Source organism: Odontesthes bonariensis, chromosome 3, assembly GCF_027942865.1.
Source record: "Odontesthes bonariensis isolate fOdoBon6 chromosome 3, fOdoBon6.hap1, whole genome shotgun sequence".
NCBI classification, from domain to species: Eukaryota; Metazoa; Chordata; class Actinopteri; order Atheriniformes; family Atherinopsidae; genus Odontesthes; species Odontesthes bonariensis.
In genome coordinates, this window is record NC_134508.1 from 2,553,930 (window position 1) to 2,696,655 (window position 142,726).

The window sequence follows — 142,726 nt, forward strand, 5'->3', positions numbered from 1 at the left end:
GGTGGTCAAAAAACTCCTCGGTGGCAAGGCCCCGGGGGTGGATGAGGTCCGTCCTGAGTTCCTCAAGGCTCTGGATGTTGTGGGGCTGTCTTGGTTGACACACCTCTGCAGCATCGCGTGGACATCGGGGGCAGTGCCTCTGGACTGGCAGATCGGGGTGGTGGTCCCCCTCTTTAAAAAAGGGGGACCGGAGGGTGTGTTCCGAATGTGGCGAGGGGAGGTGAAGGACAACGCCACCTGGGGGATTTCACCCCAGGAAATCTCTTACAACAAGCGGACAACACAAGTTCAGTACCCAAATATACAGGACAGAGACGTGGTTCCAAAATAAGATGTTTATTAATTTCAATCAAAATAATTACTAAATGAAGATCTGAAAAGAAAAGGAATTAATGGCACAAAATAACTCAACTTATGAAAATGTAACATTTATTAACAAATATCTTTTACAAACACTAAAATTTATTCTTTAAAAAAAGAAAAACACTTATGCTGAAATTAACAAAAGGGGTGAACAGAAGCCAGCTATAGGGAGGCAGCCTACCAAAGGGTGTGTTCCAGGAGTGCAACAACTTACCCACCACGCATGCTCTCAGCAATCATAGCAAAATGGTGCAGCACTGCAAACTGTGTCCCAGTGAACTTTAACACTACAAACTTGTGAGGGGAACCACACTACCGTGCCTAGCCTCCGCTAAAGCCGACTAATGCCACTAAAAGAAAAGAGAAAAACACAATATTAAACAATTAAAAACACCAGTTGGTCCGAAATAATCTTAAAAGCAAGCTAAAACCCAGGCAAAACAGCAGCCGACAACCTAGATAAAAAGGTGCACAGGCTAAGCCACTGCAAGGTGTGCTTCCAACTATAAAGAAAAGGAAAATTCAAATTAGTACCACTTTCTTGTAACACACAGTTCATATATATCTTTCTTCCTACCTAGATGCAGACACCAGTAAGACTAGGCCAAAAGGGAGAGGAAACCAAGGCCAGCAACAGCCAGAGGAGAAAGAGGCAGACAAAGAAAGTCAGGAGGCCACAGGTGCTTTAAATGCCCTCAGCCTAATCAGGGGAAGGGAGTGGCCTGAACACAGGGGTGTGTTCAGGAAATGACCTAGTGCACCCCATCACACAATTATAGGGAGATCACACTCCTCAGCCTCCCTGGTAAGGTCTTTTCGGGGGTACTGGAGAGGAGGATCCGCCGGATAGTCGAATCTCGGATTCAGGAGGTGCAGTGTGGTTTTCGTCCTGGCCGTGGAACAGTGGACCAGCTCTATACCCTCCGCAGGATCCTGGAGGGTGCATGGGAGTTCGCCCAACCGGTCTACATGTGTTTTGTGGACTTGGAGAAGGCGTTCGACCGTGTCCCTCGGGGACTCTTGTGGGGGTCGCTCCGGGAGTATGGAGTGCCGGACCCCTTGATATGGGCTGTTCGGTCTCTGTATGACCGGTGTCAGAGTTTGGTCCACATTGCCGGCAGAAAGTCGGACATGTTTCCTGTGAGGGTTGGACTCCCTCAGGGCTGCCCTTTGTCACCAATTTTGTTCATAATTTTTATGGACGAGTTGTTGGTTTTTAGGTGTCAATCAGGGACAGATATGACACATACAGAGAAGACATGAAGGTTAGGAATCTAAACGCTGAACCAGCAGTAATTACAGTAAAAAAAGGTGGGATGTCCTTCTCAAACATGTTGAAACCAACCTGAAATCATGGGCGGAGACCAGATGGAGCAGGATAAAAGCATTAAAGAAATACTATGTAACATTTCTACCTTAAAATAACAGCTTGAAAAAAATGTGCATCTAGAATGAGTGTTAATATTACGATTGGCCTGTCTCCTATGCCCTTCTAGGGTCTGAGTTGGAAAAACTGCGCTATGTAACTTTGCTGGACCGGCCCGGGAAATGAGCGGAAGTACTTCGACTTGCTTTCTGGCACACCTACCGCAAAAACAAATAGACCCCTCTCACGCTCCCAGGTACATTTGATTACTCTTACCTTCTCGGTCGACATAGCTTGCACCTTCTCCTCGCCGGTTCGTCAACAAACGTGAAAGCGAAAGGGTGTTGTATTTACGACAGTGTAACCGTACATTACCTCCAAGCCTGTAGGGGGAGCTCCATAATGGGCTTTTTGAGAAGTTACATTGTATTGCTTTAAGGTATCAGGCTGAGGAAATCAGAGAGGCTCTCCTGGAGGTGAGGGAGTCAACTGTAGACCCTTTGGTGAGAGTTGCAGCTCAGTCTTTGGCTGAGGAGATTGGATCCATTCACATCTGTACAGCCATGTATGACATTCTGAGCAAGATCCAGCGTGTGAGTAAACTGATGCAATCACCCTCCGTGCAGCTAGAGGTCGCTGCCAACCTGCTAAAGAAAACCAGCCATTCCCTCACCTGCTGCAGAACCACTGGATTTTCTGATGCACAGACAACTGCAAAGGAGATGTGCAAAGAAACGAATGTGGAGGCTGAACTCAAACAAAAGCGGTTGAGAATCTGTGGTGGAAATGTTAGTAAGGCTCAGAGTCGGTTATTTTCTGAGGAGATAAGAGGCTTGTAATAATATCTTACAAGAGAGAACAACACAGCACGAAGTACAGAGCTGCTCTGACCACCGAGACAAAAACAAGTCGGTTATAATGCACATTGTTGCGTCATCGCTCCTCGGGTGTAGTTGAGCGTTCTTATCTACCTTTCCTCCCCAGCTACAGTCGAGGTTACACAGACACAGCTGCAAGTCCCAGCTTCCCTTCTATCCTGCTTAAAGTGCAGCTTTATCATACAACCAGCACACCGTGTTCTCGGGAGGAAAGAGAAAAACGGGATGTGTTGGGATCTGGCAACAAGGTCATCTGCAGGTTATACACAGTAACACTCAATACAATGCATAGAAGAATTCATTTTCCATTACAAATCACAAAAAGGTTCTTTGGTTACGAGTTATCAATCAAAGTCCTCCAGGCCAAATGATTCCTGCTCATTAAATGCAGCGAACAGGAAAGTCTTCATGTTTGATTTAAAAGAAGAAGAGTTGATGCAAAGCTGCAGTTTCTGGGAGTTTGTTCCACATATATGATCCATATTATATCTATAGATACATTTTATATTCAGATGTCTGTGATCAGAGTGTAACTGATTTAAAATGATCATATTTCTCTGATCAGTCTGATCTGATGATGAGCAGCTGAGCGATCAGAGCATCCCTCATTATAAAGGCAGAAAAACATGTAAATGTACCTGGAACACAGTGAAAATACAGATTATTGATCGCTGCTGAGAACATGGATGTTAAACATATTAACGAACACGTTTTAAAATGTCAGCAACTGAAATTAAAGGTGAAGCCGCTGCCACAGCAAAACTAAACTTCAGGTCATCGACTTCATGTGACGTTTCATCAGTACAGATTATTAAGCAGATATGAAGCTGATCAAACTGAACTGATCAGAGTTTAAAGCCAAACAGCAGCTCTGCTGACAGATCAGATCAATACATCTAAAATGTTCCTGTTTGAAGATGGAAACACTGAGTTTCACACAGATCAATAAAGTCTCATGTGAACTGTGTTCTTCATCCTGAACACATCAGATCTGTTCCACCGTCACTGAGACCTTCAGAGGTAACATCTTAGCTTTAGTATCAGTGTTAATATATGGAAACATCTTCTCAGTGAAAGTGTGTGTGAAGGTGTGTATGTGTGCGTTTGTAACAAGATCAGAGAACGTCAGCTTTCCTTTGTTCCAGTCCAGTTTCACTCTGATCCTCCGGAGCTTCTTTGGTACTGACAGAAAAGTGAGTTCACCTGGTGGTGACCATGCCGAGTATTTACCTTTATAGAGCACAATCATCCACAATCCAGTCAATATGTCTCCCTTCCTCTCAGCAGACTCTGCTTTCACACCAAGTGTCCAGACTGTACTGTCTCCAACCTCGACATCCCAGCTGTGAGTCCCTGAGTTAAAGCCCTCAGAACTCAGAACAGATCTGTGATAAACAAACCTCTCTGGATTATCAGGAAGGTTCTGTTCCTCTCCTACACTCACAGCGGTCAGATCCTCAGACAGGATGAGCTCTGGACCAGCAGTGTTTGGGTCCATAATGAGAGGAGTGTATTGGACCATGTCCTTCATCTTGTTCCAGATGTTGAAGGCCAGGTTGCCCAGGTGTTTGGCCTGGTCTATCAGAGCTCCTGCAGGCAGCTGTGGATCATCCAGCAGGGGGCAGCGCTGGACTCTTTCCACTGCAGCCTTGTAGTGGTTCAGGAATGAGACGCCTTCAGCTCTCAGCTCCTCCTCTGTGGCTCTGACTGTGTCTGAAAGAGCTGCCATCTCTCTGCTCAGAGCCTCCATCTTCTCCTTCATCATCCCACTCTTCTGCTGCTCTTCCTCCCTCAGTGCAGCCAGCCTGGCCTCCTCTTCCTCTGCTAAAAACTGCTGAAGCTTCTTAAACTGCTCCTTAATCTGCCTCTCTGTGTGTCGGGCCTGGACCTTAATGTGTTCTGCTGTCTGATCAAACTTCTCTGTAACTTTCTTCTGGAGCTCCAGTTTCTCCTTTAAGGGTTCCAGAGATTTCTGAAGTTCCTTCTTGTGTTGCTGTGCAGCTTCATCGATGGGTCTGAATCTGTGGTTGGAGTGTTTTTCTGAATCTCTGCAGATGTGACAAACCGGCTGCTGATGGTCCAGACAGAAGAGTTTGAGTTTCTCAGAGTGCAGACTGCAGAGAGCCTCTGAAGCTCTGTGATCTCTGTCCTGTACGAAGGACTCACACAGATTCTTCAACGCCAGGTTACAGAGTGGTTCTGTCACAGATATTTCCCTACAAACTGGACACCGCTGTGTTGGGTTCTCCTTCCACCAGCTCCTCAGACAGTCTCTACAGAAGCTGTGGCTACATGACAGAACAACAGGATCTCTGTAGATGTCATGACAGACCGAACAGCAGAAATCTTTCTCTGATCTGGAAGCCATTTAGTCTGTGAGTGAAGCTGAAAACAGCAGACAGAATACAGTCAGCCATGGCTCCCCTCCCAGCTCTACTGACTTCATCAAACTGACTGTTTGTGGTGTTTTTGGTCAAACTCACCTTCAGTGTGTGGAGTGTGAGCAGCTTGAAGTTTCCACTTCTCTCTCCTGCAGCTGGACTCGCTCAGAGGAAGCTGTGAGTTTGGTCTGAAGGTGAATCTGATCGTCTGTGTGTCTCTCTGTAGTGAAGAAGAATCTCTGACTGTTCCTGCTCCGTCTCAGGTGAGTCGGGTGGAGCTTAAACCTGTTAGACCTGCTGCCTCACCTGTAACTAAGGTGTGTTTCATTCCAGAGAGGGAAACCTGCCAGCAGCTCTGGAAGTTAATGATCAGCAGGTTTTATATTTTTATCTGCACAGTTCAGAACAACAAACATTAAGAAGGCTGTAACATAAAGATTTACTCATTCACCTATTTTTTTCCTTGTCCTTCTTCCCACTTCCTTTCAAGGTAAACAGAAGAAACTTGTGCTAAAGAAAAAAAAAGTAAATAAATAAAAAAGGACCAGACTCAGTGAATAATATAGACTATAATATAGACCAGTGAGCAGTGCTGACCAACATATCATTGGGGTCATCAGGTGGGAACCTCCTTTCATCAGTGTTTCGTCGAACATCCAGGAGGCTAGACAGTGACCACTGGCGTCCCAGAGTCACCCCCCTTATGCCAGCCATCACTGCTCCTCACACCACAACAACCATCTTTTACAGCCACAATCTACCCCAGCCTCTCACAACTGCCCACCAGTCACAGCGGGAAGGGGATGCAAACCCTGGTTCTGGTAGGGGATAATGAAAGTGCCAGAGGTGGAGGCAGGACAAGACACACTAGCAGATTCAGCAGACAAACTCACCTAAACAGTCCTATAATCACTAAAAATGCCAGCAAAAACTAAGCCATACAACTCAATCAAAGCCAACTCACCCAAAATGGCCGCCTGGTTTTAAAAGGCTCACATGGGCCAAACCCTCCACTTAAATATCTTGAACTACTTCTGTGCTTCTTCAAAGAGTCTGTTTACCCTAAGTGCTCCCCCTGCTGGGCCCACAGCTGCTATTACTTCTTCTAATCCAAATCCACTGACTGGACTTTACTGCCTCATCTGACACTTCCTTCACTATTTTCCTCACACTCTGTCCAGTTACACCCAGCTCCCTCAACAATGAGACAACAGACTTTGCAACAAATCCTCTACATCCTACTTCCACTGAACATATCCTAACCTTCCATCCTCGCTGCTCTGCTTCTGCCCCCAACTCTACATACCTAATAGCCTGATAAACCAGCCTAAATGGATTGGATGTCTAATTTAGTCTGGCACCGATCAATGGATACAACGGAACATTGTTGATGAGCACAACCCGTTGTCTTTCACACCGCGTCTGTGCCTATAGGCCAACGCTCTGACCAATCAGCGCAACTAACTGTGACGTAGTAAGCGCGACAGAAAGCTTTGGTGGGAGGGGACTCTTCCAAAACTGATGCCAAGCACATACTCTATAATAGGACAGATACGCCACTCACGGTGCATTTCCGGTTTCCAACGAGGCGATTTTGGTTGCAGTTCCACCCTCTTTCCACGTGGGGCGCCCAATTTTGGAGACCAGAATGAATGGAGTCCTATGGAGCTATACGCCCTTTCGTGCCCTTATCTCAAGATATAATTTTTTCTCTAGTAATTCGAATGTTGTTTTCGAAAAAGGGTGTTTAGAAAATACCCATGGCTGAGTTTTAGATTTTTAGAGCCACTCATTTGCTTAAAAAAAGGATTTGAAGTGTATATGACGTCATACATAGCTGGTCGACCAGCTGTCATTAGCACAATGCTAGCGCGTTGTGGACAACAAGAAGCCAACCAGTAAGAAATCAAAGCGATATATGTACTCGTTCAGTAGATTTTTTACTTGAAACCCATGTTGAGCTCTCAGAAACTACATTCAAATCTGAGCGCTCTTGAGGAGACTTAGGTGAAACTGACCATTTGTAGCATCTAGCTCCATAGGGCCCCATTCATTCTGGTCTCCACCGACGCTCCCAGTGGAATTCTGGTGGAACTGCAGCCAAAAAGCCGGTACAATGGGGCTTAATACAGAGTGGCAAGGCTGTTCGTTATAATGGCTGTGTGCCAAGGCTGAATCAAACGAGCACTGTTCCATTGCCGCCGCCATCTTTCTTGTTGTGCTTTCGCTTGTCTATGTTCGCTTCCACTGCCCAACGTCGCACTGCTCTGTCGTCACTCCCTCAAAACCCCGCACCAGAACCCTCTGGCCCGCCCGCGTTGATTCAAAACACATCTCTGCGTTGTGATTGGTTTAGTTGCCATCTGCCAGATTCAGGGCAGTATTTTCAAAATGACAAGTGGATCGAGGCCAGACCCAACCGCAGGCAAAACATTTTGCCGTCCAGCAGTTGGCGCTGGTTTTCCAGGCTACATACCTAAGCTTTTTCCTTTCATATGCTTCTGATACTAATTCCTCCCAAGGAACCGTCAGCTCTATGAAATAGACTCTCATTCTACTCCTAGACCACAAGACTATATCAGGCCTTGGATTTGTAGAGGCTATCTCCTGGGGAACAACAAGCTTAATTCCTAAATCTGCCTGCATCTCCCAATCACAAGCATCCTCCAAGCTGCCGTGCCTCCTTATCGTCTTATTGACTTTCTCCCCCTCTTGAACAAACTGAATTGCAACTCTCTTCACTTTAGACCCTCCTAAGTTTACCTGCCTTCGTTTATCTTCAATACCTGCAGCTAAGCTTCTTAATACTTGGTCATGTCGCCATGGATACCGGCCTTGTGACAGACTAACCTTACAACCTGACAAAATATGCCTTAGAGTTGCAGTACCTGAACATAATTAACATAACGGGTCTCCATTTACTCAGAGTTTTAGGTTCTGGGGAGTTGGCAATACATCACATGTTGCCCCTATCAAAAATCTAATACTCCTTTCCTCCACACTCCACAGCTCTTTCCAACTAAGCTTTTTCTTCTCTACACCTTCCCAATTCAACCACCGTCCCTGCTTAGCCTGAGCCACTGCCTTTGCACCCCTTAACATTTCCTCCTGTCTACGAACCTGCTCAACAACTAGCTTTCTCTTCTCCTTGGGACCTGCTCTACTCCACACCGGTTTGCCTGGGCCAAGCCCCAAGCCTCCCCGGCCTATTTGCACATTACCCACAATCTCTGCATGTCTAAGAGTTGCTTCTGCCTCCTGAGCTGCAGTTCTTGGTTTCCACTTCCTCTCCTTGGTTGGGTTTGGAACCACCTTACTAACTACCACATCTCTACTCCCAGCTAACAGGAGCTCTGTCCTAACTTTAGTACATTTAAACTCCTCTACTAGACTAGATACTGGGAGCTGGAGTATGCCTTTCCCATACAGTGCCACAGTACTTAAGCATCTAGGAACACCTAGCCACTTCCTAATATAAAAGCTAACTAATCTTTCCATTTTTTCCACAACAGATAATGTAATCTCATACACAGACAGTGGCCACATCAACCTAGGAAACAATCCAAACTGCAGACACCACAGCTTCAACTTTCCTGGAAGCTCTGATTTATCTATTCTATCCAGTCCCTGAGCAACATCTTTCCCAAACTGCACTGCCTGCTCTCCATCATTCATGTCTGCTTGGTACCACCTACCTAAACTCTTTACTGCCTTTTCCCTAACTATTGGAATGTTTTCTTCATCTATTACAAACCTTCTATCACTTAATTTCCCTCTACTTATTGAGATACTTCTAGACTCAGTAGGTTTGATTTTCATACCAGCCCACTTTAGATTTTTATTAAGTCTCTCCAGTATTGTCTTCATACACGGCAAAGTTGTAGTCACTAACGTCATATCATCCATGTATGCTCTAATTGGCGTAAGGCGCATGCCATCCTGACGTTTCTCTCCACCTACAACCCACTTGGAAGCTCTAATAATTATCTCCATCGCCATTGTAAATGCTAATGGAGAAATCGTACACCCTGCCATAATGCCTATTTCTAGCCTCTGCGAACCTGTTGTGAAACCTGCTGTACTTAGGCACAGTCTAATATCCTGAAAATATGCTCTCACTAAGTTAACAACTACTACAGGCACTCTAAAATACTCAAATGCTTTCCAAATAAGGCTATGTGGCACTGAACCAAATGCATTTGCTGGATCCAGAAATATAACATGCAAGTCTTTTTTCTCAGTCTTGGCTGTCTGAATCTGATGCCAAATCATGCTAGTGTGCTCTAAACACCCTGCGAAACCTGGTATTCCTGCCTTCTGCACAGTAGTATCTATTAAGCTATTCTTTTCTAAATAACTAGCTAATCTCTGTGCAACTAAACTAAAGAAAATCTTCCCCTCTACATTTAGGAGAGAGATCATCCGGAACTGACTCAGGGCCGAGGACTCTTTCTCCTTTGGAATAAGAACGCCTCCTGCCCTACGCCATGCTCTAGGAATAACCTGTTTCTCCCAAACTACTCTTAATTGCCTCAACAAAAACTTTAGGATATCAGGTGCACTTTTATAAACCCGGTAGGGGACTCCATTTGGCCCTGGGACCGACGAAGCCTTTGCACGCCTGACTACCTCCCCAACCTCCTTCCACCTAGGTGGTCTAACGTCCATCTTATGAGCTATCTCTCCTAACGGTGGCATGTCAGGTGGAAGGCCTGCTACTCTACGCTGCTCAGGATCTGAATATGTATTTCTTAGATACTCTTCCACCTCTGACTTTGTTGCCTTAAGCTGCCCTCCCTTTTCCTGGTTAAACAATCCTTTAACAAACTTGAACGGGTCCCTGTAAAATGCCGTCCTTACATATTCTTTCTTCTTTCTTTTCGTCCTAAGATTTTCAGCCCTTCTGAGTATTGCTAGCCTGCCTTTCAATTCTTCCTGCAAAACATTAATTCCCTCTCTCTCTTCTTCTGTAGCTCTTTTCCACTGCTTTCTTAAATTTCTTCTTTCCTTAACCAATTTCTCCATCTCTTTTTGCCGTCTAGACTTAACTAAATGTACTCTTTCAACCTTCTTTCTATCTTGCACCCCAAATCTTTCTACACCATAGGAGTAAATTATATCTCCCATCTTCTCCAGCCTATCACTTGCATTTCCTCCTAACCTACCCAATATTATCGACAAATCTTTATTGACCGCTTCCCATTCTTTGTCACTATTTGCCCTCGGCCACTTAACTCTAGCTTTCTGCTCCATATTTCTCTCTCTAACTGGCCTGTTCACCTCAGTATCAGCTGCATCCCTTCTTAGAACCTCCTCCTCCCCCTCCGTAGCTGTGTTATTGATATCCTTCGGACTGTGGTTTTCTACCTGCCGCTGGACTTCATCCGACTTACTCGATTGACTTCTTAAAAAGTACTGATCGATTCGGCCACACTGCCCTTCCTTTACCACATCTCTTTCTTCCCTGATGCATTTTAAGGCCTCTAACTGATGTTACTTTCTGCCAGCCACAAGGACAAACCTAATCTCCACTTCCTCATAACTCTTGTTTTCTACCTCTGTTAAACCTTCATTTACCCGATTAAATTCACTATTTAAGGACCAAACTCATTTTCACTCACTCTTAAACTTCTCATGGGACAAACAGAAGTCAGACGCCATCTCCTGCTATTTCTTTTGCTATGCTCCCTAGCTAACTTGTCAATCCTTAAAGCTGATATTCCTTCAATAAATTTACTGCATCTAATCCTTTCTTTGTCGATTCTTTTGGATGATGTGATATGATCATGTTTTCATCATGACTACAAACTGAAACCTTAGTCCATTCGTTCACTAAGTAATGAAGCCATTCTGTAGTGCTGTTTAAAATCAACTAAAGCTTCTCTTGCACCATATAAATCACTACATTTCCATCACATGGTAAGTAAAAAATGGTGTACACATGATGTAATCAACACGAGTTGAAATGGACCATCATGCTCTTGTTATAAATTGGCTTTATTCTTAGACTTTATGTATTCATATTCTGTAGTTCACTAAATAATCTATGTTCCTAGTTTGTACGTTTACACTCTGCTCATACAAACGCAATGTGTGTCCAAGACTTTAAGATGACGTAGCGGGATAAAATAACTGGGTCAGATAAAGCGTCTCTATTAGGACGGATAGGTCTGGTACAGTAGATGCACGCTTGAAACAACACTCACACACACACATCGCTTATCACATCCAAACAACATGACGAAGACGGTGGATGGCCTGCTCACATCACTAGTAAATGTTCAATGATACGTTGTAAAGTGTAGGTACAACCTCTGAGATAAAGGTGAACATAAATATGAAATGTTTCCGGATATCGGGGCTCGGTCGGACGGATTTCATGTGAGAACTCTGTCTCTCCGAGTCCAGCGCTGATACTTGACCTGTGACCTCCAATAAATACTTTGTTTAACTTAAGACTGCTCCAGCTTGTTCTTGGGCTTCCAATAAAAGAATCGGGCTAACTTAGTCTGTGAGTGAAGCTGAAAACAGCAGACAGAATACAGTCAGCCATGGCTCCCCTCCCAGCTCTACTGACTTCATCAAACTGACTGTTTGTGGTGTTTTTGGTCAAACTCACCTTCAGTGTGTGGAGTGTGAGCAGCTTGAAGTTTCCACTTCTCTCTCCTGCAGCTGGACTCGCTCAGAGGAAGCTGTGAGTTTGGTCTGAAGGTGAATCTGATCGTCTGTGTGTCTCTCTGTAGTGAAGAAGAATCTCTGACTGTTTCCTGCTCCGTCTCAGGTCAGTCGGGTGGAGCTTAAACCTGTTAGACCTGCTGCCTCACCTGTAACTAAGGTGTGTTTTGTTCCAGAGAGGGAAACCTGTCAGCAGCTCTGAAAGTTAATGATAAGTAGGTTTTATATTTTTATCTGCACAGTTCAGAACAACAAACACTATGAAGAATGTAAAACATTCAGTTGTGATGCAGCTCTGTGAAAAAGAAGAATAAGCAGCTAAACTCAGCAACAGCAGACATGGAGGTTATGACTTCTGCAACCAGCTGTTTTTAATCACAGTAAACATACCCAATGACCATATACAACATCAGTGTCTGTGAGCATGTGTGTTTGGCCATGACAATGTGATGGGAGCACAAGATGCAGCTGAAAAAATGTGAATGTTGTGGCACAAAATGGAGCTAATTGTACTTGACTGAAGCCGGCTATAGGTGGTTGTGGTTAATCATATCTAGCTTTATTTTAGCCCCCTGCAACTCATTTTACCCGAAAAGTTGGCTGTCAGCCGACATTGAAACTAGTTTCAGCCAATTTGCCGTTTAATCTGTGGGAGGGGTCTGCATGACCCAAGTTGTTTTTAGTCAGCTCAGGTCGTGTGTTAGATCAGTGTGTGTTTTAACTTTTGGAGGCACTGTGCTGTCACAGGCTGCTCACACTCTTCCTCATTTTTATGGATCACTGTTAGTACTAGATGATAAATATAATCAATAAATAATTGCTGGAAATTCAAGTTACTGGGATCTAAAGTCTCAAATGACCTGAATTGGACCCTCGACACTGACATAAAAAGCATTGAGGCAGTGAGGCAAATCAGAGAGGCTCTCCTGGAGGTGAGGGAGTCAACTGTAGACCCTTTGGTGAGAGTTGCAGCTCAGTCTTTGGCTGAGGAGATTGGATCCATTCGCATTTGTACAGCCATGTATGACATTCTGAGCAAGATCCAGCGTGTGAGTGAACTGATGCAATCACCCTCCGTGCAGCTAGAGGTCGCTGCCAACCTGCTAAAGAAAACCAGCCATTCCCTCACCTGCTGCAGAACCACTGGATTTTCTGATGCACAGACAACTGCAAAGGAGATGTGCAAAGAAATGAATGTGGAGGCTGAACTCAAACAAAAGCATTTGAGAATCTGTGGTGGAAATGTTAGTAAGGCTCAGAGTCGGTTATTTTCTGAGGAGATAAGAGGCTTTTAATAATATCTTGCAAGAGAGAACAACACAGCAGGAAGTACAGAGCTGCTCTGACCACCGAGACAAAAACAAGTCGTTATAATGCACATTGTTGCGTCATCGCTCCTCGGGTGTAGTTGAGCGTTCTTATCTACCTTTCCTCCCCAGCTACAGTCGAGGTTACACAGACACAGCTGCAAGTCCCAGCTTCCCTTCTATCCTGCTTAAAGTGCAGCTTTATCATACAACCAGCACACCGTGTTCTCGGGAGGAAAGAGAAAAACGGGATGTGTTGGGATCTGGCAACAAGGTCATCTGCAGGTTATACACAGTAACACTCAATACAATGCATAGAAGAATTCATTTTCCATTCCAAATCACAAAAAGGTTCTTTGGTTACGAGTTATCAATCAAAGTCCTCCAGGCCAAATGATTCCTGCTCATTAAATGCAGCGAACAGGAAAGTCTTCATGTTTGATTTAAAAGAAGAAGAGTTGATGCAGAGCTGCAGTTATCTGGGAGTTTGTTCCACATATATGATCCATATTATATCTATAGATACATTTTATATTCAGATGTCTGTGATCAGAGTTTAACTGATTTAAAATGATCATATTTCTCTGATCAGTCTGATCTGATGATGAGCAGCTGAGCGATCAGAGCATCCCTCATTATAAAGGCAGAAAAACATGTAAATGTACCTGGAACACAGTGAAAATACAGATTATTGATCGCTGCTGAGAACATGGATGTTAAACATATTAACGAGCACGTTTGAAAATGTCAGCAACTGAAATTAAAGGTGAAGCCGCTGCCACAGCAAAACTAAACTTCAGGTCATCGACTTCATGTGACGTTTCATCAGTACAGATTATTAAGCAGATATGAAGCTGATCAAACTGAACTGATCAGAGTTTAAAGCCAAACAGCAGCTCTGCTGACAGATCAGATCAATACATCTAAAATGTTCCTGTTTGAAGATGAAAACACTGAGTTTCACACAGATCAATAAAGTCTCATGTGAACTGTGTTCTTCATCCTGAACACATCAGATCTGTTCCACCGTCACTGAGACCTTCAGAGGTAACATCTTAGCTTTATTATTAGTGGAAGTAAATGGAAACATCTTCTCAGTGAAAGTGTGTGTGAAGGTGTGTATGTGTGTGTTTGTATCCAGATCAGAGAACGTCAGCTTTCCTTTGTTCCAGTCCAGTTTCACTCTGATCCTCCGGAGCTTCTTTGGTACTGACAGAAGAGGGAGTTCAGCTGCTGGTGATGAAGCTCTGTATTTACCTTTATTGAGCCAAATTGCCCAAAATCCAGTCGATAATCTTCCCTTCCTCTCAGCAGACTCTGCTTTCACACCAAGTCCCCAGACTGTACTGTCTCCAACCTCGACATCCCAGCTGTGAGTCCCTGAGTTAAAGCCCTCAGAACTCAGAACAGCGAATCCTCTGAACCTCTCTGGATTATCAGGAAGGTTCTGTTTCTCTCCTGCACTCACAGCGGTCAGATCCTCAGACAGGATGAGCTCTGGACCAGCAGTGTTTGGGTCCATAATGAGAGGAGTGTAGCAGACCATGTCCTTCATCTTGTTCCAGATGTTGAAGGCCAGGTTGCCCAGGTGTTTGGCCTGGTCTATCAGAGCTCCTGCAGGCAGCTGTGGATCATCCAGCAGGGGGCAGCGCTGGACTCTTTCCACTGCAGCCTTGTAGTGGTTCAGGAATGAGACGCCTTCAGCTCTCAGCTCCTCCTCTGTGGCTCTGACTGTGTCTGAAAGAGCTGCCATCTCTCTGCTCAGAGCCTCCATCTTCTCCTTCATCATCCCACTCTTCTGCTGCTCTTCCTCCCTCAGTGCAGCCAGCCTGGCCTCCTCTTCCTCTGCTAAAAACTGCCGAAGCTTCTTAAACTGCTCCTTAATCTGCCTCTCTGTGTGTCGGGCCTGGACCTTAATGTGTTCTGCTGTTTGATCAAACTTCTCTGTAACTTGCTTCTGGAGCTCCAGTTTCTCCTTTAAGGGTTCCAGAGATTTCTGAAGTTCCTTCTTGTGTTGCTGTGCAGCTTCATCGATGGGTCTGAATCTGTGGTTGGAGTGTTTTTCTGAATCTCTGCAGATGATACAAACCGGCTGCTGATGGTCCAGACAGAAGAGTTTGAGTTTCTCAGAGTGCAGACTGCAGAGAGCCTCTGAAGCTCTGTGATCTCTGTCCTGTACGAAGGACTCACACAGATTCTTCAACACCAGGTTACAGGGTGGGATGTCCTTTGAAGATCTTCTCTTACAAACTGGACACTCTTGTGCTGGTTTCTCCTTCCACCAGCTCCTCAGACAGTCTCTACAGAAGCTGTGGCTACATGACAGAACAACAGGATCTCTGTAGATGTCATGACAGACCGAACAGCACAAATCTTCCTCTGATCTGGAAGCCATTTAGTCTGTGAGTGAAGCTGAAAACAGCAGACAGAATACAGTCAGCCATGGCTCCCCTCCCAGCTCTACTGACTTCATCAAACTGACTGTTTGTGGTGTTTTTGGTCAAACTCACCTTCAGTGTGTGGAGTGTGAGCAGCTTGAAGTTTCCACTTCTCTCTCCTGCAGCTGGACTCGCTCAGAGGAAGCTGTGAGTTTGGTCTGAAGGTGAATCTGATCGTCTGTGTGTCTCTCTGTAGTGAAGAAGAATCTCTGACTGTTTCCTGCTCCGTCTCAGGTCAGTCGGGTGGAGCTTAAACCTTCCCCGAACTAAGGTGTGGTTCGTTCCAGAGTTCAGAGATAAACCTGCCAGCAGCTCTGGAAGTTAATGATAAGTAGTAGGTTTTATATTTTTATCTGCATTTTTATATTTTGTGATGCAGCTCACATTTAACTCTGTTAAAAACAAGAATAAGCAGCTGAACTCAACAACAGCCGACATGGAGGTTATGACTTTTGTGACCAGCTGTTTTTAATTACAGTAAACATACCCAATGACCACAAATAACTTCTCCCTTCATAACAGAATAGCTGATTAAACTTGAACACTATTGTCTGATAAGTAACTGCATGCCTTAAAGGGACACTATGTAATAAATTAAGTCATTTATTAGCTCAAATCAACATATTAATTCATAAATTAGTCCTCATTGGTGTAAAATTATCTCTGTCAACAATCTCACTTATCCTCCTGAGTGAAGAATAACTTGTCTGTATCTACATAGAGCGGGCAAGCTCTATGGAGGCTGCCATGTCCTTCCGCTCTATGAAAAACCACGAAGTGCCGAGAGGGACATAAAGCACTTCGAATCGCGTTTTCCCCAACGCCAGGCCTCACGTCCGCCGAATGGCTTATTACTGGCGCTAATGGTAAATAGATTTTATCTGGTAAATTATCCCACTAATAATGCATTGATTGTTACCAAACTTCTGCCGTAGTACACATAGGCTCTTAACTCACAAAACGAGGCATTAGAAAGTTTGTAAGTTTACCGGGAGTTTATTTAAAAGAACACTTTCCAGATAGCAACTACACACTGCTGCTAACGCTAACGCTGCTAACGCTACGTCGACGTCACTTCCGGTAACTCCCAGAATATGACTAATTGCATTGCTTGCACACCAAAGGCTGTCAACTTCTGTTATCTGACATGTTATCTGTCATCTGTATTTATAGTGTTGTTGTATGTGTGTTATGTAATCCTTTGTACTGTGTCTTGATGTCTTTTTGTTTGTATGGACCTTGAGTCTGAAGCTAAAGCTTCTTGAATCTTGACACATACCGCCTGCCGTAGTTCAAGAAGTTGCAGCGCACATTTGAAAACGCGAGGCGCTAGAGATCAAATTCATTCGACTTTGCAAAATAAAATTGTATTCAGCGATTCAGTTCATAACTTTTATGGACAGAATTTCTAGGCGTTTTGGCGACCTCAGAATCGGGTCTCTGCTTTTTGCGGACGACGTGGTTCTGTTGGTGTTTTCGGGACGAATGGAGCAGGAGGTTGACAGGCGGATCGGTGCGGCGTCTGCAGTGATGCGGGCTCTGCACCGGCCCGTCGTGGTGAAGAAGGAGCTGAGCCAGAAGGCCAAGCTCTCCATTTACCGGTCAGTCTATGTTCCTACCCTCACCTATGGTCACGAGCTGTGGGTAAGGCAAGGCAATTTTATTTATAGAGCACAATTCGTACACAAGGTAATTCAAAGTGCTTTACAGCTACATAAAATCACAAGAAGGCAATAAAAATCATTAAAAAGAATTAAAAAATTAAAAAAACATTAAAAATAATCATTAATTAATTGATTTAAAAGTGCAGATAAAATAATTTCAGGTGTCATATGCACAGCTTAACAGAACTGTTTTAAGCCTGGATTTAAACAATGTCAGAGTTGAGGCCTGTCTCACATCTTCTGGAAGACTGTTCCAGATGTTAGGAGCATCAAACTGAAACGCAGCTTCACCTTGTTTAGTTTAGGTAGTGACCGAAACAATGAGATCGCGAATACAAGCAGCCGAAATGAGTTTCCCCCGCAGGGTGTCTGGGCCATAGACATATATACGTAGACGCCTCATGGCGTGCTGGAACGCAACAGCGTCGCCGCCATATTGGCTGGGTCTCCTCAGTCTCAGCTCGCACCAGAATCAATCGAAGTCGACGGAGAGTGAGCTACTATGTTCGTATTTAGTGCAGTTTACGGTTGCAATAACCCAATAACCGGCACAGTATTAATACCAGATGGCGTGGGATTACCTTCCACAAGTAAGATTTAACAATAACTTTGGTTATTTTACCATATATAATATTATGTCATCCTAACTAACGTTACATGCAATGTTATTACAGCAGGGACCGGTACTCTCTCTCATTGTCTCTTGCTGTTTTTTGTTTTTCTTCATATTTTGAAGGTTTCCCAGTGATACAGGCCTGAGGAGGCAATGGGAAGTTGCTATAAGACGGGAGGGTCAAAGCTCTTATATTATCTTATATTGCAAAACAGTTATTTTTCAAGGGTTTCAGCTCCCCAGCCCCAGTTGCAAGCCTAACAGGGTAGTATAACGCTGGAATGACCTGGAATTATAACGCTTATTTTTCTAGGCCTTTAAAAAAATTGTACTGAGCTGGTACAGTATATATGTGCAATATTATATTAGATAGATAGATAGATAGATAGATAGATAGATAGATAGATAGATGGATAGATAGATAGATAGATAGATAGATAGATAGATAGATCCCAAAGGAAATTCAAGCATCCAGTAGCACAGTGGTACCCGTACCCCTAGTGGTACGGGGAGGTACTGCAGGGGGTACGCGGCGCACGGGGAGTTTTTTTATTTTTATTTTATTTATTAAGGCGTCACACTTTTATGGAGGACTGTTTATGAAGGAGACTCCAGTTTTGTGATGAATGTTACATGAGTTAGGCCTGTGTTTTATTCTTATGTTGAATTCAACTGAGGTTAAAAAGAGAGAGAAAGCCTGAGAATTTTATGTTCAAGTTAAGGATATTAAATAAAATGATTTTCATGTAATAACCACTGTGTTGCTCTACTTTTGGAGAATCATCGCACGCATTGTATGTGTGAGGGGGTACTCAGGCCAAAAAAGTTTGGGAACCACTGCAGTAGCAGACATAATAAAGCAATAAAAATGTTTATACAATTATAAACACTTTAAAAACAATCTAAGAATTTAAAAAACAGTTTAAAAATATAAAGTGATCAGTGAAATTCAGAAGCACCATCACTGAGAGAGTTACATATACGGCTTCAATAAATGAGTAATAAGTCATGTAGATGAATAATGAATAAAATATTTTTGTATTCTATTTTATTCAATGTTTACTTCCACCATATTTATAATTCCATCATTTTTAGAACTGTATATATCTTTTTCTAATATATTTATAACTGTTTTTATTACTCTACCTTTTTTTTATTCACAGCACTTTATTTTCCTCATTGTTGTTGTTTTGTCTGTTGTTCTTGAGTAACAACAAAATTTTGCTGTAGGAATACAAATTAAAAAAATCCTTGAATCCTATATGGGAGCTTGTATGTATATGTGTTACAGAAGGGTCCCGTGTGTGTGTGTGTGTGTGTGTGTGTGAGAGAGAAATAAATTCAAATGAACAATCAAACTTGTCTCTTTATTAAAATATAAAATTTATATTTAAATTAATTTATACATTTCTCAATATGCCATAGCCTACCATATGTCTTTGTTAAAGAGCGTAATACAAAGTCTTTCAGCATGAAAGCACGTATTTTTAATGTGTGACAGCGTCCTGTATCATAACTAAATCTCTGTCGTTTGTAACAAACCAAACCGTGTGAAACTCCGGTAAATATTCGGGGAGTTATTATTATTTTAGTTGGGGATATACGCAGCGGCGTCGAACAGGGGGGATAAGTCAGACTGATTCACAGGGTCCAGCCTACAGGGGGGCCCTAAGGGAAATTTTCTTCTTCTTTTGTTTTTTAAAAATCTTTTTTTAAATAATGTCAATATATGTTGGTAATTTATGCAAATCCAATGTTCTCTGGAAATACATCTGTTGAAATGTATATCCCAGCCTGCAAACAGGCTATAATCTATATCAGACACCCCCATTATTAGTACGCATTGGTTTAGTCCGCCTTCTGGCGGACTTTTGATTGTACATGCGCAATAAATTTCACTCACTTCATTATTAGGCATTAAACACAGCAGCCGGCACATGAAAGATGTCATCCCAAAAAAAAAAAAAATCAGGCTTTCAGAAAAGAAAAGAAAGGCAAGAGAGACAGAGGAAACAAAATGAAGGAAAGCAACTGCTGACTGATTTCTTTCCCAAGAAAGGTGAGCCCAAATGTCAAAATTACAGCCTACAGTAACTGATTATCCCATTCCGTTGCATACCACTGTGATAGCAGCCGAAGTCAAATAATTAAAAAATAATCTCTCATTTTGTTGGCTACCACATAATTGTGATATAGAAGCCATATTTGTCTTAAATGTATTTATTTTCATAATAACTATTAGCCTATACAAGTGTCCCAAAAGCTTAACATAGGGTCGATGTTGGTTCAAATATGCATAGTAGTGGTTGTTCCTGGGGCCCCAAATTTGGTGCTACGCCCCTGGAGATACGCCTTCCTCAATCGAAATAAATGCAATGGGCGGGTATTGGAGACCCATCCAAGATGGCGGCCGCGCTGATATGTCAGCTCCAATAGGCAGCGTCAGTCTATGAGGCATCTACGTATATTATGTCTATGGTCTGGGCTCTCCCTTTAGCCTCTAGCATGGTTGCCGCGTCTGCTAGCGCGAGCGGTGTTGATGACGTCACGATTTCGTGCCGGCTATATATAGTGGTGTAAGTCGATGCTCCAGTAGTTGCAATCTTCTCCGTCACAGAGGTGTTGCTGCTACCTGAAGGTTACCGCTACTCTACAACCATGAAAGTGGAGAAGAAAACAATGAAGAGCAGGAATACTGTCATTAATGATGCTGCTGCAGTATCTGGATCATTTTATTTTTTTAATTCAGTAAAAGAGGTCGAATATGCGTTGGTCAGCCGTCCATTGGGGAGTTTATTTGAACAAACCGTCACAGCAAATATGCATACAGAATGTTCACAAAATGTCCGCAGAGTTCATTTTGTGACACCCTTTTATACTGCACTGGATCATAACAAGCGTACGTGGCCCTCTCTGGAGGCGCCTAGCTTTCGTCATAATCCTAAACAAACTCATTCTAACTATCAACAATATTCATATGAACCAGTCAACAAGGCACACGATGTAATTATGACATGTCAAGAGAATGTCATGACATTCTTCTCCCACATAGTATGCACTAATAAATCAGAGTAGGTATGTTGTGACTCAGGCAGGATGTTTGCAGGTTGTGCATCTTTTGACACGTCCAGAGGTGAGAATACAGAAGTGTACTACATCGGATCCTGCGGATGTCATTCCACGGGAGTTTGAAGGAGAACCACATGAGCGTGTAGCAGAAGCTGTGAGATACATTAAACTGAGACCTGACTTAGAAGCAACTTCACTTGTGCAGGCTGACGTCACTTATGTTGTGCATGGATCATGTTGTGAGGTCATTTGGATGATCATGAGGTTTTGCAGTTGTGAAACAGGAAGGTGGAAAACTTGTGACGGTGAAAGCTGAGAAGGGTGAACGGCCATGTTCGGCATAGTTGGCTGAACTGAAGGCATTAACGGAAGCATGTCGACTGGCGAAAGGTAAGGTTACAAATGTATACACAGATTCTGCATAGACTCATGATATTTGCTATTTGTTTGAAGCAGTTTTGAAGCAGAGAGGGTTCAGGAGGTCAGACGGAAGTCCAGTGCGACAGGAGGTCCAAATGAAGGAGCTGATTGCAGCCATGATGCTCCTCGCGAAGCTGGCAGTGATAAAGTGTCAAATAATCGTAAAGGTAACGAAATGGTCGGTAAAGGTAATAACGCGGCTGATGAAGCAGCGAAAGTAGCATCAAAGTGCCAGCTTGCTGTTTTGGCACCTATGGTGTTACTGGAGCCAGATGTCACGCCACAACATGGATATTGGTCATACATATTGGATAAATAGTCGTAAAAAATTTTTTGGTAAGAGAATTGATTCATCTGTTTGTCATTCCATCAGAGATTAGCTCAAATAATGGTTAAGTGTTTGTTTAGAAAAGTGCAAGAGGCATTCTGCAGCAGCTGCGAATCAAGCAGCGCTGTGGGGCCGTTTATCATCCACAGAGTCAAGGGATGCATGAGAGGATCAATGGAACCTGGAAAGTGAAATTGAATTGAATCTGTGCTTCAACTAAACTAAACTAGATGCTTTGCCGCTTGCACTAATGAGCTTTCGTATGCAGACTCATAGAGTCACGCACTAACACCGCATAAAATGCTAACGGGTCGACCCATGCCGGCACCTCAGTTGAGAGGTCCCTTTAAAGGGCCCCCACTTGAGCAGCTGCAAACAGAGTGGACAGCTTACATGAAGCAATTAACTGCAATCTACAGAACAATCTATCTACAGGAGGAGTCCAGAGACTCAGGTCTCGAACAGCTGGTTGAGAGGCCAGTGGTGCCAGTCGACCAGGTGCACATCGAAGTGTTCCGAGGGGAGTGGCTTGAGCCAAGACGAAAAGGGCTGTACACAATGGTGCGAGCAACGCCAACAGCAGTTCAAGTGGAAGGTAGCAACACATGGTACCATTTGAGTCACTGCACTAAGGTTCGGAATAAAGACACAGACGGAGTCGAGTCCGAGGGAAAGGATGAAAAAAAGGAAGAGGTTAAGATTTCTGACACTGTGAGCATCCAGGTGTGGGTGTTGGCTGACAGCATGGGCTCAGGAGAACGAAGCCTGGAGATGTGGGACGGGATCCCGCAAACAGGAGAGGCTGGAAGGGTTCTGTGATGAAGCCACCCCGCAGGGAAGTAGCCAGCCTGGGTCGGATGAGTATGATGCAACAATACACACCCACTCAGACCATGCCACGCCACAAACTTTGCCAGCAATACACACTAGAGCTGGTCGGGAAGAGGTATCGGTTAAGCGTGAATTTAAGTACGTGGGAATAAAGGTTGGTGGAAGTGTGAGGAAGTGTGAGGAAGTGTGAGGAAGTGTGAGGAGGCGTGAGGAAGTGTGGATCATGGGTCCGGAGGAGGAGACGACCAAATCACTGCCTCTGGACGCCACGACAAAGGGGCAATCTGGTAAGATCATGTTGTCCTCGGGTCAGAAGTAGTTGTTCACAATGGTGGTAAGAATAGAAAGATTTCTCGTGGAAGGCTAGGGGGATTTGATATCATTAGCACTACAGGACAGAATAATTGTGTTAATCCAAGAACAGACGGTGTGTACATGCACAGGTAAAGTCAGGGAAACAGTGTAACTGTGGAAGATGGGTTAAGGCAGCACAGGATATGTGGTATAGATGGGCATGGTACACTACGAGAGAACTGACAGCGACAGAGTGTCTCATATGCGCAGACGCTCCAGGAGCATTGCCTGTTGTTGTTCCAGGGCCACACACCTTCAGGGGCTGTGCGGTGGTCCAGCAACGGGAATGCAGAGAAGGTAGGTTCACATCGGCAGAGGATAAATGGTTATTGTTTCCTAGGTGTGGTATTAAGTGCAGATTGATGTTTGGGCCAAATAAATTACATAGTTGTTTTCAAAATAAGGAAGGGCCACAGATTGGCGTCTTCTTGTGCTGAATTTAATCATAGTTCATCACAGGATGGGCCTCCAACTGATTATAGAGTAGATTACGATGGTGAGTTTGAATGCTTTTGGAACTCACGTAGGTAATACTACTGTTAAATGCAATGTCGCATGGGTTTTATCTTGGTTTCCACACGCAAATATGAAACCAATATTTATTAGGATTTATTTATTTGGATCAAAATGTGAAAATATAGAAATGATAATTTTAACGCTATATCTTTTTGGGGTCAGACACACCCGGTAGCTGAGAGTGACTGGATGTGTGGAGATGATGTTTTGTTAAATGTGTTACCCAACAGGTGGATAGGTCTTTGGGCACTGGTGAGGAGGAACACATCGGTTGTGTGAGTGTATGACAAGGTAAACGGGATGCTAGGTTTGGATGTGGAAAAAGGGAGAGTTAAAAGATCTAGTGGTAACTACATCATGGATAAGCACGTTTACTTGGATGCAATAGGGCAGCCGAGAGGGATTCCTTTTGAGTTCAAAGCACGCAGTGGGATTGCAGCTGGATTTGAGTCTATTTTGCTGTGGATCACGATTAACAAAATGGGGAGTGGATTAATTACATATACTACATTCAACAGAGAATTCTTAACTACACGAGTGAAGGGTTTGCAGGTTTGGAGAACAACTACATGAGACGAGTATGAAGGCTTGGTAGAACAGACAAGTTTTAGAATAGCGGAGAAAGGTGGTGTGTGCCAGATGGTTGGGGAAAATGTTGTACATTTATACCCGGGAACACTGCAGCTGATGGAACGTTTACAACGGCCGTGAAGAAGTTCAGAGGACTAAAAGAGGAGCTGGAGAGTGATGCTGGTGGAGGTGAATGGCGGTGGACTGGTCTGTTTGGGATTTTGGGAGAAGGGGGAGCGATGACAGTTAAAGCGGGAATAGCAATATTGTTGATAGTGAGGATGGTTTCTGTCAGGTTGAGGTGGATGGAAGGGTGGACACGGATGCGGACTTTCAAAAAAGGCTGGATTTATTAACAACAAAACAAAGTATCAAACGAAAAGCGCGGCAAAGCCGGATTCAAAAGCTAAACTGTGACAAAACCAAAACAAAATCACATGACATGGCATGGAATAAATACTTAACTTTAGCCGGGCAGGTTGGGAGAGACAGGTCATGAACATTAACAAAGGCACTGACAGGGGCAAGGATCTGACAAACTGACAGGGGATGCAGGAAACTAAATAGAGGGCAGGGAGTGATTGGGGAGTGAGTGCAGCTGAGGAAAAAACACAGGTGACGTGAGTGAACTAAATGAACAGAGTGACTGGAAACTAAGGCAAAAACTAAACATGGACTGAACAAAAGCATAACCTGAAACATGAAAAACTGAAAATGAGTCCATGGGCGTGACAGAGCCCCCCCCTCAAGGGGTGGATCCCAGACGACCCTTAAGGAATCCGAGGGTGGGAGGGAGGGGCTCAAAGCCGGTCAGGCTGTGGACTAGGAACGGGTATGTGATACCGGCTTCGGGCAGCAGGAGGCGATGGTCCGGCGGACGCCCAGACCGGAGGCGGCACAGCAAGAACAGGCGGTGGTCTGGCGGACGTCCGGAGCCCCGATGACGTGACAGCAGGCGGTGGTCTGGTTGGCACCCAGACTTCCCTCTGCGTGGCGGCAGGAGACGGCGGTGGTCCGGCGAACGCCCGGACTTCCGTCGGCGTGGAGGCAGGAGACGGTGGTCTGGCGGACGCCCAGACTTCCGTCGGCGTGGAGGCAGGAGACGGTGGTCTGGCGGACGCCCAGACTTCCGTCGGCGTGGAGGCAGGAGACGGCGGTGGTTCAGCGGACGCCCGGACCCCCGATGACGTGGCAGCCGGCGGTGGTCTGGTTGGCACCCAGACTTCCATCTGCGTGGCGGCAGGAGACGCCGGGGACCGTCCCACGGTTGACCAGCCATCCGGCGGGGTGGGAGCCCCCCCTTCAAGGGATGGATCCCAGACATCCCCACAGTCTGAAGTCCGTCAGGCTCGTGGTCAGGGCCGGAGGCCTCTCGGTCGGGTTCGGGGTCAGGCCCGGAGGCCTCTCGGTCGGGTTCGGGGTCAGGCCCGGAGGCCTCTCGGTCGGGTTCGGAGTCAGGACCGGAGGCCTCTCGGTCGGGTTCGGAGTCAGGACCGGAGGCCTCTCGGTCGGGTTCGGAGTCAGGCCCGGAGGCCTCTCGGTCGGGTTCGGAGTCAGGACCGGAGGCCTCTCGGTCGGGTTCCGAGTCAGGCCCGGAGGCCTCTATAGCTGGGACCAGCTCTGGAACGGCTGGGGACAGCCCTGGAACGGCTGGGGGCAGCCCTGGAATGGCTGGGGGCAGCCCTGGAACGGCTGGGGACAGCCCTGGAACGGCTGGGGGCAGCCCTGGAACGGCTGGGGACAGCCCTGGAACGGCTGAGGACAGCCCTGGAGGGGCCGGGGCCAGCTCGGGAACGGCTGGGGCCGGGGCCAGCTCTGGAACGGCTGGGGACAGCCCTGGAACGGCTGGGGACAGCCCTGGAACGGCTGGGGGCAGCTCTGGAACGGCTGAGGACAGCCCTGGAGGGGCCGGGGCCAGCTCGGGAACGGCTGGGGCCGGGGCCAGCTCGGGAACGGCTGGGGACAGCCCTGGAACGGCTGGGGGCAGCTCTGGAACGGCTGGGGACAGCCCTGGAACGGCTGGGGGCAGCTCTGGAACGGCTGAGGACAGCCCTGGAGGGGCTGGGGGCAGCTCTGGAACGGCTGAGGACAGCCCTGGAGGGGCCGGGGCCAGCTCGGGAACGGCTGGGGCCGGGGCCAGCTCGGGAACGGCTGGGGCCGGGGCCAGCTCGGGAACGGCTGGGGCCGGTTCTGGGACGGCTGGGACCGGCTCTGGGACGGCTGGGACCGGCTCTGGGACGGCTGGGACCGGCTCTGGGACGGCTGGGTTGCTGGACACTGTGGCTGTGGCTGCTGGGTCCGGGAGCTGCGGGTCCTGGGAGTCTGAGGAAGAGGAGGGAGAGACGCCGTACAGCTCAGTTACCTCGTGCGGCTCTAAGCCAAAAACGTCCAGCGAGGCATCGCGCTGCACGGTCCAGGCGTGGTCCCATACGCCCTCCAAGAGGTGGTTCCACTCCCGGAGCCCCCGCTTTGCTGACAGAAAGACCAGGAGCTCCGCAGCCGCTCGCAGTCTGGCAAACGCGGAGTCCTGGTCGATGCTTCGCCACAGGTCGCTATAGAGGTCCCAGAACCGGTCGGAGTCCGCCGCGTCCATTTTGGTCAGATCCTTCTGTCAGGTTGAGGTGGATGGAAGGGTGGACACGGATGCGGACTTTCAAAAAAGGCTGGATTTATTAACAACAAAACAAAGTATCAAACGAAAAGCGCGGCAAAGCCGGATTCAAAAGCTAAACTGTGACAAAACCAAAACAAAATCACATGACATGGCATGGAATAAATACTTAACTTTAGCCGGGCAGGTTGGGACAGACAGGTCATGAACATTAACAAAGGCACTGACAGGGGCAAGGATCTGACAAACTGACAGGGGATGCAGGAAACTAAATAGAGGGCAGGGAGTGATTGGGGAGTGAGTGCAGCTGAGGAAAAAACACAGGTGACGTGAGTGAACTAAATGAACAGAGTGACTGGAAACTAAGGCAAAAACTAAACATGGACTGAACAAAAGCATAACCTGAAACATGAAAAACTGAAAATGAGTCCATGGGCGTGACAATTTCCCTATTGGTGTGTTGCATTATACCCATTCTGAGAAGGTGTTTGCTGCAAGTGATGTTCGAACAAACAGTGGAGGGAATCTGGAGGCAGATAACCATGCGAGACCAGGTCTGAGGACCAACGCATGGAGAGCGGGTCAACGAATGGAGGTTATCAACGGACGGGTCACAAGATTCTTTCCTTGAGCGTGGAACCAAGTTTAGTCTGATAGGGAGAAGAGATGCTGAAGATCTCTTTGATTGGGAGTGACATACTGGCGACCTCTCCTCCCAGAGTTAGCTTAGCAGTTCCAGACCCAGCCGGACGGATGTTCGGCCAGAAGCAGACGACACCAGAGTACAGGAGATGGGACGGGACTGGAAGAGCTGCATTACATCGCATTTTATTACTATTTGTTGTGTGATAATCCATAATTTTGTGTATTGTACTTGGTACAAATTTGTGATTAATTAATTTGATGGTGGTGTATTCAGTCTATGTGTATTATCACAAGCCCCCGCCATCACCACTCCGAGTCTCTGCCCTCTTCTTTGCCTTCACGTATCTGTCCCGTAGCTTCTTCCACACATTCTTACAGAACTCTCCCTCTTTCCCCAAAGTTCTGCCAATCTCTGTGCACCAGTTTTGGGAGTTTACGTGCTCCCTGTGCTGTTTCCCTGCATTTTCGTACAGCTGCCTGTACAAACGCACCTCCTGACTGAGCCTGGTCTCACATTGGTCCATCCGGTCTGTCGTTGTTGGCGTCGCCAAGTTACAAAAATCGACCGGTGCACGACAACACCCTGCGCCGTCTTTTCAAGGGAAGCGCCAGGCCTGAAACGCCATTTTGACGTCACGGGTCGGCTGTAAATCCGGCTTTAGAGATAGGGTGAGAAGCTCGGTCATCCGGGAGGGGCTCGGAGTAGAACCGCTGCTCTTCCGCATCCAGAGGAGTCAGATGAGATGGCTCGGGCATCTGGTTAGGATGCCTCCTGGGGGCATCTGGTTAGGATGCCTCCTGGGGCATCTGGTTAGGATGCCTCCTGGGGCATCTGGTTAGGACGCCTCCTGGCGCATCTGGTTAGGATGCCTCCTGGACGCCTCCCTGGTGAGGTGTTCTGGGCCCGTCCCACTGGGAGGAGGCCCCGGGGAAGACCCAGGACACGTTGGAGAGACAATAGCCACATTCGGGCAAAGCAGTTCTAAGAACAGTCCTCCTTTAATTCCGTTCTTATAGCCGTCCTTCTCCAGAGGAACTGTTTCAGTTTGCATTCCCACATGAGTCGGACCTGATAGGGACGGATGCGGCGCAGCCGTCTGCGACAGCGACGTGTTACTTTAGCGCCACATTCAACAACAAAACTGAACAAAACAAAACCCGGTAAAAGTAAGGAGAGAAGAAAAACACCACCAAGAAGCTCACATGGAGAGCGGGGAGGCCACCGTGTTCATGGTCTGCATGATGGTGATATTAATCATGGACGATCACATCGGGCGTCTAACATGGAGGCTGGAAGAGCTCACAGAGAGAGTCAGGAGGCTTTAATAAGCGCTCAGATGTGGTCCTACAGCTGCAGATGTGGTCCTACAGCTGCAGATGTGCTCAACAGCTGCAGATGTGGTCCTACAGCTGCAGATGTTGTCCGTTAACTGATTCTGATCAGTGGTTGTTTTAGTTTGGTTTCATTCAGCTGCTTCAGGTTTTTAAACCCGCAGCACAAGTAGTGGCTGATTAATTTAAACCTTTGAACAAAGAAGTTTGACTCTGCAGCTCTGATTATCTGAAGCTTTTGACTCTGTGGATCATCAGATTAAAATATGTGTTGGTTGGAATGTGAGCCGTCAGGGCAGATGTCAACCAGATGTTTGCTTTGAATCAGCTTCCAAGTAACAAGCTGGTCTCATGGAATAAAGTTAAAGGGATAGTTCGCCTCTTCTGACATGAAGCTGTGTAACATCCCATATCAGCAGCATCATTTCTGAACATCTTCTTACCCCCTGCTGCGTCCTGTGAGCAGAGTTCCAGCCTCGTTTTGGTGTTGATGAAGGTAGTCCGGCTAGTTGGCTGGGGTTTAAAAAATAAAGCGTTTTGCTTCTCAGAACAATATGCGTTCAACAGAGTAATACATTTGCATCACAAAATGGTTCTCCAGGAAAAAGTCAGACCTCACAATCTCCCTTCGTATCACTGCCTGCTGCCGCCTGCCGACAGCCACGCCTGTTACGCTGTTTGCTGCACTTTCTGCAGGGACTGCACAGTTTCACTCTGTGATAACAGCCCCCATTGAAACTAGTTTCAGCCAATTTGCCTGTTAATCTATGGGAGGTGTTTGCATGACCGAAATTCTTTTTAGTCAGCCCAGGTAGTGTGTTAGCTCGGTGTGTGTTTTAACTTTTAGAGGGACTGTGAACTCCTTGATTCATCCAGATTAAGTATGTAATATTTTTATGTATTTTTATGTATTTTATTTTAGTATGACGAGAATAAGCCTGTCCAATTTAATTTTTACTGTCATGTGTTACCTGTTGATAAATTTCTTGTCCTGTCATCACCGTGGGATATTTAGGAACGCAATTTTGGTCTCTCTGTAAGTCTTGTTTATATGAAGAAATTGACAATAAACCTGACTTTTACTTTTTAACATTTTTCTTGTGTACCAGGCTGCTTTTTGCTATACTTTGACTGCTAAGTAGGCTTGCTGCTGGTTTAGTTTCACTGTGTGATAACAGCCCCCATAGAAACTAGTTTCAGCCAATTTGCCCGTTATTCTGTGGGAGGGGTCAGCATGACCGAAATTCTTTTTAGTCAGCCCAGGTCGTGTGTTAGCTCAGTGTGTGTTTTAACTTTTGGAGGGACTGTGCTGTCACAGGCTGCTCACACTCTTCTTCCTTTTTATGGACCACTGTTAATACGACAAGATGATAAAAATAATCAATAAATAATTGCTTGAAATTCAAGTTTCTGGGATCTAAAGTCTCAAATGACCTGAATTGGACCCTCGACACTGACATAAAAAGCATTGAGGCAGTGAGGCAAATCAGAGAGGCTCTCCTGGAGGTGAGGGAGTCAACTGTAGACCCTTTGGTGAGAGTTGCAGCTCAGTCTTTGGCTGAGGAGATTGGATCCATTCGCATTTGTACAGCCATGTATGACATTCTGAGCAAGATCCAGCGTGTGAGTAAACTGATGCAATCACCCTCCGTGCAGCTAGAGGTCGCTGCCAACCTGCTAAAGAAAACCAGCCATTCCCTCACCTGCTGCAGAACCACTGGATTTTCTGATGCACAGACAACTGCAAAGGAGATGTGCAAAGAAATGAATGTGGAGGCTGAACTCAAACAAAAGCATTTGAGAATCTGTGGTGGAAATGTTAGTAAGGCTCAGAGTCGGTTATTTTCTGAGGAGATAAGAGGCTTTTAATAATATCTTGCAAGAGAGAACAACACAGCAGGAAGTACAGAGCTGCTCTGACCACCGAGACAAAAACAAGTCGGTTATAATGCACATTGTTGCGTCATCGCTCCTCGGGTGTAGTTGAGCGTTCTTATCTACCTTTCCTCCCCAGCTACAGTCGAGGTTACACAGACACAGCTGCAAGTCCCAGCTTCCCTTCTATCCTGCTTAAAGAGCAGCTTTATCATACAACCAGCACACCGTGTTCTCGGGAGGAAAGAGAAAAACGGGATGTGTTGGGATCTGGCAACAAGGTCATCTGCAGGTTATACACAGTAACACTCAATACAATGCATAGAAGAATTCATTTTCCATTACAAATCACAAAAAGGTTCTTTGGTTACGAGTTATCCATCAGAGTCCTCCAGGCCAAATGATTCCTGCTCATTAAATGCAGCGAACAGGAAAGTCTTCGTGTTTGATTTAAAAGAAGAAGAGTTGATGCAGAGCTGCAGTTATCTGGGAGTTTGTTCCACATATATGATCCATATTATATCTATAGATACATTTTATATTCAGATGTCTGTGATCAGAGTTGAATTGATTTAAAATGATCATATTTCTCTGATCAGTCTGATCTGATGATGACCAGCTGAGCGATCAGAGCATCCCTCATTATAAAGGCAGAAAAACATGTAAATGTACCTGGAACACAGTGAAAATACAGATTATTGATCGCTGCTGAGAACATGGATATTAAACATATTAACGAACACGTTTGAAAATGTCAGCAACTGAAATTAAAGGTGAAGCCGCTGCCACAGCAAAACTAAACTTCAGGTCATCGACTTCATGTGACGTTTCATCAGTACAGATTATTAAGCAGATATGAAGCTGATCAAACTGAACTGATCAGAGTTTAAAGCCAAACAGCAGCTCTGCTGACAGATCAGATCAATACATCTAAAATGTTCCTGTTTGAAGATGAAAACACTGAGTTTCACACAGATCAATAAAGTCTCATGTGAACTGTGTTCTTCATCCTGAACACATCAGATCTGTTCCACCGTCACTGAGACCTTCAGAGGTAACATCTTAGCTTTATTATCAGTGTTGATATATGGAAACATCTTCTCAGTGAAAGTGTGTGTGAAGGTGTGTATGTGTGTGTTTGTATCAAGATCAGAGAACATCAGCTTTCCTTTGTTCCAGTCCAGATTCACTCTGATCCTCCGGAGCTTCTTTGGTACTGACAGAAGAGGGAGTTCAGCTGGTGGTGACCATGCTGAGTATTCACCTTCATCGAGCTCAATCATCAACAATCCAGACTCTATGCTTCCCTTCCTATCAGCAGACTCTGCTAACACACCAAGTCTCCACCATGTACTGTCTCCAATCTCGACATCCCAGCTGTGAGTCCCTGAGTTAAAGCCCTCAGAACTCAGAACACCCCAGGGATAATCAAGCCTCTCTGGATTATCAGGAAGGTTCTGTTCCTCTCCTGCACTCACAGCGGTCAGATCCTCAGACAGGATGAGCAGTGAACCAGCAGTGTTTGGGTCCATAATGAGAGGAGTGTATTGGACCATGTCCTTCATCTTGTTCCAGATGTTGAAGGCCAGGTTGCCCAGGTGTTTGGCCTGGTCTATCAGAGCTCCTGCAGGCAGCTGTGGATCATCCAGCAGGGGGCAGCGCTGGACTCTTTCCACTGCAGCCTTGTAGTGGTTCAGGAATGAGACGCCTTCAGCTCTCAGCTCCTCCTCTGTGGCTCTGACTGTGTCTGAAAGAGCTGCCATCTCTCTGCTCAGAGCCTCCATCTTCTCCTTCATCATCCCACTCTTCTGCTGCTCTTCCTCCCTCAGTGCAGCCAGCCTGGCCTCCTCTTCCTCTGCTAAAAACTGCTGAAGCTTCTTAAACTGCTCCTTAATCTGCCTCTCTGTGTGTCGGGCCTGGACCTTAATGTGTTCTGCTGTTTGATCAAACTTCTCTGTAACTTCCTTCTGGAGCTCCAGTTTCTCCTTTAAGGGTTCCAGAGATTTCTGAAGTTCCTTCTTGTGTTGCTGTGCAGCTTCATCGATGGGTCTGAATCTGTGGTCGGAGTGTTTTTCTGAATCTCTGCAGATGATACAAACCGGCTGCTGATGGTCCAGACAGAAGAGTTTGAGTTTCTCAGAGTGCAGACTGCAGAGAGCCTCTGAAGCTCTGTGATCTCTGTCCTGTACGAAGGACTCACACAGATTCTTCAACCCCAGGTTACAGATTGGTTCTGTTACAGATATTTCCCTACAAACTGGACACTCTTGTGCTGGTTTGTCCTTCCACCAGCTCCTCAGACAGTCTCTACAGAAGCTGTGGCTACATGACAGAACAACAGGATCTCTGTAGATGTCATGACAGACCGAACAGCAGAAATCTTCCTCTGATCTGGAAGCCATTTAGTCTGTGAGTGAAGCTGAAAACAGCAGACAGAATACAGTCAGCCATGGCTCCCCTCCCAGCTCTACTGACTTCATCAAACTGACTGTTTGTGGTGTTTTTGGTCAAACTCACCTTCAGTGTGTGGAGTGTGAGCAGCTTGAAGTTTCCACTTCTCTCTCCTGCAGCTGGACTCGCTCAGAGGAAGCTGTGAGTTTGGTCTGAAGTCGTGATGAGTCATGCGCACAAGCGAGAGCCGGCTCAGTTTTTTTCCATTCGCTGCTTAGTTTCACTTTCAGTGCTCATGTAACGGGTGTGTATTTGGGCATGTAGGAAGAGGACTCAAGACGCTGCTTTTCTGTGTTTAATTTTCTGCAGAAGACATTAACAGAGGTTATTAGCCTTCTGTCTCTCCCTACACCTCTGCTCCTAAACATATACACATAGAATGTTAAACACCGCCAGGAAGTGCAAACCAGCAACCTGATGCTAACCTAACGCATGGATAAATCGCGCCAAAAACGCGAACCTAAAAACATCCATAAAACTTATATTAACGATAAAAAAAATTAACACAAGACAGCTTGGTAACATAAAGTATATAACAGAGAATAATGTACAACAAATATTTAAATCATAAATGGCCAAATTTTCAAAGAAAATGACACGATGTCACAGCTGTATTTTCCCCACAACTTACCCTCAGCAGAACACAACGGGACTGTGAGGGCAGAGGGGAGGGGCTACAGAAGCCCAGGAGCAACAAAAAGGGCAGAGTGCAGGTGTGTAATTAACTCAGGGAAAATGTATAAAATAATGGTAAATGAATATAACTCGGAGATAAAATTCATAAATACTCAAAATAATCATGAAATGATAAATAAAACTTACAAATACGATTTGGAAATAACAAATAATAAGATGCATTTTTAACAACGTTACACTCAGTCCCAGCTCTGGTTACACAGAGCTTTGTTATGATTGGCCAGCATGGCGACCAGCATGCGGTATTCACGTGAGAATTAAGGAGTTTGGTTTTGGTTCTGTTCTGTGGATTTGTTTGAAGTTTATTGTTAATTTGTGCAATAAAAAAGTTTAATTGAAATAAACAAATGTAAAAGAGGTTTTGTTACAGAATAAATGCAAAGAATTAGGTAATTATAAGGACTCTCATAAAAACACTGAAAGCAAAAGGGTTTTCAACACATAAACCATGACTTTTTTTTGCAAAGTTAAGGTAAAATATAGGCTACAAAAGATCCTAAATAAAGAGCCAAACTTCCCATCACTAGTCTGAAGGTGAATCTGATCGTCTGTGTGTCTCTCTGTAGTGAAGAAGAATCTCTGACTGTTTCCTGCTCCGTCTCAGCTCAGTCGGGTGGAGCTTAAACCTGTTAGACCTGCTGCCTCACCTGTAACTAAGGTGTGTTTTGTTCCAGAGAGGGAAACCTGCCAGCAGCTCTGAAAGTTAATGATCAGCAGGTTTTATATTTTTATCTGCATTTTTATATTTTGTGATTCAGCTCACATTTAACTCTGTTAAAAACAACAATAAGCAGCTGAACTCAACAACAGCCGACATGGAGGTTACGAATTTTGTGACCAGCTGTTTTTAATTACAGTAAACATACCCAATGACCACAAATAACTTCTCCTTTCATAACAGAATAGCTGATTAAACTTGAACACTATTGTCTGATAAGTAACTGCATGCCTTAAAGGGACACTATGTAATAAATTAAGTCATTTATTAGCTGAAATCAACATATTAATTCATAAATTAGTCCTCATTGGTGTAAAATTATCTCTGTCAACAATCTCACTTATCCTCCTGAGTGAAGAATAACTTGTCTGTATCTACATAGAGCGGGCAAGCTCTATGGAGGCTGCCATGTCCTTCCGCTCTATGAAAAACCACGAAGTGCCGAGAGGGACAAAAAGTACTTTGAATCGCGTTTTCCCCAACGCCAGGCGTCACGTCCGCCCAATGGCTTATTACTGGCGCTAATGGTAAATAGATTTTATCTGGTAAATTATCCCACTAATAATGCATTGATTGTTACCAAACTTCTGCCGTAGTACACATAGGCTCTTAACTCACAAAACGAGGCATTAGAAAGTTTGTAAGTTTACCGGGAGTTTATTTAAAAGAACACTTTCCAGATAGCAACTACACACTGCTGCTAACGCTGCTAACGCTACGTCGACGTCACTTCCGGTAACTCCCGGAATATGACTAATTGCATTGTTTGCACACCAAAGGCTATGTCAACTTATGTTATCTGTCATCTGTATTTATAGTGTTGTTGTATGTGTGTTATGTAATCCTTTGTACTGTGTGTCTTGATGTCTTTTTGTTTGTTTGGACCATGAGTCTGAAGCTAAAGCTTCTTGAATCTTGACACATACCGCCTGCCGTAGTTCAAGAAGTTGCAACGCACGCTTGAAAACGTGAGGCGCTAGAGAGCAAATTCATTCGACTTTGCAAAATAAAATTGCATTCACCGATTCAGTTCATAACTTTTATGGACAGAATTTCTAGGCGTTTTGGCGACCTCAGAATCGGGTCTCTGCTTTTTGCGGACGGCGTGGTTCTGTTGGCGTCGTCGGGCCGTGACCTTCGGCTCTCACTGGAGCGGTTCGCAGCTGAGTGTGAAGCGGCTGGGATGAGAATCAGCACCTCCAAATCTGAGACCATGGTCCTTGTTCAAAGGGTGGAACGCCCTCTCCGGGTCGGGAATGAGATCCTTCCCCAAGTGGAGGAGTTCAAGTATCTCGGGGTCTTGTTCAGGAGTGAGGGACGAATGGAGCAGGAGGTTGACAGACGGATCGGTGCGGCGTCTGCAGTGATGCGGGCTCTGCACCGGCCCGTCGTTGTGAAGAAGGAGCTGAGCCAGAAGGCCAAGCTCTCCATTTACCGGTCAGTCTATGTTCCTATCCTCACCTATGGTCACGAGCTGTGGGTAGTGACCGAATGAAAGAGATCGCGAATACAAGCGGCCGAAATGAGTTTCCTCCGCAGGGTGTCTGGGCTCTGCCTTAAGGCTGTAGCATGGTTGCCGCGTCTGCTAGCGCGAGCGGTGTTGATGACGTCACGGTTTCGTGCCGGCTGTATACGGCGGCGCAAGTCGATGCGCCAGTAGTTACAGTTTTCTCCGTCACAGAGGTGTTGCTGCTACGTGAAGGTTACCGCCACTCTACAACCACGAAAGTGGAGAAGAAAACAATGAAGAGCAGGAACACTGTCATTAATGATGCTGCTGCAGTATTTGGATAATTACATTTTTTTTAATTCAGTAAAAGAGGTGAAGGTCTGAAGCCCCCGGCATCAACAGAGTCTCTGCCCTCTTCTTTGCCTTCAGGTATCTGTCCCGTAGCTTCTTCCACACATTCTTACAGAACTCTCCCTCTTTCCCCAAAGTTCTGCCCATCTCTGTGCACCAGTTTTGGGAGTTTACGTTGGTCCCTGTGCTGTTTCCCTGCAGTTTCGTACAGCTGCCTTTACAAACGCACCTCCTGACTGAGCCGGTCTCACATCGGTCCATCCGGTTCGTCGTTCTCGGCGCAGCCAAGTTACAAAAATCGACTGGTGCACGACAACGCGCTGCGCCGTCTTTTCAAGGCAAAGCGCCAGGCCTGATACGTCATTTTGACGTCACGGGTTGGCTGTAAATCCGGCTTTAGAGATAGGGTGAGAAGCTCGGGCAACTGGTTAGGATGCCTCCTGGGGCCAGCAGGAGACCCCTCCCTGAGGCAGGATACCCCTCCCTGAGGAAGGAGACCCCTCCCTTAAGCAGGAGACCCCACCCTGAGGCAGGAGACCGCTCCCTGGGGCAGGAGACCGCTCCCTGGCTGCAGACTTCTTTCTCCTCTTCTTGTCTGACTTTGCCAGATATCCTGGATGTGGGCGTGGCTTCTGGACCTGGATGTTGGATGAAATGACATCACCTCTGCTGATTATAAGAGGGATTCCTTATTTAAAAAGGGAATCTGGCTCCTCACCAGGCTGTGACCACAGTTTTGCATCCCGTTGGTTATGGACAGCTGTTTCCTTCCTGTCTGCAGCTGTGACGGCACATCTGCTTCAGCGGAACATCTGCTGCTGCCAATCACGTGTGAGGACAGCAACCGAAAGAGAGTCCGGATCTGCAGAAGCTACCTGGAGCCACAGAAATGTCTGAATACTTTTATTCAGAAACTAAAGTTTCAGTTGTTTTTATTGGGGATGATTGAATGAAGGCAGATTAAATCAGTTTTATGCTCTGAAGTGGCAGAAAGAACAAAAACTTGTTTCCACAGCTGGTTCTGGATGTCTCCCAGCTCCCTGCTGCTCGCTGCTCTGAAGACTTCCTCCACCAGGTGTCGCCCTATCACCTGTTTCCTCTCTGAGTGTGACCGGAAGTGCTTTTATTTCCACTTCATCTCTCAGACTGTTCTTACCGTCATGTTTCCATGTGTCCTTAAAGTCTGGTTTTAACAGAATATTCTCTTTTTTCATGTCCTGTAAAAATTCTGAGTGAAATTTTTTAACGGAAAATTAGCTGAATTCTGATTGGTTAAGTGGTTTTGGGGGGGTTTTCAGTTTGGACATGAGCTAAAACACTGTATCACATGAAATGATGTTCAACTTTCCACACACCTGAAACGGTCCGTTAACTGATTCTGATCAGTGGTTGTTTTAGTTTGGTTTCATTCAGCTGCTTCAGGTTTTTAAACCCGCAGCACAAGTAGTGGCTGATTAATTTAAACCTTTGAACAAAGAAGTTTGACTCTGAAGCTCTGATTATCTGAAGCTTTTGACTCTGTGGATCATCAGATTAAAATATGTGTTGGTTGGAAGGTGAGCCGTCTGGGCAGATGTCAACCAGATGTTTGCTTTGAATCTGCTTCCAAGTAAAAAGCTGGTCTCATGGAATATAGTTAAAGGGATAGTTTGCCTCTTTTGACATGAAGCTGTGTAACATCCCAGATCAGCAACATCATTTCTGAACATCTTCTTACCCCCTGCTGCGTCCTGTGAGCAGAGTTCCAGCCTCGTTTTGGTATTGATGAAGGTAGTCCGGCTAGTTGGCTGGGGTTTAAAAAATAAAGCGTTTTGCTTCTCAAAACAATATGAGTTCAACAGAGTAATACATTTTCATCACAAAATGGTTCTCCAGGAAAAAGTCAGACCTCACAATCTCTTGGCCCTATTTTCTCTCCCTTCGTATCACTGCCTGCTGCCGCCTGCCGACAGCCGCGCCTGTTACGGTGTTTGCTGCACGGTCTGCAGGGACTGTGAACTCCTAGATTCATCCAGAATAAGTAAGTAACATTTTTCTTGTGTACCAGGCTGCTTTTTGCTGTACTTTGACTGCTAAGTAGGCTTGCTGCTGGTTTAGTTTCACTCTGTGATAACAGCCCCCATTGAAACTAGTTTCAGCCAATTTGCCTGTTAATCTGTGGGAGGGGTCTGCATGACCCACGTTCTTCTTAGTCAGCCCAGGTAGTGTGTTAGCTCAGTGTGTGTTTTAACTTTTGGAGGGACTGTGCTGTCACAGGCTGCTCACACTCTTCCTCATTTTTATGGACCACTGTTAGTACGACTAGATGATAAAAATAATCAATAAATAATTGCTGGAAATTCCAGTTTCTGGGATCTAATCTCTCAAATGACCTGAATTGGACCCTCGACACTGACATAAAAAGCATTGAGGCAGTGAGGCAAATCAGAGAGGCTCTCCTGGAGGTGAGGGAGTCAACTGTAGACCCTTTGGTGAGAGTTGCAGCTCAGTCTTTGGCTGAGGAGATTGGATCCATTCGCATTCGTACAGCCATGTATGAAATTCTGAGCAAGATCCAGCGTGTGAGTAAACTGATGCAATCACCCTCCGTGCAGCTAGAGGTCGCTGCCAACCTGCTAAAGAAAACCAGCCATTCCCTCACCTGCTGCAGAACCACTGGATTTTCTGATGCACAGACAACTGCAAAGGAGATGTGCAAAGAAATTAATGTGGAGGCTGAAATCAAACAAAAGCGGTTGAGAGTCTGTGGTGGAAATGTTAGTAAGGCTCAGAGTCGGTTATTTTCTGAGGAGATAAGAGGCTTTTAATAATATCTTGCAAGAGAGAACAACACAGCACGAAGTACAGAGCTGCTCTGACCACCGAGACAAAAACAAGTCGGTTATAATGCACATTGCTGCGTCATCGCTCCTCGGGTGTAGTTGAGCGTTCTTATCTACCTTTCCTCCCCAGCTACAGTCGAGGTTACACAGACACAGCTGCAAGTCCCAGCTTCCCTTCTATCCTGCTTAAAGTGCAGCTTTATCATACAACCAGCACACCGTGTTCTCGGGAGGAAAGAGAAAAACGGGATGTGTTGGGATCTGGCAACAAGGTCATCTGCAGGTTATACACAGTAACACTCAATACAATGCATAGAAGAATTCATTTTCCATTACAAATCACAAAAAGGTTCTTTGGTTACGAGTTATCAATCAAAGTCCTCCAGGCCAAATGATTCCTGCTCATTAAATGCAGCGAACAGGAAAGTCTTCATGTTTGATTTAAAAGAAGAAGAGTTGATGCAGAGCTGCAGTTATCTGGGAGTTTGTTCCACATATATGATCCATATTATATCTATAGATACATTTTATATTCAGATGTCTGTGATCAGAGTTTAACTGATTTAAAATGATCATATTTCTCTGATCAGTCTGATCTGATGATGACCAGCTGAGCGATCAGAGCATCCCTCATTATAAAGGCAGAAAAACATGTAAATGTACCTGGAACACAGTGAAAATACAGATTATTGATCGCTGCTGAGAACATGGATGTTAAACATATTAATGAACACGTTTTAAAATGTCAGCAACTGAAATTAAAGGTGAAGCCGCTGCCACAGCAAAACTAAACTTCAGGTCATCGACTTCATGTGACGTTTCATCAGTACAGATGATTAAGCAGATATGAAGCTGATCAAACTGAACTGATCAGAGTTTAAAGCCAAACAGCAGCTCTGCTGACAGATCAGATCAATACATCTAAAATGTTCCTGTTTGAAGATGAAAACACTGAGTTTCACACAGATCAATAAAGTCTCATGTGAACTGTGTTCTTCATCCTGAACACATCAGATCTGTTCCACCGTCACTGAGACCTTCAGAGGTAACATCTTAGCTTTATTATCAGTATAAATATATGGAAACATCTTCTCAGTGAAAGTGTGTGTGATGGTGAGTATGTGTGTGTTTGTATCCAGATCAGAGAACGTCAGCTTTCCTTTGTTCCAGTCCAGATTCACTCTGATCCTCCGGAGCTTCTTTGGTACTGACAGAAGAGTGTTTTTAGCTGCTGATGAACATGCTCTGAATTTACCTTTATAGAGCTCAATCATCCACAATCCAGTTAATATGTCTCCCTTCCTCTCAGCAGACTCTGCTAACACACCAAGTATCCACCATTTACTGTCTCCAACCTCGACATCCCAGCTGTGAGTCCCTGAGTTAAAGCCCTCAGAACTCAGAACAGACCAGGGATAATCAAACCTCTCTGGATTATCAGGAAGGTTCTGTTCCTCTCCTAAACTCACAGCGGTCAGATCCTCAGACAGGATGAGCTTTGAACCAGCAGTGTTTGGGTCCATAATGAGAGGAGTGTAGCAGACCATGTCCTTCATCTTGTTCCAGATGTTGAAGGCCAGGTTGCCCAGGTGTTTGGCCTGGTCTATCAGAGCTCCTGCAGGCAGCTGTGGATCATCCAGCAGGGGGCAGCGCTGGACTCTTTCCACTGCAGCCTTGTAGTGGTTCAGGAATGAGACGCCTTCAGCTCTCAGCTCCTCCTCTGTGGCTCTGACTGTGTCTGAAAGAGCTGCCATCTCTCTGCTCAGAGCCTCCATCTTCTCCTTCATCATCCCACTCTTCTGCTGCTCTTCCTCCCTCAGTGCAGCCAGCCTGGCCTCCTCTTCCTCTGCTAAAAACTGCTGAAGCTTCTTAAACTGCTCCTTAATCTGCCTCTCTGTGTGTCGGGCCTGGACCTTAATGTGTTCTGCTGTTTGATCAAACTTCTCTGTAACTTTCTTCTGGAGCTCCAGTTTCTCCTTTAAGGGTTCCAGAGATTTCTGAAGTTCCTTCTTGTGTTGCTGTGCAGCTTCATCGATGGGTCTGAATCTGTGGTTGGAGTGTTTTTCTGAATCTCTGCAGATGATACAAACCGGCTGCTGATGGTCCAGACAGAAGAGTTTGAGTTTCTCAGAGTGCAGACTGCAGAGAGCCTCTGAAGCTCTGTGATCTCTGTCCTGTACGAAGGACTCACACAGATTCTTCAACACCAGGTTACAGAGTGGTTCTGTCACAGATATTTCCCTACAAACTGGACACCGTTGTGTTGGTTTCTCCTTCCACCAGCTCCTCAGACAGTCTCTACAGAAGCTGTGGCTACATGACAGAACAACAGGATCTCTGTAGATGTCATGACAGACCGAACAGCAGAAATCTCTCTCTGATCTGGAAGCCATTTAGTCTGTGAGTGAAGCTGAAAACAGCAGACAGAATACAGTCAGCCATGGCTCCCCTCCCAGCTCTACTGACTTCATCAAACTGACTGTTTGTGGTGTTTTTGGTCAAACTCACCTTCAGTGTGTGGAGTGTGAGCAGCTTGAAGTTTCCACTTCTCTCTCCTGCAGCTGGACTCGCTCAGAGGAAGCTGTGAGTTTGGTCTGAAGGTGAATCTGATCGTCTGTGTGTCTCTCTGTAGTGAAGAAGAATCTCTGACTGTTTCCTGCTCCGTCTCAGGTGAGTCGGGTGGAGCTTAAACCTGTTAGACCTGCTGCCTCACCTGTAACTAAGGTGTGTTTCGTTCCAGAGTTCAGAGATAAACCTGCCAGCAGCTCTGAAAGTTAATGATAAGTAGGTTTTATATTTTTATCTGCATTTTTATATTTTGTGATGCAGCTCACATTCAAACTCTGTTGAAAACAACAATAAGCAGCTGAACTCAACAACAGCCGACATGGAGGTTATGACTTTTGTGACCAGCTGTTTTTAATTACAGTAAACATACCCAATGACACCAAACAACTTCTCCCTTCATAACAGAATAGCTGATTAAACTTGAACACTATTGTCTGATAAGTAACTGCATGCCTTAAAAGGACACTATGTAATAAATTAAGTCATTTATTAGCTGAAATCAACATATTAATTCATAAATTAGTCCTCATTGGTGTAAAATTATCTCTGTCAACAATCTCACTTATCCTCCTGAGTGAAGAATAACTTGTCTGTATCTACATAGAGCGGGTAAGCTCTATGGAGGCTGCCATGTCCTTCCGCTCTATGAAAAACGACAAAGTGCCGAGAGGGACATAAAGCACTTCCAATCGCGTTTTCCCGTCCGGCGAATGGCTTATTACTGGCGCTAATGGTAAATAGATTTTATCTGGTAAATTATCCCACTAATAATGCATTGATTGTTACCAATCTTCTGCCGTAGTACACATAGGCTCTTAACTCACAAAACGAGGCATTAGAAAGTTTGTAAGTTTACCGGGAGTTTATTTAAAAGAACACTTTCCAGATAGCAACTACACACTGCTGCTAACGCTAACGCTGCTAACGCTACGTCGACGTCACTTCCGGTAACTCCCGGAATATGACTAATTGCATTGTTTGCACACCAAAGGCTGTCAACTTATGTTATCTGTCATCTGTATTTATAGTGTTGTTGTATGTGTGTTATGTAATCCTTTGTACTGTGTGTCTTGATGTCTTTTGTTTGTATGGACTTTGAGTCTGAAGCTAAAGCTTCTTGAATCTTGACACATACCGCCTGCCGTAGTTCAAGAAGTTGCAACGCACGTTTAAAAACGCGAGGCGCTAGAGAGCAAATTCATTCGACTTTGCAAAATAAAATAATTGCATTCACCGATTCAGTTCATAACTTTTATGGACAGAATTTCGAGGCGTTTTGGTGACCTCAGAATCGGGTCTCTGCTTTTTGCGGACGATGCGGTTCTGTTGGGGTCGTCGGGCCGTGACCTTCAGCTCTCAATGGAGCAGGAGGTTGACAGATGGATCGGTGCGGCGTCTGCAGTGATGCGGCTCTGCACCGGCCCGTCGTTGTGAAGAAGGAGCTGAGCCAGAAGGCCAAGCTCTCCATTTACCGGTCAGTCTATGTTCCTACCCTCACCTATGGTCACGAGCTGTGGGTAGTGACCGAAAGAACGAGATCGCGAATACAAGCGGCCGAAATGAGTTTCCTCCGCAGGGTGTCTGGGCTCTTCCTTTAGGCTGTAGCATGGTTGCCGCGTCTGCTAGCGCGAGCGGTGTTGATGACGTCACGGTTTCGTGCTGGCTGTGGCGCAAGTCGATGCTCCAGTAGTTGCAGTTTTCTCCGTCACAGAGGTGGCGCTGCTACGTGAAGGTTACCGCTACTCTACAACCACAAAAGTCGAGAAGAAAACAATGAAGAGCAGGAACACTGTCATTAATGATGCTGCTGCAGTATTTGGATAATTTAAATTTTTTAATTCAGTAAAATAGGTGAAGGTCTGAAGCCCCCGGCATCACCACTTGGAGTCTCTGCCCTCTTCTTTGCCTTCACGTATCTGTCCCGTAGCTTCTTCCACACATTCTTACAGAACTCTCCCTCTTTCCCCAAAGTTCTGCCCATCTCTGTGCACCAGTTTTGGGAGTTTACGTTGGTCCCTGTGCTGTTTTCCTGCAGTGTCGTACAGCTGCTGTACAAACGCACCTCCTGACTGAGCCGGTCTCACATCGGTCCATCCGGTCTGTCCTTCTCAGCGCAGCCAAGTTACAAAAATCGGCCGGTGCACGACAACGCGCTGCGCCGCCTTTTCAAGGCGACGCCAGGCCTGAAACGCCATTTTGACGTCACGTGTCGGCTGTAAATCTGGCTTTAGAGATAGGGTGAGAAGCTCGGTCATCCGGGAGGGAACCGCTGCTCCTCCGCATCGAGAGGAGTCAGATGAGGTGGGCATCGGTTAAAATGCCTCCTGGGGCATCTGGTTAGGACGCCTCCTGGACGCCTCCCCGGTGAGGTGTTCTGTTCCCGTCCCACTGGGGGAGACCCAGGACACGTTGGAGAGACAATAGCAGCATTCGGACAGAGCCGTTATAAGAACAGTCCTCCTTTACTCCCGTTCTAATAGCCGTCCTTCCCCAGAGGAACTGTTTCAGTTTGCATTCCCACATGACTCAGCACCCTGATAGGGACTGATGCGACGCAGCCATCTGCGACAGCGACGTGTTACTTTAGCGCCACATTCAACAACAAAACAGAACAGAACAAAACCGGTAAAAGTAAGGAGAGAAGAAGAAACAGCACCAAGAAGCTAACATGGAGAGCGGGGAGGCCACCGTGTTCATGGTCTGCATGATGGTGATATTAATCATGGACGATCACATGGGGCGTCTAACATGGAGGCTGGAAGAGCTCACAGAGAGAGTCAGGAGGCTTTAATAAGCCCTCAGATGTGAAGTCACACACACAACATGGACAACGGTACAAACTCAGAGACGGCTTTCTGACAGTAGTTCAGGATGATCATCTTGCTGGGGGCGGAGCCACGGGGGCCATCCCCGCCCAGCCTGCAATGAAGCCCTTCAGAGGGCTGCAGATGTGGTCCTACAGCTGCAGATGTGGTCCTACAGCTGCAGATGTTATCCTACAGCTGCAGATGTTGTCCTACAGCTGCAGATGTTGTCCTACAGCTGCAGATGTTATCCTACAGCTGCAGATGTTGTCCTACAGCTGCAGATGTTGTCCTACAGCTGCAGATGTTGTCCTACAGCTGCAGATGAGGTCCTACAGCTGCAGATGTTATCCTACAGCTGCAGATGTTGTCCTACAGCTGCAGATGTTATCCTACAGCTGCAGATGTTGTCCTACAGCTGCAGATGTTGTCCTACAGCTGCAGATGTTATCCTTAGCTGCAGATGTTGTCCTACAGCTGCAGATGTTGTCCTACAGCTGCAGATGTTATCCTACAGCTGCAGATGAGGTCCTACAGCTGCAGATGTGGTCCTACAGCTGCAGATGTTATCCTACAGCTGCAGATGAGGTCCTACAGCTGCAGATGTTGTCCTACAGCTGCAGATGAGGTCCTACAGCTGCAGATGTTGTCCTACAGCTGCAGATGAGGTCCTACAGCTGCAGATGTGGTCCTACAGCTGCAGATGTTGTCCTACAGCTGCAGATGAGGTCCTACAGCTGCAGATGTTGTCCTACAGCTGCAGATGAGGTCCTACAGCTGCAGATGTGGTCCTACAGCTGCAGATGTTATCCTACAGCTGCAGATGAGGTCCTACAGCTGCAGATGTTGTCCTACAGCTGCAGATGTGGTCCTACAGCTGCAGATGTTATCCTACAGCTGCAGATGTTATCCTACAGCTGCAGATGAGGTCCTACAGCTGCAGATGTTATCCTACAGCTGCAGATGTGGTCCTACAGCTGCAGATGTGGTCCTACAGCTGCAGATGTTGTCCTACAGCTGCAGATGTGGTCCTACAGCTGCAGATGTTGTCCTACAGCTGCAGATGTTGTCCTACAGCTGCAGATGAGGTCCTACAGCTGCAGATGTTGTCCTACAGCTGCAGATGTGGTCCTACAGCTGCAGATGTTGTCCTACAGCTGCAGATGTTGTCCTACAGCTGCAGATGTTGTCCTACAGCTGCAGATGTTATCCTACAGCTGCAGATGTTGTCCTACAGCTGCAGATGAGGTCCTACAGCTGCAGATGTGGTCCTACAGCTGCAGATGTTATCCTACAGCTGCAGATGAGGTCCTACAGCTGCAGATGTTATCCTACAGCTGCAGATGTTGTCCTACAGCTGCAGATGTTGTCCTACAGCTGCAGATGTGGTCCTACAGCTGCAGATGTTATCCTACAGCTGCAGATGTTGTCCTACAGCTGCAGATGTGGTCCTACAGCTGCAGATGTTATCCTGCAGCTGCAGATGTTATCCTACAGCTGCAGATGTTGTCCTACAGCTGCAGATGTTATCCTACAGCTGCAGATGGATTCTGAAGCTCCTGTTTTAGCCTCAGTCTGACTTTATCTGCGTAACACTTTTTTATTGAGAATATAGAACAACTGTCAAAAACAGAAGAATCAATAAAAAGGAGCTGTAAGGTGGGGGGCTGGCAGGACACGGATGCGGACTTCAGAGGTCAGAGCAAACTTGGTTTATTATCAAAACAGCAAAAGTCAAAACAAAGGCGCGGCTGAGCCGGATGAAGAAACTAAACTGTGGAAACAAAACCTGAAGGGGACTGTGACAAGAAAATGAATTACTTGACATGAAAACACACTTCGCTTTAGATCGACGTGGCTTGAAAGGATCTCACAGTGAATGTGAGAAACCAGAGAGACTAAGTACTGAGGGAACTGATGAATGACTGGATGCAGCTGAAGAAAATGAACAGGTGACGTGAGTGAACTGATGACCAGAACATGGGGACTGAGGAAAAAACAACAGCAAAACTAAACATGAACTTAAAACTAAGACGTGATAAAACTCAAAAGAACTAAAGACACGGGGAAAACCCCATGGACATGACAGAAGCATCAGAAACAAACTTCCCACCTCCAGCCCAGCTAACAGACTGCGTTCTGAAGGGAGAGAATCTATTCAGTGAATAAACCCGAGAGACGAAACGGTGAAAAAAGATCTCCTATCTGGTTGTGCTACACTTAAAGGTAAGTGGCCACTTGCAGTTTGGGGGCAGCTAAATTTGCTGCTGCTAACAGGTGTGACACAATACAATATATAGCATTCCTACCTCATTTATTTGACATGATAAAATCATGCCAAAAGGGGGAAATTGTTCAAATCGGCTTTGTTCTTAGACATTATAAATGCATATTAAATAGTCTCTGTACTTTTCCACTATGCACACGATATATGACCTTAAATGACCCAAGCACAGTGAGACAAAACAATTAGCCTGGGAAAGTAGGTGCAACATTCACACAGGTGTCATAGTTAGATTTCATAGATCTGTAGATTTACAGAGAAATGATCCGCAGAGTTGTTCGGTTCTTAGATCTAAAAAGGATCCTTTTTGGACCATAAACACGAATGAAATCAAATCAAATCTTCATATGTTCCATTTACAAGTTGCACAGCTGATGAGATAAATGGAGAAAAAAACAGAAAGTAAAACAATGAAATAAGAAATAAGCTAAATAACAGCCAAAAAGCCGGCTGACAGGCGACCTTTACCCCTGATGAACTCACAGAGACTCGCCCACCCGGCCAGCTGCTGGCTGCAGACTTCTTTCTCCTCTTCTTGTCTGACTTTGCCAGATATCCTGGATGTGGGCGTGGCTTCTGGACCTGGATGTTGGATGAAATGACATCACCTCTGCTGATTAGAAGAGGAATTCCTTATTTAAAAAGGGAATCTGGCTTCTCACCAGGCTGTGACCACAGTTCTGCCTCCATGTTGGTTCTGGACAGCTGTTTCCCGTCCTTCCTGTCTGCAGCTGTGACGGCACATCTGCTTCAGCGGAACATCTGCTGCTGCCAATCAAGTGTGTGGACAGCAACCCAGAGAGAGTCCGGATCTGCAGAAGCTACCTGGAGCCACAGAAATGTCTGAGTACTTTTGGAAAAGTTTAATTTGATTGAATGAAGGCAGATTAAATCAGTTTTATGCTCTGAAGTGGCAGAAAGAACAAAAACTTGTTTCCACAGCTGGTTCCGGATGTCTCCCAGCTCCCTGCTGCTCGCTGCTCTGAAGACTTCCTCCACCAGGTGTCGCCCTATCACCTGTTTCCTCCCTGAGTGTGACCGGAAGTGCTTTTATTTCCACTTCATCTCTCAGACTGTTCTTACCGTCATGTTTCCATGTGTCCTAAAAGTCTGGTTTTAACAGAATATTCTCTTTTTTCATGTCCTGTAAACGTTCTGAGTGAAATTTTCACGGGAAATTAGCTGAATTCTGATTGGTTAAGTGGTTTTGGGGGGTTTTCAGTTTGGACACGAGCTAAAACACTGTATCACATGAAATGATGTTCAACTTTCCACACACCTGAAACGGTCCGTTAACTGATTCTGATCAGTGGTTGTTTTAGTTTGGTTTCATTCAGCTGCTTCAGGTTTTTAAACCCGCAGCACAAGTAGTGGCTGATTAATTTAAACCTTTGAACAAAGAAGTTTGACTCTGCAGCTCTGATTATCTGAAGCTTTTGACTCTGTGGATCATCAGATTAAAATATGTGTTGGTTGGAAGTTGAGCCGTCTGGGCAGATGTCAACCAGATGTTTGCTTTGAATCAGCTTCCAAGGAACAAGCTGGTCTCATGGAATAAAGTTAAAGGGATAGTTCGCCTCTTCTGACATGAAGCTGTATGACATCCCGTTTATTTTTCGTTGGTGTATTAAATTTCATTTGTTTTTTATTTTTTCTTCTTTATTGCTGTTATCACTGCTCTAAGTTGAATCCATAAACTATCAGTTTAAATCAGACACACGAACAAAACACATGACTTTTACACTCCCTAAACAACAGGATGCTTCGGTAAATAAAAAATAACAAGGAGAAGTGATCTTAAAGGGATAGTTCGCCTCTTTTGACATGAAGCTGTGTGACATCCCATATCAGCAACATCATTTATGAACATCTTGCGAGCCGAGTTCCAGCCCGTCACATGGGGCGTTAAGAACCTGGATAATTTCTCCATCAAGGAAAATTTTGGGGCACATAAAACAGACTATATAGAACACATTTCTGACATTTTTCTCAAAATAACACTTCCTTGTGTCAAAGATGTGTCAAATTGGGGTTAAATGGTGTAAATGGTTTGAATCTTTCCTTTAGCAACCAAAAACAAGCGATTTAAATTTAGCTAGCTCTGCCCGTAGTGGTCACCTGGCACACAGACATCTTGGAAATGTTATTATGGGAAGACTACGGTGCGTTCAGACCGGACGCGGTGCGAATTTTCGCACCGCGTTACTCGCGCGAGTTGTGTGTAATTGAATTTACTCGCGCTATTCGCGTGAGTAAAAAAACGAGCGAATTTTCGCTCAAGGGGCTATCCATTTCATTCTCTCATCAAACATGGCTGATATAAGTACCATCGCGTCCTTGTACCTGCTGTGGCAGTCCGAGATTCGTCTGAAACGCACACGCCGTCGTGTCTGGGTCAGTGACATCATCCGGAGGCGCACTCAGCTCGGAGAATTTCCCCGCCTTCTCCAGGAGTTGCGTCTTGATGACGGCCGCTTCCAGCGGTATTTCAGGCTCACCAGGCCCCAGTTTGATGAGCTGCTCAGGAGGATCGGTGCCGCGCTCTCTCGGCAGGACACCAACTACAGGCGCTCCATTTCAGCTGCGGAGCGCCTGTCTCCACGTCACTGTCGTCCAGAATCTCAACGCTGATAGGCTGTCTGACGCCAATATTTCGCCAAAGTTGGATTTTCTGAACTCGCGCGAATTCGCGTCTTGTCACTCGCGCGGCGGCATTCGCCTCATTCGCGCCGCCGGCTCGAATCCGTGTCCATTCGTCTCTTTGCACTGACTTTGTATGTAATCACGTCGCGCGAACAATTCCAGTCTGAACACACCGTAAATCACATGACCTGTCACATGATCCACCAGCATGTTAAGTATGGGTCACTCTGGCAATTCATGAGTTGAAATCAAGGATAAAGTTTTTCATGGAATTTTCCAGAACATTTAAAGGGCGTGTGACACCTGTGTCACGGTGGGTTCTTCTGGGTTAAATGAATTTAAAAAAAGAAGAATTCGTTCTAACTTTTGCTTTTATTTTGAAAGAGTCACCGGAAGCTTTGGTGTTGTTCACTGGCCCTTGACTGCGCATGTCCGCAGCTGCCCAGCAGCGGCTGACGTAGAGCCGCGGTCCTCGCCTCACAGACCGGGCAGGAGAACCACTGGAGCCCCGCATGAAGGGCTGCATTGTTCACCCCGAAAACCCACGCTGAGCACGGCGGAGCCAGAGGTGCCTTCCGCCCGCTGAATGAGGAGGGGGGGAACCGGCCACAAAGGTGACGGGAGACCGTTAAATCTGCCTGGATACTCCTCCTGGGAACCCAACGGGTCGATGAGATTTCTGGAGGAAAGTGAAGAGCGTTAAGATGGCAACCAGCGGCCGCTCCCGGAGACCGTAAACGGAGAGTCCGGTAAGACCGTCCACCTGCCGCCGGAGGCTGCTAGTTAAAGGGGGGGTTAACTCTAAAAGAACCAACGGGTTGTGACGCATCCCGTCCCTGTTCACTTGTTCACAGGACTGCGCAGCTCCATCAGCCATGCCTCTGTGTGGAGGACTTTCACCGAACTTCATTTAAAAAACCCAACAGTCAGAAGAGTTCGGGCTCTCTGTGAGTTTGGCGGCCCGCTCGACCACCGCCGAAACGCTTTTTCTCATGTTTAAAGTCCTCACGGGAATTCGTCGCACATGCAATCCTCATACGAGCGTGTTATCGTGACACGAGCGACGTTAAACTTTCGGAGGTTGGTTCGGACTAACTCGCCGCCGCCCTCTGTGGTAGAAAGTGGGTGAAAAAACACCAAAAAACACCTGATTTGAGTCGCATTTGAATCCGGATGTTGTGAAAGGAAACTCCAGGTTGCTGCGGTGGAGCCGCTCAGATGTAAACATGGAAAACAACTCTGTAAAATACGAGTTTGAGCCGTGAGCATGAGGACGGGAAGAGGCCACGGTAAAATGAGTGATTTTTTTCATGGAGTCTGGTGGGAAGGTTGTCGGCTGGCTGTAAACGTTTGCAGCACCTGTCACCTGTTAGTGTCCCGAGTCTGCGCAGTTCCGCCCTTTTATCTGCCAGGAAAAAAAAAATCAGAACATGCTCAAATAAAGTTGAATTAAAACAACAAACCACAGGGAAAAACAAAAGGTGGATTGTTCAGGGGGGTCGTCATCTGGTTTGTGACGTCATAGACAACCGTGTCAACACAGAGGTCTAAAATCAGCTGCATTTATTTCATTATTCAGGGAATAAATTCATTAACAGCTGGTGTTTGTCTATAGGATGTAAATGTTTGTCTACAAGGGGGGGGGGGGCGTGGCAACAGTTTTATTATTTAAAAATGAATAAGTAATAAAGCACCTGTCTGCTCACTGAGTTGGAGAGGTTTGTTTGAGATAAACAGCTGCAGAGAAAAGTAGATTATTACTTTATGAGGAAGAATCAGTTTATTAAATCAGAGGCGAAATAAATCAATAAATCCCCGAATATGGATGTGTTCCTTTAAACTGTAGATAAAGTGTTCACCGACAAAATATTTCACAGTAATGATGTCAAGTTTTATGTAGTTTTATGTTGTTTTTATGTTGTTTTATGTTGTGTGATCTCAGTGAAACGCAGAGTGGCAGCTCTTCCTTTACACGGTGGGATGTTAGGAGTTTTTATTGTGATTTCAGTCTGTTCTGACCTGGTTTCCTGCCTGCAGACGGACCTGCTGCAGTCCATCAGTTCATCTGTTTCCGCTAGGGCTGGGCGAGTTGACTCGTTATTATCGCGTTAGCTCGTTAATTATTTAACGCCGACAAATATTTTATCGCGCATTAATAAAAAATTATTATTTTGGGGCTTTTGTGCCTTTTAATGGATAGGAAAGTTTAGAGAGACAGGAAGCAGGGGGCAGAGAGAGGGGGAACAACATGCAGCACAGGGCATCCGATGCGGGACTCGAACCGGGGCCAGCTGCAGCGAGGACTATAGCCTCTGTACATGGGGCGCCTGCTCAACCCACTACGCCACGGACCACCCCTGTTTTATTATTTATTTTATTATTGTAAAAGTCTGCTGCTCACAGGCTTTTATTTTGTAAAAGTCTGTTGCTCACAGGCTTTTATTTTGTAAAAGTCTGCTGCTGTCTGCTGTGGAACAGGAAAAGAAAGTAATCGGCGGATCCACCAAACATGGAGAAGGGTACGGAACTTTTACTCGGCCATTTTCATGTTAAAGTTCTTCCAGACGGCGGAGTCGACAGAACCAAAGTCATCTGTAAACACTGCCAAGTTGAATTGTCTTCTCAGCGTAGTAGTTCCAGTCTAAAATATCACTTAAAGGCAAAACACACAACTGATAGCAGCAAGTCATTCAAGGAAACAGACAGTGGAGCGAGGCTTCTACATAAAAACTACAGAAAGATGCTGATGTTAAAAGTGTGTTTGCACAACAAATGTTATGGCACTTTCATTCATATGGCAGCACATTTAAAATAAAACTAAATGCTAAAAGCTATACACTACTTTTGGATTCATTTTTGGATTCTGCGTACAAATGCGATTAATCGCGATTAATCAGAGAAATCATGTGATTAATTAGATTAAACATTTTAATCGTTGCCCGGCCCTAGTTTCTGCACTTTCTGCCTCATTCCTGCTGAATCATTTCATGTGTCAGGTTTGTCATATATCCTGCGATAATAATGTTGGGTCAAAGGTCTAAGTCCCAGAGGTTTGTGTGGTTGTTAAACAGTTTATTTTAACTGGGTCACTGAGCGGCTGCACACTGAGAACAGGAAAAACTGCTGGTTTTATCGTGTGAAGTCAACATGTGTCCAGCTGCTTATGAGAGGACGTTCAGTCAGCTGAACCTGAGGTGAACGGGCCACCAACACCACTTCTGATAAGATATTGATTAGATTCTGAGTAGAGATGCACCGATCAATCGGCCACCGATTAAAAAAGCCGGTTTTATATCCAATCGGCTCCAATCGGTGACCGGCCGGTCACTGTCGTAATTTCCGGTTTTCGGCTGATCAAACTGACCCGCATGCGCGGTGCGTAGCAGCTCAACGCGCCCAGAGCAAAACAGCTAAGAACTAGCAAGACTCAGGAAGAAAACATGTCACTGATTTGGACTTATTTCACTTTGTGCCAGGACGACCCAAAACACGCTGTTTGTAATGCTTGCAAGTCAAAAGTAAGCGGAGGAGCATGTGTCCGAGGATGGGTGCTGGAGAGCGGATTGAATGCGCGTGTGACCGCTGGAAGCTCCAGGCTGGTTCTTGTAACATGGGAGGCCGGTGGTTTTGCGCATGCGCGGAGCCAATTTTCTAAGTTTCGTTTTCACGCCAAGTAGCACAAATCGACAGAACACCGGCACGGAGGAGCATAGATCCGAGCAGGGGTGCTGAAAGGCGGATTGAATTCAAACTTTATTTTCAGACTTGTAAAAAAAAATGCACCGGCGGCACAGCAGAGAATAAGTTACGTACTGTATTTGAGTTAGCCTACAGTATGTCTGCGCACTGCGCAGTACTGTAATTAAACTTGCATGATAATAAAATTCAGTAAATGCTGAAGCTATTCATTTCGTTTCGTTTCGTTTCATTTAACTCATTGAAAAACGATACAAATGGTATTTAGATGATATTCTGCATAAAAAAATAAGTGAAATACCTGTAATACAAATTTGGTTTTAGTAATCAACCCCTAATAGTGTTCAAATTCGCTCTGGACCAACGTGATCACTATAAGCGGTTTCCACTGTACGCCACTTGGAAAAGAAGCACCTAGGTTTGTTTAGCAAATATAAGGAGGACACTGCCGCTAAGAGGAGGGATGCAGCAGAGTCGCAGCAACCACAACAACCCTCCACCGTGGCTGCTATGTTCGACATCAACACTGAAAAGTCCACCGCCACCACTAGGAAAATAATGGAGTTCATGGCACTGATGAAACACCTGAGTCCACGGTACAAATGACCAAGTAGGCGGTACTTTTCTGACACAGCACTGCCAAATGTTGTCTGGGAGAAGGGTACTTGTATTAAATTTGGGAAAGGGTACTCAAGCCAAACAAATATAGTGTCTATTATATGATTATAATTATTTCTTAGATAGAAAATCGGTATCGGAAAAACCGGTTTTGGCAGGTCAGACCTCCTCTAAAACCGGAAATCGGTATCGGCCAAGAATTTTGCAATCGGTGCATCTCTAATTCTGAGTATGGCTTTTCTTTTCTTTGCCATAACCTGCTGCTGTGTGCGCTTGTTTTCCAACATGGTGGGGACCACTGACTGCCTGCCAACTTATGGGAACTATGGCTGTGTTCGAAACCGCCTACTACATACTACATACTGCATACTACATACTTCCATACTACATACTACATACTGATCGATCAGACAGTATGCAGAGTGTTTACCCACAATGCATCTCGCTCCTGCCCGAGCCGAAATCAGCCGGCCTGAAGCTGATTTCTCTTAAGCTCTAAACTCTGTAAACTTTAGCAACATTTGAAACATTTTCAGGTGAGAAAGTAGTCGTTTAGATCCCCAACGTGTTGAAAACCTGACAAAATACCAGCTGTTTACAAGAAGAAGAAGAAGAAGCATGAATCCAGTCGAAGAGAGACTTGCCGAAGAGGTCCTGGTGGTGAATTTCATCCGGGTATGCATCAGGGAACTTAAAAAAAGTTAGTTAGTAGGAGAAGTAGGCGGTTTCGAACACAGCCTATGAATCTGAGTGAGTGGCCATGACTCGTGGAGTCCCCCAGGGGTCCATTCTTGGACCTCTTCTGTTTAACTTGTATATGCTCCCTTTGGGTCAGATATTGCAGAACTTTAACATCAATTATCACAGTTATGCAGACGATACACAACTTTATGCGTCTCTGTCACCATGGCGACTGCAGCCCAGCAGACGTACTGTGTCAGTGTCTGGAGGAAGTAAACACCTGGATGAGAGAGAATTTTCTACAGTTAAATGAAGACCAAACTGAGATCATTCTGTTTGGGAGCAAAGAGAAGAGGGTCAGCGTTGGTAAAGATCTTGAGACTCGGGACCTTACAATCACTGAGCGAGTCGGTAACCTCGGAGTGTTGATAGACTCAGATCTGACTTTCAGCAGCCACATCAAAGCTGTCACCAAGGCAGCTTTTTACCACCTCAGAAACATCAACAGAATTAAAGGTTTCCTCTCCCAAACAGACCAGGAGAAACTCATCCATGCATTCATCTCCAGCAGACTCCATTACTGTAATGCTCTTTTAACTGGACTTCCCAAAAAGAGCATTAAACATCTGCGGCTCATCCAGAACGCTGCTGCTGGAGTTTTAACCCGGACTAAGAGATCTGAACACATCACAGCAGCTTTAAAATCTTTACTCTGGCTTCCAGTCAGTCACAGAATAGATTTTAAAAGCCTGCTGATGGTTTACAATCTGTGATATGTTCAGAGAATATAAAGCCAGCAGAGCTCTTAGATCCAAGGACTCAGGTCAGCTGGTCCAGTCCAGAGTCCAGACTAAACATGGAGAAGCAGCATTTAGCTGTTATGCTGCAAACAAGTGGAACAAACTGCCAGTGGAGATTAAACTTTCACCCAATGGAGACATTTTTAAATCCAGGTTAAAAACATTTCTGTTCTCATGTGTCTATGCATGAAATCTGCACGCTGTCTTTGAACTTATCTGGACTGTTGCTTGTTTTTAAATTATTTTAATTGTTTCTCTTTATGATCTTTTATGTATTTTTAATGCTTCTTCCACTCCCTGCTTCAAAGCTTTTATTTTATGTAAAGCACTTTGAACTGTTTTGTACATGAAATGTGCTACAAATAAATTTGATTTGATTTGATTTGATACCTGTGAACATGAGGGCGGAAATCTTGTCCCTGTGGGTGAAAAGTGATTTTTGAGGGCTAAGACTTGGTTTTAGGGCCAGAGTCGGGTGTTCAGGTATAAGCTGCCTTGGAATTTTGTGTAGAGTTAAAAGGCAGGAGCTCGAGATCAGGCTGAAATCAATCAATCAATCAATTATACTTTACCCTAAGTACATCGCTTATGTGTTGTCATATTTCAACCACAGGCTGTGGAACTGTGGTTTAACATGTGCTGTGTGAGGTGCCTGGGCTCCCCAACATCATGCCAATGCAGACGCTCTGTGGCCTGTTTGTGTGGGAGTGTTATGTGGTGCCTCTGAGAGTTGCTTTTGTGGTGCAGTTTGCTTTGGAAGTGCTTACTGGGGTGGTAAACGTGCTTTGTGGTGGGCGGTGTAGAAGTGATGTGGATGTGCTGGTGTGGTACGTGCGCTCTGTGACAAAGCAGAGCTCCCTGCCTTGTTTGTGTGGAATGTAGTGAAGGAAAAAGGATTGGAGCAAGCATCTCGGGTCCAGGGCCTAAAGAAGGGTTTGGTTTAGAGGTTATAAGAGGTCGGGAGAGGTTAGGAAGGGAAGGACGGGGCCTAAAGAAGGGTTTAGCTTAGGATAAGAGGTCGGGAGAGGTTAGGAAGGGAAGGACGGGGCCTAAAGAAGGGTTTAGCTTAGGATAAGAGGTCGGGAGAGGTTAGGAAGGGAAGGACGGGGCCTAAAGAAGGGTTTAGCTTAGGATAAGAGGTCCGGAGAGGTTAGGAAGGGAAGGACGGGGCCTAAAGAAGGGTTTAGCTTAGGATAAGAGGTCGGGAGAGGTTAGGAAGGGAAGGACGGGGCCTAAAGAAGGGTTTAGCTTAGGATAAGAGGTCCGGAGAGGTTAGGAAGGGAAGGACGGGGCCTAAAGAAGGGTTTAGCTTAGGATAAGAGGTCGGGAGAGGTTAGGAAGGGAAGGACGGGGCCTAAAGAAGGGTTTAGCTTAGGATAAGAGGTCGGGAGAGGTTAGGAAGGGAAGGACGGGGCCTAAAGAAGGATTTAGCTTAGGATAAGAGGTCGGGAGAGGTTAGGAAGGGAAGGACGGGGCCTAAAGAAGGGTTTAGCTTAGGATAAGAGGTCGGGAGAGGTTAGGAAGGGAAGGACGGGGCCTAAAGAAGGGTTTAGCTTAGGATAAGAGGTCGGGAGAGGTTAGGAAGGGAAGGACGGGGCCTAAAGAAGGGTTTAGCTTAGGATAAGAGGTCCGGAGAGGTTAGGAAGGGAAGGACGGGGCCTAAAGAAGGGTTTAGCTTAAGATAAGAGGTCGGGAGAGGTTAGGAAGGGAAGGACGGGGCCTAAAGAAGGGTTTAGCTTAGGATAAGAGGTCCGGAGAGGTTAGGAAGGGAAGGACGGGGCCTAAAGAAGGGTTTAGCTTAGGATAAGAGGTCCGGAGAGGTTAGGAAGGGAAGGACGGGGCCTAAAGAAGGGTTTAGCTTAGGATAAGAGGTCCGGAGAGGTTAGGAAGGGAAGGACGGGGCCTAAAGAAGGGTTTAGCTTAAGATAAGAGGTCGGGAGAGGTTAGGAAGGGAAGGACGGGGCCAGTGAAAAAATGAGTTGGCAGGGGGGGCCGCACAGCATGAGGGAGGGAAATAAATCGTGGTAAAAAACGGGGGTGGACGAGGGCTGAGCAATTTTATTGATACTGCCATATATATCGATATTTCGTTTCCCGATAAAGTATTGTGTTTTTTGGTTTTTCTTTTAAAGCAAACTTTATTGAAAAGTCAGACGTTACAATGAGTGAAAACACAGAACATTAAAGTAATACAATACAATGCCAGGGGGTCGCATGATAAAAAACAGTGATAAATTAGTTAATATAAATGTTGTATAAAGTGCACAGCTCTCACGTTTGTGACATGTTCGTTTGTTTCTGTTTGTCTGGCGGTGTTGTCCTTCCGGGTCAAAGGTCGGACCACCGGTCCAATCGGCAACGATTCATGTCAAATCACACTGTCCCTTTTTTTTTTTTAGAAAATGATGTAAGTGTATAGTATCGAAATGTATCGTATCATATCAAATCGTATCGAATCGTATCGCTGGCTGAATATCGTGTATCATATCGTGATATTAGTAGGGATGTCGAAATTTAAAAAAAGTCTTGACCGACCACTGAGCCTCATTAGTCGATTAAAGTCGGTCACCGAAAATTCTATAAGTGCCATTTATGATGTCTGTGTCCTGTCGCACGTCTTTCTCTGCCTCGTGGAACCAGTTATGCCCCCATTTTAGACTGGTTAGGCTCCCATCACACAATCAATGTTAGTTCGTGCCCTTGGTATTATACATTTTCCCCAATCATTGACCATTAGTTCTAGGCGTACTTGTGGAGGAATAAGGGTTTTGGGTAGAAAAATAATTGCTGTGCCTGCGCAGACACGCACAGCCACACATTACGCACAACGGCGCCCTTCCAGTCACGGTACTTTTTAAACACGAATCAAACGCGGCACCAAACTCGGGCTGTTAAAAGCCCCCGTTACAAAGTCACAAACAGAGAACGGTGCATTTGGCGGTGTTACAGGAGAGTAGGTTAACCAATGACTTCGTTAAAAAAAAAAAACTTACCGAATGCCAACAGCCTCTGTGGCGTAGCCTATGCTGCACAAAATCCTTTGCAATAAGTTCCTGTCGTCATGCCATTTAAGTACAGATGAATATATCACAAGTAGGCTAAGTTAGTCTTGTGTCTTTTGCCATTACAGTGTTACAATTATCATTATGTTGTAGTCCACACGCAGCCACATTGGCTTTATTTAGGTTTATAATGGCGATTTTTTTTTTTTTAACTGCGCAGACAGGACCCGTCATGTATGGCGTACAAGTTGCAACCTCTGAGGAGGGCGCTACGTGAGCTTTGCTGCGGTTGTTCTTCCATCGTGGGATGGCTCATGCTCACATAACATTTCTAAAGATATAGTGAGTTTTTTTTTTTTTTTTTTTAAACCGACGGCAGAAAAATTCTAACCGGACGACGTTGATTCGGTCAACCATCGGTCATACGGTCATCGGTTAACATCCCTAGATATTAGTGTATCGCTACAGCCCTAGGGTGGACGGTTCGGATCAGAATGTTGAGGTTAAGAAAATGAATGAAATTAAGAAACGTTTGGCAACATTAAAAGTTTGTTTTAATAAGATAAGTTAGTGGTGGGACGCCGGGATCAAACCACCAGCCTTCTGATTGAAACTGTAGTAGGGAAAACAGAAGTTTTACATGAATGAAACATTAACATCCGTTTGTTTTCTGTTCTCGGCTGCTCCTCAGACTCTCCTTTGTGTCTTCTCTGTGTCCTACAGCAGCCTTTCAGCAGCTTTTTCTCTGCTCTGGAGGCACCATGTCGGCAGCTCAGACCCAGAAGGACGGCGGTGAGGCGGGCTGGGGCTGCCTGGAGTCTCTGGGTCTCAGTCAGAGGGAGCTGGTTCTGGCTGAGGCCCTGCAGATGGAATACGACGCCCTCTCCAGACTTAAACAGGACAAGAGCGGAACTACCCAGACCGGATCACCAGGTCCCAGTCAGACCCGGTCCAAGACGCCGACTCCTTCCATCGAACGCCCCCGACCAACCCCCAGCCACGCCATTCCTCCTCCCGCCGGAGGGAGCCTGCTCAGAGGGCTCTCTGGATCCGACTCCTCCCTGAACCAGCCCGGGGGGTCCCAGTCTCAGCATTCCATCTCACCCAGGGTGCCCCCCCATCAGGGGGGCTACGCCAAAGAGTCCCTGTACATCCTGGAGGGTCCTGAGGTCAACAAGTTCAAAGACCATTCAGGTTCCAGCCTTGGGGACTCTCTTGGTTCTGGGTCTGGCTTCCATTCCAAAGGCCTTCCTGCTGTCCTCCATGATGCCCCCCCAGCTATTCCTCCGAGAAACCCCATCCCCCCACCGTCGGGGTCGGAGAACCCCTTTTTGCCCCCCCGAGGTTCCGCTGTGACCCGGGACGTGAACCTGTTCACGCCTGACGTGGATCCGCCCAAAGTGACTTCTGGAGAAGTCAACTACGACAACATCAACGACTCGCTGTCGCGACTCAACGAGAGTGGGCCGGGCTCTCGGGTTCGCAGGGCCAACGGCGACCAATCAGGGAAGCCGGTGGCTCGGAGTAAGACTCTGCCCCCTCAGGTCCCACCCAGGACGTACGCCCCGGTTCTGAAGAGCAACAAGAACCAGCGACGGGTTTCTGCAGACCCGGTAAGAGCCTTAAAGAAGAACCCTAAACCCCGGGTTCCCAGGTGGTTCCTGCTGTGTGTTCTGATTGGTTCTGGTGTGATAAGTGAACTTAGGCAAGGCAGGTTTATCTGTACGGCACAATTCAACAACAAGGTGATTCAAAGTGCTTTACAGATACATTAAAACAGTAGAAATAAAAAGCATGATTTAAATTTTAAACGAAAAAGAAAGAAAGAAGAACAAAAGATAAAATCAGATAAAATCAGTGGTTAAAATGTGATTAAGTTTTGAAACTCAAGCTTCAGATTTGGAGTTTAATAGGGCATTGTGATTGGCTGGAGGTGGTTCTCAGGGTCACCTTCAGCCAACAGTTGCACAAGAAAAAAAACGCCGCACACAGGTGAAGGCCAGACAGGATCAGAGCGGGAAACAGAACACCTGACCCATTTTAAAAATGAGTTTTTAACGGTTGCGTGAGACAGATGCCACGGGATTTTCTTCATCTGTGAAGAATTACAGGAAACTTTTCAGAGCTCCTAGAACTGCTGTAGGAAGTTCTCCTTTGTGGAACCTCAGTAGTCACTCAGTGGGGTCACATGACCCTGAAAGGATCGGGTTATTGGCTAAATTACAATCAGACTGAGCTGAGCAAGGGTAATTCTCCTTGGATATATGGCGGTGAATGAATGGGATCAGAGGCACAAAGCGTGTCATACCCCGGTATGATAGGTGGCGCTGTACCCATTCCAACTGTTGCTAATAGAGCCAGTCTTGTCAGATTAAGGTGTCTACATGAATTTAATAACTCAGTCTGATTGTAATTCAGCCAATAATCCGATCCTTTCAGTGCCATGTGACCCCACTGAGTGGGGCAGACATGTTGGATCTGAAAGCTTGTTAAAGGTGGGGGTGTCTGATTGGAAGGTATCCCCTTAATCTCAGAACCATCGTACAGAGCACCTGTAACAAAAAAATTAAATTAAGAATTAAATTAAATGAAATTAATTATAAAATTATAAAATTATATTATTTAAATGTTTTTATAAAATATATTTTTTTAATAAAATTAAAAAAAATATTTTTTTAATCAAATTAAATACTACTACTAATAATAATAATTAAAAAATTAAATAAAATGTATAAAATTAAAATTATATTATAAAATTATATAATTATAAAAAATAATTAAATTAAATTAAATTGAGAATTAAACAAATCCAAAAAATTATTTTAGCTGTGACCAGATTTTCATGAAGGGGATTAAATGTGAGCCTGTTTGAGTTTCTTTTCCAGATAAGTTGCATGTTTACAGGAATGAATCCAGAGGTGTCGGACCGTTAGTTTGAGTGAAGGGACGCCTGCTGGGGTCGGATGCTCCGACATGTCTGTTAGAAAAGACGACACTCACTGATTATATCGATCAGTTGACCTCATGTTGATAAAATGTCAGCAGCTTTTCTGTATGAAGTCAGCATGTGTTTTTCGGGCTGTGGGGCTCCGCTCTGATTGGGCGGCTGTGTGTGATTGGCAGGTGTCGCTGAGCTCCAGGATGAACGGGTTCGGGTACGAGCTGTTCCAGGTGTCGGAGGAAAGGGACGAGGAGGTGGCGGCTTTCTGCCACATGCTGGACGTGTGAGTGGCTCGTTGGTTTACTTTGAGGACAGGTAACCCCTGAGCGGTGACATCATCTCTGTGCGTTGGTGTGTCCGCAGGCTGCGCTCGGCGTACCCACACAGCGACGGCTCTAAGAACGCCGGCTTCGTGTGGTCACCGGCGGTCAGCGAGGACGAGCTGCATCAGGCCCTGGGCGTCAGCGTGAAGGTGACGGTCGTCAGCGATCACTTCCGAGAGCCGCTCACCTTCACCTGCGATGGTGAGACGCTGCCTTCTTTTCTTTTTTTTCCCCAACATTATCTTTATTGAGTTTTCAGCATGTTTCCAAAACGCACATATATTCAGAAATAAGAGTGCTCTCATATCCAAGGAGACATCAGGGGCAAAGTTATTATCCAACATTCAAATTGTCCTTCCTTACAAGTCAGATATTTATTAGATAATATAGAGCAACACTTAGTACAAGTATAAAAACAAAAAGAAAAGAAACAACAACAACCAGAATAAAAGTGATATTTTCCCTTTTTATTATGTAAGTTATCTTATCCATAGGTAAAGTTGTGGATATTTCCTTAACCTTGTAGCACCCACAGTTGCAGATATGCTACAAGCTTTTTATTTATTTACATAATTTATTTACATTATATTTTTATTTACATTACATTATTTGATTTTTTTAAATTTACATACATTATTTACATTCATGTGTAATATTTTTTTACCTTACATTTTATGTGCCGACAGTTGTCACAGTATCACTTTCTTGGCTCAGTGAATTACACTCTGCTTTGCGGTGGTCTGTTCTAGTTGGTTCTGGTCTCGTTTGGTGTGGTCTGCTTTGTCCACCTTTCACAGCGGTAATGGGAGGTCAGATCTCCAAATTGTATTATTACAAAATTAATCAGGAAAGCCCACAGTTGCAAATATGCAACATTGCCTAAAATGATCAAAAATAGCCCAATTCCAAAAATTCCAAAAATATTGTTGTACTGTCACAAAATTCCACAAAGCAGAGTTGCAATACAAACGTCTGTCACAACCAGTTTTACTCTGTAGTTAGCATCTCAAGTAAACCAGCAAACATCAATTACCAAATAAATATCAAAATATAGATTCTACATATGTTCTAGACTGATAAATTAATGTTACATTTCTGAATTGTGTTTTTTTTTCTTTTTTAAAATCAATTAGAGATTACTGAATTAGTTGCAGTGAAAAAAAATGAGCCCACATTTATTCCCACCCAAAAAGATGCAAGAAGAGCCTAAATTATTTTTTTCAATGATTATTCATATGCTTGGGTGCTACAAGGTTAACCCAGTTGATGATTTTTGGTTTACTGGTACTCCTCCATGAGATTTCTATGAGTCTTTTTGCATGAAAGTCTTTCCAGTGTGAGATCCCAGTACTAACAGCATGTTGTGTGTGTGTGTGTGTGTGTGTGCGCGTCAGGCTCGTCCACGGTGGACCTGCTCATCTACCAGACTCTGTGCTACGCTCAGAATGACCTGGACCACGTGGACGTGGACGACTACCTGCTGAAGGTCTGCGGACATGAAGAGTTCCTCAACAGGTGAGAAGCTGAGACCCTCTGCACACTGCCCTGGTTGTTTTGCACCTGGTGGCCCCGGGGCCTCGTTTATTTCTACGGAGCAGCTCTTTAATATGACAAACGGCGTGCAGCGCTTCATGAAGGTAAATTACTCATTTCTGTAATCAGATGAACTGATGGCTGAGTTACGTTTGTGTGACTCTGCATTAAACAGGATTAACTGGTTCCAGAATACCTGCTGCAGGCTGATAATGTTACAGCTGAGGGGGAAGAGACAGTTAAAGCTAGCTACAGTCAGCTACAGTCAGCTACAGTCAGCTACAGTCAGTTACAGTCAGCTACAGTCAGCTACAGTCGACTGCAGTCGGCTGCAGTCAGTTACAGTCAGCTACAGTCGGCTGCAGTCGGCTACAGTCGGCTACAGTCAGTTACAGTCAGCTACAGTCTGCTACAGTCGGCTGCAGTCGGCTACAGTCAGCTACAGTCAGCTACAGTCAGCTACAGTCAGCTACAGTCTGCTACAGTCAGTTACAGTCGGCTGCAGTCGGCTACAGTCGGCTACAGTCAGCTACAGTCGGCTGCAGTCGGCTACAGTCGGCTACAGTCAGTTACAGTCAGCTACAGTCTGCTACAGTCGGCTGCAGTCGGCTACAGTCAGCTACAGTCAGCTACAGTCAGCTACAGTCATCTACAGTCATCTACAGTCAGTTACAGTCGGCTGCAGTCGGCTGCAGTCGGCTGCAGTCAGCTACAGTCATCTACAGTCATCTACAGTCAGTTACAGTCGGCTGCAGTCGGCTGCAGTCGGCTACAGTCAGCTACAGTCAGCTACAGTCGGCTGCAGTCGGCTGCAGTCGGCTACAGTCAGCTACAGTCGGCTGCAGTCGGCTACAGTCAGCTACAGTCGGCTGCAGTCGGCTACAGTCGGCTGCAGTCGGTTACAGTCGGCTACAGTCGGCTGCAGTCGGCTACATTCAGCTACAGTCAGTTACAGTCGGCTACAGTCAGCTGTCCTGGTTTTAAGGAGGTTCGTCCACCTGCTCTGTCCCACGTTCCCTGAACGTCTGCTGAGAAAGAAACACGGCAGTGAAACCGTTCGTGGTCACTTTGTGGTGTAAATGGAGCTCTGCTTCCTTCATTCGTGAGAGTCAGAGCTGTGCAACTAGGGTTGCCAACTCCCTGAAAACTAAATAAGGGACACCTCATTAGAACCACATTTGGTGAATTCGTACTGGCCTGGTGAATTTTTTTGCCCCTTTTTTTTTGTGAGTGAAACGATTTTTTAACTATTTGACTCGAACCTGAATTGAATTAGATGCATATTTTTTGAGTGACATGAACACATGTGAAACAAATTATTATCCAGCAATTCACTTTAATACAAAATACCAAAATAAGTATCTTTCTTAAAGGAGAAGTTCGGTTTTTTTAAACCTGGTCCTTATTTCTGGCATAAAATACGTTCATCTACTCACCGATAACAGTTTGGTGAAAGTCGGCGTCCTTCGGAAGATATTTAGATCACTGGAGATCCGTTTATATCCGTTTATTATCTGTCTTTATTTCACCGATACTTTATGACCAATGAATGAATGAACGCATACTGTTGCGCTGTTAGCTCAGAGCTGCCCTGTTGTTGTTATTTTGTAGCAGAGTGGTGCAAAAAGTCTACATTAAGTGTTTTCAGAGAGTTACATGGTTCTGTAAAAGCATTCAGAAAACAATACAGCAATGTACTGATATTAGAAAACGTACTTTGTACTTTTGAATACTTAAGTATTTTTAAAAGTAAGTTCTTCAGTATTTTAGCTTGAGTAAAATTTTGAACTTGTAGTTGAGTAAGATTTGACCATGAGTATCAATACTTTAACTCAAGTACTGGAGTTGAGTACTTTGTCCACCACTGCTTAAAGCTGTCTGCTTACTGTCACCCATGCATGCAACAGTACCTCCTCGACCAATAAGCTGACAGCGTATTCTCGGGTGTGAATATGCTGTCAGCTCATTGGTCACAGAGCAGGACAGGGCCTGAGAACAAGTTTACCGTACATTTTCATTTAAAGCCCCGTTATTCGTTTCCATTGGCATGATACTGACTATTTTTAGACTCTCACAGTAATACGGGACAAAGTGCGTCCCTTTTCAGCTCAATACGGGACAGGTGCTGTTGTTTCTAAATACGGGACGATTTTGTTTTTCAAGGGACGGTTGGCAACCCTAACCCTGTGCAACGCTGGTGGAAAGCCCGGTTCTTCTGTGGTTCCTCTCGTTGGGCTTTTGTTGCTTCACCAGCAGATTTTCTATGAAACTGTTCTAACCACCAGTTCCTCCTGCAGCTGGCAGACACATCAGTATGTTCACACTCTTTGTTGGATGGACACGCTGAACGTGTGCAAACACAACAGAAATGTCCCCTCAGATCAGATCAGGCGTGTCCCCACAGATCAGACGTGTCCCCACAGACGTCTTCAGACAGGAAGCAGCTGCAGCCTCTTCCTCTGGCCTGTATCTGTATCTGCATCTGTATGTGCATCTGCATCTGTATCTGTATCTGTATCTGTATCTGCATCTGTATGTGCATCTGTATCTGCATCTGTATCTGTATCTGTATCTGTATCTGTATCTGTATCTGTATCTGTATCTGTATCTGTGTCTGCATCTGCATCTGTATCTGCATCTGAATCTGTATCTGTATCTGTATCTGTATCTGCATCTGTATGTGCATCTGCATCTGCATCTGCATCTGCATCTGTATCTGTATCTGCATCTGTATGTGCATCTGCATCTGCATCTGCATCTGTATCTGTATCTGTATCTGTATCTGTATGTGTATGTGTATGTGTGTCTGCATCTGCATCTGTATCTGTATGTGTATCTGCATCTGCATCTGTATCTGTATCTGCATCTGCATCTGCATCTGCATCTGTGTCTGTATCTTTGGGTTTCTGCTGCTGCAGCATGGGACTCTGGGACTGTGTGTGGGTGGAAGTGTGTTTCTGCCTGATAACCTGCAGCCGTGAGGTCAGCTGGACTTCCTGCAGTGAAACAATAGCTGTGAATAAGCTGCCCAGCGCCGGGCTCTGCTGCTGCCTGTGTGTCGGTTTAACACTTTAACAACAGAACGCATCATCACCTCTGGATTCAGACACCATGAGCCTTTAAAACTGACAGATTCTGCCCTTTTTAACAGCTTTTCTGAGGTCTCATTGAGCTGGAGGAGGCTGGTTTTGGTGCGTTCGTCAGCCCTGTTTTGAACTGTTTTCTCTTGGCATGTGCTCCATCCCGCCCTTTTTGTGAGGTCACCAGGTCCACGGTCGGCTCAGAAGTTTGATCAAAGATCTGACAGTCGAACAGATGTTTGTGTCAACACTTTCAGCTTCCTCTCTGTGTTTGATCCGGGCCTCAGGTCAGTTAGTTTCTGCCCAAAAGCAGTGATTCGGGGTGGTCCGTGGCGTAGTGGGCTGAGCAGGCGCCTCATGTACAGAGGCTATAGTCCTCTCTGCAGCTGGCCCCGGTTCGAGTCTGCATCGGACGGCCCTGTGCTGCATGTTGTTCCCCCTCTCTCTGCTTCCTGTCTCTGAACTTTCCTATCATTAAAGGCACAAAAGCCCCCAAAAAAATATTTAAAATAAATAAATAAAAGCAGGGATTCGAGCTTTAAGTGTCGGATCCGTTCAGACGGAGCAGAAGTTTTCATCTGTTCCTGATGAGTCTCTGGATGTTTCACACTGATTTATTAACAGGTTGACGGGAAGCATTTCAGCAAAAATCTGCGTTTAATTCAGAGACTTCAATCTGGAGAAGAGTTGCTCCTTACACTGAATAATGCTGCCTCTCACCCGTCTGTGTCTCAGCTCTCAGACTCTGGCCGGTCTGGAGTTCGTCCAGCAGTGTCTGAAGTTCGACTGGGACGTCCGACTGTTTCTCACCAGGAGATCTGCCATCAACACTGAGCTGGCTCGCAGGGTGAGAACACACACACACACACACACACACACACACACACACGTCTTGTTTATAATGACTGTGGGGAACATTCACTCAGTGTGGTCACATGGCTCTGAAAGGATCGGATTATTGGCTAAATTACAATCAGACTGAGTTATTAAGTGCATGTAGACACCTTAATCTGACTAAGAACTGGATCGGATGGGATTTAGACCCCGAGATAACTGGGTTGAAAGTCACTCTAAACCTGCTTGTAGACGCTGAAGCACGTGGTGAATCAGACTTTGCGTTCTGCGCATGCTCCAGATGTTTTCCCGGGGTCGTGACCCGGAAGTCAAAGGAGACGATATTCCTGTTGTTGTCGCCGTCAGAAAGAAACTAACAACGCGATGGAGAATGCTCCGTTGGGCATCGAGTTTGTGCAACAAGCAGCTCATCACAGAGCAAATGTAGAGGGACGTAGCTTCATCTGGCTCTGCGTTCTCCATCTTTCTCCAATGCCTGAGTTTGTTGTTGTTGTTGTTGGTGGTGAAGAGGTCAACAGGAAGTGGCTCTATTAGCAACAGCTGGAGTGGGTACAGCGCCACCTATCATACCGGGGTATGACAAGCTTTGTGCCTCTGATCCCATTCATTCACCGCCACATATCCAAGGAGAATTACCCTCGCTCAGCTCAGTCTGATTGTAATTTAGCAAATAATCTGATCCTTTCAGCGCCATGTGACCCCACTGAGTAATAATGCATCCTGTATTCCGTTACCCTATGCCTAACAATCACAGCTGAATACTCTGACCCTAAAACCAAATCTTAATCCTCAAACATCACTTTCCACCCACAGGGACAAAATATCTGCCCCCACGCTCACATGAAGTCCCCATCATGTAGGAAAACGAGCTCACACACATGTATCTGTAGCGAGGTTACAACCAGGATCAGACTCTGAACCTGAACCCTCGATGTGTGTGAACACATTTTTTATGTTTCAAACTAGCTGAAAACGTTATGTGATGAAACAAACGGGGTTAAACGCCCCCAGGTGAGGCCGACCGACAGCCTGAGCCCTCATCAGCTGCAGCAGCTGCTCCCTGTCATCAACACAAACAGGAAGTCTGAATGTTTACCGGGTGCCCGACCCCATAAACACTCCTCCATCAGACTCCAAACTGCTCCCGCAGCTCAGACACCAGATGTGGTGTTCGCCGGGCCTCAGTCACACTCAGAGCTCAGGCAGGAAATATGACCGTCCTCTTCAGGAAACAGGAAACTAAGCAAACCGACACGTTCCAGTTCCCCAGCGGAAATATTTCAATCCATCAAACTTTATTTGTGGAGCACTTTTCATCCAACTTTGCAGCTCAAAGTGCAGATTACAGAACAATGATTAAAAAAATACACATAAAGCCTGACACCTACAGGTGAACAGCAGGTACTGCAGGCTCCTCCTGCCATTGGCTGCTGATGTCACCACCTGTAACAGCTGATTCAGCATTGATCATTATAGAAGAAAATAGAAATAGAATAGAAAAATACTTTATTCATCCCCCAATGGGGGAAATTCAAATTAGTCAAGTAGCTCAACATTTTTTTTTAAATATTTACAATGACTGTATTAACAACAATAAAACAACAATAATAGTACCAATTCTAGTAAAAAAAATACTACTACTAACTAATAATAATAAATGACTAAATAAACAAATTAAAAAAATATATAAAATATCTACATTATATATAAAATATTTGCATTAATACACAAACAAACCAACCAGCTGGAACAAAGTAAACAGCGAGGAATCGGATCAAATCAAATCAAATTTATTTGTATAGCACATTTCATGTACAATCAATTCAAAGTGCTTTACATAAAATAAAAGCATTGCAGCAGGGAGTGGAAGAAGCATTAAAATACATAGGATGCAGAACAGGAAGAGGACGAGCGCCCGTTTGGACCAATCAGAAATGGTTTTGTTTCTTTTCACAGAAAGAAGACGACGACACTGCGTCCTCCATGAACCACGGCATCCTGCTGCAGGAGCGGCCAATCAAACAGACCGTAACGAGGTGAGGGGCGGGGCCTCGTTGAACCGGTTCTGAGTGTCGGAAACAGTTACGAGTGTGTGTTTGTCTCCGATGTGTTCGAACAGGGAGGCTCTGACTCTGCTGCTCGACACCTTTCACAACGAAGCCGAGTCCTTCCTGCTGTCAGAGGTAACGCACACTCACGTGCACTCTTTCTTTCACTGGCTGTGTTGCTGCATCACATCCTACATTTGTTTGTCTGTTGCTGTGTTCGAAACCGCATACTTCTCCTACTACTCCTACTAAATTTTTGAGTTAGTATGCAAGTTTGAGTAAGCAGAAGTTCCCGGATGCATACTAGATTCTCCTAAATGTTGGGTATGCATCATGAGGTTACTACTCATACTTAAACTACCCAAGATGCAACGTAACGTGACGTCGCCGATCGTCATTTCCTGTCAAAACGGCAGTTTCAAGCTAGCTACAACGAGGGTAGGTTCACTTCCTGTTTTCAAAACAAAAGCACCAATTGTATGGTAATGGCTTTCCCTATGATAAAAGGCAACGGGTATTTTATTTTGTGAAAATAACCGGAAGTGCGTTAGCTCACTGCGGCTAGCTTTAGTAGCGCCGAATTCGTGGGAACAAAATGGTAAACAGCCGGTATTTTGTCAGGTTTTCAACACGTTGGGGATCTAAACGACTACTTTCTCACCTGAAAATGTTTCAAATGTTGCTAAAGTTTACAGAGTTTAGAGCTTAAGCGAAATCAGCTTCAGGCCGGCTGATTTCGGCTCGGGCAGGAGCGAAATGCATTGTGGGTAAACGCTCTGCATACTGTCTGATCAATGAGTATGCAGTATGTAGTATGCAGTACGTAGTATGTAGTATGCAGTATGCAGTAGGTAGTATGCAGTATGTAGTATGGAAGTATGCATTATGTAGTATGCAGTATGCAGTCTGTAGTATGCAGTATGGAAGTATGAAGTATGTAGTATGCAGTATGTAGTATGTAGTATGCAGTATGCAGTACGTAGTATGTAGTATGCAGTATGGAACTATGAAGTATGTAGTATGCAGTATGTAGTATGCAGTACGTAGTATGTAGTATGCAGTATGGAACTATGAAGTATGTAGTATGCAGTATGCAGTACGTAGTATGTAGTATGCAGTATGTAGTATGTAGTATGCAGTACGTAGTATGTAGTATGCAGTATGGAACTATGAAGTATGTAGTATGCAGTATGTAGTATGCAGTACGTAGTATGTAGTATGCAGTATGGAACTATGAAGTATGTAGTATGCAGTATGCAGTATCTAGTATGCAGTACGTAGTATGTAGTATGCAGTACGTAGTATGTAGTATGCAGTATGGAACTATGAAGTATGTAGTATGCAGTATGCAGTATCTAGTATGCAGTACGTAGTATGTAGTATGCAGTACGTAGTATGTAGTATGCAGTATGGAACTATGAAGTATGAAGTATGAAGTATGCAGTATGTAGTATGCAGTATGGAAGTATGAAGTATGCAATATGTAGTACGTAGTATGTAGTATGCAGTATGGAAGTATGTAGTATGCAGTATGGAAGTATGAAGTATGCAGTATGTAGTTTGCAGTATGTAGTATGGAAGTATGAAGTATGCAGTATGCAGTATGCAGTATGTATTATGTATTATGTGGTTTCGAACACAGCCAGATGTGTCAGATGGATAAAATCTCTGTCCAGAAGTTCTCGGTTTTGTCTTCAGAGTCGCTGCTCTTCATTTAAACTCGTTTCTCCTCCTTCCTGGTCTCTGAAGGCGGAGCTGTCGCTGCACGTGGAGCGGCTCGTCCAATCGGTGAAGGCGCTGTGCAGCTCGTTAGCTGCCGTGGAGACGCCTGATGTGACGTCAGCCCTGAGCCAGCTCCCAGCATGCCCCTGTCGTCTGCAGCCCAAAGTTCTGAAGGTGAGACGGGAGGCCTCAGAGAGTCTTTCCTTCGCTCGCATCATGTTCTCTGCTTCATGTTTCTCTCTCTGTCTGCCCTCCCAGGATGCTTCAGTGCTGGTGGTCAGAGAGAACAGAGGTACGAACCAACAGGAAGCACAAATCAAACAGACGTGGCACTTCGCTGTAGTTTTAGAGACGCTGCTGCTGCTGTATGAATGAGAGAAGACAGGATGTTTGACTTGTTCCTTAAGCTCAGGCTTCTGAGTCTGACTGCCATAAACCTGCCTTTAAGCCTCGAACACTGGAAAAAATACCCCCCAAAAATAAGTAAAAAAACAATAAATACGAGACGTTTTTGCTTGAAATAAGCAAAAAAAATCAGCCAATGGAACTAGTGAAAATCGGCTTGTCAGGATTTCTTGAAATAAAATGTGATATTTAGGACTTTTGAGTTAAAAGTGAGCTTGAAATTAGCTTAAAAACCTCTTCAAATGAAAAAAAAAAGCTTGTTTCATGTGAAATATGACTCAAAACAAGATGTTTTCAAGACTTTTTCACTTAACAAGATATTCAAGATGTTGCCTAACAAGTACCAAGAAATGGTACTTGTTAGGCAATTGTGTCTTATATTAAGTGTAATGAGATACTCAATGAGACAAATATACTTGGTAAGATTTAGGTTTTTTCCAGTGAACAAGGTAACACAAAGAGTTAATGTGATGTTTTCACAACAGGGCTGAAACATGGAGGCTTTCAGGTCAAAAAGGATCAGGTTGGTTGGTCTTCTCCATAGAGAACCGCTCTATGAGCACTTTACACATAGTCCTCACTTTTCTTAAAGTCCCCACTTTACACAAACTCTCTGGCTGCTGACGTAGACATTAGCTGTTAACGTGAGCGTGGTCCTTTAGACAGTTTTCAGTCTGAATAAGTTTTCAGTGACTGAGTTCATGTTTGTCCTGCAGCATCTCAGAGTTGAGACGAGTGTAATCCTGATTTGGAGGCTTTCACCTCAGTCGGTTGAGTGGTCTTAATGGCTCCTTTCTTATTTCACTGACTCACAGAGAGAGTGGTGGAGAGGCTGACGGCGGCCATCTTGGATCTGGTGGAGCTGTACTGCAGCACCTTCAACGCCAACTTTCACACGACGCCACAGAATCAGAGCTTTACGGCACCGGTCCAGGAGGCCGGCCTGGTTAACAACGTGCTGTCCTTCAATGTGTACGCCGCCCACCGCATCCCCATCACCTGGGCCGCCAGGTACGACCAAACAGCCACTCATTCAAACCGTGAAACTGAGGTCGTACTCGCTGTTTCTGACCTCACAGGCACATTTTCACAATCATTTATTTTTTTTAACCAGACTGTGTGAGTGAAATAACAGTAAAACTGCATCTACACCTCTATATGAAAGCCTGATGCTGCGTGTACACCAAGGGCGACCGACGCTACCTGGTAGCAGAGGTCGCTGGAGAAGCTTCGCTTGAGAATTCGCTTTGGCAGCTTTGTTCGCTCGTGACGTCACATTTAGAATGTTCAATTTTTAAAGGCCCGCGAAAAAGAACAAAGGAGGAAAGAGAGGGCAGGGACACGAATAAACGTGTTGTTATTTACAATTTGTTATACAAGATATACATACTAATGTATATATATACAAATGATGTAAAACTACATTAGGTACACCTGAGAAGAGCAGGAACAGCAGAGGCAGCTGTGACAAATGAAATAAATTCGAAATCAAATCCGAAATAGATCCGAAATAAAACTTAATTGCAGTGAGAAAGGTATGCGTGGGTTGTACAATATCTGGTGGGCGGACACCGTGGGGATTTAATTTTTCAGTAGCCATGTTTAAAGGACGTAGGAACTAGGAACCAAAGTTTACACGTCTGTTTCCGCGAACCCCTACAATCTGTGGATTGTCATTGGTTTTCGCCGAACCGCGTCATAGCTCATTACCATAATATTAGCTTGAGTTTAATCGCTGGATTCTGCTCTGGTCGCCCAGTTCGCTCACCCTCCATAGAGAAATAATGATTTCCGGCGCTCAGTTAGCGTAGGTCGCTCTTGGTGTACACAAGGCATGAGCCTTCCCCACTTCCCAATTCTACCAATCAATCTACCTGTTCTGCTCTCTCATTGGTCAGTTACGAGGGTTTCTTCCTGTCCTGCTCCTTGACTCATGGAGGGGCGGAGCTCTGCGCGCCACAGCACACCAGCAAACAGTCGGTCAGCAAGTACCTGTTTCACCTGGTGATGTGGGACCAGAGGTAAGCACCCGAGCCTCACCTGTCTGAGCTGTGACATCACAGCCTCACCTCAGTCAGGCGGTCAGTTCCACTCAAGTTTACCCGAAACAGTGGCTGTGTTCGAAACCGCATTCTGCATACTACATACTCATCGATCAGACAGTAGGCAGAGCGTTTACCCACAATGCATTTCGCTCCTGCCCGAGCCGAAATCAGCCGGCCTGAAGCTGATTTCTCTTAAGCTCTAAACTCTGTAAACTTTAGCAACATTTGAAACATTTTCAGGAGAGAAAGTAGTCGTTTAGATCCCCAACGTGTTGAAAACCTGACAAAATACCGGCTGTTTACCATTTTGTTCCCATGAATTCGGCGCTACTAAAGCTAGCTGCAGTGAGCAACGCACTTCCGGTTATTTTCACAAAATAAAATACCCGTTGCCTTTTATCATAGGGAAAGCCTTTACCATACAATTGGTGCTTTTGTTTTGAAAACAGGAAGTGAACCTACCCTCGTTGTAGCTAGCTTGAAACTGCCGTTTTGACAGGAAATGACGATCGGCGATGTTACGTTGCATCTTGGGTTGTTTGAGTATGAGTAGTAACCTCATGATGCATACCCAACATTTCGGAGAATCTAGTATGCATCCGGGAACTTAAAAAAGTTAAAGTTAGTATGAGTAGTAGGAGAAGTATGCGGTTTCGAACACAGACATTCTGTGATGTCAGCGGCTCATTAACAGGAAGATGAATGTTCTGTTTGTTTGGATCAGCTGTGGTCTAACTCCACCCCTTCCTCTTGACTCCGCCCCCTCCACTTGACCCCGCCCCCCTCAGGGTGTGTTTCCCCGTGCAGATCAACCAGCTGCCCCGGGAGTCTCAGCTGATGGTGACGCTGTACGCCAGCCCGCTGCCGCCCCCCGGAGGAGCCGAGGAGAAGGGGAAGCAGCGCCGCAGCATCGAGGCTCTGGGCTGGGTCACCATGCCGCTCTTCAACTTCAGACAGTGAGTCACATGATGATGATCTCACAGGAAGTCGTAACGCCACCATGATTTTGATAAGTTGTCAGAGGTCTTTGTCCCCCGGGGTCAGTCAGGCTCTGGCTGTGGGTCATGAAGCAGCTGAAATAGTCTATTTTAACTATTTTAAATTTACACGTTTAAATTAAAGTATGGCTGGGCGAGTTAACTCTCGCGTTCTTATCGCCAGTGTTCTACTCGTTAATTATTTAACGCCGATAAATATTTTATCGCGCATTAACGCAGGTTTCATTATTTATTTTATTTTGTAAGTCTGTTGCTCACAGGCATTTATTTTGTAAAAGTTTATTGCTCAGAGGCTTTTATTTTGTAAAAGTCTGTTGCTCACAGGCTTTTATTTTGTAAAAGTCTGTTGCTCACAGGCTTTTATTTTGTAAAAGTCTGTTGCTCACAGGCTTTTATTTTGTAAAAGTCTGCTGCTGTCTGCTGTGGAACAGGAAAAGAAAGTAATCGGCGGATCCACCAAACATGGAGAAGGGTACGGAACTTTTACTCGGCCATTTTCATTTTAAAGTTCTTCCAGACGGCGGAGTCGACAGAACCAAAGTCATCTGTAAACACTGCCAATATGCCGCCCATTGATTGGATGCGAGACTCTTTTTCACAGATGTTTATTAACGCCATATCAACACCGTAGAACTAAATGTTAAAAGTAAACAAAGTAAAAGACAATTTTAGTTGTTGTAATCATTAAAGAAATAGCATTCTCAGCATTGTCGCTGGTACCAATAAATAATCAAAGTAATGCTGGCCACTTTAGCCTTTAGCTTCTCAACCAACGGCAGAGTCATTCCCCAGAGGCAATCTTCAGGGTCAGAACTAGGATTCTTTAACTTCCACTTCTCCTCTGCATCACATTCACACAGTTACAGCAAACACCACGAAGCATGGAGTAATAAAATAAAGATAAACTAGCAGCTAACATCACCGCTACAGGTGTGAAGCTCACGGAGCTAACCGGCGCTACTTCCTGTTTTACTTGTTCCAACATAAAAGCACGTATTTCAAAATAAATGTTAAAAAAACTCCTGCATTCACTGCCAAGTTGAATTGTCTTCTCAGCGTAGTAGTTCCAGTCTAAAATATCACTTAAAGGCAAAACACACAACTGATAGCAGCAAGTCATTCAAGGAAACAGACAGTGGAGCGAGGCTTCTACATAAAAACTACAGAAAGATGCTGATGTTAAAAGTGTGTTTGCACAACAAATGTTATGGCACTTTCATTCATATGGCAGCACATTTAAAATAAAGCTAAATGCTAAAAGCTATACGCTACTTTTGGATTCATTTTTGGATTCTGCGTACAAATGCGATTAATCGTGATTAATCAGGGAAATCATGAGATTAATTAGATTAAACATTTTAATCGTTGCCCAGCCCTAAATTAAAGGTGACATATTAAGTAAAAACCCCTTCTTTATGTTCCTGGGAGCATATATTAGGGTGTCTGACGTTAGAAAAATGAAAGCTAAATAACTTGGATAAAAATAACTCGATGGTTCACAGTGTCAAATGATGTCACTTCCTCCCAGCAGCAGCTCACTTCCTGTTTTATAGAACTTGTTGAATTGGACTGAGTAAAACAAAGTTTGTGGAAGCTGTTTCTCTTCCTGAACTTGACATTTAGCCGTGGTTTCCTGTCACATGATCCAGAGGGACTTCCTGCTGTCAACAGGAAGTGTGTGTGGACTGATAGGTGTGTGTGTGTGTGTGTGTGTGTGTGTGTGTGTGCAGCGTCCTGACGTGTGGCAGGAAGTTACTGGGTCTCTGGCCTTCGACGCCGGGCAGGAGCGGAAACGCCCGAACGAGTTCTCCCAACTTCAGCCAGCCGGACAGCGTCATCCTGCAGGTGAGAGCCGCACCTGCGTCGGTAAAGCAGCGAGTCAGAGGTCATGTGAGCCTCAGCCAATCGGCTTTATCTCTGAATAAGTGACAAACAGAATATTTTAGATAAAAGTCGCATCAGAAACATTCTAATGAATGTTCAGAAACAGTGAATCACTGAATCTGAACGTTTAACTTTGTGACAGCCGTCCTTCTCACCTCTCTGTCTCACCCGTCCGTCTCACCCGTCCGTCTCACCTCTCTGTCTCACCCGTCCGTCTCACCCGTCCGTCTCACCCGTCCGTCTCACCCGTCCGTCTCACCTCTCTGTCTCGCCTGTCCGTCTCACCTGTCCGTCTCACCTGTCCGTCTCACCTCACCTGTCCGTCTCACCTGTCCGTCTCACCTGTCCGTCTCACCTGTCCGTCTCACCTCACCTGTCCGTCTCACCTGTCCGTCTCACCTGTCCGTCCCTCAGGTGGACTTCCCCTTGTCGTCCTTCGAGGTGCGCTTCAGCACGCCGCCTCCTGCAGACTTCTGTCCTCAGTACGACTTCAGCCGGCTGGACACCATCAGTCAGATCCAGCTGCGGGACGTTCTGCATAAGAATGCCTTCTTCTGGTCAGACACACACACACACCTGCACACACACACACCTGCACACACACACACCTGCACACACACACACACACACCTGCACACACACGTGCACACACACACCTGCACACACACACCTGCACACACACACCTGCACACACACCTGCACACACACACACACACACACACACCTGCACACACACACACCTGCACACACACCTGCACACACACCTGCACACACACCTGCACACACACCTGCACACACACACCTCCACACACACACACACACCTGCACACACACCTGCGCACACACCTGCACACACCGTAATGACATCACTTCTCTCTTATGTTGCCATAGCGACGCCTCTTCTTCATCCAATCATTCACAGTTTCAGACAAATTGGGGACATATTTACTCTGATTTTCGACCCCGTTTTTAATTGGACGAACAGGTCAATGCAGAGCTGTTACAGATGAGTTCCAGATGTGTTACAAATGTGTTACAGATGAGTTCCAGATGTGTTACAGATGTGTTACAGATGGTGGGTTACAGATGTGTTACAGATGTGTTACAGATGTGTTACAGATGATGGGTTACAGATGAGTTCCAGATGTGTTACAGATGTGTTACAGATGAGTTCCAGATGTTACAGATGTGTTACAGATGGTGGGTTACAGATGTGTTACAGATGTGTTACAGATGTGTTACAGATGATGGGTTACAGATGATGGGTTACAGATGAGTTACAGATGTGTTACAGATGTGTTACAGATGTTACAGATGTTACAGATGTGTTACAGATGGTGGGTTACAGATGAGTTACAGATGTGCTACAGATGTGTTACAGATGGTGGGTTACAGATGTGTTACAGATGTGTTACAGATGTGTTACAGATGGGTTACAGATGAGTTACAGATGTGTTACAGATGTTACAGATGTTACAGATGTGTTACAGATGGGCTACAGATGTGTTACAGATGATGGGTTACAGATGAGTTACAGATGTGCTACAGATGATGGGTTACAGATGAGTTACAGATGTGCTACAGATGATGGGTTACAGATGAGTTACAGATGTGCTACAGATGATGGGTTACAGATGAGTTACAAATGTGTTACAGTTGTGTTACAGATGTGTTACAGATGTGTTACAGATGTGTTACAGATGTGTTACAGATGGTGGGTTACAGATGAGTTACAGATGTGCTACAGATGTGTTACAGATGGTGGGTTACAGATGTGTTACAGATGTGTTACAGATGGTGGGTTACAGATGTGTTACAGATGGGTTACAGATGGGTTACAGATGAGTTACAGATGTGTTACAGATGGGTTACAGATTTGCTACAGATGTGTTACAGATGTTGGTGTCTCCTCAGGCTGACTGTGGAGGACAAGCGGCTGCTGTGGGAGAAGAAGGCGTTCTGTCAGGCGGAGAGCGCGGCGCTGCCTCTGGTCCTGGCCAGCGCCCCCTGCTGGCAGTGGGCGTGTCTGCCGGACATCTATGCGCTGCTCAGGCAGTGGGCGTGTCTGGGTCACCTGGACGCTCTGGGACTGCTGCACGCCTCGTACGTCTCGCCCTCACGTGATGAGATTAACTCAGAGTTCAGCGGATGACACCTGGTTGTTTATTTAAACCCTTAAGCTAACAGGTGAACAGGTGCGATCACCACGGCATCTTCCTGTGTGTTCCAGGTTTCCGGACCAGGAGCTGAGGAGGACGGCGGTCCAGTGGATGGACTCCATCTCAGACCCCGAGCTGCTGGACTTCCTGCCTCAGCTGGTGCAGGTAAGGCCCCAGAGGCCCTCTGCAGAGGGTTCCCTCACCTGTTCCCTCACCTTTTTCCTCACCTGAGCGCGCTCAGTTTGGAGAATGACACAACCGCCATTACAGCAACTCTTCACCATCTGAAGACGGTTTCATAACGAGTGGAACTGCATCACTCCTCCCATCAGATGGTTATTAAACTGAGGAAGGTTCTGGTCTTAATCCAGTAAGAAGTACATCAAATATTTATTTCTTTGAGGGGAAAACTAAGACTGAACGGATCCGTTTCTGTGAAGCTGCCATAACCCTAAAAGTCCTCTTAGTGTAAAACCCAAAGTAAACTGAGACCCGCTCCAGAACCACACGGTGTAAATATTTGGTTCTGGTCTCTTCTTAAAGCTAACTCTCTGAACTTTCTCTCAGACTGTCTGTCTGTTTTCAGAGTTCAAACATCTTTAACTCGGTAACACTCAGAGTCCTGTGGATGACTGCAGCTGTGAGCTGTTAGTTAGGAACTACAGTCGGACCACAGCCTGATATCTGAACCAGTGCTGGTCCAAATTTAACATCAACAGAAGAAAACCGGAGTATTTTAGACACATTTTTCTGAAAGTGTGTCCCGGGTGCCCTCCAAACCCTCTGGTTGGTTCTTGCAGCCTGTGGACACCACATGGAGCTCCTATTAGCTGTCAGTCAGAAGATGATTACCCAATCAGGAGCATTACCATGGAAACTGACTTATAGTGTTGCTGATTGTACCTGCAGGACTTTCCTCTTCAGTCCTGAATAATGAAACGGTTTTAAACCTAAATGTGATGGTCAGAGGTGGGTAGTAACGAGTTACATTTATTTGAGTAAGTTTTTGAAAACATTACACTTCTAGGAGTAGTTTTAAATCGCTATACTTTTTACTTTTACTTGAGTAGATGTGTGCAGCAGAAACTGTCCTCTTACTCCGCTACATTAGGCTACAATGAGCTGGTTACTTTTCTTCTTACCTCTTTGGTATTCTGCGCCTCATTATTTTTATCCCCCCGCGTACGCCTCATTTTAATGTTTTATTCTGACAGAGAGAGAGACTTCCGCCAAAGGCTCTACCACCTGACTGTGTTCCACCAATCAGACGCAGCCGTGCAGTCTGGTCACGTGACCGTACTCGATCTCAGCGGCGGGGCGGGTTAGCTTTAGCATTAGCAGTCGTAGCAAACAAACAAAGAAACAGATGAAAAATGTCAGAACCAACGGTGGGAAATGAAGACGCAGACGAGGCCTCATACTGAAAGCATGTTTACCTTACAAAGAGTGAGAAACAGCAGCTACATTATGTGTCTTCTGTGGCAACCAAAACAAACGCACATTTCAGCAGAAACTCAACATCTAACTTGAGGAAACATGTAGCGCTAAGTTTCCTAAACTCGTTTTTCCCCCATGGATAGGTGATGTTTTTTTTAGGTTACATATGGGTTACATATGTTTTAAACATTTCCTAAGTCTCTTTTATTCTTTACTGAAGTTCTTGAATTTACCTGGATTATTTTAATTTAAGCTATTTTGTAATTAATTAATTTATTTTAATTTATTTTATCGATTGGATGAACTCTAATTTGCCTAAAGATGATTATTTAGTATTTTTGTCTGTCTGATTGAATGCTTGTGTTAACAAATAAATCAGACGTTACTCAGTACTTGAGTAGTTTTTTCACCGAGCACTTTTTAACTCTTACTCAAGTAATTATTTGGATGACTACTTTTTACTTTTACTTGAGTCATATTATTCTAAAGTAACAGTACTTTTACTCGAGTACAATTTTTGGCTGCTCTGCCCACCTCTGGTGATGGTCCAACACTTTAACCAGGAACGCTCTCTTATCGCCATTCTGCCAAAGGTCCTTCCTCCCCGTCGCCTTTGGCCTCTGTCCAGCATCGACCCAATAACCTGCGTTTACATGTGTAAAACTTTCTGCTGTTACGCTGAGTTATGTTCACAGATAATTGGAATAAAAACTTTGTTTTTCACTAAAATCCCTGAATAATTATGGTTATTATTTAGGCCATAGTCGCGCTGCCTTGCTCTGTGTTGCTGGTAGCCAAAGTTGACCTTCTGACTCGAGTCTCTATGCAGATTTCTGACATACTTCAGAACCAGAACCCAGTGGTGTAGTGGTCCCTGGAGAAGTGGGTATACTCTCAATTTTGCCCCAATTTTTTAAGAAGTCCAGAAAAATGAACCGTTTTAGATCCAGTGACATGTAAAACTACTCTATTTAGTTTACCCAAAAATCTGTCAGTAGTATTTACTCACTATTACAAAACTATCATGACTTGATCAGGTGCAGTTTGTAGGATTTTCTGGTCACACAAGCAGCTTGCATGAATGTAAAATATATTCAATACGAGGCAAACATGGTGTTTCAGGTCACTTTTCAGCATTTATTTAAATAAAATACTTAAAATCTGAAGTTGACAATTCATCCTTGTTCATATTTCACCAAAAATCCTTCCCTTCCAAACATCAAAACCAATCAGATAAACTCAAAAGTGCACTGTCGTAACATTGAAACTAACTATTTACTTTTCAATAGCAGAACACTATTCCAGCATACTTTGTTAGATATACAGAATATAAATATAACTGAAAATATTGAATATTATTTTTTTTGGATGAATGTTATTTTAAATCACTCAACAAAATTTGGCAGAAGCCACCTGTAGGCCTCATGGTGACCCGTCTGTCTCTGTCCACCTCAGGCTCTAAAGTACGAGTGTTACCTGGACAGTTCTTTGGTTCGTTTCCTCCTTCGGAGAGCTGTTGGGGACGTTCGTATAGCTCACTACATCTTCTGGTGAGAAACACACACACACACACACTCAGACGGGTGAGTTATGGTCAGTTCTGGATCCAGTTTGAACCTGAGTGGCGTTCTGATCCAACTTTCTCCTGATCTGTTTGGCATCTTATTGATAATCTCAGAATAATGTTGGACTGATGCCTCCTCAGCTCTTAAACAGTGTATCAGAGTTCAGACAGACGTTTGCTGTGTGCACATCAGGTTGCTGAAGGACAACCTGCAGGACAGCCAGTTCAGCGCTCGCTACCAGCACCTGCTCGCCGCCCTGCTGTGCTGCGTGGGGCGGAGTCTGCGGGACGAGTTCGACCGGCAGTGCTGGCTCGTCTCCATCCTCACCAAGGTGGCTCAGAAAGTCCGCGACGCCACGCCGTCTAGCAGACAGGTGAGGAGGCGGCCCTGACGTGTCACATGACTGCCACGGAGAAACGCGTCTGACAGGAAGTTTCAAACTGTGTGTGTGTGTGTGTGTGTGTGTGTGTGTGTGTGTGTGTGTGTGCAGGTTGTTCTGAGGGAGGGTCTGGAGGAGATGAAGCAGTTCTTCTCTGTGAACAGCAGCTGCAGACTCCCTCTGAACCCGGCGCTGCTCGTCACAGGAATCAACATCCAGGTAGAAACACACCTGCAGAAACACACCTGCAGAACATCCAGAACCCATTCTGATATGATCGAGACCAGAACTGGTCCTGTTCAGGGTCACTTTGGATCCTCTGATCGGTCAGTCTGAGGCATCTCTTTTTTTTTTTACAGTCGTGCTCATTTTTCAACTCCAATGCCGTCCCTCTGAAGCTGTCCTTCCATAACCTGGACCCCCTGGGAGAAAACATCAACGTCATCTTCAAGGTAAGACTGCGCACACCTGAGCACCTGACAGTCCTGACACAGGTGATCTAACAGCCGGCGACCTGTGTGTGCTGACGTCTGCGTCTCCGTCAGTCAGGAGACGACCTGAGGCAGGACATGCTGACCCTGCAGATGATCCGCATCATGAACAAGATCTGGATCCAGGAGGGCCTGGACATGAGGATGGTCATCTTCAAATGTTTCTCCACGGGCAGAGGACGAGGTGAGGACGCACAGGTGTATACCTGCGAGACAGGTGTTGGTCAGGTGGAGAGACGTTTCATAGGTGAACGCCTGTATACACGCAAGAATGTTTGTGTTTACTGCTGTCAAGTGTGAGGTGTGACTGATGTTCCCTGTATTCAGGTGTGACTGACAGGTCTGTTACCTGTTCTCAGGTGTGACTGACAGGTGTGTTACCTGTTCTCAGGTGTGACTAACAGGTGTGTTACCTGTTCTCAATGTGACTAACAGGTGTGTTACCTGTTCTCAGGTGTGACTAACAGGTGTGTTACCTGTTCTCCGGTGTGACTAACAGGTGTGTTACCTGTTCTCAGGTGTGACTAACAGGTGTGTTACCTGTTCTCAGGTGTGACTAACAGGTGTGTTACCTGTTCTCAGGTGTGACTAACATGTGTGTTCCCTGTATTCAGGTGTAACTGACAGGTGTGTTACCTGTTCTCAGGTGTGACTGACAGGTGTGTTACCTGTTCTCAGGTGTGACTTACAGGTGTGTTACCTGTTCTCCGGTGTGACTAACAGGTGTGTTACCTGTTCTCAGGTGTGACTGACAGGTGTGTTACCTGTTCTCAGGTGTGACTAACAGGTGTGTTACCTGTTCTCAGGTGTGACTAACATGTGTGTTCCCTGTATTCAGGTGTAACTGACAGGTGTGTTACCTGTTCTCAGGTGCGACTGACAGGTGTGTTACCTGTTCTCAGGTGTGACTAACATGTGTGTTACCTGTTCTCAGGTGTGACTAACATGTGTGTTCCCTGTATTCAGGTGTAACTGACAGGTGTGTTACCTGTTCTCAGGTGCGACTGACAGGTGTGTTACCTGTTCTCAGGTGTGACTAACATGTGTGTTACCTGTTCTCAGGTGTGACTAACATGTGTGTTCCCTGTATTCAGGTGTGACTGACATGTGTGTTACCTGTTCTCAGGTGTGACTGACAGGTGTGTTACCTGTTCTCAGGTGTGACTAACATGTGTGTTACCTGTTCTCAGGTGTGACTTACAGGTGTGTTACCTGTTCTCAGGTGTGACTGACAGGTGTGTTACCTGTTCTCAGGTGTGACTTACAGGTGTGTTACCTGTTCTCAGGTGTGACTTACAGGTGTGTTACCTGTTCTCAGGTGTGACTGACAGGTGTGTTACCTGTTCTCAGGTGTGACTTACAGGTGTGTTACCTGTTCTCCGGTGTGACTAACAGGTGTGTTACCTGTTCTCAGGTGTGACTAACAGGTGTGTTACCTGTTCTCAGGTGTGACTAACAGGTGTGTTACCTGTTCTCAGGTGTGACTAACATGTGTGTTACCTGTTCTCAGGTGTGACTAACATGTGTGTTCCCTGTATTCAGGTGTGACTGACATGTGTGTTACCTGTTCTCAGGTGTGACTGACAGGTGTGTTACCTGTTCTCAGGTGTGACTAACATGTGTGTTACCTGTTCTCAGGTGTGACTTACAGGTGTGTTACCTGTTCTCAGGTGTGACTGACAGGTGTGTTACCTGTTCTCAGGTGTGACTTACAGGTGTGTTACCTGTTCTCAGGTGTGACTTACAGGTGTGTTACCTGTTCTCAGGTGTGACTGACAGGTGTGTTACCTGTTCTCCGGTGTGACTAACAGGTGTGTTACCTGTTCTCAGGTGTGACTAACAGGTGTGTTACCTGTTCTCAGGTGTGACTAACAGGTGTGTTACCTGTTCTCAGGTGTGACTAACATGTGTGTTCCCTGTATTCAGGTGTAACTGACAGGTGTGTTACCTGTTCTCAGGTGTGACTGACAGGTGTGTTACCTGTTCTCAGGTGTGACTAACATGTGTGTTACCTGTTCTCAGGTGTGACTAACATGTGTGTTCCCTGTATTCAGGTGTGACTGACATGTGTGTTACCTGTTCTCAGGTGTGACTGACAGGTGTGTTACCTGTTCTCAGGTGTGACTAACATGTGTGTTACCTGTTCTCCGGTGTGACTAACAGGTGTGTTACCTGTTCTCAGGTGTGACTAACAGGTGTGTTACCTGTTCTCAGGTGTGACTAACAGGTGTGTTACCTGTTCTCAGGTGTGACTAACATGTGTGTTCCCTGTATTCAGGTGTGACTGACAGGTCTGTTACCTGTTCTCAGGTGTGACTTACAGGTGTGTTACCTGTTCTCCGGTGTGACTAACAGGTGTGTTACCTGTTCTCAGGTGTGACTAACAGGTGTGTTACCTGTTCTCAGGTGTGACTAACATGTGTGTTCCCTGTATTCAGGTGTAACTGACAGGTGTGTTACCTGTTCTCAGGTGTGACTGACAGGTGTGTTACCTGTTCTCAGGTGTGACTAACATGTGTGTTCCCTGTATTCAGGTGTGACTGACATGTGTGTTACCTGTTCTCAGGTGTGACTGACAGGTGTGTTACCTGTTCTCAGGTGTGACTAACATGTGTGTTACCTGTTCTCAGGTGTGACTTACAGGTGTGTTACCTGTTCTCAGGTGTGACTGACAGGTGTGTTACCTGTTCTCAGGTGTGACTTACAGGTGTGTTACCTGTTCTCAGGTGTGACTTACAGGTGTGTTACCTGTTCTCAGGTGTGACTGACAGGTGTGTTACCTGTTCTCAGGTGTGACTAACAGGTGTGTTACTTGTTCTCAGGTGTGACTAACAGGTGTGTTACCTGTTCTCAGGTGTGACTAACAGGTGTGTTACCTGCTCTCAGGTGTGACTAAAGCTGGGCATACACTGTGCGATTTTTTTCAATCGCGTGATTCAGCTGCTGCTCATACTGTACGAGTGAATCGCAAGGGTTAAAACGTCACAGCTCACGATTCCTGTTCTCACACTGTACGACCCGATGGTCTGATGCGATCTGGCTGCTCACACTACACGACACGTCGGACTCGGTCGCCGGTCGCTGCCATGCTGTTCTGTTGTCTTCTTTTTCTTCTGTTGACAATTTTCTCTTCCGTGCCTATGTTTGCGCATGCGTAGTGTGACAGAATGAGGTCAATCGGCTCGTCCAGCTGCTTCAACTGTGCGAGAGCCTCACGAGGAGCGACCAGGATTTCAAACAAGTTTGATTTTCATCCGATCGATCGGGAGGTGGTCGGGAGGGCTTAATCGTTTGTCGTTACCCCATGTATACTACACGATGCGAGACGCACGATTGAGCCAAAACTCTGCCCGATCTCCAAAATAGTCGCACGAGTAAAAATCTTGTCGAAATCGGGCCAGAAATCGCACAGTGTATGCCCAGCTTTACAGGTGTGTTACCTGTTCTCAGGTGTGACTAACATGTGTGTTCCCTGTATTCAGGTGTAACTGACAGGTGTGTTACCTGTTCTCAGGTGTGACTTACAGGTGTGTTACCTGTTCTCAGGTGTGACTGACAGGTGTGTTACCTGTTCTCAGGTGTGACTAACAGGTGTGTTACCTGTTCTCAGGTGTGACTGACAGGTGTGTTACCTGTTCTCAGGTGTGACTAACATGTGTGTTACCTGTTCTCAGGTGTGACTAACATGTGTGTTACCTGTTCTCAGGTGTGACTAACAGGTGTGTTACCTGTTCTCAGGTGTGACTAACAGGTGTGTTACCTGTTCTCAGGTGTGACTGACAGGTGTGTTACCTGTTCTCAGGTGTGACTAACATGTGTGTTACCTGTTCTCAGGTGTGACTAACAGGTGTGTTACCTGTTCTCAGGTGTGACTGACAGGTGTGTTACCTGTTCTCAGGTGTGACTGACAGGTGTGTTACCTGTTCTCAGGTGTGACTAACAGGTGTGTTACCTGTTCTCAGGTGTGACTAACAGGTGTGTTCCCTGTATTCAGGTGTGACTGACAGGTGTGTTACCTGTTCTCAGGTGTGACTGACAGGTGTGTTACCTGTTCTCAGGTGTGACTGACAGGTGTGTTACCTGTTCTCAGGTGTGACGTACAGGTGTGTTACCTGTTCTCAGGTGTGACTAACATGTGTGTTACCTGTTCTCAGGTGTGACTTACAGGTGTGTTACCTGTTCTCAGGTGTGACTAACAGGTGTGTTACCTGTTCTCAGGTGTGACTTACAGGTTAGAGCCTGGCTCGGGCCGGATTTTTCTGTCCGAGCCCGGCCCTCAACCGACAGAAAAGTTCTCAAATCCGACCCGAGCCCGAGATTAATTAAAATATTTGTGTCCGAGCCCGCCGGAAGCCCGAGACCAGTGACCAACTCAAGACGGCGCACCCTAATCAGTAAATACACATTGGTGACAGCGCACCATTATCCACCATAATCAATTATAAAACATACACATTAATGGCGGTGCACCATAACAAATGCACAAGCACTCTTCAGTTCTCCAGAAGCTATTTTTCTTTTAATGTCCTATAGCGCTTCCAGCCAACTGAGCTCGGCTGCACTGATCGCACGTGTTTAATGTAAAGTTGTTCGAATGTTCGATATGCGTGCGTGCGCACCGAGCATGCACAGACCACAGATGCACACAGATGCATGCTGCACGGCATGAGGCACGAATAGCCTACCAACATTTTCATTTATGCATATTCAATTATTTATGTTTATCACAAAAACTGACGTTTGCAATGAACTGAAACCTGTCCTCTGGCTGTTTATAATTTTCACGATGTCTGCTTGCTTTCGAGCCCGACCCGAGTCCGACAAGACATTCTAATTTTTTGTCCGAGTCCGACCCGGCCCGTCGGGCTTCGGTCGGGTTGCCATACTCTATTACAGGTGTGTTATCTGTTCTCAGGTGTGACTTACAGGTGTGTTACCTGTTCTCAGGTGTGACTGACAGGTGTGTTACCTGTTCTCAGGTGTGACTGACAGGTGTGTTACCTGTTCTCAGGTGTGACTGACAGGTGTGTTACCTGTTCTCAGGTGTGACTGACAGGTGTGTTACCTGTTCTCAGGTGTGACTGACAGGTGTGTTACCTGTTCTCAGGTGTGACTGACAGGTGTGTTACCTGTTCTCAGGTGTGACTTACAGGTGTGTTACCTGTTCTCAGGTGTGACTAACAGGTGTGTTACCTGTATTCAGGTGTGACTTACAGGTGTGACTGACAGGTGTGTTACCTGTTCTCAGGTGTGACTGACAGGTGTGTTACCTGTTCTCAGGTGTGACTTACAGGTGTGTTACCTGTTCTCAGGTGTGACTGACAGGTGTGTTACCTGTTCTCAGGTGTGACTTACAGGTGTGTTACCTGTTCTCAGGTGTGACTGACAGGTGTGTTACCTGTTCTCAGGTGTGACTAACATGTGTGTTCCCTGTATTCAGGTGTGACTAACATGTGTGTTCCCTGTATTCAGGTGTGACTGACAGGTGTGTTACCTGTTCTCAGGTGTGACTTACAGGTGTGTTACCTGTTCTCAGGTGTGACTGACAGGTGTGTTACCTGTTCTCAGGTGTGACTTACAGGTGTGTTACCTGTTCTCAGGTGTGACTAACATGTGTGTTCCCTGTATTCAGGTGTGACTTACAGGTGTGTTACCTGTTCTCAGGTGTGACTAACAGGTGTGTTACCTGTTCTCAGGTGTGACTAACAGGTGTGTTACCTGTTCTCAGGTGTGTTACCTGTTCTGAGGTGTGACTTACAGGTGTGTTACCTGTTCTCAGGTGTGACTAACAGGTGTGTTACCTGTTCTCAGGTGTGACTTACAGGTGTGTTACCTGTTCTCAGGTGTGACTAACAGGTGTGTTACCTGTTCTCAGGTGTGACTGACAGGTGTGTTACCTGTTCTCAGGTGTGACTGACAGGTGTGTTACCTGTTCTCAGGTATAACTTACAGGTGTGTTACTTGTTCTCAGGTATGGTGGAGATGATTCCTCACGCTGACACTCTGAGGAAGATCCAGGTGGAACACGGAGTCACGGGATCGTTCAAAGATCGAACGCTGGCCGACTGGCTGCAGAAGCACAACCCCTCAGACGAGCAGTATGACAAGGTAACACACCTGTGCACCTGTAAGGTGATTTTACCTGTGGATGTTTTCGTTAGGAATCTGGAACCTGAACTTTGAAGCAGGTGGTGTTACACCTGTGGAATAAACTGACTGAACGCTCACCTGTGCTGCTCCACCTGTCAGGCTGTGGAAAACTTCATCTACTCGTGTGCCGGCTGCTGCGTGGCCACCTACATCCTGGGAATCTGCGACCGCCACAACGACAACATCATGCTGAAGACCAGCGGTCACATGTTCCACATCGACTTCGGGAAGTTCCTGGGACACGCGCAGATGTTTGGAAACATCAAGCGGTGAGAGGGGTGGCAGGCCGTCCAGGTGGTGAAAACAGCACAACCTCAGATCTCTGCAGAGCTGCTGTATTGATCCGGATGCTTTACAGATGGAAAACAATCAGATCAATATTTGCTGTGACTCTCAGATCACATGAACAGCTTTTTCAAGGTACCAGGAAGCTGTTCACACCTGGTGTTACGCTGCACCTGTGAGCCTTCCTCTGCCTCTGCTGTCTGAACCGTCTGCACAGGCCTGCGTGCTGTCACCAGCTCATTGATCACTGTATTGAGTAGGGATGGGAATTGATAAGATTTTTACGATTCCAATTCCATTTTCGATTCTGCTTAACGATTCGGTTCTTTGTCGGTTCCCTTATCAATTCTCATTTGGAGAAAAAGGACAACAAACCGGTCGATTAGCATCAACTTTGTTTAGTTTAGAAGTAACACGAGTCATGACCTCACAAACCCAACAACGGTGAGGTCCACATTGGTCTATCCTGGCCTGGGTAATTTAACTCTTCCTGCTCTGGTGAAAGGAGAAGCTGGAGGTAGAGGTGAACTGGGGGTAGTACCACCAGCCTCTGGCTCTGAGCCAGTCAGGCTCTGTCTGTCATGATTTCATCTAAATGTAATGCCTGAGAAGGCATTCATTTAACCTTAACCGTTACTAACAGCAGCTTTTACAATGAGGCAAATGGTGCTAACATGATAGGCAGTGTTTGTTAGTTAGTTACCTGCAGTGTTAGCCGAGGACATGCTAACGTTGCTAACGTTGCTGGGTTCAGATTCACCGACGTTAATCATTCATTCATAGTTATTGCATGTTGGTAGTATTTCCTCCTTTTGGTGAAATATTCACTTTGCAAGTTGCCCTGTTGTCGTCTTTTTTAGGGATGTGTAACTAAACTTTCGAGCGTTTGTACCGCTTGGGCGCCATGTTTACTGTTGGCTGCGCCGGACTCGCCACGCAACGCTGCGTGGTGACGTCATTCGCGCCCACTGGAATCGATAAGGGAATCGTTTGCAAAATCGCCAAACGATTCCAAGGAATTGAAACACTGGGAACTGGTTCTCAACAAGAACCTAGTATTGATCCCTAGTATTGATCACTGTATTGATCACTGTATTGATCACTTTATTGATCACGAACATTCAGCTGAGTAACGCTGTGACTCCCGCAGGGACCGCGCCCCCTTCGTCTTCACCTCTGACATGGCGTACGTCATCAACGGGGGAGATAAACCGTCGAGCCGCTTCCACGACTTCGTGGACCTGTGCTGCGAGGCGTACAACCTGATCCGCAAACACACACACCTGTTCCTCAACCTGCTGGGCCTGGTGCGCACACACACTCAAACACACTCGCTCAGTAGAGATAAGATTCATTTTCAGCCACAGATCGTAAAATGTTGAGAACATCAGTCATTCTTATCAGTTTAGACTTTTATTTAATCTCAGACAGATTGACAATATTTTAATTTTTTTTCCCCAATTTCATTTAATCTGTTGATAAACATCCATTTTTACATTCAGGCTGCAACACTTTCCAAAAACAGTTTATATTTATCGTATTTTGGTCCTAAAGCAGCCTCCCTAACAGGCTGTGAGGAGCAGAGATGTTCAGAGGATCTCCAGTTTGTCCACAGATGTGTTTAAAACAATGTTCTATTTTTTTTGATATGAGCTCATAACCAGAAATGGATGAAATCCAGTAAATATACAGAAACTAGCAGAGTGCAGGAGGCATCATTGAAACAAGAAATTAAGGTTGTGCTTGTTTCCAGATGTTGTCCTGTGGGATTCCTGAACTCTCTGATCTGGATGATCTTAAGTATGTCTACGATGCGTTGAGGCCTCACGAGTCTGAAGCTGACGCCACCATGTACTTCACCAGGTACACGACCACAACCCCCCGTGGGCCACTCCCACCAGGTGCAGCTGTGCTAGCTTGTTTTTGTTCCATTAGCTGGAATTAAGTTAATTTTTTAGTCGAATAGAATAGAAAAATATTTTATTCATCCCCCAATGGGGGAAATTCAAATTAGTCAAGTAGCTCAAAAATATTATTAATATTTACTATGATTGTATATTAACAACAACAATAATAATACAGATTCTAATAAAAATACTACTACTAACTAATAATAATAATAATAAATGACTAAATAAATAAAAAAAATTACAAAAATAAATCAATCAATTTGAGAAGAACTCAGCAGTCACTTTTAAAAAGCCTTATGGCTTAATATAAAAATGTTTCTTGTTTTTTTTTTTTTTTTAACGTGTTGGTTGACACATCGTTAGGGGCTTGTCCGGGATCTTTGGTGCTTCTTGTATGTTACGACTCGGCTCAGTGCGAATGCAGAAAGACTCCACAAACAACCGCAACATTAGTTTTATCAAGTCGCTTCAGTTTATTTGTTTAAGGTCATTTGACAATTTGACTTCCGTGATCAATCGTGTGTTCTTGTACTTAAAGACTTGATTTGTGTTTTGACTCCTGCTGCTGTTTTAGTCAGTAAACAGAAATTAGACTTCAGGGGTTTATCAGAACCAACCCGTCTGTGTCCTCTGGCAGGTTGATTGAGTCCAGTCTGGGCAGCGTCGCCACCAAACTGAACTTCTTCATCCACAATCTGGCTCAGATGAAATTCGCCTCGTCCGAGGACCGTCCCACGCTGTCCTTCGCCCCCAGAGTCCACACGACGAGGAGCGACGGCCTCATTAAGAACCTCTACATCTGCAGACACGTCCGCACCGCCAACAAGGGCTATGTGAGTCGCCTGATCGGTTTCCACGGCAACATCCACACACTGACACAAACACACACACACCTGAGAGCGTGGCTGAAGGGTCAGAGGTCACACTGAAGGAAAGTGGGAGAGTGATGTCATCAGATATTTGTGTGTCAGGTGTTTGTGGTGAAGGTGGAACGTGACAGTCAGGAGGTGCAGCTCGTTCAAAGGACCTTCGAAGAGTTCCATGAACTTCACAGCAAGCTGAGGCTCATTTTCCCCTCATCCAAACTGCCCAGGTACACACACCTGTACACACCTGTACACATCTGTACACAGGTACACACACATGTACACATGTACACACACCTGTACACGGGTACACACACCTGTACACGGGTTCACACACCTGTACACACCTGTACACAGATACACACACCTGTACACAGATACACACACCTGTACACATGTTCACACACCTGTACACGGGTACACACACCTGTACACACGTTCACACACCTGTACACACGTTCACACACCTGTACACGGGTACACACACCTGTACACAGAGGTACATACACCTGTACATACATCTGTACACAGGTACACACACCTACACACACACACCTGTACACAGGTACACATACCTGTACACAGGTACACACACTTGTACACAGGTTCACACATTTGTACACAGGTACACACACCTGTGTACAGATACACACGTACACACATTTGTACACAGGTACACACATCTGTACACAGGTACACACACATCTGTACACACGTACACGCACTTGTACACCTGTACACAGGTACACACATTTGTACACAGGTACACACACACTTGTACACAGGTACACACATACATGCACCTGTATACAGGTACACACATTTGTACACAGAGGTACACACACCTGTACACAGGTACACACACACCTGTACACACGTACACACATTTTTACACAGGTACACACACCTGTACACAGGTACACACACATCTGTACACACATGTGTACACAGGTACACACACATACATGCACCTGTATACAGGTACACACACCTGTACACACGTACACACATTTTTACACAGGTACACACACATACATGCACCTGTATACAGGTACACACACCTGTACACCTGTACACACATTTTTACACAGGTACACACACCTGTACACAGGTACACACAGCTGTACACACATGTGTACACAGGTACACACACATACATGCACCTGTATACAGGTACACACACCTGTACACGCACCTGTACACACCTGCACATCAGCAGTTATGTTACGGACGCTCTCAGTCCTAACTGACCCTCCTCTTGGCCCGCCCACAGTTTCCCCAGCCGCCTCGTGATTGGTCGTTCCCGTGGTGAGGCGGCGGCTGACAGGAGGAAAGATGAGCTGAACGGTTACGTGTGGCACCTGATCCATGCTGCGCCGGACGTGGCTCAGGTGAGTCATGGCTGATTCACACCTCAGAGGAAGTAAAGTCCACTGATAGATTAGATAAGCAAACCAACACTTATCCCGATCCTGAGCATGAACGAGCCGAGGGGCACAGCTGAGAGAAGAACTTCCTTCTAACAGGAACAGACCTCCAACAGAACCAGAACCAGGAAGGGTGGCCATCCCTAACTACAAGCTTTATCAAAAAGGAAAGACTTAAGCCTAATAAAGGTAGAGAGGGCTCCAAACTGAACCCAAACTGGTGGGTGATGGAAGACTGCACTCACCACCACTGACTTATAGAAGATACAACATTTTGGTGCAGACATTGAAGAACCAAAGATTCCTAAAGAAGCACAGTCTGTTACATCCCTTGTTGTTTTCCACCTCGATGTGGCACTTCCCTTCAGAGTGTGTTCAGCTTCCTGAGACCACTTCTTTAACCTCTATAAGTTCACAGGTTGCTGCTGAACCATCGTTGGGGATCAGATTTTTCTCATAGAGGCAAAGCAGATGAGCTGTTAGCATCTTTTACATTTGCATAGAATAAATGGTGGAGCAGTTGACAAACTAATGGAAGGTTGGAAGTGTAGCTGAGAGGAATAAAAATCTGCAGAAATTGACATGAATGCGTTGGGATGTAGTTTGTAGCCTGGCAACAACAGCAGCAGTTTAGAGTTAAACACGTGTTTTTATATATAAAACACAAGTGAGCCGGATGTGGTTCCCTTAATCTCAACAACACTCGTTAACACTCAGGTTATGTTGGTGTTTTTCTTGCTGTGTGTGTGTTACACCCCAGGAGGTTGTTTACATGTTGTTTCCTTCTATTTTACATGTTGTTTACATCTTTTTCACATGTTGTTTCCTTCTTTTTTTACATGTTGTTCCCTTCTTTTTTCACATGGCTCTCTGACTCTGTTGACCCTCAGTGGTGCAGTTTCATTTTCACTCGGCGGATTCTCAGAAATGCTGTTTTTCAGGAAGCCTATCTGCGCGCACACGCTCAGAGTGGGTGTGGGTGTGGTATCAGGACACTGCAGTGTCACACACACACACACACACAAACACACACTGAACATGGTGTGTCAGCTGCTGTCACACCCAGCCTGCAGGTTTCACTGGAATGAGTTCTTCTGATAGGTTTTGCTTTGTTGCTGCTTTAGAAAACTGTAAAAGTCAGCTGTGACTTTGTGGAAATAAGTTCAAAGTTCTGGATAAAGGTCCAGTGGGATGTTCTGAATGTTTCTGCAGGTCTGCTCAGGATCAAAGCGTTCAGTAGAAAATCAGAAACCATAAAGAGCTCACAGCTATGGAAACAGTGAGCCGGCTCAGCTCAGAAACCGTTTTAAGATGCTGAAAGAACTGAAGATCAGTGACTGAACGTGTTGGGTTCTGCAGAACTCACTGGGACCGGTTGGGTTTTTACGTTGGGAGCGGATGATGTTATCCTGCAGAGTTCATTCAGAAACAGAAACGTCCAACACATGTGTGGATCAGAGCCAACAGTGTGACCTCTGACCCATTCAGAACCTGCACATGTTCTCATGATTAAAGTAAAGTCAGATATACAAATGCAACCATTCAGTGAGTCGGTGATCAATATGAGCAACGATAAAACATCAAAGTGTGTGTATTTCCTGGTCAGATAAAACTTTTACAATGTGACTCAGAGTGCAGTCCAGTGTCCCAGCAGCTCAGGTGAGTTCATCTGTAGCTGCAGATAAATCTGGAGGATCAGAGCAGCCCCCATGTGAAAAGATAAGCTGTTCCACGGGTCAGAGGTCGGCACTAAACTGGCTCTATAAACGGGCTGGAAGGCAGCATAGGGAGCTCAGTACATGTGTGACTAAGTTCAGATCAAATTGTTTCGGTTTTGTTTTTGTTCAGTTTATTCATTTAATTTCAGTTTTATTTATAAAGCGCCAAATTGCAACAAATGTCATCTCAGAACACTTCAAAGATTCAAGCCAATTAGAATCCAATTCATTGTAATAAAATCAAATTAAAATCATTGAATTCCAAATTCATACAGAAACAATTTAAAAAGTATCCCAGCTCATGAAACCAACAGACTGCTCTGAAACTTCTCTCTGATCCAATCCCCCGTCCTGAGCTGCACGAGGCGACAGGAAGAAACCTCCATCAGAACCAGAACCAGGGACCGTCTGCCTGGCCCAGCTGGGGGCTGAGAGGACAGGAAAGAGGGGACAACAAGCACCGTAACACCAGGCCAGAGATACCTGCTGAGAGAGAGAAACACAAGTTAATGACAACAATGATGTCACATGTACATGGAGAGGTGCATCATGGGAGCTCCCCCAGCAGGCTGGGCCTATAGCAGCTTAACTATGGGATGTTTCAGGGTCAGCTGAGCCATCCCTAACTATAAGCTTTATCAGGAAGGAAAGTTTTAAGCCTGGTCTTAAAGGTAGAGAGGGGCCTGATAACTGAAGGCTCTGCCTCCCAAACTGGCAGCTGGTTCCACAGAGAGGGGCCTGATAACTGAAGGCTCTGCCTCCCAAACTGGCAGCTGGTTCCACAGAGAGGGGCCTGATAACTGAAGGCTCTGCCTCCCAAACTGGCAGCTGGTTCCAGAGAGAGGGGCCTGATAACTGAAGGCTCTGCCTCCCAAACTGGCAGCTGGTTCCACAGAGAGGGGCCTGATAACTGAAGGCTCTGCCTCCCAAACTGGCAGCTGGTTCCACAGAGAGGGGCCTGATAACTGAAGGCTCTGCCTCCCAAACTGGCAGCTGGTTCCACAGAGAGGGGCCTGATAACTGAAGGCTCTGCCTCCCAAACTGGCAGCTGGTTCCACAGAGAGGGGCCTGATAACTGAAGGCTCTGCCTCCCAAACTGGCAGCTGGTTCCACAGAGAGGGGCCTGATAACTGAAGGCTCTGCCTCCCAAACTGGCAGCTGGTTCCACAGAGAGGGGCCTGATAACTGAAGGCTCTGCCTCCCAAACTGGCAGCTGGTTCCACAGAGAGGGGCCTGATAACTGAAGGCTCTGCCTCCCAAACTGGCAGCTGGTTCCACAGAGAGGGGCCTGATAACTGAAGGCTCTGCCTCCCAAACTGGCAGCTGGTTCCACGGAGAGGGGCCTGATAACTGAAGGCTCTGCCTCCCAAACTGGCAGCTGGTTCCACAGAGAGGGGCCTGATAACTGAAGGCTCTGCCTCCCATTCTGCTTTTAGAAACTCTGGGAACCAGAAGTAAACCTCGTCGCCGTCGGCAGCTCGCTGTTACTATAACCATCAGTGACATCACTCAGTACGCATGTTTCCATCCACTCAACCCATCTTTGTCTTTATGGTTTTATTCTGCGCTTTCCTACAGTGTGGTGAAAATAGAATTCATTATTATTATAATTATAACTGTTATTATCTGTTATCTGAACGTTGGAGGATGTTTAAAGCGTGTAAACTCTGTGGGTTTCAGTGCGACCTGGTCTACACCTTTTTCCACCCGCTGCCCAGAGACGACAGAACGGGAACAACCAGCAGCAAACCAGCAGGTACGTGAGCTCACGGCCGCCATGTGAGGCGTGCAGATGTGTGTCAGGCGTCACTTCCAGCTGTGCTTTCACCTGAGACAAAAATCCTGCTGGAGCCACAGGGAGGAGAACCAGAGCCTCAGACTGAGTTGGAATCACCCAGAATCATCCTTTGGGACACTTAGTCCCAAAACAAATCTAAAAATATCTCAGGCACTTGTTCTCCAGTAGAACCAGTGCATTCACAGCAGCTGGTGAATGGTAGGAAACTCCTGGAGGTTTCTGCCCGCCAGCCAGAGAACAAAGTCTGTGAGGGGGAAATGAATCACTGTCTCGGGCAAAGAAAAACCCAACAAACCCACAGCACAGACGACCCAGAACTCTGCAGCTAATAATGCTAACATGATGCAAAGCGAGCTGCATTCCTTCAGCTGGGAATGGTGCCACGCCCCAGCTGTTAGTCAGAAAACCAAGTGGATCAGATCAGGTTTGCTTTTATTGGCTCCATCAGCTGATAACAACGTATTCAAACTCCACCACAGTGTGTTCATTAACAGACAGAATTTATTATAAACACTTTATTATCGTGCACAGCAGCCATGGTGGTTACTGAGGTTAGAGCTGGGGACATTCCAGTTTGAATCTCCAAGTTCCAAACAGGAAAAATCAGCTGAAAAAATGTATTCTATTTAACTTTCATTTCTTTTTCTTTTTTTTAACAATCTGTTTATTGAGTTTTACATAATAAACAATGGAGTTCCATACAATAATGATTGCAGTGTATATATACTTTTTTAGATTTGCAGATATAGATTCAATGTATCACCAAACAGATATCCGCCCCCCCACCCCTATCCCTCTGGCACCTAGCCCCAGCAGATAGATATATTTAGATAGAAAGCAAAGGAAACAAACAAATAAATAAATGTGTGAAAGAATAAATATAGTAATATCAGTGAAATAAAATATATATACTCAACTTTTATTTCTACAGATAATCTCAATGAGTTCTGAAGTTTCAACAGAAATGAGCCACTATTGGTCCAACACGATAAACACGAGTTGCAGAGATTTGACATGAGCATCCAAAGGGAAAGCTGAGTGGAAAGTTAGCCGGTTATAAGGTTCCTGATAGAAGATTGAGCAGATAAAGAAAGAAGACCCAGAGTTTCCATGAGCTTAGACACAGATCTGTGGGGCTCAGACTCTGTTTCCTCTTCATTAAGGTGGAGAAAACTGTCAGACATTCAACTTTTAACAGAGTCTGAGCAGCTGAGAAGCATCTTAAAGAGAAATACAGCTGAGTGTCATCTGCATAGTGGGAGGACGTGAGGATATGTCCTTAAAGAGGGAGCAGAAACAACAGGATCAGTAAAGGCCCCAAAACTGAACCCTGTGGGACACCGTAGGTAAGAGAAGCAGACCCTGATACACCCACCCAGTACCTCAGCCCAGAATGTGATGCTCAGCAGTATCAGAGGCAGAGGCCCGGTCCGACACCAGCAGAACAGAACATCCTGCATCACTGAGCATCAGGATGAGACTCTAAGAACTGCTGTTTCTGTAGGATGAGCTCTGAAAAATATCAAGAAAGAGATTTTATAGGAAACCTTTTAAAAACTGCCTAAACTTCACCAGCCTCTAAATCTAACACAGCTCCTGTGCATGTAAAAGGTTCAGTGTGGTTCTGCTGGCCTTCCTCTGATGTGTCAGTGAAAAGGAGAATCATTAACGTTCCAGATGTGTCCACGGCCCACATCCTGGACCGGGTTCTACATTCTGGAGCAGGAGTCTGACTGCAGCCTGACCTCAGACTGTTGTTGGGTTTGTTAATGTTGGAGGTTTTCCGCTCAGGGTCTGACAGGTTTTGTTTTTTTCGGGTTGCAGAGATCTCGTGGTCTCCAGCTTCGGGGAAAGAACTCGGCGAGGTCAAACTGTCCATCTCTTACAAGAACGACAAACTCTTCATCATGGTGATGCACATCAGAGGACTGGTTAGTCTCTTCGTTGGCTCTGATTGCTGCTGTTGTGTTGTGTTGTGTTGTGTTGTGTTGTGTTGTGTTGTGTTGTGTGTTGGTAAATGTTCAGATCTGGACTTGTCTTTGTGTGGTTTTTGCAGCAACCACTGCAGGACGGAACCGACCCAGACCCCTATGTGAAGCTGTACCTGCTGCCGGACCCACAGAAGACGAGCAAGAGGAAGACGAAGGCAGCACGACGCACCTGTAACCCCACCTACAACGAGATGGTGCGACCTGTTCCTGCTCATGTTTCAGGACTTTTACTGTCACTGACCTCAGTTCAGCTGATGGCGCTGACGTTTAGAACTCGAAGCCATCAGAACCAGTTTACAGAGAAATCCAAAACCTCTGCTGTTAGATCTCATCAGGCGTGTCTTTTCTCTCGTCCTCAGCTGGTGTACGAGCGGATCCCTCGGGGGGACCTGGACCAGAGGGTGATCCACCTTCGGGTTCTGGGTGACGGGGCCTTCTGGGAGAACACCCTGCTGGGGGAGACCTTCATCGCCCTGAAGAGGCTGGTCCCGGGTCAGCACTGGGTGGACTGGCATAAGCTGTGCGGGGCCAGCTCAGACTCCGCCCACTGACAGACGGGAAACAGGAAGCAGGAAACAGGAAGCAGGAAGCAGGTTCAGAACAAAGGGAAGTCCCTTTAATCGTGGATGACACTTCAGGTGTTTATTTGTAGTTTTTTGGGATTAAAACATTAATTAATGTGGAAAGTTTCCGTCTGAGTCTGAGGGATGAGGAACATGATTGTGGTCATGTGACCCGTGGTCGCGTTCCAGTTCTACTAACCGAGTAGTTCTTAACAGGGAGGTCTAACACGAGGAGCAGCTGTAACATTTAGATTCACAGACAACTTTGACACGATTTAACGTCGTGATAAAGGGAGGGACAAAAAGGGATGAAGTAGAAAAAAAAAGATTGTAAGAGAGACACTTGAACTTTGTTAAAGTTTTTCCATCTTTCAGCAGAATTCAGAACCTGTTGAATCATTTCATGAACTCTGAGAACAATTTGTAGAATAAAACACTGATCAGAAGCAGAAGGAGAGCAGAAGAAGAAGAAGAGTTGACGCCACCAGGCAGCAGGGAGGAGGATGTTGGTGGGATTCAGGTCACGCTTCTCCACCTTTCAGTTGGTTTTTGGGGAGTTCTGGTTCTGTTTTCCAGCCTTTTTTTTGGGTCTGCTGGCTGCTGAACTGGACCGATTCTGCGCTGTAGATCAGAGAAGATGGGCGGCGGCCGCGGGACTCCAGCTGTGCTGATCATGGAGCAAACATGGCAACGCACAGGGAACATGGCAGCCCTCAGAGGCCTAAAGTCGGAGCTGAGCCTGTTCTGTTCCTCACGATCCGACAGTAAAATGTGTTCAGAACCGCGCTGACAGAGTCCGATCGATCCAATAACTGACAGATAATCAATGACTTCAGAGCTCTGTCACACGTTTGCATCATTTATTCTGCGAGCTGATTGGTCACCTGAACTAAAACCGTTGGTGACGTCATCAGGAAACTAACGCGAGTGGTTCTCTGGCGGTGGGTCCCGCACGGCGCCGTGCCGGGCCCGGCTCAGATCTAACTCATTTTAAAACATTTAAAGAAAACCTGTCGGATGGAGTCAGACATCTGGGCGTTTTACGTGGATCGTGTTTGGGAAACAGTCGGGCTTCATGAGCAGGTGAAGTTGAGCTGGATCAAAGCGATCCGATTCACGTCCAGGCGTGTGCGCGATGGCCCCGCCCACCTGCTGCCAGCAGTTCGACTCCCGCCGCCGCCGCCGTTCATCAGTCTGAACCTCATACGGATGAAAATGTGACCAGCCTCTTTTACTTACTTTCAACTTTTTTTTTTTTTATCATTTGCACTAAGAATAAACTTGAAGTGGAAAAACACTGATTTCTGTCCTCTTTTATCGCTCCTTTTCCTCGCCGTCCTGCTCCTCTGCGGCAGGATTCACCTCCGAACTGATCACAGATGGAGAGAAACTAAAATGTGTACGGCATCTTTCAGGATAAATATCACAAAGCATAAAGAGCTGAGTTTTAGCTGCTCTGATCACATGACCTGCTGGGGACCTGAGATATTTTACACAGTATAATCTGCATTTGAATTTTGCTAACCATCAGTTTAACCAAATCTTCATCAGAAAGGAGTAAATTCTTGTTTCATGATTAGGGCTGGGCGCGTTAACTCGATAATTATTTAATGTAAATGTACTTTATTTATTCAGCCCTTTACAGACAATCCTTACAGTGTACCAAAGTGCTTTACAGCAGGTAATAAATAAAGAGAAGAAGAAGTAAAAAACAAATAAAAACAAAAGAACAGTGAAAGCAATAAAATACAACAAAATCGAATAAGATAAAATAAGCTAAAAGTGTCATCATACTACTGGGTATTAAAGGGGAACTCCGGGGCATTTGAAACGTGTTTCCATTGCTAGAGGTTGTCAAATACTGCTAGTAGGACACAGAGAGGTGCGTATCTGCGCTCCCTGTGTGGAGATTGCGCTGTTTGCACAGCGTGTCATGCGAGGCTAATACGTGGTGGCTAGGGGCAAGCGCTAACCCTTCCACTGAAACAACAACTTGCACACTGCAGAAACGTCACACCACTTTATAAACCATCCGACAATAAAGTCACAAGCCTTACCATCAAAACCATATGCATGGTTCTCACATTACTGGCATGGGGACGTTACAAAACAACTTTATAAACAGCATGTAACTCACCGGCTGGTTGTAGGCTCGCGCATGTGAAAGCCCAAAAGAGTCGATGGAGAATAATCCCATATACAAAACAATTATCTTCTCTAGAAAAACTGCGTTCAAGTATTTAAAACATTACAACAATATTACTGGGCATGTATTGTTGTAACGTTAGCGCTTGCCCCTTAGCCACCACGTATTAGCCTCGCATGACAGGGTGTGCGGACAGAGCGATCTCCACACAGGGAGCACAGATACGCACCTCTCTGTGTCCTACTGGCAGTATTTGACAACCTCTAGCAATGGAAACACGCTTCAAATGCCCCGGAGTTCCCCTTTAAAAGCCATCCTAAGTAAGTAGGTTTTTAGCCTAGATGTGAAGAGGCCCAGGTCAGAAATGAGACGCAGCTCAACAGAACTCAATTTAATGCCGATAAATATTTTATCGCGCATGCTTTTTTTTTTAATATATTTTTTGGCTTTTGTGCCTTTAATGGAGGCAGAGAGAGGGGGAACAACACGCAGCACAGGGCCAGCTGCAGCGAGGACTATAGCCTCTGTACATGGGGCGCCTGCTCAACCCACTACGCCACGGACCACCCCTGTTTTATTATTTATTTTATTATTGTAAAAGTCTGTTGCTCTCAGGCTTTTATTCTGTAAAAGTCTGTTGCTCACAGGCTTTTATTTAGTAAAAGTCTGCTGCTCACGGGCTTTTATTCTGTAAAAGTCTGTTGCTCACAGGCTTTTATTTTGTAAAAGTCTGTTGCTCACAGGCTTTTATTTTGTAAAAGTCTGCTGCTCACAGGCTTTTATTTTGTAAAAGTCTGCTGCTGTCTGCTGTGGAACAGGAAAAGAAAGTAATCGGCGGATCCACCAAACATGGAGAAGGGTACGGAACTTTTACTCGGCCATTTTCATTTTAAAGTTCTTCCAGACGGCGGAGTCGACAGAACCAAAGTCATCTGTAAACACTGCCAAGTTGAATTGTCTTCTCAGCGTAGTAGTTCCAGTCTAAAATATCACTTAAAGGCAAAACACACAACTGATAGCAGCAAGTCATTCAAGGAAACAGACAGTGGAGCGAGGCTTCTACATAAAAACTACAGAAAGATGCTGATGTTAAAAGTGTGTTTGCACAACAAATGTTATGGCACTTTCATTCATATGGCAGCACATTTAAAATAAAGCTAAATGCTAAAAGCTATACACTACTTTTGGATTCATTTTTGGATTCTGCGTACAAATGCGATTAATCATGATTAATCAGAGAAATCATGTGATTAATTAGATTAAACATTTTAATAGTTGCCCAGCCCTACTATTCATGATGGTGTCACCATCAGGAGACTCTACAGTCTTCTGTCAAGAGTTATAAAATCTGTGAAAACATGAAGACATTTAATGTGCTGACGGTGGTCCAGAGTCTGATTCAGGGAGGAAACCTCAGACAATGATGATAAAACTCAGAGGAAGGAAGAAAACGTGGATATGAAAGCCTCACAGATACGACCATAGTCCAGTGCTCAGGTCTCTGCACTGGCTTCCTGTCGCTCAGAGAATAGACTTTAAAACAGCTCTGCCTTCCAGAAGATGTGAGACAGGCCCCAACTCTGACAATGTTTAAATCCAGGCTGAAAACAGTTCTGTTTAGCTGTGCATATGACACCTGAAAGTATTTTATCTGCACTCTTCACTTTTAAATGAATGAATTAATGATTATTTTTAATGTTTTTTTTGTTTGTTTTTAATTATTATTATTATGCCTTCTTGTGATTTTATGTAGCTGTGAAGCACTTTGAATTACCTTGTGTACGAATTGTGCTCTATAAATAAAATTGCCTTGAACATGTGAGCGGGTCAGCAGATGATCTGTTCTCTGAACATGTTGACACACCTCTGGTTCCTATCAGGTCCAGATCCCGACCCTTGATCCCGAAGCTGCTCCTAACCAAGTGTGTGGGAGTCTCGCGCTGATTAGCACGTGGCAGCACCGCACACCTTGGACACCCTCCAAAACACCATGTTTTGGAGGGTGTCCAAGCGTACAGCATAGAAAGAGGTATTCTTCTAGAGGAGGTTAGAGAACTGGGGGAGACCAGGCTCTCTCTTGAGGGACTACTTTCCTTTTCTGTGCCTTTAGCTTGGAGATTTGTGTTTAATTTCTTAAAGACTACAGGACTTTTTGAAAGGATTTAGTTAAATTTTTTATTTAGTGAATTGTTTATTTATTTGTCTATTTATTTTCAATTTCTTTTATTTTATTTTATTTTGGCACTCCTTCGTCGACGCTCCACACCCGCAGTTACATAATTGTACCGTTGGTGGCGGTAATGCAACATTACGGATGCTAACCGCCAATATATTACAAGAAGAAGAAGAAGAATGATGACAGTCTCTGGACTTTCTGATGAAATCTCACACCGGAACGACGCCGCGGCTGGAAAACCTTTCTGTGTTAATTACCGAGCAGTATTACCGAAAAAAAGGAGAGAACGCCCACCGATAAATGCTAAAGGAGTGGATCGGTGCCGGTTTAATGTCGAATATTTGAACCTGCCGTCGCCCGGGTTACCTAACCGTCACCTCGCTGCTAAGCTAAGCTAAGCTGCTACCTAGCCGCAGCTCCTGAGCCGGAGGAGCCTCCAGCCGCCGCCTCTTCACGGAGATTAAACCCAGACAGAATGGCTTGTTTCGCCGCTTCAGACCGGGACCTGTCCAGCGTCTGTCCGTCTCTGTGCCCCAGCTTCAGCACCAAGGTCTCCACACGAAAGAAGTCCAACCACCACTCTCAGGGCAACGCTAACGGCGCCGGGTTTATGGAAGATATTTCCTGGGTTCCGTCCGGCTGCTGCGGTCGTCGGTATGTGTGCTAAAACGCACTCTGTGCGCGTCGTTGTTGGGCCGGGCTGTGGCGGTTCGACAGCTGTCAAGATTACAGAACTTTGCACTTTAATTTAGAGAAAAATGTTCAGAAACATGAACGGTGACAGACTTTTTTCCGGTGGTCAGAACTCGCCCTCTTCGACCGGGCCCGGAGTCGTTTCGGTCGGCCTGGACAGTCAGGAAAGCTCGTGGATCGGCCTGCTGTCCAGGCCCGCGGTGTCGCTGTTACACAAGGTGTTCCCGGGCTGGCTCCGCGGCCCGGCTCTGCCCGACACCGGACCCGGCTGGTTCAGAACCAGCTTTGTGAACGAAGAAAGCGAGTTTTTACGGCAGTTGCCTCCTCACCTGACCTACCTGCAGTGTCAGCACGACGCCACCGGCGGCCTGCTGGAGCCGGGGGCCGGCGGCTCCCTGCCCTGGCTCACCGCCGAGTCTCTGCGGGAAATGGGGCTTCAGAGCGCCGCAGAGATGGATTTAAACCTCTGCCAGCAGCAGACCCAGTTCGGATATTTCTCTTCTGTCAGGACGTTTTTAAATCAGGTTCTGCTGAGCTCTCAGGAAATTAAGCCCGCCGGAGGGAAGGGCTGGGTGCCCGAGACGGTGAGGAGCAGGCCGCGGTGGGGCAGCTTCCTGGGTGGGGAGGAGGAGAAAACGGGCCGGCTTTGTCCCCCATTGGCTGAAACAAAGGCCCGGGGGGCCGCGTTTGTCCCCCAGGGCTGCGGAGCGTCGACGCTTGGAGAAAACGCTGGACCCTCTGACCACAAAGAGAACCCGGCTAACAAAGGAGGCCCTCGGGCAGTCCAGAACGCAGAGCGGCCCACGCCCCCCACCCCTGAGCACGACCACGGTTACTCCAGCCTGGAGGAGGAACAGGCCCAGAGGAGCCGGCTGCACGAGGTGAGGGCCCCGAGCGAGGAGCCGCAGGAGGCTGACGCACCTGAGGGCGCCGCCGGGACGGGTATGGAGGAGGAAGAAGAGGAGGAGGAAGAGGAGCCCGGCGCGCCCCGCTGTCAGAACAGAGCCATCGCCTTCATTATGGGATGCCCCTGCAGCGACGACGACAGCAGCGGCCAGTCGGACCGCGAGTCCACCGACGACGCTGGCTTCGACAGCGACGGCTCGTCCGACCTGTCCGACTCCACGGACGAGGACTCGGACGAGGCGTCGGACTCGGACAGCGAGCCCGACTCGGACAGCGAGCCAGACTCGGAGTCGGAGCGTCTCTGGGGCTCTTTGTGCCAAACTTCGGACCCCTACAACCCGCGGAACTTCACCGCCCGCCTGCACACGGGCTGCACCGGGCCCCGGGCCATCCCGGACTCCACCCCCCCCTCCTCCGCCCAGTCCACCCCCGCCTCTTCCCCTGACCTCGCCTGCCTCGCGGCGTCCCCGCCCCTCCCCCCCTCCTCCCTCCCTCCGTCCGGTCAGGACTCGTGGGACGACTCGGCGTCGGCCAGCGAGGTGGATGAAGCCGAGAGCCTCCGCCTGCTGAGCTCTTTTAGCTGCTCCGCCGACCCCTACAGCCCCTTTAACTTCCAGGCTCCGCTCAGGACTCAGGCGCCCGTCGGGCCCCCTCCCAGAGCCAAGGTCAGAGCCAAGGCCGCGTCCCAGGCTCCCCCTAAGCCTCCCCCTAAGCCTCCTCTCCCCGATCCAGCGGCTGCACCCGAGTACCGGCGGCAGGAGGCGGAGGACCGGCTGGACAGCGGCTTCTCGGAGCCCTGCACCTCCACCCCGGCACAGAGCGGCAGGAGGGCCAAAAAGGTCAGTTTGTGTCAGAGATGGGACCAAGTCACACATGTGCAAGTCTCAAGTCTTAGCTTTCGAGTCCCAAGTCTTAGCTTCCAAGTCTCAAGTCTTAGCTTCCAAGTCCCAAGTCTTAGCTTCCGAGTCTCAAGTCTTAGCTTCCGAGTCTCAAGTCTTAGCTTCCGAGTCCCAAGTCTTAGCTTCCGAGTCTCAAGTCTTAGCTTCCAGGTCTCAAGTCTTAGCTTCCGAGTCCCAAGTCTTAGCTTCCAAGTCTCAAGTCTTAGCTTCCAAGTCCCAAGTCTTAGCTTCCGAGTCTCAAGTCTTAGCTTCCAGGTCTCAAGTCTTAGCTTTCGAGTCTCAAGTCTTAGCTTTCGAGTCTCAAGTCTTAGCTTTCGAGTCTCAAGTCTTAGCTGTCAAGTCCCAAGTCTTAGCTTCCAAGTCTCAAGTCTTAGCTTCCAAGTCTCAAGTCTTAGCTTCCAAGTCTCAAGTCTTAGCTTCCAAGTAATTTTTTCTTGGGCAAGTCAAGTCCTGTATTAGGTCAGATCAAAGTCAGCTCACCTTATTATTGCAGTTTTACCTGCAGAATATGATCCTAATAAAGTGAAAAGACAAAGATATAAGTAACTGTCAGTGAACATCATTGGCCAATGTGTCCAACCTGTCCACCCCGTATCATATCAAGCTAACGTTAGCTAACTACCGACTAGGCTAACAGGCTAATATTAGCTAATTATTAATGTAATATTCAAACTGAACACATGAACTGAATAACTCTCCAGTCATTCAAGTCATCGTGTCTCAAGTCAAGTGCAGAGTCTTTAACTTCCAAGTCCGAGTCGAGTCTCAAGTCTTTTCTTTTTTGTCAAGTCACGAGTCATCCAAACAGCAACTGGACTCCCCATCTCTGGTTTGTGTCACCTTCAGTCTGCCGTTAACGCTCCTCTGCTTCACATCGGGCATCAGCAGGTTCTGAGCCAGGCCAGAACACCTGAGGGCACCCGGTCCCGTCGGAGAACCGGTCCGAACTCTGTTATGGCGCTTTTCCACTAGCTCGCCACGGCTCGGTTTGGTTGTGTTTCCATTACAAACGAGTACACATTTCACCAAAGCGAGCTTGTGGAAAAGCGCCATTAGTTTCAGTCCTTCAGGGTCTGGATCCGCTGGTAGAACCGCAGGTTCAGAAAGCTTCCAGTAGTCAGAGGTAGTGAAACTTATTGTAGGGACCAGGACGTCTTGCAGTCCCAAAAAGGGGGGGGTCGGGTTTATTTTCAGCTGCAGCTCAGGTTAAAACTGGGGGCACAGCAGAACCTGACACCAGATGGCGGGTTCAGATGGCTTCACTCTGAAGTGGTTTGAGACGAAGAACAGAAGTTTTCTAGTTCCAGGAAAGCTCAGGACTTCAGAGGTTAAAGTTTCAGTCGGGTAGAACCAAACCGGGCCCACTGGGACCGTGTTGTTGTTTACTGGGACCGTGTTGTTGTTGTTTACTGGGACCGTGTTGTTGTTGCTTACTGGGAACATGAAGCTCCAGCTGTTCTGCAGTTTGAGCTTCTCCTGTTTCTGCATGACGTGGACCCACAGCAGAGACGGGGTTCTGGTTCTGTTCAGGTCAGAGAGGCTGACTTCAGCCTTTAAAGGGACAGTTCGCCTCTTTTGACCTGAAGCTGTGTAACATCCCATATCAGCAACATCATTTATGAACATCTTCTTACCCCCTGCTGCGTCCTGTGAGCAGAGTTCCAGCCTCGTTTTGGTGCTGATGAAGGTAGTCCGGCTAGTTGGCTGGGGTTTAAAAAATAAAGCGTTTTGCTTCTCAGAACAATATGCGTTCAACAGAGTAATACATTTGCATCACAAAATGGTTCTCCAGGAAAAAGTCAGACCTCACAATCTCTTGGCCCTATTTTCTCTCCCTGCGTATCACTGCCTGCTGTGATATGAGTGATGCAGCAGAACGTGTTGTTCACATGGATTAAAATTGATCTCATTACACACAATTGCCTAACAAATACCATTTCAGCCAGATATAGGGACTTGTTTTAATACAATACATCTTGAATATCTTGTTAAGTGAAAAAGTTTGAGTTTGAGAAGTTGTTTTGAGTCATATTTCACATGAAATGAGCTTTTTTTTCCATTTGAAGAGGTTTTTAAGCTCATTTCAAGATCACCTTTAACTCAAAAGTCCTAAATATCACATTTTATTTCAAGAAATCTTGACAAGCTGATTTTCACTAGTTCCAATGGCAGATTTTTTTTTTTGCTCATTTCAAGCAAAAAGTGTCTTTTAACGTCTGTACGAAGGGAGAGAAAATAGGCCCAAGAGATTGTGAGCTCTGACTTTTTCCTGGAGAACCATTTTGTGATGCAAATGTATTACTCTGTTGAACGCATATTGTTTGAGAAGCAAAACGCTTTATTTTTTAAACCCCAGCCAACTAGCCGGACTACCTTCATCAACACCAAAACGAGGCTGGAACTCTGCTCACAGGACGCAGCAGGGGGTAAGAAGATGTTCAGAAATGATGCTGCTGATATGGGATGTTACACAGCTTCATGTCAAAAGAGGCGAACTGTCCCTTTAATGATGGCCAAGGTTTCCAAATAAAGACAAAATCCAGCCTGGATTCATGATGCTTTATTGATCCCAGAAGGGAAGCTATTGATCAGAAAGAGTGTGTGAAACAGAGGATCAAAGTCTGCATCGACCTGCAGGTCTTCCTCAGAGTGAAGCCACGTCCTCCTCTGCCTCCGATTGGTTCATTTGTTACCTGTGGCTCTTATCTGGTTGGTTAATGCGGTCAGATCAAACATGTCTGAGCCAATCACAGGCGGAGTGGGCGGGGCTTCCTGTAGATGATTCATAGCTCAGCAGACGGCTGGTTTCACTGAAGCTCACAGTGAGATTTAACAAGAAGAAGAGGAACTTTTCTCAAATAAATAACTAAGTAGTTAAAGAAAAATGAGGAAATCAGGTTTATTCAGAAAAGACGAGGAGAGAAGCTCGTTTTTTTTCCGCTTTTTTTTTTTTTTTTTTTTTTTTTTTTTTTTTTTTTTTCTGGAAATCAGAACGAAAATATTTATAGAAAACAGCCTTGTGGACTAAAACCGCCGTGTCTCGACTCCTCCTCTCAGGTCCGATTCTGTGACGACGTGGAGGAGTTCTTCGCCAGCTGTGGGGAGGAAGAGGAGGACCGCCGGGGCCCCTGGGAGGAGCTGGCCCGGGACCGCTGCCGGTTCCTGCGGCGCTGCCAGGAGGTGGAGCAGAGCATCGCCTACTGCCTGCAGCCGCAGCACCGCCGCACGGCGTACCGCCGGCTCGCCGCCCAGCACGTCCAGGACGCCTGAGGCTTGGGCCGCGAGCTGCTTTGGCCCTCGCCTGGTTCTGGTTCTGGATTAAGGGTGAACAGACTGAAGGGTTTCAGCTGCGGGTCCTTTGTGGTCAGTTTATTCGGGACCTGGCAGACGGGTACAGGCTCACCTGTCCACACCTCTGACATCCACACCCGATGCTTCCTGTGGTTCAACTGGTGGAACAGCTCCGACCCGGTTTAGTGTTTTCTGAGAAGTCGAATGAGTTCTGAGCTGCTTCTTGCCGGAACTTTCCCGTTTATTAACCGGAACTTTTCCCGTTTATGAACTGGAACTTTTCCCGTTTATAAGCCGGAACTTTTCCCATTTATAAGCCGGAACTTTTCCCGTTTATTAACCGGAACATTTCCCGTTTATAAGCCGGAACTTTTCCCGTTTATAAGCCGGAACTTTTCCCGTTTATAAGCTGGAACTTTTCCCGTTTATAAGCTGGAACTTTTCCCGTTTATTAACCGGAACTTTTCCCGTTTATAAGCCGGAACTTTTCCCATTTATAAGCCGGAACTTTTCCCGTTTATAAGCTGGAACTTTTCCCGTTTATAAGCTGGAACTTTTCCCGTTTATTAACCGGAACTTTTCCCGTTTATAAGCTGGAACTTTTCCCGTTTATAAGCTGGAACTTTTCCCGTTTATAAGCTGGAACTTTTCCCGTTTATAAGCTGGAACTTTTCCCGTTTATTAACCGGAACTTTTCCCGTTTATTAACCGGAACTTTTCCCGTTTATTAACTGGAACTTTTCCCTTTTATTAACCGGAACTTTTCCCGTTTATTAACTGGAACTTTTCCCGTTTATTAACTGGAACTTTTCCCGTTTATTAACTGGAATTTTTCCCGTTTATTAACCGGAATTCTTCCCGTTTTCTTTGAAGAGCCTGAGTGATGACATATCCATTAAAAATTGGCTGAAGTCGGACTCCTGAAACAAGCGACTGGGTCCAGTTTGTTCTGCAGGTGCGAGTTCGTCCATTAAAGCCAAAGAGAGGATGCGAGTGTTGAGGAGACTAAAGAGGATCGGTCAGTATTGTGCTGCAGATCGGTCCGATCGGAACCACTGTGGTGTTAAATGGACCGGCTGCTCTGACTGCAGCAGCTCGAGCTGGGCCTTCTCAGCCACCGTACACAACCGTCAACTCTGGGGGGTCCACGGCAGGTGGGGCGCAGGCTGTTTTACACCTGAGGCGGCGTTGGACGGGTCCACGTTCCTGAGAGCAGATCAATACTCTCTGAAACGGAATGCCGCTCGTGTGTCGGATCGAAGGAAACGGAAATTAGTTTGATGTGCACAGAATTTCTCCGTTTCCTCAGATTAAGATCGGCTTAAATAAAACCGATATCAGGAAGTATTGATCTGCTCAGTTAAAATGCAACTCTGTTTGATCCGGTTCTGCCAGCTGACGTCTTATCTAACCGTGTGATCAATCAGCTCGGAGCTTAGAGGGAAGTTCTTCAGAGCGCGCTCAGGTTGGAGGAGCTAACGCTAAGCTAGCAGGAAGCTAACGTAAGCTAGCAGGAAGCTAACAGCTGCTCCGAGCTGCAACGACCTCGTTCTTCAGACGAACGACATCATCAGAATTGATATTTGCCGGTTTGCTCTGGTCCTCCAAAGCGAGTGCGCTCCGAAGAACTCTGAAATGATGGATCCCTGTTATTGATCGGTGATTGGCTGATCAATAACTCTAAAAAGGTGTGAGAAACTTAAACAGAAACTAATCTATGAGATGATCAGTGTTTCAGTGACTGATGAAGAAGAGGGAGGAAGCACGGTTCTGTGACTTCACCGTTTGGACTCTGAGCTTTGTGGGACTGATCCGAGACTCCAGAACCTTTTTGGTGTCGTTTTAATCTAAAGAAGCATTTTATTTTTCTAACTCATCGTCCGATTGGTGGTCACCCGCTCTGCTTCTCCTCCTCACAGACTAATGATGATCTAATAAAAATCTGAATCTGATAATCACACGCTGCATCCCTGTTTTTATTACCCTCCCCCCCCAAAGTAAAACTGTCCCAGGAACACCGAAAGGGCGAGCGACGGTAACCAGGAACGGATCAGCTGCAGGGTTACCGACGCATCGGAAAACAAACCGCAGGAAGGCCGAGGAAAACGCTCCAACGTCAACCGGCGCCGACTGTTTCCTCCAGGTTTGAATCATTTAAACACAGAGAAAGCAGGTTTATTCTGTTAGAACGTCTTTATTTCTGTGTTTCCTCCAGGTTTGAATCATTTAAACGTCTGAGGTGTAAAACTCCTTCTTCCTGTTCCTGGGAGCATATATCGGGGCGTCTGAGGTGTAAAACTCCTTCTTCCTGTTCCTGGGAGCATATATCAGGGCGTCTGAGGTGTAAAACTCCTTCCTGTTCCTGGGAGCATATATCAGGGCGTCTGAGGTGTAAAACTCCTTCCTCCTGTTCCTGGGAGCATATATCAGGGCGTCTGAGGGGTAAAACTCCTTCTTCCTGTTCCTGGGAGCGTATATCAGGGCGTCTGAGGTGTAAAACTCCTTCTTCCTGTTCCTGGGAGCATATATCAGGGCGTCTGAGGTGTAAAACTCCTTCTTCCTGTTCCTGGGAGCATATATCAGGGCGTCTGAGGTGTAAAACTCCTTCTTCCTGTTCCTGGGATCATATATCAGGGCGTCTGAGGTGTAAAACTCCTTCCTGTTCCTGGGAGCATATATCAGGGCGTCTGAGGGGTAAAACTCCTTCTTCCTGTTCCTGGGAGCATATATCAGGGCGTCTGAGGTGTAAAACTCCTTCTTCCTGTTCCTGGGAGCATATATCAGGGCGTCTGAGGTGTTAAACTCCTTCTTCCTGTTCCTGGGAGCATATATCAGGGCGTCTGAGGTGTAAAACTCCTTCTTCCTGTTCCTGGGAGCGTATATCAGGGCGTCTGAGGTGTAAAACTCCTTCTTCCTGTTCCTGGGAGCATATATCAGGGCATCTGAAGTCACCAGCAGGTGTAAAACTGGCATTTATTTAGTTCCCCTTTGTGAGAAAGTTCCTCATTTAACGAGCCGTTCTGATTTTCATTTCTAAAGTACATCACTCCATAAGCTGACTCCGCCTCCTCTGCTAAGCCCCGCCCCCTCACAGCAGCCTCAGTGGATAAACTCCATCTGAGGCTAATGTTCCAGCAGAGTTAGCTAAAGACACTAAAGAGCTAAAGTTGTGGAAAACAAGGTGTTGCCATGCAGTGATGTCATCAGTGATGTCACCACATGCAAATCAGGTGAATAAATTTACCGCCTTCATAAACTTTGGGTCACACTCAGTGTTTTTGCCTTTTATAGTTTGAGTTTATTTTTGTTTGTAACCGTGTTTCATAACCACTTCATCCCATCCAGGAAGGGGGTGGAGCCTATCCCAGCAGCCATCAGGAGGTGGGGCACACCTGTCGAACAACCACGTACGCTCGCACTCCCCCCGGTTCATTTAAAATCTTTATTTTAATTACATTTCAGAAATGTTGTTGACAACATTTTGAGTCTTGAGTCCCAATTATTGTTTTTTGCACATTTAATTTCATTCACATTTTGTTTGTTATTCTGTATAAAACTTAAGTGATTTTGTTCTGAAGCTTTGATTGTTTAATTTTCACGTTTTATTTCACTGTCACACAGGAAGTGGAGGGTTTTCAGTGTTCAGGGTTCTGTTTTTGACGGCAGCCTTTACACCAAACACTTAAGTTTGAGCTATAAAACGAGAGGGAAGGCTGAGGTCACATCTGATCCGAGTGGACAACCGAACGCCGTCGTGTTGAAGGTTTCAGCCGAGAACAAACAGCCTAAAATATGAAAAGTTAAATCAAACAATTCAAACTAGATGAAATAAAAGACGGAAACAAGTCAAACGTGTGAATGAAAGTCCATCTTGTTCCTCTGTGGCACCTCCGGGGCTCCGTAGGGGACGGAGCGTCGGCACGAGTCCATTCCGTCCTCTTTCCTGCAGCGGCGCCTCGGGACGCCGTCGTTTGTCCAGGTTCTTTATTGTTTATGACTCCTCGTTGATTGATTACATCATCAGAGGAAGTGATGCTCAACAGGTGAACGCCGTGTCCGGATCGGGCGACGCGGTCCCAGGAGACTCCGCCCTTCTGTGCCTGCCGTCCTCGGGCTCCACCAGGCCCTGCAGGTATTTGATGTACCTGATGGCGGCCCTCAGCGTCTCCACCTTGCTGAGCCGCTTGTCGGCGCTCTGACCCGGCAGGTGGTCCCTCAGCTTGGCGTAGCCCTGGTTCACGCACTTGACCCGCTGGCGCTCGCGCTCGTTCCTCTTCTGGATGAACGCCGGCTCAAACGGACACTCGTAGACGCTGAAGTGTCCGTGGTGGTGGAAGGGGGCCAGGTAGGGCAGGAGCCCCGGGCCCCCGTGGCCCCTCAGGGGGCCCTTGTAGAAGCCGAGGCCGGCGGGTTCCACGCCGGGGGGGTAGAAGAGGAAGGGGACGGAGCCGGGCCGAGAGTCCGAGTGCTGGGGGACGCCGTGACCCTCGCAGAGTCCAGCAGAGGGAGGCATGCCGAAGCGATCCAGGAGCGAGTGGGAGAAGCTCATCATGTGATCCGGACCGACCAATGGGAGAGGAGGATGCCTGGGCAGGTCAGAGGCTTCTCATGATGTCATGATGCTCACCTGTAAAGACACCAGGAAACGGGTGAGAGACGCTGGCTGTGTTCCATACCGCATACTTCTCCTACTACTCCTACTAACTTTTTGAGTTAGTATGCCAGTTTGAGTAAGCGAGAAGTTCCCGGATGCATACTAGATTCTCTGAAATTTTGGGTATGCATCATGACAGGGTTCCCGCGGGGTCTTAAAAAGTCTTAAAAGCATTGAATTTATGAATTTGGAAATAATACCTGAAAAAGTCTTGAATTTTGATATCTGGGTCTTAAAATTTGTGCAGTAACTTCTCCGTATCACATTCTCCTCAAACGTTTCATTTGTCAACAAGGCTACTATTATTTTGAAAAGCCTAAATAATGTAGCCTAAATGAAGTGTGGCAGAACCAATCATTGAGAACGCTACCGCTCCGCCCCGGGTCCGATCACATTGCTACAGCACTGACACAGACCACAGCAACAAGCCAAGCAGAAGCGTGAAAAATCAAGGCAAATCTCAGCAGAAAACAAGAAAGTTTAACTTACGCCGAGTCTCACGCCAAGTCCTCCAAGCACATGAATAATATCGAAGCGAAGGATCAAACTCCTTCCATCGCCGGGGGGTTTCAACCAGCCAACGCTAGCCAGTTAGCTATTAATGTATCTGAGCTAGCAGATAACGTTAACCAGCCAACTGCTTGTAAAGCCCCTCAAGTTACGACCGTCACCGCAACTAGAGTAGATCTGCGAACAGCTTTTGGGTCCACACCAACCATGAAAGCAGAGGTGTTGTGGACTCCTAACACAATCGCCAAACACCATTCATATAATGGAAACGAGGGTATTTCAGAGTTGTTTAAATGCATGTTCCCCGATTCCGACATCGCTGCCACAATTACTCGTGGTCCCAACAAAACGGCGTACATAGCCAAGTTTGGTTTAGCTGTATATTAAAGAGGAACTGGTGTCCAAGGTAAACAAATCACCGTCCGTTCTTATGTTCGATGAGAGCCTCAACGAAACGACAAATTTTTTTTAGTTGATTTTCATTATTTGTAGTTCTCTCTACTCCCCATATTCCCAGCACGGAATAAGTAGCTAGCTAACATAACCAATGTTAAAAAACAACTTAACTGTGTCAGTTAAACTATTTTGTGGTCTGCTGAAATTTTCTTTGATTTTTCACACCTCTGTTTGGCTTGTTGTCTGTGGTGTGGTGTTGTAGCGTTTACTACTACTATGCTGCAATGTTTCATCAATGCTTTACACAGTCCACACTTTCATTTGTTTGAGAAATAAATGAACAAATTAAAAAAAGTTTTTTTTGCCGGTAGGTCTGTGCAATAGGTATTATTTTTTTTATAAATGGTCTTAAAAAGACTTAAATTTGACTTGAAGAAACCTGTAGGAACCCTGCATGAGGTTACTACTCATACTCAAACTACCCAAGATGCAACGTAACGTGACGTCGCCGATCGTCATTTCCTGTCAAAACGGCAGTTTCAAGCTAGCTACAACGAGGGTAGGTTCACTTCCTGTTTTCAAAACAAAAGCACCAATTGTATGGTAATGGATCCTTCACTTGTTGAACGGCGTATCCTGTTGTTGTCACTCAACTCTGCTTCATCCTCAAGAGGAGACAGATGTGACAGATGCTGAGCCCACCGAGCTGCCGTCCCTCTAACTGATGATCTCTGGACTCTGAGAACGGACGAAACTAACGGAGATGAACACCAGCTCAATGGCCACTCAAACACGTTTTTCTCAGTGGGGTCACATGGCCCTGAAAGGATCGGATTATTGGCTAAATTACAATCAGACTGAGTTATTAAGTGCATGTAGACACCTTAATCTGACTAATGCTGCATGTACACCCAGAGCGACCTACGCTACCTGAGCGCCGGAAATAATTATGTCTCTATGGAGGGTGAGCGAACTGAGCGACCAGAGCGGATTCCAGCGATTAAACTCAAGCTAACTTTATGGTAATGAGCTATGACGCGGTTCGGCGAAAACCAATGACAATCCACAGATCGTAGGGGTCCGACAATCCGCGGGGTTCGCGGAAACAGACGTGTAAACTTTGGTTCCTATCCAAACAATAGTCGTTTAATCCTGAGACTGTTGCAATTGCCGTGTCGAGTGCTTCAATACAATAGTGTAGTAACCCCACGCATACCTTTCTCACTGCAATTAAGTTTTACTTCGGATCTATTTCGGATTTGATTTCGAATTTATTTCATTTTTCACAGCTGCCTCTGCTATTCCTGCCCTTCTCAGGTGTACCTAATGTAGTTTTACATCATTTGTAACGTGATGTATATCTTGTATAACAAATTGTAAATAACAACACGTTTATTCGTGTCCCTGCCCTCTCTTTCCTCCTTTGTTCTTTTTCGTGGGGCCTTTAAAAATTTAACGTTCTAAATGTGACGTCACGAGCGAACAAAGCTACCAAAGCGAATTCTCAAGCGAAGCTTCTCCAGCGACCTCCGCTACCAGGTAGCGTAGGTCGCCCTTGGTGTACACGCAGCATCAGAACTGGATCGGATGGGATTCAGACCCCGAGGTAACTGGGCTGAAAGTCACTCTAAACCTGCTTGTAGACGCTGAAGCACGTGGTGAATCAGACTTTGCGTTCTGCGCATGCTCCAGATGTTTTCCCGGGGTCATGACCCGGAAGTCAAAGGAGACGATATTCCTGTTGTTGTCGCCGTCAGAAAGAAACAAACAACGCGATGGAGAATGCTCCGTTGGGCATCGAGTTTGTGCAACAAGCAGCTCATCACAGACCAAATGTAGAGGGACGTAGCTTCATCTGGCTCTGCGTTCTCCATCTTTCTCCAATGCCTGAGTTTGTTGTTGTTGTTGGTGGTGAAGAGGTCAACAGGAAGTGGCTCTATTAGCAACAGTTGGAATGGGTACAGCGCCACCTATCATACCGGGGTATGACACGCTTTGTGCCTCTGATCCCATTCATTCACCGCCACATATCCAAGGAGAATTACCCTTGCTCAGCTCAGTCTGATTGTAATTTAGCCAATAATCCGATCCTCTCAGGGTCATGTGACCCCTCATTTCACTGTTTTTATGTAGATAAAATGAGAGAAAAACATGAAAAAGATCAGAAGTTGGAACAGCTTTGTTCATAGTATGTTCATGAGTTCAGAAAAGGATCAAAAAGGGAAAAAATAACAGAAAAACATGTGGAAATGTGTTCAGAACCCAAAGTTTACCAAAAGCTGTGGAATCCAAGGTGCAGTGATGTCACCACATGCAAATTAGGTGATTAAATTTACTTTGGGTCGCACTTTTTCCCTTTTACGGTTTCTGTTTCCCTCTGATCTTATTTAATCTGCAGCCTGTGGACATGTTGTCAGAATGTTTCTTTAAATAAACTCGAAGCTTTAACGGTTAAACGTGGAGCTGCATTCGGTTTAAGATGATTCGTGACGCTCTGTTCCTAATTATGACAACAAGTTTTCAACCTTGTTTTAACCCTGTGATGCCAAATATAAGAGCTTCAGGAAGACATCGTTCTTTATTGGACTATTTGAAAGATGCAGATGCTCTCCTTTTATCACCTCTGTCAGGGATGATGTTTTACCTCAAACCACCCGAGCACGTCAACCACAGATGAGATAACAGCTGCGAGACACTCAGGTTGGTCAAACTTTATCCGACTCTGCATGGAAAATACTCATCAATACAGTCGGATCAGAACAGAGTCGGATCAGAATCTACAGATTCTCAGAGCTGCAGCATGATGTACAGCTGCTGTCACCATACGGACCAGAACAGAACCAGAACAGGACAATACGGCCTAAAACCAGACGATACGGACCAGAACAGAACCAGAACAGGACAATACGGCCTAAAACCAGACGAAACGGACCAGAACAGAACCAGAACAGGACAATACGGCCTAAAACCAGACGAAACGGACCAGAACAGAACCAGAACATGACGATACGGCCTAAAACCAGACGATACGGACCAGAACAGAACCAGAACATTACTATACGGCCTAAAACCAGACGCTACGGACCAGAACAGAACCAGAACATGACGATACGGCCTAAAACCAGACGAAACGGACCAGAACAGAACCAGAACAGAACCAGAACATGACAATACGGCCTAAAACCAGACGATACGGAACAGAACCAGAACATGACAATACGGCCTAAAACCAGACGATACGGAACAGAACCAGAACATGACAATACGGCCTAAAACCAGAAGATACGGACCAGAATAGAACCAGAACATGACAATACGGCCTAAAACCAGACGATACGGAACAGAACCAGAACATGACAATACGGCCTAAAACCAGACGATACGGAACAGAACCAGAACATGACAATACGGCCTAAAACCAGAAGATACGGACCAGAATAGAACCAGAACTTGACAATACGGCCTAAAACCAGACGATACGGACCAGAACAGAACCAGAACATTACGATACGGCCTAAAACCAGACGATACGGACCAGAACAGAACCAGAACATTACGATACGGACTAAAACCAGACGCTACGGACCAGAACAGAACCAGAACATTACGATACGGCCTAAAACCAGACGATACAGGACCAAACAGACCAGAACTCTGTGAGCCCAGAACTCTGTGAGCCCAGAACTCTGTGAGCCCAGAACTCTGTGTCCCCAGATCTCTGTGACCCCAGAACTCTGTGACCCCAGAACTCTGTGACCCCAGAACTCTGTGTCCCCAGAACTCTGTGACCCCAGAACTCTGTGACCCCAGAACTCGTTGACCCCAGAACTCGTTGACCCCAGAACTCTGTGACCCCAGAACTCTGTGACCCCAGAACTCTGTGAGCCCAGAACTGAAGCTGGCAGCTTCTCCCTCTCAGAGTCTTTGTCTCACCTCCAGAAGCAGCTGCAGCGTTCCTTCCTCGAGCTTTCCTGGATCTCTGACTGCAGGATGAAAAGCTCCGGGTTTACCTGCCAAAGCTCCGCCCCTACCTGCCGAAGCCCCGCCCCCTCAGGGGTGGGACGGGCCATCGGGTAAGGAGGGGACCCGGGATGTGAAACAGCAGATTCTCACAGCTTTTATTGAGCGTTGGAACACTTCCTGCTCTGTTCGCTCATTCAGTTTCTCTCAGAAAACTTCCCCGTGTCATCCTGACCCCTTTTTTTCCCGGCGCTCCCGGCGTTCCGGGCGCTGGATGAGCCGACACCAGGACGGTAAACGCTCTCAGCCGGCTCGTGTTCAGATCAAAGAGCGCTGACGGAGAGAAATGAGTGTTTGCAGTTTCCTCCTCCTAAGTCCTGTATTTCCAGATGAAAGGCGGCGGCGACACACACCCTTCCTGTCAGCCTCTCATCACACGTCTCATCGCACCGCACACGCTGATGACTGTTTACCAGAGGTGTGACCAGAATGGCATGTGTGGGTGGGCAGTTAGCTCGCCTGGGGGGGCAGAAAACAATACCTGGAAAAAATCAATGGAAAACCACTACTACAACTTCAAGCATAATAATAATAATAATAATAGTTATAGTAATAATTCAATTCGGTAATGAAAATATGGTCACACTAGCATAAATCACGACCTTCAATTTTGTACAGTGTGGAATTTTTTTTATGAAGCTTTTTATCTATCTATCTATCTATCTATCTATCTATCTATCTCTAGATAGATTGGATTCTGATGCCGTCTATCAAACTGCAATCTGCTCCTCCCTCCCCCTCCTACATATTTTATTGTGCATTAATGCGTTTTTTTTTTTTTTTTTTCATTATTATTTTTGGGGCTTTTGTGCCTTTAATGGAAAGTTCAGAGAGACAGGAAGCAGGGGGCAGAGAGAGGGGGAACAACACGCAGCACAAGGCCGTCCGATACGGGACTGGAACCGGGGCCAGCTGCAGCGAGGACTATAGCCTCTGTACATGGGGCGGCTGCTCAGCCCACTACACCACGGACCACCCCTGTTTTATTATTTATTTTATTTTGTAAAAGTCTGTTGCTCACAGGCTTTTATTTTGTAAAAGTCTGTTGCTCACAGGCTTTTATTTTGTAAAAGTCTGCTGCTCACAGGCTGGTACTCTCTCTCATTGTCTCTTGCTGGTTTTTGTTTCTTCATATTTTGAAGGTTTCCCAGTGATACATAACCTGGTTCTCACGCAGATGGATGTTTCTCATCCATCTGGAATTTTGTCGGTTGCCTAGCTGTTCTCTGCTGTGAGTAGGCGGGGATTGTATTCAAAAACCTCTCGAACCTGATTGGAGAATTCAATGTGTGTGTCACATACTACTTCGACCAATCATATCGAAAGCGGACGTGACGCGTTGGAGCGTGACGCGTTGGAGCGCGACCAGTCTCTCGGTCTGTGGTGGAACATAAACAAAACACAACAGCAGCGAGCAAAGCAGGAGCTAGCAGCAGCTAATCGTCCGGCAATGGCTGTGTTTGACTGTGTTCGTTGTCGCGCCGGATGCTACGTCATACCTGTTAACACCCCGCCCCACGATTATGATTGGCCCGGTTATGGGGTAACCGAAGACTTCGGGCTCAACAAGGCGAGCCCAGACCCTAGTGCGAGCTCACGAAGTGTAACGAAGATGCACGAAGCACGAAGGGTCTGCGTGAGAGCCAGGCTAAGTGATACAGGCTTCAGGAGGCAATGGGAAGTTGCTATAAGACGGGAGGGTCAAAGCTCTGCAGTGAGCACTTGAAGCCTGGTGATTTTTACAGGACGGGTGAGATTGTCAGCCTTAGAGATGATGCTTGTGTCATTTGCGGTGTCTGTATTTCACAAAGTAAGGCTGCACCACATCGCAGAATTAACTACCCTGGAGTTACAGAGTGCCAGCGTACGTGAGAAGCTGCAAAACAGTTATTTTTCAAGGGTTTCAGCTCCCCAGCCCCAGTTGCAAGCCTAACAGGGTAGTGTTACGCTGGAATGACCTGGAATTATAACGCTTATTTTTCTTGGCCAATAAATGAGAAATAAGTCACGTAGATGAATAATGAATAAAGTATTTTTCTATTTTATTTTATTTAATGATTACTTCCACCATATTTATAATTCCACCATTTTTAGAACTGTATATATCTTTTTTCTAATATATTTATTTAACTGTTTTATTACTCAACACTTTATTTATAATTTATTTTATTCACAACACTTTATTGTCTTCATTGTTGTTTTTTGTCTTGTTCTTGAGTGCCAACAACATTTTGTTGCAGATAACAAAAATCCATGAATCCTATATGGGAGCTTGTCTGTATATGTCTCACAGAAGGGTCGTGTGTGTTTATATTTATATTTACACTCATTTATACATTTCTCAATATGCCATAGCCTACCATATGTCTTTGTTAAAGAGCTTAATACAAAGTCTTTCAGCATGAAAGCACGTATTTTCAATGTGTGACAGCATCCTGTATCATAACTAAGTCTCTGTCGTTTGTAACAAAGCAAACCGTGTGAAAATCCGGTAAATATTGGGGGAGTTATAATTATTTTAGTTGGGGAGATACACCGTCCTCAGTGGAAATAAATGCAGTGTGGGGACATTGGAGACCCATCCAAGATGGCGGTCGCGCTGATACGTCAGCTCCAACAGGCAGCGTCAGTCAATGAGGCGTCTACGTATATTATGTCTATGGGAAAAACAACACCTGAGCCGGACATCTAGAGGAAGATGGAGAGAGCTCTTCTTCAGGAACTTTCTCAACATTTTCCATTTATGCTGAACAAACACATTTCTTCGTAGTCCAACATGAGCTCCAGGCATCAGCTGTCCGAGCGACATCGACACACGAAAGAGGAGAAGATGGGAACTTTCTCAGGTAGAAAATCACATTCAGTTAAAACTGTTTGATCAACACCGATCTTTTAAAAACGAGACGACATGTCACAACAATTTATTTCTATAGCACGTTTAAAAACAACCAAGTTCATGATCTGGGAAATAAATACAAAAAGATGAAACCACAAAAGCCAGAGGTGGGTAGAGCAGCCAAATATTGTACTCAAGTAAAAGTAAAAAGTATTCATCCAAATAATTACTTTAGTAAGAGTAAAAAAGGTGAAAAAACTACTCAGTACTGAGTAACTGTTGAGTAACGTCTGATTTATTTGTTAACACAAGCATTCAATCAGACAGACAACCATACTAAATAATCATCTTTAGGCCAATTAGAGTTCATCCAATTGATAAAATTTATTAAAATGAATTAATTACAATATAGCTTGAATTGAAATAATCCAGGTAAATTCAAGTACTTCAATAAAGAATAAAAGAGACTTAGGAAATGTTTAAAACATATGTAACCCATATGTAACCTAAAAAACAAACATTCACCTATCCATGGGGGGAAAACGAGTTTAGGAAACTTAGCGCTACATGTTTCCTCAAGTTAGATGTTGAGTTTGTGCTGAAATGTGCGTTTGTTTTGGTTGCCACAGAAGACACATAATGTAGCTGCTGTTTCTCACTCTTTGTAAGGTAAACATGCTTTCAGTATGAGGCCTCGTCTGCGTCTTCATTTCCCACCGTTGGTTCTGACACTTTTCATCTGTTTCTTTGTTTGTTTGCTACGACTGCTAATGCTAAAGCTAACCCGTCCCGCCGCTGAGATCGAGTACGGTCACGTGACCAGACTGCACGGCTGCGTCTGATTGGTGGAACACAGTCAGGTGGTAGAGCCTTTGGCGGAAGTCTCTCTCTCTGTCAGAATAAAACATTAAAATGAGGCGTACGCGGGGGGATAAAAATAATGAGGCGTAGAATACCAAAGAGGTAAGAAGAAAAGTAACCAGCTCATTGTAGCCTAATGTAGCGGAGTAAGAGGACAGTTTCTGCTGCACACATCTGCTCAAGGAAAAGTAAAAAGTATAGAGATTTAAAACTACTCCTAGAAGAATATGTTTTCAAAAACTTACTCAAGGAAATGTAACTCGTTACTACCCACCTCTGACAAAAACAAACAAATCCAATATAATTGACCAAGAACAGGTTAAAACAAAGATCCACAACTTCAGCGTAAAAGACTCGAAATAAACTCAAATTAAAAGCTAAAAAAGTGAGTTTTCAGACAGGATTTAAAAGACTCGGCAGTGCAAATACAACCCAAACCTGACACGCATTCTGGTTTCATAGTTCATTCTCTGCTTCCTGTTTCATTGTGTCGACGGCTTCAGGTGTGCTGCACGCGCTCCTGAATGCATGATATTAATGATGACGCATGAAAGAGTTGGTGTGCGGTGAGCACCAGCAGGTTGATGGAGCAGGTGTGTTTGCACTGAAGACGCCTCTTTAATCTCCGCGGCTGAGCTGCTGCGCAGTTTGACTCCTCCAGCCTCTCACTGAGGAACTAATCTGTCTAACATCCCCTCCTTTTAAATGACTAAACTGAAGGAATGTTTACAACTTTCTGCAGAAACTTCCTCTTTGATGGGGAAACGTTGAAATGTACAAAATGGCAGCTTTGACGCATTGTTTAACAAAACATGGAAAATTCACAGAATCGTAAACCAAAATGATGATCCAGTCAGATCTCTGGGAATCCACAATATAGTTCCGCTCATAACTGCATAACTCATGAGATATGTAAAGCGATCGTATCTCTGATGGCTGTGGTGGAGATTTACACCTCTGAGTTATCAAGTGAGATCCTCCAAACACGTGATTTCTATCCTTTGGTGCTCAGGACCTAATCACACAGAAATAAAACACAAACACAGAGAGAAGTTAATTAAAGATCCCAGTTCCATCCCCATAAGTCCTAATTTTTCCAATTAAAGCCAATCATAATCCAATTCATTGTAATACAATCAAATCCAAATTAGTTCAGTTCATTCAGAGCCAATTAAAACAGTATCTCAGCTCAGGACACCAACAGATTAACTGAAACTTCTCTCTGATCCAATCCCCCGTCCTGAGCTGCACGAGGCGACTGTGGAGAGAAAAAACTCCCTTTGAACAGGAAGAAACCATCAGAACCAGAACCAGGAACCATCTGCCTGGACCAGCTGGGGTCTGAGAGGACAGGAAAGAGGGGACAACAAGCAGCGTAACACCAGGCCAGAGACACCTTCTGAGAGAGAGAAACACAAGTTAATGACAACAATGATGTCACATGTACATGGAGAGGTGCATCATGGGAGCTCCCCCAGCAGGCTGGGCCTATAGCAGCAGAACTATGGGATGTTTCAGGCTCACCTGAGCCATCTCTAACTATAAGCTTCATCAGAAAGGAAAGTTTAAAACTGATCTTAAAGGTAGAGAGGGGCCTGATAACTGAAGGCTCTGCCTCCCAAACTGGCAGCTGGTTCCACAGATAGGGGCCTGATAACTGAAGGCTCTGCCTCCCAAACTGGCAGCTGGTTCCACAGAGAGGGGCCTGATAACTGAAGGCTCTGCCTCCCAAACTGGCAGCAGGTTCCACAGAGAGGGGCCTGATAACTGAAGGCTCTGCCTCCCAAACTGGCAGCTGGTTCCACAGAGAGGGGCCTGATAACTGAAGGCTCTGCCTCCCAAACTGGCAGCAGGTTCCACAGAGAGGGGCCTGATAACTGAAGGCTCTGCCTCCCAAACTGGCAGCAGGTTCCACAGAGAGGGGCCTGATAACTGAAGGCTCTGCCTCCCAAACTGGCAGCTGGTTCCACAGAGAGGGGCCTGATAACTGAAGGCTCTGCCTCCCAAACTGGCAGCTGGTTCCACAGATAGGGGCCTGATAACTGAAGGCTCTGCCTCCCAAACTGGCAGCTGGTTCCACAGAGAGGGGCCTGATAACTGAAGGCTCTGTCTCCCAAACTGGCAGCTGGTTCCACAGAGAGGGGCCTGATAACTGAAGGCTCTGCCTCCCAAACTGGCAGCTGGTTCCACAGAGAGGGGCCTGATAACTGAAGGCTCTGCCTCCCAAACTGGCAGCTGGTTCCACAGAGAGGGGCCTGATAACTGAAGGCTCTGCCTCCCAAACTGGCAGCTGGTTCCACAGAGAGGGGCCTGATATCTGAAGGCTCTGCCTCCCAAACTGGCAGCTGGTTCCACAGAGAGGGGCCTGATAACTGAAGGCTCTGCCTCCCAAAGACAGGATGTTCCTGATTTTAACAACATTACGAAGGTGAAAGTCCTGGAAACCTGTTTTATATGCGAGTCAGAGGACAGATTCTGGTCAGAAATAACTCCAGAAGTTCCTCCCTGTAGGACCAGAAGCCGAGGAAATACCGTCCGGAGTCAGTCAGTATATAATTCATTAAATGCTTACTGGGTGCAGCATAAATGAATCAAGAAACGTTTGATTAAAGGAACTCAGGAGAACGTTGGTGGACATTTATGTCCTCGGTGTGTTTCCTGCAGGAGGAAGCTGTTCACACACACACCGATGAAACCACAACAAACAGCAGTGAGTTATGTTGTCTCAGGCACATCAAAGCTGCTCAGCTCCACATGCACAGACATGAATGGATCTCAGTGTTTCCCAGCAGATACTCACACTGAACACAGCTCAACAGTCGAATCTTTTCAGGATCAAACGTTTCAGACAGCTGACGATCCAGTTTGATTCCTCCTCAGGCACCACAGAACGGGAGAAAGAGGGTCAGAATACGCCCAGAAGCTCTGACAATAAACTGAGGAGGTTTCAGAATAAACCGTTTGGTTCTGGATTTATTCCACAGACTGATATGTGAACATTTCACTGGTTTAAAGATTAAACTGTTTTCCTACAGTTGTGTTAAAGCTGAACTCAGGACCCACATGCAGAGGCTGCTCAGGTCAGATCCACATTAAGACGTCCAACAGAAGAAATCAGACAGGAAACTTGTTTCTTATTGGCATTAATATTAGGGCTGGGCAACGATTAAAATGTTTAACCTAATTAATCTCATGATTTCCCTGATTAATCACGATTAATCGCATTTGTACGCAGAATCCAAAAATGAATCCAAAAGTAGTGTATAGCTTTTAGCATTTAGCTTTATTTTAAATGTGCTGCCATATGAATGAAAGTGCCATAACATTTGCTGTGCAAACACACTTTTAACATCAGCATCTTTCTGTAGTTTTTATGTAGAAGCCTCGCTCCACTGTCTGTTTCCTTGAATGACTTGCTGCTCTCAGTTGTGTGTTTTGCCTTTAAGTGATATTTTAGACTGGAACTACTACGCTGAGAAGACAATTCAACTTGGCAGTGTTTACAGATGACTTTGGTTCTGTCGACTCCGCCGTCTGGAAGAACTTTAAAATGAAAATGGCCGAGTAAAAGTTCCGTACCCTTCTCCATGTTTGGTGGATCCGCCGATTACTTTCTTTTCCTGTTCCACAGCAGACAGCAGCAGACTTTTACAGAATAAAAGCCTGTGAGCAGCAGACTTTTACAGAATAAAATAAATAATAAAACAGGGGGGGTCCGTGGCGTAGTGGGTTGAGCAGGCGCCCCATGTACAGAGGCTACAGTCCTCGCTGCAGCTGGCCCCGGTTAGAGTCCCGCATCGGACGGCCCTGTGCTGCATGTTGTTCCTCCTCTCTCTGCCCCCTGCTTCCTGTCTTTCCATTAAATTTACAAAAGCACCCAAAAATAATAATGAAAAAAAAAACTAATAAAATATGTATCGGCGTTAAATAATTTACAAGTTAACTCGCCCCGCCCTAATTGATTATAATTTTAAAAAAGTATTTGTTTCAGAAATAAGAAGCTAATCTTCCTTTTAAGGCAAGGCATCTTTATTTATATAGCGCATTTCATACCACAGGCAACTCAATGTGCTTTACATAAAGTCAAGGCATTTAAAAGAACAACATAAAATCAGCAATTTAAAAAGAAAAAAAGAAAAAAACAGTTAAAAGCAATCAAAGAAGAGGGGAAAAAGAAAGATATAAACTCAACCATAAGCACACCGAAAAAGAAATGTTTTTAACCTGGATTTAAAAGTGCTTACAGTTTAAGCCTTTTAAAGACACAAAAATAATATGAGAAGTGGATTTACCTGAAAACGTACTTTAGAGAAACCATAAACTTTGTTTTCTGATCCTCAAAACTCGGTTTAATCTCTGCAGAGCCACATGTGGTGAGTAAAATACAGCCTGATGCTCTGACTGAAGCCCCATCTGTTTATGGGCTGTAATAGGTCGCTTTAATTATTCAGACATTCATCTGTAACCCCAAACGCACCAAACTCAAACTTATACAACAGTCTGAGCTGCATCTGACCACAGCAGGATACACCTACAACCAACCACAGCACCAGAATGGGAGCCGACAGATTCTTTTCATATCCAACCCACTCCATATCTGATCAATAACTGTGATTGGTTCAGTTGGTGTGTTTGGTTGTCGGGCCAAAGCAGCCAGTTTGTAAAGTCCCCCTCGGTGCTGCCATCTGCTGGACTAAAGCAGTTTGATGCATCCTATTAAAACACTTTTATCTTATTTATTTAATATGTTTCATTGAGACTCATTTTCAAGAGAAACCTGGTTTAAATATACAAATCATGAGCCAGCATATTCATTTCTAAATGAATCCAGACTGTGATGAAAACACTGAAAAGCATCAGTCCGAAGGGACATTTCAGTTCATTTTAGTTTGTGTGCAAGCTGAAGACAACATATCCAAACTCTCAGGAAGCATTACCACCAGGACTGAGACTTTTCAGGGAGCAAAATGTTTTACCAGAACCATATTCAGATCATTGCCCCTGCAGAGGGAACACTCACAGCTCCTCCAAAGGTTCCTGGGACAGTGTCTGTGGTGGAAAAAATGGCTTTAGATGATGAGAATCCAGGATTTTGAAGAGTTTGAATAAAGCATCTTTGACTCAATTCAATTAAATTTGATTTACATAGCGCCAAATCACAGCAAATGTCATCTCAGGGCACTTCAAAAATACATTCCAATTCAAGCAGATTAGAATCCAATCAATTGTTCTGCAATCGTAATCCAATCAAATTTATTAAATTCCAAATTAGTCCAAGTCTGGTGTGTGAGGAAGATTCTTAATTTACAAGAACAAACTGGAATGTATCAGATAAATATGACTTAAACCAGCCTAATGCAGTTCCTTTAATCCCAATAACATGTTGAAGTCTCTTTAATAAAATGAATAAACAATAATAATAAATAAAACTCCTGTGAAATTTCTGTGTAAGTGATCACAAAGCTGAGCTGCAACTATTTTTTCAAGAACTTTAGACATAAAAGGGAGATTGGATATAGGTCTATAATGAGCCAACACTTCTGAATCAAGAGTAGGTTTTTTAAGTAAAGGTTTAATTACAGCAACCTTAAAAGTCTGAGGTACATATCCTGTCAACAAAGACAGATTGATCAAACCCAGTATGGAAGTGTCAATTAATGGGAAAACCTCCTTGAACAGTCTGGTTGGGATTGGGTCTAAAACACAAGTTGATGGTTTAGAAGAGACTATTGCTGTTGTTAGTTCAGAGAGATCAACTGGACAGAAGCCGTCTAAATACAAATCAGGTTCTAAAGATACTTCTAAAGCTGCTGTACTGATGATACATCACTGATAATAGTGGGAAGGACTCCATCAATCTTCTCTGTAATAGAAACAATCTTATTGGTGAAGAAGCTCCTGAAATCATCACTGCTGAGAGTTAAAGGAACACCTGGCTCAGCAGAGCTCGGACTCTTAGTCAGACTGGCTACAGCGCTGAAGAGAAACCTGGGATTGTACAATAGGTGCGATGAGCATCTTATTATTCTCACCCACAAAAGACAATTAAATATTTCAAAATGTAACTGTAACTGTTGGAAAAAAAATGTTTTTAGAGCCATGTAGTGGATCTGGTTGTAGGTCACATGGAGATATTTAAAAAGTTAGCCGCATTTCATCTTAACTCAGTTCTAACATGTTTACTGTTTGGCTTAGAACAACTCAGCTTTCAAATATCCTGTAAGTATTTTACAAATACCATCCCAAACCCTGCATTTCAAACATAAAGAGACGTGTCATTTCATGGCTGAGATTTCTGCTGTGCATTATATGTTCAGCAGACATCAACACGGGTCACAAACTCAAAATACTGAGCTGCTGGGGGGGGGACTTTAACTTTCTTAAAAGTGAATTGAAAGAGGTTAAGTCTGAAATTGTAAACCACACAGCGGCCATTCGCTCTGAACTGGACAATATGAAGGCCACCATCGTCGACATGGTCGGGTGAGGTAACCGCGCTACAATTAAAACTGAGATGGCTAATTTGAGGGAGAAGAATGAGGACGTGGAAGGGAGGATGCGGAGGTGCAATGTTCGTATCGTGGGTGTTGCAGAGGAACCCGGTTCGTGCTTCAGTTTCTAAACTACTGAAGGAAGTTTTGCATTTGGAGAAAGAAATCCTGGTTGATCACTCGCACAGAGGCCTCGCACCGAGAAAGTCTTATGGGAAACCTCGGGTTATTATTGCCAAACTTCACTACTACCAGGATCGTGTTGATGTACTACGCCGAGCCCGAGAGCGCGGCCCACTCCGACACCAGGGGGAGCAGATAGCCATCTTTCCAGACTACACCGCGAGTGTTGCCAAAGCCCGGGCTGCGTTCAAAGACGTCAGGAATCTTCTCCGAGGCCGACGTGACATCCGCTATGGGATACTATTCCCAGCTCGACTCCGCATCTCATACAACGGAGACAACAAGGAATTTAGGAATCATAGAGTACGTTCACCTGCTAATGCTATATGTACTCTCATGCTGAAGACCAGCATTTATTTGACTATTTTGCCACTTCTAATTGTAGGGGTGTGTGTACATGCTAATGCACATATATATGGCAGTTATAGATAGGTTATGTTTTGCTTTATTTGTGCAGATACGTACCAAGACGGGTGGGGGGGTGTTTTTTTATTATTTAATTTTATTTTTTATATATATATATATATATATATACATATATATATATATATATATATGATTTATTTTACTTAACTAATATCCCTCTCTTTTATTTATTTTTGTTAAAATATATATATATATATTACTAGCTATCATTTTCTCCGGTTATTCATGTGCAGTCCTTGCTTGCCTCACTGGCACTACTGAATGTTATATGGCTCGATGCACTTTTTATTTCTATTCCTGGACGGGAGGCTTGGCGGGAGCCGGCCCGCTGGACACTAAACGGTTCCCCACTACCAGCACTTAATGTGTTTTTCGGTTTGCAAAGGGTGTTGCAGTCATCGTGTTCTCTTAGGTGACAGGGGTTGGGGGCCCACCAGAGTTATACTATTTGTTTGTTTTGTTAACTGTCTTGAAGTCTTGGGGTATATTTATGGTGTATCGTTCACAATCATTCCTAATGGCTGGCACAAATAACTTAGGAGTGACTATGGGTTAACTTTGTAAGCTGGAACGTCAAGTCCTTAAATCACCCTGTGAAGCGTAGAAGGGTACTCTCACATCTTAAACATCTCAAGGCTGATATTGCATTCCTCCAGGAGACCCATCTCCGTACTGCTGATCAGTTCAGATTGAGAGGTGGATGGATAGGACAAGCATATCATTCCAACTTTGGCTCCAAGGCGAGGGGGGGCAGCAATCCTGATCAGTAAGAATGTACCATTTGTGATGTCTAGCATAGAATCTGACCGCATGGGGCGTTATGTTATTGTAGTTGGTCGATTGCATGGATTCCCAGGTACTTTGGCCAACATCTATGCTACGAATTGGGACGACAGCGTTTTTTTTATCAACACCTTCTCCCGACTTCCTAACATGGAAACACATCACCTCATTGTAGGTGGGGACACAAACTGTGCGCTCTCTCCAGATTTGGACCGTTGCTCCTCTAAGACTATATCAAAGTCGAAATCGGCCCAATCAATCCAGCTTTTTCTTCAGGCATATGGTGTAGCTCAGGGGTGTCAAACTGGTCCATGAAAGGGCCGTGTGGCTGCAGGTTTTTGTTCCAACCCTGCGACAGCACAGCCGACTTGTTTCATTCAATCAACTGAACTGTCTGCACTGAAGGTCTTACCAGTTCAGTTGATTGAAGGAAACAAGTCAGCTGTGCTGTCCATTAAAGGAATAAAAAGCCCAAACAAATATTTAAAAAAAAAAAAAAGTTATTTGTGGTCATTGGGTATGTTTACTGTAAATAAAAACAGCTGGTCACAAAAGTCATAACCTCCATGTCGGCTGTTGTTGAGTTCAGCTGCTTATTCTTGTTTTCAACAGAGTTTGAATGTGAGCTGCATCACAAAATATAAAAATGCCGATAAAAATATAAAACCTGCTTATCATTAACTTCCAGAGCTGCTGGCAGGTTTATCTCTGAACTCTGGAACGAACCACACCTTAGTTCGGGGAAGGTTTAAGCTCCACCCGACTGACCTGAGACGGAGCAGGAAACAGTCAGAGATTCTTCTTCACTACAGAGAGACACACAGACGATCAGATTCACCTTCAGACCAAACTCACAGCTTCCTCTGAGCGAGTCCAGCTGCAGGAGAGAGAAGTGGAAACTTCAAGCTGCTCACACTCCACACACTGAAGGTGAGTTTGACCAAAAACACCACAAACAGTCAGTTTGATGAAGTCAGTAGAGCTGGGAGGGGAGCCATGGCTGACTGTATTCTGTCTGCTGTTTTCAGCTTCACTCACAGACTAAATGGCTTCCAGATCAGAGGAAGATTTCTGCTGTTCGGTCTGTCATGACATCTACAGAGATCCTGTTGTTCTGTCATGTAGCCACAGCTTCTGTAGAGACTGTCTGAGGAGCTGGTGGAAGGACAAACCAGCACAACAGTGTCCAGTTTGTAAGAGAAGATCTTCAAAGGGAAACCCACCCTGTAACCTGGCGTTGAAGAATCTGTGTGAGTCCTTCGTACAGGACAGAGATCACAGAGCTTCAGAGGCTCTCTGCAGTCTGCACTCTGAGAAACTCAAACTCTTCTGTCTGGACCATCAGCAGCCGGTTTGTATCATCTGCAGAGATTCAGAAAAACACTCCAACCACAGATTCAGACCCATCGATGAAGCTGCACAGCAACACAAGAAGGAACTTCAGAAATCTCTGGAACCCTTAAAGGAGAAACTGGAGCTCCAGAAGGAAGTTACAGAGAAGTTTGATCAAACAGCAGAACACATTAAGGTCCAGGCCCGACACACAGAGAGGCAGATTAAGGAGCAGTTTAAGAAGCTTCGGCAGTTTTTAGCAGAGGAAGAGGAGGCCAGGCTGGCTGCACTGAGGGAGGAAGAGCAGCAGAAGAGTGGGATGATGAAGGAGAAGATGGAGGCTCTGAGCAGAGAGATGGCAGCTCTTTCAGACACAGTCAGAGCCACAGAGGAGGAGCTGAGAGCTGAAGGCGTCTCATTCCTGAACCACTACAAGGCTGCAGTGGAAAGAGTCCAGCGCTGCCCCCTGCTGGATGATCCACAGCTGCCTGCAGGAGCTCTGATAGACCAGGCCAAACACCTGGGCAACCTGGCCTTCAACATCTGGAACAAGATGAAGGACACGGTCTGCTACACTCCTCTCATTATGGACCCAAACACTGCTGGTCCACTGCTCATCCTGTCTGAGGATCTGACCGCTGTGAGTGTAGGAGAGGAACAGAACCTTCCTGATAATCCAGAGAGGCTTGATTATTCCAGGTCTGTTCTGAGTTCTGAGGGCTTTAACTCAGGGACTCACAGCTGGGATGTCGAGGTTGGAGACAGTACTTTCTGGGGACTTGGTGTGAAAGCAGAGTCTGCTGAGAGGAAGGGAGACATATCGACTGGATTGTGTGCGATTTGGCTCCATAAAGGTAAATACTCAGCATGGTCACCAGCAGCTGAACCCACTTTTCTGTCAGTACCAAAGAAGCTCCGGAGGATCAGAGTGAATCTGGACTGGAACAAAGGAAAGCTGACGTTCTCTGATCTGGATACAAACACACACATACACACCATCACACACACTTTCACTGAGAAGATGTTTCCATATATTTCCACTGATGATAAAGCTAAGATGTTACCTCTGAAGGTCTCAGTGACGGTGGAACAGATCTGATGTGTTCAGGATGAAGAACACAGTTCACATGAGACTTTATTGATCTGTGTGAAACTCAGTGTTTTCATCTGCAAACAGGAACATTTTAGATGTATTGATCTGATCTGTCAGCAGAGCTGCTGTTTGGCTTTAAACTCTGATCAGTTCAGTTTGATCAGCTTCATATCTGCTTAATAATCTGTACTGATGAAACGTCACATGAAGTCGATGACCTGAAGTTTAGTTTTGCTGTGGCAGCGGCTTCACCTTTAATTTCAGTTGCTGACATTTTCGAACGTGTTCGTTAATATGTTTAACATCCATGTTCTCAGCAGCGATCAATAATCTGTATTTTCACTGTGTTCCAGGTACATTTACATGTTTTTCTGCCTTTATAATGAGGGATGCTCTGATCGCTCAGCTGCTCATCATCAGATCAGACTGATCAGAGAAATATGATCATTTTAAATCAGTTAAACTCTGATCACAGACATCTGAATATAAAATGTATCTATAGATATAATATGGATCATATATGTGGAACAAACTCCCAGATAACTGCAGCTCTGCATCAACTCTTCTTCTTTTAAATCAAACCTGAAGACTTTCCTGTTCGCTGCATTTAATGAGCAGGAATCATTTGGCCTGGAGGACTCTGATTGATAACTCGTAACCAAAGAACCTTTTTGTGATTTGTAATGGAAAATGAATTCTTCTATGCATTGTATTGAGTGTTACTGTGTATAACCTGCAGATGACCTTGTTGCCAGATCCCAACACATCCCGTTTTTCTCTTTCCTCCCGAGAACACGGTGTGCTGGTTGTATGATAAAGCTGCACTTTAAGCAGGATAGAAGGGAAGCTGGGACTTGCAGCTGTGTCTGTGTAACCTCGACTGTAGCCGGGGAGGAAAGGTAGATAAGAACGCTCAACTACACCCGAGGAGCGATGACGCAGCAATGTGCATTATAACCGACTTGTTTTTGTCTCGGTGGTCAGAGCAGCTCTGTACTTCGTGCTGTGTTGTTCTCTCTTGTAAGATATCATTAAAAGCCTCTTATCTCCTCAGAAAATAACCGACTCTGAGCCTTACTAACATTTCCACCACAGACTCTCAACCGCTTTTGTCTGAGTTCAGCCTCCACATTCATTTCTTTGCACATCTCCTTTGCAGTTGTCTGTGCATCAGAAAATCCAGTGGTTCTGCAGCAGGTGAGGGAATGGCTGGTTTTCTTTAGCAGGTTGGCAGCGACCTCTAGCTGCACGGAGGGTGATTGCATCAGTTTACTCACACGCTGGATCTAGCTCAGAATGTCATTCATGGCTGTACAAATGCGAATGGATCCAATCTCCTCAGCCAAAGACTGAGCTGCAACTCTCACCAAAGGGTCTACAGTTGACTCCCTCACCTCCAGGAGAGCCTCTCTGATTTGCCTCACTGCCTCAATGCTTTTTATGTCAGTGTCGAGGGTCCAATTCAGGTCATTTCAGACTTTAGATCCCAGAAACTTGAATTTCCAGCAATTATTTATCGAATATTTTTATCATCTAGTCGTACTAACAGTGATCCATAAAAATGAGGAAGAGTGTGAGCAGCCTGTGACAGCACAGTCCCTCCAAAAGTTAAAACATACACTGAGCTAACGCACTACCTGGGCTGACTAAAAACAACTTGGGTCATGCAGACCCCTCCCACAGATTAACATTCAAACTGGCCAGTCTTGGCTGAAACTAGTTTCAATGGGGGCTGTTATCACACAGTGAACCTAAACCAGCAGCAAGCCTACTTAGCAGTCAAAGTAGAGCAAAAAGCAGCCTGGTACACAAGAAAAATGTTACTTACTTATTATGGATGAATCAAGGAGTTCACAGTCCCTCTGGCGAACGCCCAGACCGCAGACGGTGTGGCAGGAACAGGTGGAGATCTGGCGGACGCCCAGACCGCAGACGGCGTGGCAGGAACAGGCGGTGGTCTGGCGGACGCCCAGACCGCAGACGGCGAGGCAGGAACAGGCGGTGGTCTGGTCGATGCCCAGACCCCCGATGACGTGGCAGCAGGCGGTGGTCTGGTTGGCACCCAGACTTCCGTTGTGAATGAACCAATGACCAGAGTGAGGGGGAAAAACAAATGACAAGACTGAAACTCAAAATCTGGACATGAACTGAACACCTAAAACTTAACACATGAGTCCCTGGGCGTGACAGAACCCCCCCCCCCCCCCCCCCCCTCTCAAGGGGTGGATCCCAGACAACCCTTAACAGTCCGAGGGTGGGAGGGAGGGGCTCGAAGCCGGTCAGGCGGGGGACCAGAAACGGGCATGTGGTACCGGCTTCGGGCAGCGGGAGGCAGTGGTCTGGCGTACGCCCAGACCTCTGACGCCGTGGCTGGAACAGGCAGTGGTCTGGCGGACGCCCAGACCGCAGACGGCGTGGCAGGAACAGGCGGTGGTCTGGCGGACGCCCAGACCGCAGACGGCGTGGCAGGAACAGGCAGTGGTCTGGCCGGGGCCCCATGGGCTCTGAGGTCTTGTCAGGCCCTGTGGCCTCTGGGTCAGGCGCTGGGTCAGGCGCTGGGTCAGGTGCGTGGTCAGGTTCGTGGTCGGATTCTGGGACGGGTACATGGTAGTGCTTGTGGTCGGGTTCTGGGACAGGTTCGATGTCAGGTTCGATGTCAGGTTCGATGTCAGGCTCTTGGTCAGGCTCGTGTTCAGGCCCTGTGGCCTCTGGGTCAGGCTCGTGGTCAGGCTCTGGGGCCTCGTGGTCAGGCTCGTGGTCAGGCTCGTGGTCAGGCTCTTGGTCAGGTTCGAGGTCAGGCTCTTGGTCAGGCTCGTGGTCAGGCTCATGGTCAGGCCCTGTGGCCTCTTGGTCAGGCTCGTGGTCAGGATCTGGGGCCTCGTGGTCAGGCTCGTGGTCAGGCTCGTGGTCAGGCTCGTGGTCAGGCTCGTGGTCAGGCTCGTGGTCAGGCTCGTGGTCAGGCTCTGGGGCCTCGTGGTCAGGCTCGTGGTCAGGCTCGTGGTCAGGCTCGTGGTCAGGCTCTGGGGCCTCGTGGTCAGGCTCGTGGTCAGGCTCGTGGTCAGGCTCTTGGTCAGGTTCGAGGTCAGGCTCTTGGTCAGGCTCGTGGTCAGGCTCATGGTCAGGCCCTGTGGCCTCTTGGTCAGGCTCGTGGTCAGGATCTGGGGCCTCGTGGTCAGGCTCGTGGTCAGGCTCGTGGTCAGGCTCGTGGTCAGGCTCGTGGTCAGGCTCGTGGTCAGGCTCATGGTCAGGCCCTGTGGCCTCTTGGTCAGGCTCGTGGTCAGGCTCTGGGGCCTCGTGGTCAGGCTCGTGGTCAGGCTCGTGGTCGGGCTCTTGGTCAGGCTCGTGGTCAGGCTCATGGTCAGGCCCTGTGGCCTCTTGGTCAGGCTCGTGGTCAGGATCTGGGGCCTCGTGGTCAGGCTCGTGGTCAGGCTCGTGGTCAGGCTCGTGGTCAGGCTCATGGTCAGGCCCTGTGGCCTCTTGGTCAGGCTCGTGGTCAGGCTCTGGGGCCAGCTCGGACAATGCTGGGGCCAGCTCGGACACTGCTGGGGCCAGCTCGGACACTGCTGGGGCCAGCTCGGACACTGCTGGGGCCTGGGGCTGCGGGTCCTGGGAGCCTGAGGAAGCGGAGGGAGAGGAGCTGTACAGCTCAATTACCTCATGTGGCTCCAAGCCAAAAACGTCCTGCGAGGCATCGCGCGGCACAGTTCCGGCTTGGCTCCACGCGGACTCCAGAACAGGGTGCCACCCCCGGAGCCCCCGCCTCGCCGACAGGAACAGCAGGAGCTCACCAGCCACCCGCAGTCTCTGGAACGGAGAGTCCCGCTCCAAACAGAGCCAAAACTCAATGTAGAGATCCCAAAAACGGTCTGAGTCCGCCGCGTCCATTGCTGGTCGGATCTTTCTCTCACGGTGGGGTTTAGGGAAGGACACGGATGAGGACTTAAGAAGAAAGGTAGGTTTATTAAGGCAAAAATAACAATAACAAAGTTCAAACTAAAAGCGCGGCTGAGCCGGATTCAGAAAACATAACTGGGGAAAAACAAACAAGGCTTTCATGGCATGGAATAAGTAAATACTTGCTTTGGTCAGAACAGGTTGTGGCATGGCATGAAGGGCAGGTGACAAACACAAAGATCCGACGACAAAACAGGGGAGACTGGAAACTAAATAGAGGGCTGGGAGTGATTGGAGAGTTAGTGACAATGACTAACGGGTGCAGTGAATGAACTAATGATGTGAATGAACCAATGACCAGAGTGAGGGGGAAAAACAAATGACAAGACTGAAACTCAAAACCTGGACATGAACTGAACACCTAAAACATAAAACTTAACACATGAGTCCCATGGCGTGACACAAAGTACAGTAAAAAGCAGCCTGGTACACAAGAAAAATGTTACTTACTTATTCTGGATGAATCAAGGAGTTCATAGTCCCTCCAAAAGTTAAAACACACACTGAGCTAACGCACTACCTGGGCTGACTAAAAAGAACTTGGGTCATGCTGACCCCTCCCACAGATTAACAGGCAAATTGGCGAGTCTTGGCTGAAACTAGTTTTAATGTCGGCTGGCAATGTTGGCTGAAAGCCAACTTTTCGTGTAAAATTAGTTGAAGGGGGCTAAAATAAAGCTAGATATGATTAGCCACAAACACCTATAGCCAGCTTCAGTCAAGTACAATTATCTCCATTTTGTGCCACAACATTCACATTGTTTCAGCTGCATCTTGTGATCCCATCACATTGTCATGGCCACACACACATGCTCACAGACACTGATGTTGTATGTGGTCATTGGGTATGTTTACTGTGATTAAAAACAGCTGGTTGCAGAAGTCATAACCTCCATATCTGCTGTTGCTGAGTTTAGCTGCTTAATCTTCTTTTTCACAGAGCTTTATCACAACTGAATGTTTTAAATCAAATCAAATCAAATTTATTGGTATGGCAAATTTCATGTACAAACAATTAAAAGTGCTTTACATAAAATAAAAGCATTGCAGCAGGGAATCATCAAAAATACATAAAATAATATAAAGAGAAATAATTAAAACCATTTATATTAATTTAAAAACCAGCAACAGTCCAGATAAGTTCAAAGATAGCGTGCAGATTTCATGCATAGACACATGAGAACAGAAATGTTTTTAACCTGGATTTAAAAATGTCTCCATTTGGTGAAAGTTTAATCTCCACTGGCAGTTTGTTCCACTTGTTTGCAGCATAACAGCTAAATGCTGCTTCTCCATGTTTAGTCTGGACTCTGGACTGGACCAGCTGACCTGAGTCCTTGGATCTCAGAGCTCTGCTGGCTTTATATTCTCTGAACAGATCACAGATTGTAAACCATCAGCAGGCTTTTAAAATCTATTCTGTGACTGACTGGAAGCCAGAGTAAAGATTTTAAAGCTGCTGTGATGTGTTCAGATCTCTTAGTCCGGGTTAAAACTCCAGCAGCAGCGTTCTGGATGAGCTGCAGATGTTTAATGCTCTTTTTGGGAAATACATTTGGGAAGTTTTACATTCTTCATTGTGTTTGTTGTTCTGAACTGTGCAGATAAAGTCATGAATGTCATCCTGCTGGCAGGCATGGAATGAAACACACCTTAGTTACAGATGAGGCAGCAGGTCTAACAGGTTTAAGCTCCACCCAACTGAGCTGAGACGGAGCAGGAAACAGTCAGAGATTCTTCTTCACTACAGAGAGACACACAGACGATCAGATTCACCTTCAGACCAAACTCACAGCTTCCTCTGAGCGAGTCCAGCTGCAGGAGAGAGAAGTGGAAACTTCAAGCTGCTCACACTCCACACACTGAAGGTGAGTTTGACCAAAAACACCACAAACAGTCAGTTTGATGAAGTCAGTAGAGCTGGGAGGGGAGCCATGGCTGACTGTATTTTGTCTGCTGTTTTCAGCTTCACTCACAGACTAAATGGCTTCCAGATCAGAGGAAGATTTCTGCTGTTCGGTCTGTCATGAGATCTACAGAGATCCTGTTGTTCTGTCATGTAGCCACAGCTTCTGTAGAGACTGTCTGAGGAGCTGGTGGAAGGAGAAACCAGCACAACGGTGTCCAGTTTGTAGGGAAATATCTGTGACAGAACCACTCTGTAACCTGGTGTTGAAGAATCTGTGTGAGTCCTTCGTACAGGACAGAGATCACAGAGCTTCAGAGGCTCTCTGCAGTCTGCACTCTGAGAAACTCAAACTCTTCTGTCTGGACCATCAGCAGCCGGTTTGTCTCATCTGCAGAGATTCAGAAAAACACTCCAACCACAGATTCAGACCCATCGATGAAGCTGTACAGCAACACAAGAAGGAACTTCAGAAATCTCTGGAACCCTTAAAGGAGAAACTGGAGCTCCAGAAGAAAGTTACAGAGAAGTTTGATCAAACAGCAGAACACATTAAGGTCCAGGCCCGACACACAGAGAGGCAGATTAAGGAGCAGTTTAAGAAGCTTCAGCAGTTTTTAGCAGAGGAAGAGGAGGCCAGGCTGGCTGCACTGAGGGAGGAAGAGCAGCAGAAGAGTGGGATGATGAAGGAGAAGATGGAGGCTCTGAGCAGAGAGATGGCAGCTCTTTCAGACACAGTCAGAGCCACAGAGGAGGAGCTGAGAGCTGAAGGCGTCTCATTCCTGAACCACTACAAGGCTGCAGTGGAAAGAGTCCAGCGCTGCCCCCTGCTGGATGATCCACAGCTGCCTGCAGGAGCTCTGATAGACCAGGCCAAACACCTGGGCAACCTGGCCTTCAACATCTGGAACAAGATGAAGGACATGGTCCAATACACTCCTCTCATTATGGACCCAAACACTGCTGGTCCAAAGCTCATCCTGTCTGAGGATCTGACCGCTGTGAGTATAGGAGAGGAACAGAACCTTCCTGATAATCCAGAGAGGTTTGATTTTCACTGGTCTGTTCTGAGTTCTGAGGGCTTTAACTCAGGGACTCACAGCTGGGATGTCGAGGTTGGAGACAGTACAGTCTGGGGACTTGGTGTTTTAGCAGAATCTGCTGAAAGGAAGGGAGACATAAAGCCTGGATTGTGGGCAATTGGGCTCTGTGAAGGTGAATACTCTGTATGGTCACCACCAGCAGCTAAACTCACTTTTCTGTCAGTACCAAAGAAGCTCCGGAGGATCAGAGTGAATCTGGACTGGAACAAAGGAAAGCTGACGTTCTCTGATCTTGATACAAACACACACATACACACCATCACACACACTTTCACTGAGAAGATGTTTCCATATATTAACACTTATAATAAAGCTAAGATGTTACCTCTGAAGGTCTCAGTGACGGTGGAACAGATCTGATGTGTTCAGGATGAAGAACACAGTTCACATGAGACTTTATTGATCTGTGTGAAACTCAGTGTTTTCATCTTCAAACAGGAACATTTTAGATGTATTGATCTGACCTGTCAGCAGAGCTGCTGTTTGGCTTTAAACTCTGATCAGTTCAGTTTGATCAGCTTCATATCTGCTTAATAATCTGTACTGATGAAACGTCACATGAAGTCGATGACCTGAAGTTTAGTTTTGCTGTGGCAGCGGCTTCACCTTTAATTTCAGTTGCTGACATTTTCAAACGTGTTCATTGATATGTTTAACATCCATGTTCTCAGCAGCGATCAATAATCTGTATTTTCACTGTGTTCCAGGTACATTTACATGTTTTTCTGCCTTTATAATGAGGGATGCTCTGATCGCTCAGCTGCTTATCATCAGATCAGACGGATCAGAGAAATATGATCATTTTAAATCAGTTAAACTCTGATCACAGACATCTGAATATAAAATGTATCTGTAGATATAATATGGATCATATATGTGGAACAAACTCCCAGATAACTGCAGCTCTGCATCAACTCTTCTTCTTTTAAATCAAACCTGAAGACTTTCCTGTTCGCTGCATTTAATGAGCAGGAATCATTTGGCCTGGAGGACTTTGATTGATAACTCGTAACCAAAGAACCTTTTTGTGATTTGTAATGGAAAATGAATTCTTCTATGCATTGTATTGAGTGTTACTGTGTATAACCTGCAGATGACCTTGTTGCTAGATCCCAACATCCCGTTTTTCTCTTTCCTCCCGAGAACACGGTGTGCTGGTTGTATGATAAAGCTGCACTTTAAGCAGGATAGAAGGGAAGCTGGGACTTGCAGCTGTGTCTGTGTAACCTCGACTGTAGCTGGGGAGGAAAGGTAGATAAGAACGCTCAACTACACCCGAGGAGCGATGACGCAACAATGTGCATTATAACCGACTTGTTTTTGTCTCGGTGGTCAGAGCAGCTCTGTACTTCGTGCTGTGTTGTTCTCTCTTGCAAGATATTATTAAAAGCCTCTTATCTCCTCAGAAAATAACCGACTCTGAGCCTTACTAACATTTCCACCACAGATTCTAAACCGCTTTTGTTTGAGTTCAGCCTCCACATTCATTTCTTTGCACATCTCCTTTGCAGTTGTCTGTGCATCAGAAAATCCAGTGGTTCTGCAGCAGGTGAGGGAATGGCTGGTTTTCTTTAGCAGGTTGGCAGCGACCTCTAGCTGCACGGAGGGTGATTGCATCAGTTTACTCACACGCTGGATCTTGCTCAGAATGTCATACATGGCTGTACAAATGCGAATGGATCCAATCTCCTCAGCCAAAGACTGAGCTGCAACTCTCACCAAAGGGTCTACAGTTGACTCCCTCACCTCCAGGAGAGCCTCTCTGATTTGCTTCACTATCTTTATACTTTTTATGTCAGTGTCGAGGGTCCAATACAGGTCATTTGAGACTTTAGATCCCAGAAACTTGAATTTCCAGCAATTATTTATCAATCATTTGTATCATCTAGTCATGCTAACAGTGCTCCATAAAAATGAGGAAGAGTGTGAGCAGCATGTGACAGCACAGTCCCTCCAAAAGTTAAAACACACACTGAGCTAACACACTACCTGGGCTGACTAAAAATAACTTAGGTCCTGCTGACCCCTCCCACAGATTAACAGGCAAATTGTCTGGAACTAGTTTAAATGGGGGCTGTTATCACACAGTGAAACTAAACGAGCAGCAAGCCTACTTAGCAGTCAAAATGCCACGGTGGGGTTTAGGGAAGGACACTGATGCGGACTTAAGAAGAAAGGTAGGTTTATTAAGGCAATAATAACAATAACAAAGTTCAAACTAAAAGCGCGGCTGAGCCAGATTCAGAAAACATAACTGGGAAAAAACAAACAAGGCTTTCATGGCATGGAATAAATAAATACTTGCTTTGGTCAGAACAGGTTGTGGCATGGCATGAAGGGCAGGTGACAAACACAAAGATCCGACGACAAAACAGGGGAGACTGGAAACTAAATAGAGGGCTGGGAGTGATTGGAGAGTGAGTGACAATGACTAACGGGTGCAGTGAATGAACTAATGATGTGAATGAACCAATGACCAGAGTGAGGGGGAAAAACAAATGACAAGACTGAAACTCAAAACCTGGACATGAACTGAACACCTAAAACATAAAACTTAACACATGAGTCCAATGGCGTGACACAAAGTACAGCAAAAAGCAGCCTGGTACACAAGAAAAATGTTACTTACTTATTCTGGATGAATCAAGGAGTTCACAGGCCCTCCAAAAGTTAAAACACACACTGAGCTAACACACTTCCTGGGCTGACTAAAAAGAACTTGGGTCAAGCAGACCCCTCCCACAGATTAATAGGGAAATTGGCTTAAACTAGTTTTAATGTCGGCTGGCAATGTTGGCTGAAAGCCAACTTTTCGGGTAAAATTAGTTGCAGGGGGCTAAAATAAAGCTAGATATGATTAGCTACAAACACCTATAGCCAGCTTCAGTCAAGTACAATTATCTCCATTTTGTGCCACAACATTCATATTGTTTCAGCTGCATCTTGTGATCCCATCACATTGTCATGGCCACACACACATGCTCACAGACACTGATGTTGTATATGGTCATTGGGTATGTTTACTGTGATTAAAAACAGCTGGTTGCAGAAGTCATAACCTCCATGTCTGCTGTTGCTGAGTTCAGCTGCTTATTCTTCTTTTTCACAGAGATGCATCACGACTGAATGTTTTACATTCTTCATAGTGTTTGTTGTTCTGAACTGTGCAGATAAAGTCATGAATGTCATCCCACTGGCAGCCATGGAACGAAACACACCTGAGTTACAGGTGAGGCAGCAGGTCTAACAGGTTTAAGCTCCACCCGACTGAGCTGAGACGGAGCAGGAAACAGTCAGAGATTCTTCTTCACTACAGAGAGACACACAGACGATCAGATTCACCTTCAGACCAAACTCACAGCTTCCTCTGAGCGAGTCCAGCTGCAGGAGAGAGAAGTGGAAACTTCAAGCTGCTCACACTCCACACACTGAAGGTGAGTTTGACCAAAAACACCACAAACAGTCAGTTTGATGAAGTCAGTAGAGCTGGGAGGGGAGCCATGGCTGACTGTATTCTGTCTGCTGTTTTCAGCTTCACTCACAGACTAATGGCGCGTTTCCATGAGCATGCAATACCTGCAACCGGGTAGACTTTTCCTATCACCTCAGCCCTGGTTCCAAAAGAGCCGAAGCGTTACTAAAACGTTTTCAATGTTGGCTGACAGCCAACTTTT

At 45.7% G+C, this 142,726-nt stretch overlaps 9 protein-coding genes across 10 annotated transcripts; 4 read left to right on the forward strand and 5 right to left on the reverse strand.

The window, feature by feature from the left end:
* Positions 1-3,592: 3,592 nt before the first annotated feature.
* LOC142377639 (nuclear factor 7, brain-like) lies at positions 3,593-4,975 on the reverse strand. The gene has a single exon (XM_075461947.1). The coding sequence runs from the start codon at positions 4,973-4,975 to the stop codon at positions 3,593-3,595; it is 1,383 nt and encodes a 460-aa protein (XP_075318062.1).
* A 7,958-nt stretch (positions 4,976-12,933) lies between these two features.
* On the reverse strand, positions 12,934-15,365 carry LOC142377640 (nuclear factor 7, ovary-like). Its single transcript, XM_075461948.1, has one exon. The coding sequence runs from the start codon at positions 15,363-15,365 to the stop codon at positions 13,983-13,985; it is 1,383 nt and encodes a 460-aa protein (XP_075318063.1). The 3' UTR covers positions 12,934-13,982.
* Positions 15,366-30,202: 14,837 nt separating this feature from the next.
* Positions 30,203-33,343, reverse strand: LOC142377641 (nuclear factor 7, brain-like). 2 transcript variants are annotated; one of them, XM_075461949.1, is made up of 3 exons: positions 33,319-33,343; positions 32,754-33,047; positions 30,203-32,655 (listed from the first exon to the last, which is right to left on the reverse strand). In XM_075461949.1, the coding sequence occupies exon 3, from the start codon at positions 32,636-32,638 to the stop codon at positions 31,256-31,258; it is 1,383 nt and encodes a 460-aa protein (XP_075318064.1). In that variant the 5' UTR covers positions 32,639-32,655; positions 32,754-33,047; positions 33,319-33,343; the 3' UTR covers positions 30,203-31,255. The 2 variants fall into 2 exon arrangements, with proteins under 2 accessions (XP_075318064.1, XP_075318065.1); XM_075461950.1 differs by lacking the exon at positions 33,319-33,343 and having other exon boundaries at positions 32,754-33,183.
* Positions 33,344-38,685: 5,342 nt separating this feature from the next.
* LOC142377642 (nuclear factor 7, brain-like) lies at positions 38,686-41,117 on the reverse strand. Its single transcript, XM_075461951.1, has one exon. It carries the CDS (start codon positions 41,115-41,117, stop codon positions 39,735-39,737), a length of 1,383 nt encoding a protein of 460 aa, XP_075318066.1. The 3' UTR covers positions 38,686-39,734.
* Positions 41,118-49,463: 8,346 nt separating this feature from the next.
* Positions 49,464-99,688, forward strand: pik3c2b (phosphatidylinositol-4-phosphate 3-kinase, catalytic subunit type 2 beta). Its single transcript, XM_075460097.1, has 33 exons — positions 49,464-49,772; positions 58,544-59,433; positions 60,944-61,044; positions 61,125-61,285; positions 62,479-62,599; positions 66,433-66,544; positions 68,509-68,588; positions 68,672-68,735; positions 70,350-70,496; positions 70,581-70,614; positions 71,543-71,738; positions 72,626-72,748; positions 73,561-73,728; positions 75,501-75,615; positions 76,069-76,211; positions 77,569-77,757; positions 77,885-77,978; positions 80,706-80,800; positions 81,008-81,188; positions 81,306-81,413; positions 81,554-81,646; positions 81,740-81,869; positions 87,657-87,793; positions 87,935-88,104; positions 89,271-89,427; positions 89,874-89,983; positions 90,668-90,863; positions 91,002-91,123; positions 92,170-92,287; positions 95,722-95,797; positions 97,664-97,770; positions 97,896-98,024; positions 98,190-99,688. The coding sequence occupies exons 2-33, from the start codon at positions 58,582-58,584 to the stop codon at positions 98,379-98,381; spliced, it is 4,821 nt and encodes a 1,606-aa protein (XP_075316212.1). The 5' UTR covers positions 49,464-49,772; positions 58,544-58,581; the 3' UTR covers positions 98,382-99,688.
* Positions 99,689-102,879: 3,191 nt separating this feature from the next.
* ppp1r15b (protein phosphatase 1, regulatory subunit 15B) lies at positions 102,880-110,464 on the forward strand. Its single transcript, XM_075460098.1, has 2 exons — positions 102,880-105,153; positions 108,271-110,464. Exons 1-2 carry the CDS (start codon positions 103,474-103,476, stop codon positions 108,481-108,483), a joined length of 1,893 nt encoding a protein of 630 aa, XP_075316213.1. The 5' UTR covers positions 102,880-103,473; the 3' UTR covers positions 108,484-110,464.
* A 1,913-nt stretch (positions 110,465-112,377) lies between these two features.
* LOC142376654 (achaete-scute homolog 5-like) lies at positions 112,378-113,123 on the reverse strand. The gene has a single exon (XM_075460099.1). It carries the CDS (start codon positions 113,054-113,056, stop codon positions 112,541-112,543), a length of 516 nt encoding a protein of 171 aa, XP_075316214.1. The 5' UTR covers positions 113,057-113,123; the 3' UTR covers positions 112,378-112,540.
* A 17,586-nt stretch (positions 113,124-130,709) lies between these two features.
* Positions 130,710-133,162, forward strand: LOC142377643 (E3 ubiquitin-protein ligase TRIM35-like). Its single transcript, XM_075461952.1, has one exon. The coding sequence runs from the start codon at positions 130,710-130,712 to the stop codon at positions 132,093-132,095; it is 1,386 nt and encodes a 461-aa protein (XP_075318067.1). The 3' UTR covers positions 132,096-133,162.
* A 4,864-nt stretch (positions 133,163-138,026) lies between these two features.
* LOC142377645 (nuclear factor 7, brain-like) lies at positions 138,027-139,479 on the forward strand. Its single transcript, XM_075461953.1, has one exon. It carries the CDS (start codon positions 138,027-138,029, stop codon positions 139,410-139,412), a length of 1,386 nt encoding a protein of 461 aa, XP_075318068.1. The 3' UTR covers positions 139,413-139,479.
* The last annotated feature ends 3,247 nt before the right edge of the window (positions 139,480-142,726 follow it).

What these genes read in the sequence shown, in the direction of transcription:
- ppp1r15b (XM_075460098.1), top strand. Translation starts at nt 103,474, where the DNA reads ATGTTCAGAAACATGAACGGTGACAGACTTTTTTCCGGTGGTCAGAAC. An exon ending in GCGGCAGGAGGGCCAAAAAG is followed by an intron (nt 105,154 to 108,270) that starts GTCAGTTTGTGT and finishes TCCTCCTCTCAG; the next exon opens with GTCCGATTCTGTGACGACGT.
- LOC142377643 (XM_075461952.1), top strand. Translation starts at nt 130,710, where the DNA reads ATGGCTTCCAGATCAGAGGAAGATTTCTGCTGTTCGGTCTGTCATGAC.
- pik3c2b (XM_075460097.1), top strand. Translation starts at nt 58,582, where the DNA reads ATGTCGGCAGCTCAGACCCAGAAGGACGGCGGTGAGGCGGGCTGGGGC. An exon ending in CATAAGAATGCCTTCTTCTG is followed by an intron (nt 76,212 to 77,568) that starts GTCAGACACACA and finishes GTGTCTCCTCAG; the next exon opens with GCTGACTGTGGAGGACAAGC. An exon ending in TGATGCACATCAGAGGACTG is followed by an intron (nt 97,771 to 97,895) that starts GTTAGTCTCTTC and finishes TGGTTTTTGCAG; the next exon opens with CAACCACTGCAGGACGGAAC.
- LOC142376654 (XM_075460099.1), bottom strand. Translation starts at nt 113,056, where the DNA reads ATGATGAGCTTCTCCCACTCGCTCCTGGATCGCTTCGGCATGCCTCCC.
- LOC142377640 (XM_075461948.1), bottom strand. Translation starts at nt 15,365, where the DNA reads ATGGCTTCCAGATCAGAGGAAGATTTGTGCTGTTCGGTCTGTCATGAC.
- LOC142377641 (XM_075461949.1), bottom strand. Translation starts at nt 32,638, where the DNA reads ATGGCTTCCAGATCAGAGGAAGATTTCTGCTGTTCGGTCTGTCATGAC.
- LOC142377645 (XM_075461953.1), top strand. Translation starts at nt 138,027, where the DNA reads ATGGCTTCCAGATCAGAGGAAGATTTCTGCTGTTCGGTCTGTCATGAG.
- LOC142377642 (XM_075461951.1), bottom strand. Translation starts at nt 41,117, where the DNA reads ATGGCTTCCAGATCAGAGAGAGATTTCTGCTGTTCGGTCTGTCATGAC.
- LOC142377639 (XM_075461947.1), bottom strand. Translation starts at nt 4,975, where the DNA reads ATGGCTTCCAGATCAGAGAAAGATTTCTGCTGTTCGGTCTGTCATGAC.